Source organism: Triturus cristatus, chromosome 6 (genome assembly GCF_964204655.1).
Source record: "Triturus cristatus chromosome 6, aTriCri1.1, whole genome shotgun sequence".
NCBI classification, from domain to species: domain Eukaryota; kingdom Metazoa; phylum Chordata; class Amphibia; order Caudata; family Salamandridae; genus Triturus; species Triturus cristatus.
Window position 1 is genome coordinate 1,797,522,980 of NC_140589.1, and position 144,179 is coordinate 1,797,667,158.

Here is a 144,179-nt window from a genome sequence, read left to right on the forward strand (position 1 = left end):
GGCCGATCGCACCTCGGTGTGTGGGGACGGTTGGGGGTCCCATCGATACCGCCCTCCGCCAGGGCGATGAGGTGTTCACGTGATACCCCCTGGCCAGTTCTTGGTGCCTCAATGTCTGGGCCTCGCTGGGGCCGAGGCCGGGTTGAGCGGAGTCAGGTGGACTGGTGTGCAGAGTCACGTGGCAGGCAACAAAATGGTGGAGCCCCGAGGTGTATGCGACCTCGTGCGGCTCGAACGGGTGGCCCGTGGAGGCCAGGGCGGGGAACGGGCCCAACCCCAGGGAAGTCAGGACCACGCCACGAGGCCGGGTCCAACAGGCGTCCCCCCCAGCCGAAGGCAGGGAGAGTCACCCATCTTCTTGGGGATTCTCCTCGTCAAGGCGGAAGAAGCGGGACAGGCCGTCAGCGTTGGCGTGGTCATTGCCGGGTCGGTGCTCAACCGAAAAGTCCATCCCTTGCAGGGCAATGGACCATCGCAGCAGCTTGGGATTCTCGCCTCTCATTTGCATTAACCACCGCAAGGGCCGGTGGTCGGTCTGGACCCGAAAGTGGGTACCGAAGAGATAGGGCCGGAGCTTCTTAAGGGCCCACACTACAGCGAAGGCCTCGCGCTCGATGGTGCTCCATCGTTACTCCCGGGGCAGCAGCCGTCGGCTGATGAAGGCCACTGGGCGGTCGAGTCCCTTCTCATCAACCTGAGACAGGACGGCCCCGATCCCATATTCGGAGGCGTCTGTCTGTACGATAAACTCTTTACTGTAGTCAGGGGCCTGGAGCACAGGGGCAGTGCACATCGCGGCCTTGAGAGTCTTGAAAGCTGATTGGCAGCGGGGAGTCCAGTGCACCTTCTTGGGCTGCTTCTTCGAGGTGAGCTCCGTGAGAGGCCCAACAATGCTCCCATAGTCCCGGATGAACCGCCGGTAGTATCCGGTGAGGCCAAGGAAGGCCCGCACAGCGGTCTGGGTAGTGGGAGGTTCCCATGCCTGGATGGCATCGACTTTTGGCTGGAGGGGGGCCACCTGACCGCTTCCCACCTGATGGCCCAGGTAGGTCACCGATCCTTGGCCGACCTGGCATTTGCTGGCCTTAATCGTGAGCCCAGCCCTTTGGAGGGCGGCCAGGACGGCTTTGAGGTGAACTAGGTGCTCAGCCCAGTGGTTGCTGTACACGGCAATGTCATCCAAATAGGCCGCGCTGAAGGCCTCGAGCCCGGCCAGGACCTTGTTTACGAGTCTCTGAAAAGTGGCCGGGGCATTCTTCATGCCGAAGGGCATCACCCGAAAGTGGTAATGCCCATCAGGGGTAGAAAAGGCGGATCTTTCTCGGGCGCCGGGGGTAAGCTGAATCTGCCAGTACCCGGCGGTGAGGTCCAGCGTGCTCAGGTAGCGGGCGGACCCCAAGCGATCGATGAGTTCGTCGGTCCGGGGTATAGGATGGGCGTCCGTCTTGGTCACAGCATTCAGGGCTCGGTAGTCTACACAAAATCGCAGCTCCGGGGGATGGCCGGGGGCTGCGGCCTTTGGTACCAGGACGACAGGGCTGGCCCACGGGCTGTCAGAGGGCTCGATGACCCCGAGGGCCAACATCTTCGCTACTTCGGCCTGGATGCATGCCCGTACTCGTTCGGGTACCCTGTAGGCTCGGTGTCGCTCGGGGGGGCTGTCCCCGGTGTCGACGTCGTGGACGCACCAGTGGGTCACCCCCGGGGTGAGGGAGAAGAGGGCTGCGTAGTCCTGCAGCAGTTGTTGACAGTCGATGCGCTGTTCCGGGGTCAGGGAGGAGGCGAGCTGGACACCTTTGATGGATCCTTCGTGGACGTCGTTCTGCAAGAGGTCGGGTAGGGGCTCGGAGTCGTCCTCGCCCCCCTCGTCGGTCGCCAGCAGCAGGCTCAGTTCGGTCCGGGCGAAGTAAGGTTTGAGCCTGTTAGCATGTAGAACCCGGAGGGGGTTCCGGGGGGACTCTAGGTCAACTAGGTAGGTGACGGGGCTCTTCTTCTCCACCACCTTGAAGGGCCCAGTCCACTTGTCCTGGAGGGCGCAGGGCTCAACAGGGGCCATGACCCAGACTCGCTGGCCTGGCTCGAACTCGATTGTCGAGGCGTTCCGATCGTACCACCGCTTCATGTCCTCCTGGCTGGCTTCGAGGTTGGCTTCGGCCAGGGCTCGGAACTTGCGGGTCTGGTTACGTAGGGTCAGGAGGTATCGGTAGACGTCAGGAGGGGCGCCCTGGAGCTTCGTCTCCCAGCCCTCCTTGACCAGGCTGAGGGGCCCGCGGACCGGATGTCCATACAATAGTTCAAATGGGCTGAACCCCAGGGACTTCTGCGGGACTTCCCGGTAGGCGAACAGGAGGCATGGCAATAGAACATCCCATCTCCGCCGGAGGGGCTCTTCCAAGCCCTGGATCATCCCCTTTAGGGTTCGGTTAAAGCGCTCTACCAGCCCGTTCCCCTGGGGGTGATAGGGGGTTGTGAATTTGTACGTGACCCCGCACTGCTGCCACAGGGACCGCATGTACTTGGAGATGAAGTTTGTGCCCCGGTCGCTCACCACTTCGCGGGGAAATCCCACTCTGGAGAAGATTCCCATTAAGGCCCGGCCCACCACGGGGGCTGTTACAGTTCTTAGCGGGACAGCCTCCGGGTACCTGGTGGCGTGGTCCACGAGGACCAGGATGAAGCGGTGCCCCAGGGCGGTCCGGGGGTCCAGGGGCCCCACAATGTCGATCCCGACCCGTTCGAACGGGGTGCTGACGGCTGGAAAGGGCTGGAGGGGGGCTTTGACCCGACCCCCGGTCTTCCCGCTGGCTTGGCAGGTCTGACAGGACCGGCAGTGGTTGTCCACGTCTCTCCGCATACAGGGCCAGTAGAAGTGGGTCACCAGACGGCTGTAAGTTTTGTCTTGCCCTAGGTGTCCGGCGAGGGGCACGTCATGTGCCAGGTTGAGAAGGAACTCCCGGAAGCGGAGGGGGACCACCAACACGCGGCTGGCCCCGAGTTCTGCCACTTTCTGTTCACTGTACAATAGGCCCTCGGCCCAGTAGACCCAGTGGGTGCCGGTCTGATCACCGTCGGCCTGTGCGGACGCTTGTTGTCGGACCCCTTCGAGAGAGGGACAGGACTGCTGTTCTTGCTGGAACTGCTCTCGGGTGGGGCCCCCTTCGTGGCGCCATTGTGCAAGTTCCGGTAGGGCGCCGAGGGAAGCAATCTCTTCGGGGGAGGGTTCCGTAGGTCCAGTGTCGGTGTCTGCCTCCCCCTCGCTGCAGGCAGGGGGTGGTGCGAGCCCCTCGGGCTGGGCGGCACCGGGGGCCAGGGATGAGCGGGGGGCCTGGGCGGCCATGGACCGGGTGATGGCGCAGGCCCATTCGGACAGTCCCAGCATTCGCAGGTGCTCTCGTCGCTCCACTTGAGCCCAGGGGGAACTCTCTAGGTCGTTCCCCAGGAGGCAGTCCACTGGTGCGTCGTCGCGGACAGTCACTTTTAGTAGGCCCGTCACCCCTCCCCACTCGAAGGGGACCAGGGCCATCTGGCACAGGCTTTCGCTGTTGTCGGCCGTCCGGACGGGGCACAGCACATTGGGTAGGATTTGTTCGGGGGTCACCAGGTGGCAGCGGACAGCGGTGACACTGGCGCCGGTGTCACGAAGGGCTTCGGCCCGTCGGCCATTGATGGTGACCTGCTGCTGGTATTTCTGGGTGTTGCTTGGGATGGGTGTGCGGGGCACCCTTTCTCGGCTGCCCAGGCAGACCAGGGACATGGCCGCCGGCTCCCATTCAGTGGTTCCTCGGTCGAGGGGTTCTTCTTCTTCCTCTCCTTCCCCCAGGGCGGTGGCCGCCAGCTGTCGGTGCGGGGGCCCGCCGGCCCCGCTTCTTCGGTTCAGGGGGCAGACCGGATCGCTGGCATAGTGTCCGGTTTGTTGACAGCCATAGCAGGTTACTGGGGGCCGTGGTCCGGTTCGGGCTGGGGTCACCCCTCTTCGGGCTAGGCTCGGGGAGAGGTGTTGCTGCAGCGGCCCTCGAGGTGGGCTCCTGGGGGCCCCGGCGGGGGGGTCCCGGTTCCGGTTCGGCCCTCCCCCTCCACCGCGTTGGCGGGGAGGTCCGTTGGGGTTCCTCTGGTACTCCCCCATTGAGTTCCGGGGGACTCAGGTGTTGACCCATCGATCGGCCTCGACGGCGAGTTTTCGTGGGTCGGTCATCTTGCTGTCGAGGAGGTGTTGCCTCAGCTCCACGAAGCAATTGTTGGAGAGATGTTCCCAAACGATGAGGTCGACCAGCTGCCCGTAGGTGGTGACCTTGCTACCCTTGATCCATCCTTCTAGGGCCCGGCTGAAAAAGTCCACATATTCCACCCAGGTAGTGGCCGGGATCTTCTTTCAGTCTCTGAACCGCTGGCGGTACATTTCCGCGGTTAGCCCGTAGCGGGCGAGCAGGGCCTCCTTCATGTGGTCGTAGGAGGTCATCACCTCCTCTGGCAGCTGGAGCAGTGTGTCTCGACCTTCACTAAGGAACCGACCCCACAGGCCGGCGCCCCAGTCCTTTCGGGGCACCCGATGGGAGGTCATGGCCACCTCGTATGCCTTGAACCACTGTTGGATGTCGTCATTTTTGTAGTACTCCTTGACGACATCTTTAGGGATATGTACTTTGGTTTCGGCAGGCGGTAGGGAGTCTTTATTGCTGGGGGTGTCGGTCCCCCCTTTCTTTGCCTTGAGCTCGAGCTCTTTGAGGCTTCGCTCGTGCTCAAGGGTCAGTCTTTTTTCTTCCAACTCTCGATGCCGTCTCTTCTCTTCTATCTCCTCTTGTAGCCGTAGCTGCTCTAGGGCCAGTTTCTTTTCTGCTAGCTGGAGTTCGCCGTCCAGCCGTAGTCGTGCGAGCTCTAGTTCGTGGTTCCGGACCTTCTCCCTTTCTCGTATCTCCTCTTCGGAGAGGCCGATTTCTAGGCTGTTTCTTCCTCCGGTTGCCGGAGTCGGTGCGGTTGATGTGGCCACAGTCAGGGGCAGTGGACCTTCGTCCTGGGAGGGGCCTGCCCCGGCCTCTAGCCAGGTCCTCAGGGCTTTCTGCATCTCTTCTTTGGTACCTAGGCCGGTGGTTGCAATGCCCTTGTCTTTGCAGAACTGTTTCAACTCTTTGTGCGTGTATTCCTCCAACCGTTCGGGCTGGAACTCCGTGGTCGTGTTGTTCTCTTGGTTGCTCATGACTTCCGGTTGTTTGGATGGGTCGCTAGTGGGTTACTGGCTTGTACGTATTGCGTTCGGCTCGGATCCCGTCGCTGGCCACCAAATGTTGGAAGGCGGACCTCGAGGAGTCGGAGAGACCACCCAGAGGGGCCCCCACACTGTACGAAGTAGCCGAGCGCCGCTGTGAAGCCTCCGAGGGAGATCCTTCTCCTATCATGTACTAGCACAGTAACACCACCACACCGGACTCAAGGAGGTTGTCTCAAGACGAGCAAATCTTTATCAGCACTTAAAGGTTACGGGATCAATATTTACACGAAAAGGATCGAGGGATCCACAAAAGTCTCAGTGTCTCTTTAGAAGGGAAGGGGTAGCGGGACAGTCTTTGGCAGGAGCTCGGTACGAGGGTACCTGGGGCCCAGTTCTTATCCTCAAGCTGGAGGACCTCCGGATCTCGGAGGGGTCAAGCCGCGACGGCGTCAGCAGGGCTCTGGCGTTCAGTTCGTGGAGAGCCGCGACCAGGTCAGCGGGGCTCTCAAGATGGTTTCTGCTCAGCTCGAGCCGCGACGTCGTCAGCAGGGCTCCGAGGGAGGATTCAGCGAGGTTGGGCCGCGACAGCGTCAGCAGGGCCCCGATGTTCCGGGGGGCTTCAAAGTTCAGCAAGAAGGAGCCGCGACGCAGTCTGCAGGGCTCGTGGTGGATTCAAGCAAGAGTTCTTCTCCGTAAGGTCGGCCGCGATTCGATCAGCAGGGCTCTCGACTCCGGGATACAACTGCCAGTCTGTTGCGGGGTCGCCCCAGATATAGGCCTGGAGCCCTTTGAAGTCCGGACCCTTGCGCCCGGAGGGGCGGAGAGGCCGGGTTGGGAGCGGCCAGACGCCCAGCAGGAGAGGCGCCGGGCCCAGGAGAGATGGAGGCCGATCGCACCTCGGTGTGTGGGGACGGTTGGGGGTCCCATCGATACCGCCCTCCGCCAGGGCGATGAGGTGTTCACGTGATACCCCCTGGCCAGTTCTTGGTGCCTCAATGTCTGGGCCTCGCTGGGGCCGAGGCCGGGTTGAGCGGAGTCAGGTGGACTGGTGTGCAGAGTCACGTGGCAGGCAACAAAATGGTGGAGCCCCGAGGTGTATGCGACCTCGTGCGGCTCGAACGGGTGGCCCGTGGAGGCCAGGGCGGGGAACGGGCCCAACCCCAGGGAAGTCAGGACCACGCCACGAGGCCGGGTCCAACAGGCAATTATCAGAAATCCAACTCATTTGAGCAAGAAGAAAGTCGAACTCTGCAGCAGGTGCTGTTAAAGCTATTATTTAATTTCTAAATAGCTTTTATTGAATTTTTAAATAATCAGCACTCTCCACCCCAACCTCCACTCCAGTTAGTGGCTGAACCATATGTAACAAAGAGATCTCTGTGACAAATGCAGCAACCCACTGAGTTATCCACATCCAATACAGTTCAATACAATACAATACAATAGGCTGGTAGATTTTATTTGTAGTAGGCATATTAACCCTCTGCGCTGCTTTACGGTCAGAGTGAAAACTGCCAGTAGACAAAACTCTGACCTCTCTCGAGGGGGAACATTAATCACCTGACTTATCTCTAACTTAGCAAGTCTCACTGCGCTGGGAAAATAAAGGCTGCTGCTCATAGTGCCACCGTCAAGCACGGATATTAAACACTGTCCACTAATAAATCAGCAAAACTGCTAGTTGAGACAAAACTTCCACCTAAGATGGCCCCTCATTTACAGCACAGACAGACAAGTTAGTGTGCCCATTGCCAAGGCGCGCTGCTATTCCGAGCTGGAGTCCCCTCTCCATTCTTGTAACACAAACGTTTTAAATGTCAGCAGTAGCAGATTAATAAATGAATATCTTACTTACCTGAATCTCTTTACAGCTGTCAGAATGATTTACCGAGAGGAGCTGCAGGCGTGGCTCCGCGTGGCTCACTACCCTGTCTCTTGTTCACAGTCGGACAGCGTGCCCTGCTGCAGTGCAGCCTCAGCCTGTGACACCTGCTCCAACTACGAGACTCACGCTGGCGTGGTGAGTCCAGGGCATAAGTTGGGCCCTGCCTGGGCAGGGCACGCACAGCAATAGCACAGGTCCAGGTCAGGAGGAAGTGAGCAGGTGGTCAATCCGTAAACACCGGCTTCCTCCTTTAACTCTCGGCTTTGCTGCTGGGGATTGATTTCCTTGGTGCTTTGGGGCCCGACTGGCAGGCAGGAAATTCAACATCCTGCCACAGAATGTAAGGCTGCCCGGGGGGGGGGTCGCGCAGCGGCCCGCCCCTTGGAGGGCGGCCGCCTTAGTGCCACAGGAAGGCACAGGGGTGGGAGGTCGAGTCCCTGGGCTAGTCCGGGGGAGACCCCAACAGATAGCTGTTTCCGGCGAGGGCGGGCAGGAGACAGGGGTACTTATACTGTCTCCGCCCCCTCCTCGTCCTCTTGTCCGCTCGTTCGCTCCGCCCACCCATCACGGGGGGGGCGTGTGAAGCATGTGGACTGGTGGTCCACGGATGGGAGGGGTGGACCCTCCCAATATTTGGTATACACCATTTGGCGTTGCCATGGTGACTCTAGGCTTATCAGACGGGCAGGCGGCACAGGGCTGGCCTGCCCTGGGATCGCCCGTAAGATAACCCACCTTGTTTGCATATTGGTTATGCTAATAAACCTGCAGCAATATTTCTCCACTTACATTACAGTGTCGTGTGTTTTTATTTATGCACTTATGTGCTTTGTGATAACTGTTGCCGATATTGGCACTATGTAAGGCTGCCCGGGGGGGGGGGGCGCGCAGCGGCCCGCCCCTTGGAGGGCGGCCGCCTTAGTGCCACAGGAAGGCACAGGGGTGGGAGGTCGAGTCCCTGGGCTAGTCCGGGGGAGACCCCAACAGATAGCTGTTTCCGGCGAGGGCGGGCAGGAGACAGGGGTACTTATACTGTCTCCGCCCCCTCCTCGTCCTCTTGTCCGCTCGTTCGCCTTGCCCGCCCCTCCGCTTACCCGGCGTCCGGAGGGACAAAAGGGGGGGGCAGGTTTTTTGCTAACAGTGTTACTTTGTGTTGCAGGAGGAGTTACAGGGCGATCCAGGGTCTGCACTTACCAAGGGGTACAGCATGCAGCAGCACCATGGGGTGCTAAGCCAGGATACCCAGGGATGTTTAGCGGGTCCCCTGGAAGAACGACGGCGCCCCGTTAACCGAAAGGCGGTTGTGGGTCTGAGCAACCGGGGGCTGCCATTTATGCTCCGCCCACCCATCACGGGGGGGGCGTGTGAAGCATGTGGACTGGTGGTCCACGGATGGGAGGGGTGGACCCTCCCAATATTTGGTATACACCAGTTGGCGTTGCCATGGTGACTCTAGGCTTATCAGACGGGCAGGCGGCACAGGGCTGGCCTGCCCTGGGATCGCCCGTAAGATAACCCACCTTGTTTGCATATTGGTTATGCTAATAAACCTGCAGCAATATTTCTCCACTTACATTACAGTGTCGTGTGTTTTTATTTATGCACTTATGTACTTATGTGCTTTGTGATAACTGTTGCCGATATTGGCACTATGCGCGCCGACCGGACACGGCTCCTTCGCAACAATGTGTCTATGTGGGACCTGACGTGACTCGGGGAGCTGTAACAGAAAGCAGGTTTGGCGGCGCTAGTTTAGAGAGTTTATTGGTATAATTAAATAAGCCTTCAATGCCACAAAACCAGTCCGGGTAATTGATGCGTTTTGTTAGGAAGATAGGTGCCTCTGCAGAGATCGTATAGCCCGGGCACCGACCCTCCCGTGAAGTACAGGAAGTGTGTGAATCCTCCCCTGCTTGCCCCTGATAACATTTATATAATGAAAGCAATAGCCTGCACTGACACCACTCAATACCTGGAAGTGCCGCGCCTTTTCAAATCACACGAGGGCACTAAAGCAGGCACAATTCATCTTACAAGAGGAGCAGTTTTAACTCCGTGATAAGGATCTGTGTCTGTGTCACTAAGGTTACCCACGCTCCTAAGGCTGCACAGGACTAAATCCATCCCAAACAGTGGTCCGCCTACCGGCAAAACAGACGGAAGGCATGGCTATTATCAGTTCAGCTCTTCACCAGAACGACAGTTTCTTTCAACAGTCGTTTATATTGGCTGACACTACACACGTTGTGCAGCCCTTGACGTGAGTTGTAACTTGGCCCTGATTTCTAGACCCGGCCCTAATTAAAAAGTGCTGGTGCTAAGCACCGGAAAGCACCGGCACAAATTAAGCACTGCCTGGGCCCGTCTTGCAGTGTGTGTGTGTGTGTTTTGCAGTGTAAAGTGTAATATTGCGCTTGTGGTAATGCATTATGCTTGGGGTTGATGGAAAGGTCTAGTTATCGGGTTTCAGAAATAGAAAACGCTTGGGGACTGGGAGGAGTTTTGTTATTGTCTTTCAGAAGTGCATCCTGCTAGGGATGCCCCCTGTCAGACCCCACTGCATGCAGCCCTCAACCTCTCACATGCCTGCGATCTGTGAAGAGAGATATGAAGAAATGCTCAGGGATGTAGCTATCAAGTGTGCAACGGGTGCTGTGGCACTGAGACCCAGAGGGACGTGGGGCCAAACGAAATTCTTTATTTTTGTATTTTACAACCCAGATTGGAGCCAGTGGCTCGTTGTCCTTATTCTGCCCGAGGCTCCCTTGTGACGTCACTGGCCCTGGATCTGAAACCCATTATAATAAATACCTTGTGTCACTCACGCCTCTCACCTGCTTGAAGTCTGACAGGAGGGTGATAAATGTCCCATTAGCCTTCCTGTACTCCACGCTGATGCAGACCTGCTCGCTGTCTGCGTCCAGGCTCTTCTCAGCCACCTGCCCTTCATCCAGCAGGACCCTAACATGGAGCTCAGCCAGCCCCAGCATGGAGCTCGGCAAGGGGGCCAGCAGGAGGCCCAAGACCCACATACACGAGAGACTAGGGGTGCAAAGCAGAGAGCACACCCCTCCCGAGCACATCCAGAGTCAGGGGTTGGAGAGAGGCCACAAAGTGGAGGGGAAGGGTTAAGTTAGAAGTTACGGGGAAAGATGAGGCAGGGAGTGGGGGGTTGGAAAAAAAAATTGAGGGAAACAAACAAAGTGGAGAAACAAGACAAAATAGGCTAAGAGGAAAGATGGACAAAGGGAGGGGAGTGAGAGCCTGGGGGCGGCATCTGCCGCCTTGGCAGCCGCGGTGCACTGGCAGAGCTGGAGGCGGCGAGCCCTGTAAGGCGCTTCCAAGATGGCGACCGGAGTAACTGCCACAAGGCCAGGGGAGGTTAACGCGGTCCGTGCTGATAGGTGCTGCACGGCCTGCTGCCTTGCCCCACTAGAGTGCCCCGCTGCACCTGTGAGCCCGGGGCCCGCATAATTGCTGACAAGGGCCAGAAAGTAGACCGCTGGCCGCCACAAGCCTTTTGTAATAAATCCATGATAGCGGAGCCTGCGGAGGCTGGCACTGCCGTGGCAGGGAAGAGATGAGCAGTCCGATTCCGGGGCTCCGCCAACATGCTCTGGGGCACCAACAGTATTCGTCTGTGCCTGCGGGCCAATGGTCGGTGCGAGACCTGGGTGGGGCACTCAAGATGATGGCTGAAGGCAGGCTGAGAGGAGGTGAGCGGCTCTCTGCCTTGGCCTCACTAATATGCCCAGCTGTACTTTTGGGTCCTGGAGACAAGAAGCATCCACGAGTGGTATGTGCGGCAACAACTGCTAAAGCTCGCAGGTGCAGGGCTGCTTAAAAAATGTAAGTGCACGCAAAACATAAAACAAGCACTGACGACGGTGACAATTAAAAAAAAAAAATAGTTCTCCCTCACAACAGCCACACAACAATGGGTAAGTAAATTGTACGTTTTCAATGCGCCTCAGCCTAAAGAGACGTATCAGCCAAGCCAATGAATTAGGAGCCAGCAAAGAAAACAAGCGGAGGTGAAAGCGATCGCGAAAGCGATCGCTATTGTAAACAAAAAAAAACACGCCCGCGAGTGGTGCGCGCACGCCACAGCGAGCCATATGTTTTCAATTATCGCGCCCGTGTCTGGGCACGATAATTGAAACCAAATGGGCTTTGGTGCGTGTAACAGACACCAATAGGCCATGGGCGGAGCAATGCGCCCGCCTTTGGCCTATTGCGTGCTCTGTTTTAAAAAAACACTCAATCAAAGCCCAATAGCGGAACCCAAAAGGAAAAGCACACACACAAGCGTGTGCGATTCCAGGGTCCGTTTTCAAAACCCGGACAAAAGGGCTCTCGCCTGCGCGAGCAGTGCTACGCTCTGCAACGCAGGGCGTGAGCCCTAAAAAACCATAGGTGACACATCCTTCTCTGTTCAAGTAACCAAAATATGGAACTCTTTATCCCCAAACATAAGATCCACGGATAAAAACCATATCTTCAGAAGACTACTTGAGTTGGCACTTCCCCATATAACCACCATACTTAAACATAAATAGACAGCATATCCCTCTGTATATAAGCATTTATTTGGACTATAGATTTGTGCCTACTCATCTGTATTGCTTTGTATAAACATGTATAGTAAATATGTTTTTAAGTATATAGATATTCATTCGTTCTGCTTAACACATTTACATATTACTTATGGTTATATTATTCTAAGTTTAACATGTATATAGGTGACTGCCTAAATAAATAAATCTTTTATCATATAACTATTTATCTACAATTGCTTCACTATTGAATCACAAGGGAAACATTAATAAAACCAAATACATTATCTTCAAATACAGCAACACTTGAAAGTCTGGGTTTATTAAATACAAATCTACATGTATTGCCTTCCTTATACATATATACCTTCCATGGACTTATGTATCTTTATATTTATTACTTTGCTTCAAATTCAGCATCTCCAATGCACTACCCTATATCTCTCACAATATATCCTCTACCTTCAGTTTGACTCATCTCAAATCTCATTCTACTACGCTCTCCAATGCACTTCCCTCTCAATATATCCTCTACCCTTTCACTCATTCCAAACCCCATTCTACTACTACGATCCCCAAAATAACCCATTCTAGACTCTTCCCTGCTCTACCCCGTCTTGCATAATCTCATACCTCTTTTACTATTAAGATCTCCCAAACAAGCCTTTCTAATCCCTTCCCTCTGAATCTTTCCCCCTCCACCTCCCCTTTACTCATCCCAAACCTCCTCCTACTGCTATGAGCTCCAAAAAAAAAAGAAATCTAAAGTCTTCCCTCTTTTATCCCTCCCCTATCATTTTCCATCCAAAGAACAGACTAACATGTCCACCACTCAAATTAATTTCATATTTCCCTATACTAATTCCCCACTAATCCTGTTTGGGTTCCGGAGTAGCGTGCTACCCGCTGAAAAGCGCTTCAACACCTCATCAGGGGTAGCACGCGCTATATAAATGCCTATCCTTTCCTTCTCTATCCCTCCACTATCCTTTTTCAATCCAAATAACGGACTAACATGTCCACCGCTTAAATTAATTTCATGTTTCCTTATACTAATTCCCCACTAATCCTTTTTGGGTTCCGGAATAGATTGCTACCCGCCAAAAGCGCTTCAACACCTCATCAGGGGTAGCAAGCGATATATAAATGCAAACCCTTCCCTCTTCTATCCCGCCACTATTCTTTTTAATCCAAATAGCAGACTAATTTATCCACCGCACAAATTAATTTCAAATTTCCCTATACTAATTCACCACTATTCCTTTTTGGGTTCCAGAGTAGCCTGCTACAAGCCGAAAAAACGCTTTGACACCTCTTCAGGGGGTAGTAAGCGCTATATAAATGCAATTGCAATTACAATTAAAAATTTGCAAACATTCGTGACAAGAATTTTCAATTCTATTAAGGACAAGGAGGCGAGGATTATGCTTTCTCATTTCTTTACTAGAAATGCTCAGCAGCCAATAAGAACACAGTATATGTAACAAAAAACTACAATACCCATAAACACTAGGGTATGACGTATATAACCATAGAGTGCACAGTATAAAAGGTAATATGGCAAGTACAACATCCTCTTTCTTTGGTGAGGAGAACAGTTCAAATAGAAGGAAACAGATTAAGAGTCACGATGACCAACAGGAGGGACCACCATCAGTAGCCGCAGGAGTCCATAAGGAAAAAACACACAGCACTGGAAGGCGACAGGACCCTGGTAGCCGAAAGCCATCGGATGCAGAAGAAACCAGAAAAAGCAGTAACATCGTCACTTCGGGTCAGAACCTGAAAAGAGACAGACTGCCGTAAAATACATCCAATATATAATAAAATATAACAATGGGGGGAAAAAACAGCAGAGAACAATACATCATCAGAAGATATATAGTACATATGCAGACATCAGTATAAATGCAAATAAATACATCAGAAGAAACAAAATGGGTGGGATAATCCTCGCCTCCTTGTCCTTAATAGAATTGAAAATTCTTGTCACGAATGTTTGCAAATTTTTAATTCTATGTCAGGACAGGAGGCTCCGATTATGCTTGTTCAAAGCTTATCCACCACTACGGAGGCAACATGATCAATAGGTTTATAATAAAAAGATTTAAACATGGAATCAGAAGACCAATCTGCGGCCTTCATAATGTCAGACAAAGTAACACCCATTGAAAAAGCTTTAGAAGCCATAGCTCCTCGTGCCGAATGAGCACCAAAAATGGACACATCAATGCCGGCTTCAGACATAAGCCAGCGAACCCAACGAGCTAAAGTAGCCGGGGTAACAGGACGAAAGGGTTTCTGCAAAGCAATCAACAGTTGACCCTGTAAATCAGAACGTAAAGAAGCAGTACATACCTCATAATCCTTGACGCATTGGACCACACAAAGGTTGGGATGAAGAGGAAAAGAAGGATAGGAAATCAATGAAGTATTCGTTTTGGTACGACGAGAGAGGCGAAAAGTGACACCCTCAGGAGTAAAACAACGACCAGCCAAGTCTAATGCCTGAACATCAGACACCCGTCTGCAAGAGACAAGGCATAACAACATGGTCAGTTTGGCTGACAACTGTTTGCGGGAAAGCAAGGAGTTGGAAGGCCAGGCGTCAAAAAACTTCAAGACAATGGAGACATCCCATAAAGACGTGTATTTAGGACAAGGGGGAGTCGCCAGGCGAATACCCTTGAGCAACTTAGTAATCAAAGGATGTTCACCAACAGGTTTACCCTCAAGAGGACTATGGCCTGCCGAAATGGCAGAACGGAAGTTGTTAACCGTCCGATAAGCTAAGCCTGAAGAGGCAAGAGAAGCTAAGAAATTAATAATTAGAGAGACATCCGCTGTAGCGGGATCAGCCTCCCGTTGAACACACCAATCACACCATCGTTTCCAAGAACCTGCGTAGCGTTTGTGAGTGTTGGGTGCCCAAGATTCACTGATAAATTTGCAAGCGTCGCGTGAAAGGCCTGGGACCGACCAACGGTCCCCGAAAGTCGCCAAGCCAGAAGACGGAGAGAGCCTGACTGGATCAGGGGATGCGGATTTCCGAGAGGGTCCAGCAAAAGATTCCACTTCTGGGGAAGAAGGATCGGCACCGCACAACACAATTCCAGAAGAACTGGGAACCAAGCCTGAGCCCTCCACAGAGGAGCAATCAGAATCAGCTCTGACTGATAACGCTTTGTGCGTGCCAGGACTCTCAGAATCATCATGAACGGAAGAAAAGCATAGCACAGAAGGGCAGGCCAGGACTGGAGAAATGCGTCCGTGGCCAGGGCTTCCGGATCCGGTCTCCAACTGAAGAACCGGGGAAGCTGCGTGTTGAGGCAAGAAGCAAAGAGGTCGATGTGACTCTGTCCCCAAAACCGACGGAGGGAACGAAAGATGCGAGGATGAAGCCTCCAGTCGCTGAAATCCCGAAGGTGACGCAAATGCCAATCCGCAATCAGATTGTTGCGGCCTGGAAGATACTCTGCAATAACAGTGATCTTCTTCTGTAGACAAAAGTGCCAAAAATCTTTGGCGATCTCCGCTAAGAGCTTGGACCTCGTGCCGCCCAACTTGTTGACATACCGAACCGCGGACACATTGTCCATGCTGAGAAGAATGCAACAATTGGCTCGAAGAGGCGTGAAGCAACGAATCGCAAAGGACCCCGCCAGGAGTTCCAGACAATTGATGTGAAGAGACAACTCCTGAGGGGACCAACGACCCCCCGTTGAAATGGGACCGCACCGGGCTCCCCAGCCCCACCGGCTGGCATCGGACTCGATCACCATCTCCGGGGAAGAACCGAACAGGGCTCGTCCATTCCAGGCCTCCATGTGGTCCAACCACCACTGCATCTCGCACCTCGCCTCTTCTGAAAGAGGAATCTGATCGGAATAGCGTAGACCCTGCTGGAGGTGACGGATCTTCAACCGCTGTAATGCCCTGTAATGCAGAGGACCTGGGAAAATCGCTTGAATTGAAGACGCCAAAAGACCGACTACACGAGCTATAGATCTCAATGACACAATCCGTTTGGAGATAACCGATACCAACTCCCGTTTGATATAACGAATCTTCTGAGTGGGTAACAGAAGTTGACAGGTCAGAGAATTGACCTGGAAACCTAGAAACTCCATCACCTGAGAAGGGGTGAGGACAGATTTCTGCGGGTTCACAAGAAACCCTAAGGATTGGAGAAGATCGATCGTCCAATCGAGATGCAAGATTAATTTGTGAGGACAATCTGCCATGATCAGAATGTCGTCCAGATAGACAATCATGCGGAGACCCCGAGCGCGTAAGTGTTCCACCACTGGCTTCAGAAGTTTCGTGAAGCACCAGGGTGCCGACGAGAGGCCGAACGGAAGGACTTGGTATTCGAACCAGTTCCCTTGCCACTGGAACTGGAGAAACCGCCGATGAGGTTTGAAGATTGGGACTGACAAATAGGCGTCCTTGAGATCTAGACGAACCATCCAATCTCCCGCTCGGAGAAGATCTCGCAAAAGATGGATCCCCTCCATCTTGAAATGTCGATAAACCACTCCGCCATTGAACTCTTTTAGATTGAGGACCAGGCGGGATCCACCCCCTCGTTTCGGAACCAGAAACACCGAACTCACAAACCCTCTTGGATGGCGGGTAGTTTGAAGAATAGCCCCTTTCGCAAGAAGGGAGTCGACTTCCGATGAAATGATCTCCTGATCTTGAAGAGAAAAGACCAACGGGGTGGGAAGGAGAGGTTGAGGTGTGGGCTGATAAAATTCTATTTTGTAGCCCTGAACAGTTTCGAGAACCCAAGCATCGCTGGAGATTAGCTGCCAATTGTTGAGAAAAAACTGGAGCCTTCCCCCCAAAACCACATCGGAAAAAGGAATCAGCCTCACCTGAAGTATTGGAGTCGTGAGGACCTCCTTGCTGTCCTCCGAAGCGACCTTTCCGGAACTGTCCCCTTCCCTTACGGGAGGGATAGAAGTTTGAACGGGTGGTAAAGCCGGAATCCTGTCCACCTCCACTGTGGGACTGAAATCCTCGTTGAGAATTTTGTTGGGAACCTCGGCCGAACGAACGTCCCCTAAGACGCCCGGCCTTTGCAAAAACCGGCCGAAATGCCCGCCGCAGCGAGGCTTGGGCCTTGTCAAGGCCACTGAAAGTGGCCACAAAACTGGAAAGTTCTTTGAGGAATGGTTGACCAAATAAGAGCCCCTGAGCCAAGGGACCGGCCTCTGAAGAGGAGAGCTCCGCCAGCCTGGGATCCAGGCGGAGATGGATGGAGCGGCGTCGTTCGCATGAAAGAGCACAATTGGCATTGCCCAATTGACATATGGCCCTCTGGGCACATTGAATGAGTTCATCCGGGTTCACAAGAGCCAATGATTCTTTAGCTAGAACACCCAAATCCAACATTTTTGTGAGTGGGCCCAATAAATCTAATAATTTATCCTGGCAGGAGCACCAAGATCTGTCCAAACCTTTTTTGGGGTCTCTTGCGTACTTCTTAAGGTACGTGACCATGGTAGGGTCGACCTCCGGTGTCTCGGCTAAATGGTCCGCCAGATCAGGACGGGGACACTCAGATCTCATGCGGGCTCGGACATCCTGAGCAAAAGGTTGGCGAATGTGAGATTGCACATAATCAGCCACCGCTGGTGAAGGTAACCAAGAAGAGGAGTGGGGATGCATAATTTCCGAAGGTTCAAACGTTAGAATGGGAGGATTGGAAGGAGCGTCAACAAAATGCTCCTTGCGAGCCCTTTTCCGAGGAGGAGGGTCAAACTCAGAAGAGGAGGAATGCGCATCATCAGCATCAGGATCATGGAAGGAAGAAAAAGAGGTCCCAGCCGACCCTTTAGGAGAGGCCATGTCCGAAGACAGTGTTTTAGCCAACCGCTGAAAATCAGACCTATGGGGATTGACAGGAGACTTTGACGCACGTGCAGACGGTAACCAACCCTGCTGCTGCCCGTAAAGAGACAAATGTCGCTTCAAAGGATTTATAGCGCGCACAAGCGCCTTATTCACGGAGTGTTGCACCCCTTGATCTAGCGCTTCCACCAAATCATGCTCCAAAGAGCCAGAAGGATCCTCCTCATAATAATAGCCATCCTCCTCATAATATTCTTCCATCGTGACACAGAGTGTAACAGAAATCAAGGCCCACAAGAAAAAAGCAAATCAATAGTGGCCAAAGGCACAATGCAGGGGGAGTGAAAAAAACCCACAGCAAGCCAAAGTGTAGATAAATCTGAACACTTAATTAAATAAATTCAAATGTGGAGGGAGGGCTTGCTGTCAGCAAAAAAACTAGCACTCTAGGCAATGCCTATGCTTATTAATACAGCCCAAACGTTTTCAATAGCAAATGGGCGTAATAGGGGCAAATACGCAGGCTGTGGGCTCTTGGTGCGAAGCGACCGCTCTGACAGGCGAGAAACACCTGATTCAATAAACAAATATGGCCGCCGCGCATGCGCGGTAACGGCCGCCCGGTATTTTGAAAGACGGAGCACTCGCAGCGCTAGCGCGAGCCTCCAAGCCCCTGACTCCCTCTCCACCAACAAAACGCGGGCGCAAAGCGCCCGACAACGGGAGGTGAACCACACGCTCCCCGCACGTGAAAAGACAAGCGCGGCGAGCGAAACGGAAATATCAAGCGTGCTGAAAATTCGTAACCATGGCAATATAAACAAACAAGTTTGAACGTTACGAAGCAACGAAACCCTGAAAGCAAAATGCTACAGTAATCAGCATGCATGCAAATTCACAGCGTAATGCATAAGAAAAGAAATAAGCACTTAACTGGCTGCGGAGCAGCAAAGAAAGAGGATGTTGTACTTGCCATATTACCTTTTATACTGTGGACTCTATGGTTATATACGTCATACCCTAGTGTTTATGGGTATTGTAGTTTTTTGTTACATATACTGTGTTCTTATTGGCTGCTGAGCATTTCTAGTAAAGAAATGAGAAAGCATAATTAAAAATTTGCTAACATTCGTGACAAGAATTTTCAATTCTATTAAGGACAAGGAGGCGAGGATTATGCTTTCTCATTTCTTTACTAGAAATGCTCAGCAGCCAAAACACAGTATAAGAAAAAACTACAGTACCCATGAACACCAGGGTATGACGTATAACCATAGAGTCCATTGTCTATATAAGGCAACATAGCAAGTACAACATCCTCTTTCTTTGGTGAGGAGCAGTTCCAATAGTAGAAGAAACAGATGAAGAGTCACAACGACCAACAGGAGGGATCACCAGCAAAGATCGCAGGAGTCTGTAAGGCAGAACGCACATCCCTGGAGGGCGACAGGATTCTGGTAGCCAGACGCCATCGGATGCAGATGAAACCAAAGGATGCAGTAAAAGTGTCACTTCGGGTCAGAACCTGAAAAGAGACAGACTGCCGTAAAATACATCCAATATAAGAAAAAATGTAACAAGGGGGGGAGAATATCAGAGAAATATATAACAGCAGAAGGTACATAATACATATGCAAACATCTGTGTAAATGCAAATTAATACATGAGAAGGAACATAATGGGTGGGATAATCCTCGCCTCCTTGTCCTTAATAGAATTGAAAATTCTTGTCACGAATGTTAGCAAATTTTTAATTCTATGTCAGGACAGGAGGCTCCGATTATGCTTGTTCAAAGCTTATCCACCACTACTGAAGCAACATGATCAATAGGTTTATAATAAAAAGCCTTAAACATGGAATCAGAAGACCAATCTGCGGCCTTCATAATGTCAGACAAAGTCACACCCAAGGAAAAAGCTTTAGAAGCCATAGCTCCCCGTGCAGAATGAGCCCCAAAAATAGATACATCAATGCCTGCTTCTGACATAAGCCAGCGCACCCAACGAGCTAACGTAGCCGGGGTAACAGGACGAAAGGGTTTCTGCAAAGCAATCAACAGTTGACCCTGTAAATCAGAACGTAAAGAAGCAGTACTTACCTCATAATCTTTGAGACATTGGACCACACAAAGATTGGGACGGAGAGGAAAAGAAGGATAGGATATCAATGAAGTATTCGTCTTGGTACGACGAGAAATGCGAAAAGTAACACCCTCAGGGGTAAAACAACGACCAGCCAAATCTAAGGCCCGAACATCAGAGACTCGTCTGCACGAGACCAGACAAAGTAACATGGTCAGTTTGGCTGACAGCTGTTTGCGGGAAAGCAAAGGGTTGGAAGGCCAGGCGTCCAAAAAGTTCAAGACAATGGAAACGTCCCATAAAGATGAATATTTAGGACAAGGGGGAGTCGTTAGGCGAATACCCTTGAGCAATTTAGTAATCAAAGGGTGCTCCCCAGCAGGTTTACCGTCAAGAGGAGAATGGCCTGCCGAAATGGCCGAACGGAAATTGTTAACGGTCCGATAAGCTAAGCCTGAAGAGGCAAGAGACGCCAAAAAATTAATAATTAGAGAGACATCCGCTGAAGCGGGATCAGCTTCCCGTTGAACACACCAATCACACCATCGTTTCCAAGAACCTGCGTAGCGTTTGTGAGTGTTGGGTGCCCAGGACTCGCTGATAAATTTGCAAGCGTCGCTTGAAAGGCCTGGGACCGACCAACGGTCCCCGAAAGTCGCCAAGCCAGAAGACGGAGAGAGCCTGACTGGATTAGGGGATGCGGATTCCCTAGAGGGTCCAGCAACAGATTCCACTTCTGGGGAAGAAGGATCGGCACCGCACAACACATTTCCAGAAGAACTGGGAACCAAGCCTGAGCCCTCCACAGAGGAGCAATCAGAATCAGCTCTGATTGAAATCGCTTTGTTCGAGCTAGGACTCTCGGAATCATCATGAATGGAGGAAAGGCATAGCACAGCTGGGCAGGCCAGGTCTGGAGAAATGCGTCCGTGGCCAGAGCCTCCGGATCCGGTCTCCAACTGAAGAATCGGGGAAGTTGCGCGTTGAGGCGAGAGGCAAAGAGATCTATGAGACTCTGCCCCCAAAATCGACTGAGGGAACGAAAGATGCGGGGGTGAAGTCTCCAATCGCTGAAATCCCGAAGGTGACGTGAATGCCAATCCGCAATCAGATTGTTGCGGCCCGGAAGATATTCTGCAATAACAGTGATCTTCCTTTGCAGACAATAATGCCAAAAATCTTTGGCGATCTCCGCTAACAATTTGGACCTCGTGCCGCCCAACTTGTTGACATAACGAACCGCGGACACATTGTCCATGCGGAGAAGAATGCAACAATTGGCCTGAATAGGCGTGAGACAACGAATCGCAAAGGAACCCGCCAGGAGTTCCAGACAATTGATGTGAAGAGACAATTCCTGCGGGGACCAACGACCCCCCGTTGAAATCGGGCCGCACCGGGCTCCCCAGCCCCACCGACTGGCATCTGACTCTATCACTATCTCCGGAGAGGAACCGAACAGGGCTCGACCATTCCAGGCCTCCATGTGGTCCAGCCACCACTGCATCTCGCATCTGGCCTCGTCTGACAGAGGAATCTGATCGGAATAGCGAAGACCCTGCTGAAGATGACGGATCTTCAGCCGTTGTAATGCCCTGTAATGCAGGGGACCTGGAAAGATCGCTTGAATTGAGGACGCTAATAGACCGACTACACGAGCTATAGATCTCAATGACACAATCCGTTTGGAGATAATCGACACCAACTCCCGTTTGATATAACGAATCTTCTGAGAGGGCAACAGAAGTTGACAGGTGAGTGAATTGACCTGGAAACCTAGAAACTCCATCACCTGTGAAGGAAGGAGGACAGATTTTTGAGGATTCACCAGAAACCCTAATGATTGGAGAAGATCGATCGTCCAATCGAGGTGCAGGGTCAATTTGTGAGGACAGTCCGCCAAGATCAGAATGTCGTCCAGATAAACAATCAGGCGGAGACCCCGCGCGCGTAAATGTTCCACCACTGGCTTCAGAAGTTTCGTGAAGCACCATGGGGCCGACGAGAGGCCGAACGGAAGGACCTGGTATTCGAACCAGCTCCCTTGCCACTGGAACTGAAGAAAACGCCGATGTGGCTTGAAGATTGGGACTGACAGATAGGCGTCTTTGAGATCGAGACGAACCATCCAATCTCCCGCTCGGAGAAGATCTCGCAAAAGATGGATCCCTTCCATCTTGAAATGTCGGTAAACCACTCCGCCGTTGAACTCCTTTAGATTGAGGACGAGGCGAGAACCGCCCCCTCGTTTCGGAACTAGAAACACCGAACTTACAAACCCTCTGGGATGGCGGGTAGTTTGGAGAATAGCCCCTTTCGCGAGAAGAGAAACGATCTCTGAGGAGATGATCTCCTGATCCTGAAGAGAAAAGGTCAACGGGGTAGGAAGGAGAGGTTGAGGTACGGGCTGATAAAATTCTATTTTGTAGCCCTGAACAGTTTCGAGAATCCAGGCATCGCTGGAGATTAGTTGCCAATTGTGTAGAAAAAACTGGAGCCTTCCCCCCAAAACCACATTGGAAAAAGGAATCACTCTCACCTGAAGTATTGGAGTCGTGATGACCTCCTTGTTGTCCTCCGAAGCGACCCTTCCGGAATTGTCCCCTTCCCTTGCGGGAGGGATAGAAGTTGGAACGGGTGGAGAAACCGGGATCCTGTCCACCTCCACTGTGGGACTGAAATCCTCGTTGAGAATTTTGCTGTGATCCGCGGCCGAACGAACGTCCCCTGAGACGTCCGGCCTTAGCGAAAACCGGCCGAAACGCCCGCTTCAGCGAGGCCTGGGCTTTGTCAAGGCCACTGAAAGTGGCCACAAAACTAGAAAGTTCTTTGAGGAATGGTTGTCCAAATAAAAGCCCCTGAGCCAAGGGACCGGCCTCAGAAGAGGAGAGCTCCGCCAACCTGGGATCCAGGCGAAGAAGGATGGAGCGGCGCCTTTCGCAAGAAAGCGCACAATTGGCATTACCCAATTGACATATGGCTCTCTGAGCCCATTGAATGAGTTCATCTGGGTTGACAAGAGCCGATGATTCCTTAGCCAGAACACCCAAATCTAACATCTTCGTGAGTGGGCCCAATAAATCTAGAAGTTTATCCTGGCAGGACCGCCAAGATCTATCCAAACCCTTTTTAGGGTCTCGTGCATACTTTTTCAGGTAGGTGACCATGGTAGGATCAACCTCCGGAGTGTCGGCCAAATGATCTGCTAGATCAGGACGGGGACATTCAGATCTCATACGTGCCCGGGCATCTTGAGGAAAAGGTTGGCGAATGTGGGATTGGACGTAATCCGCCACCGCTGGGGAAGGTAGCCAGGAAGTGGAATGGGGATGCATAATCTCTAAAGGTTCAAATGTAAGGATGGGTGGAGTGGAAGGCGCGTCAACAAAATGCTCTTTGCGAGCCCTTTTCCTAGGAGGTGGTTCAAATTCAGGTGAGGAAGCATCATCACCGTCAGGATCATGGGAGGACGAAAAAGAAGAAGTCCCAGCCGCCGCTGCCATAGAAGACGTGTCCGAAGACAGCGACTTAGCCAATCTTTGAAAATCAACCTTGTGAGGATTAACAGGGGACTTTGACGCACGGGACGGTAACCAACCCTGTTGCTGTGCATACAGAGACAAATGTCGCTTCAGAGGATTTATAGCGCGCACAAGCGCCTTATTCACGGAGTGCTGCACCCCTTGATCAAGAGCTTCCACCAAGTCCTGCTCTAAAGATTCAGAAGGATCCTCCTCATAATAATATTCCTCCTCATCATAGTATTCTGCCATACTGACACAAAGTGTAACAGTAGTCAAAGCCCACAAAAACAAATCAATAGTGGCCAAAGGCACAATGCAAGGGGGAGTGAAAAACCCCACAGCAAGCCGAAGTGGAGATAAAACTAAACACTTCAAGTAAATAAAATTCAAATGTGGAGGGAGGGCTTGCTGGAAACAAAAGCTAGCACTCTAGGCAAAGCCTATGCACAATTATACAGCCCAAAACCTTGAAATAGCAAAAATGGGCGTAATTAGGGGAAAATACTGAAGCAGTGGGCTCTCGGCGCGTAGCGTCCGTTCTGACAGGCGAGACACACCTGTTGTCAACAACAAATATGGCCGCCGCGCATGCGCGGTAACGGCCGTCCAGTATTTTCAAAAACGGAGCCCTCGCAGCACCAGCGCGAGTCTCCGAGCCCCTTACTCCCTCTCCACAGCAATTGAAACGCAGGCGCAAGGCGCCCGGTAACGGGAGGTGAACCACACGCTCCCCGCACCTGTAATTACACACGCGGCGAGCGAAGGATACAAAGCAACAGCGCCGATAATGGAGACAGCGTCACCATGACAACTATGCGCGCTGAAAACATAAAGCGTGGCAGCGTACAAGCAATAGAACAAAGCTGCAACAATGTTACAAGAAAAATGCATTAAACAAAGTCAAAAGCACTTAACTGGCTGCGGAGCAGCAAAGAAAGAGGATGTTGTACTTGCTATGTTGCCTTATATAGACAATGGACTCTATGGTTATACGTCATACCCTGGTGTTCATGGGTACTGTAGTTTTTTCTTATACTGTGTTTTGGCTGCTGAGCATTTCTAGTAAAGAAATGAGAAAGCATAATCGGAGCCTCCTGTCCTGACATAGAATCGGAGCCTCCTGTCCTGACATAGAATTACAGTGTACCCAACTACCCTGCCGTATGCTTGCTGTGCTTTGTGTACTTTGCATGTAAAATGTACTTTATGCTCTGTGCAGGACTTGTAATCTGCTTTTCAGGTTCCATTTCCTGTACGGTATCACATATAACTGAATGTGCCTCGTTATTGTTTGGTGAGTTTTGGTCAGCGAGTGGTTGAATGCAAGAATATGACAATGTCAATAGGTAGAGGAATAGATGAACGAGTACAAGAATGACTTCTAACGTGTATCTGATGAGTGAGCGAGCGCACGCACGGATGGATGAGTGACTGAATGGATGTAAGCATACAGGCACTTTAGGGTAAAAGCCAGAAAAAAATTGCTTTGCCAGCGCTTCTTACAGAAAGGTGCGGCTGGCAATTTAACAAATAGGAATGGAATCGTCAACCTCCTAGGACAGCATCTCTAGAAGACGCTTATTTAGTGAATACAAGTTATTGTTTAATGATAAACATTATTTATACATTCAGAACAGTAGTCCACATGCGGGAAGAGATGAATAAGGTTGATCCTTTACTTGGATTTTGTTTTGGAAACGATCCTCCTGTCTAATTAGTGCATTATTAGACTTAGAGGCATTTGTAGGCAGTCGTCTATACTGTGCGGGCGGGGCTTGATTGGAGCGTGTTTTATAGGGCGATCGGACTTGTTTTGCTTGCAGAACTTGCCGGTGTGACAGTGGGTCGTCACTTCCGGGTTTTCTTCCGGCGGTCCCCGAGACCTCTCGGTTAAGTCTGTACCTCGCCTTCAGCACCATGGTCTTCTACTTCACCAGTAATGGTAAGAGAGGGCCGTCCTATGGGCGGAGAGGGCCCTTACAGCATCCACGAGGAGCCTTTTGTAGCCATTAGGAGCTCACGTGTGCAGATTAGCTTTGTGTGCAGTCGAACATCCCCCTCTGTGTTGTGTCTGCCCCTCATCGAATCGACCCGTGTAACTCACTGGCAATCACTTTCTGAAACTGCCAGAACAGAAGTTCCACTTTAACGGAATGAGGGCTTTTGTAGAGCCCACCATCACACAAGACGTGTTCTGCTTGTTTGCTCTTCAGAGTTTTTTGTTACATTTCTATATCGCTCCTTTCTTTTTCATGAGAGGTTTGTGAGCTTATATCATGACCCATGCCAGACCTCGGAAGTGCCATAACATACATGTGCTGGCAATAGAAAAAAACATACTGCAGGAACTTCTACACTGGGGCAAAGGTGTAGCAGCAGAAAGGGGGTGGAGTCATGAAACGCGGAATCGGACAGTCAACCTATACATTTAGTTTTTAAAAACTCTGCTACAAAGAAATTGTCAAACAGGACACGTGATAGAATCTGTTCTGGATTTCTAGTTTGGTCACAAAAAGGCCCATTTTAACATATTGCACGGGGTTAAGGCACCTGCTGCAGAGATCTTTGTCCGTGTAGCAATTTATAGGGGATACAAATAACGATAAGGTAACTGGTAGTTAATGTACTTGCTGGAGAGTTCTCTGTTTCCTCTAGTCACAGTTTTGACTCAAAGTAGTAAAAAGGGTTGCACTGCTGCAAAGCACACGCTGTAACGTGCAGATAACAGATGTATAATTTACGTAACTAGGATATTGCTTTTTGACACACAGATCGTTTTGTTGCTCTCAGTTCATAAGTTGCAATTCTAATATTGCACAGTAAGCTGTGGTCTGGCACCAAGAAACTGGAGCTGTTTATTAGTATAAACAACCCCAACGACATCATTGGCTTTTAAACCATTACTGTGTGTTTTTCCTGACCATTCACTCTTCAACAGTATGAACAATTTAAGACTCCTATTTCTCATAAAACTCATTGTCTTATGTAACATTTCCTGTAAACCGATTTACATGTATATTTTATCATTTATTGCCTCTGTAGAATATGTGTGTAATGTAAAGCGCTTTGATACCCTACATTGGGATGAGCAGCACTATAAAAGAATTACGTTTAAAAAACTAAATAGCAAGTGCTGTTTAAATCGCCATTTATACAGACAGATACATCTGATATTCTTGCAGTGCATGCACATCTCTTACATACAAGGATTGAACGAAGTCCAAAACTGCTTTGAAATCATAGATTCTCTTAAGTACTTTGTTGTAAATAAAATATCTCCTGTAGCCAGGTTAAGTATAAGTACGTTGTAGGTTTATTCAAAGGTACAGTTTCAGATAAGTTACTGGAAGATGTAAAGTTCAGCTGATGCCCCACCAGGAGCAGCCTCCCTGCTGCTCACCCTGCTCACTCCAACTGACACACCCAACCTCTCCAGGCACCCATGCATTCCATGACATCATCAATCATCCAACATTCCAGACATCTCCAAGCACTCTAACTCTCATTCTGGCTGAGCAGTGGGGAAGAGATACATAGGAAAAGTGGAAAGGCAAACAGTAGAGCATCACACATCCCCCTTCCTAAGGTAACCAAAACACAATTAAAGCAAATGAAAGTACATAAGGCAATCAAGATAGAAAATACATTAGATTATAAAAGATGCATGGACAGACAATGAGCAAATGAATCCAGACATAACAAACAAATGAAATGCATGACAATTCATTAAGTCAACAAATTCACACACCAAAAATCACTAAAAATCCAAATGAGTTTCAAGAAAACCATCAGGCTTAAACAATACTAGAATATTCAAAGCAAACATTACAAAGGTAAAACCAGAGAAGCCTCGTTAGACTCATATCAAGGTAAACGCAGAAGCCTCGTAAGACTCATAAGGTAAATGTAGAGAAGCTTCATAAGAAGAGGTCTTCTCTAATCCCTTAACACAGTCCAAACAGGGAAAAACCTTTCACCCACACAATCCAAACAGTGAGGGAAACCGACAAACTCATGTCAACCTATTACCACAAATGAGAGGTAACACCGAGAAGCTTTGTAAGAAGGTGTCTTCTCTTAACGCAGTCCAAACAATGAAGGAATCCTTTCACTCACATTGGTGACACACTAAAGTCAACCAATAACAACCATCAGTGGTAAACCAAGGGTTAAGGGACAGGGCTCGACAAATCCACTCGCCCGCTCGCATTTGCAAGGGAGAATTGATGAGGACGAGCTATTTTTAGGTCCTACTCGCCCTTTCTGGCGAGTAGGAAGACAAACTAACTTTTGTCCTCTGTCTTTTGAAAACGGAGGAAAAGTGACAAGATAACAAGATGTAAAGGCATTTTTATTGCTCACAGAGGGAATGAGCAATAAAGATGCCTTTAAATCTTGTTATCTTGTCACTTTTGCTCCGTTTTCAGAGACGGAGGTCAAGTAGGTTGCAGTGAGGCCGAGGGGATTTTCCAAGGGACTAGACCTGCAGGACTAGTACAATTTTTCGGATTTCTCGACCCCTGAGGGAAAGCTAGGGGTGGGTAGTCTACCCCTAAACTCAGGGTCCAAATAGTGAGAGACCTTACACTCACACAAAGTATATTGACTACTACACGCACAAAAGTAACCAGGAACACTACACACTCACCTCCCCTTTTCCAAACAATAGCAAAATTAAAGACAAACCACAATTTAAAAGAATGACATTCACATCATAACAAAAACCCAAATGAGACATTCGAGTTAGTAAAATAGACACAGCAACCGGTGTGCGATATCTCACCAGAGATCTCCACCCAATGTGAAACCAGTGTCCAAAGTCCAGTGTCTTCCATCCATTTCAGAGTATGAAAACTTAAACTGACCACCCCGAACTTCAGTGGTTTGCAAGAAATGCATTTTAGCTTCCACAAACACTGTGCAACCGTCAATAGAACCAAATGGTCACATGGTGGTAGGCAGCACGAGTGAATTCCATGCTTGGAAAGATTGATTCACCACACTGAACCTCCGTGAGTTGCCAAAGATTTATTCTGATCTTCACAGTGTCCCCGATGAGCCTGTGGTAAAACTCTGCCTCATTCAACTGGAAGTCGTTTGTGCACAAATATTGCTCTGCAACACTATAACTCTGAATTTTCAAAAGACTTCGGTGGAGTGTACCTCATAGAAACTCAAACTCTTCAAGAGTTACATAGGCAAAGGGGAAAGGCAAACAGTAGATCATAACACACTTGTTAAGATAACAAGAGGTGTGCCTTTGTTTCCCCCCCACTGCTTTTGCATCTACGTGTTAGGCTCCACATTGTTCATATTCAGGATGATCCTGGATCAAAAGGAAGGACTGATGGCCCTTTAAATATGGCCTTTGTTTTTGGCCCAGCTGGAAGTGAAAATTAGAAAGCCCCCTTATTGCCTGCATGTTGCTGCTCAGAACGGAAAAACGTGCAGGCTCTATTGAATCTGTCCTGGTGTAGGCAAATTACACCGGGACAAAGTCAACATCTCTCACTAGATTCGGACCAGGTCCCAAATCCCAGATCCTGTTCAATAATAGTTGTCTGATCCAGTTCAATCAATCAATCAATCAGTGACACTTATATAGCGCGCTACATACCCGTAGGGTCTCAAGGCGCTGGGGGGGGGGCGGGGGGGGGTTGCGGGGGGGGGGGGGGGTGCCGCTACTGCTCCAACAGCCAGGTCTTCAGCTTCTTCCTGAAGGAGAGGTGGTCTTGGGTCAGGCGCAGGTCGGTCGGGAGGGAGTTCCAGGTCTTGGCGGCCAGGTAGGAGAAGGACCTTCCTCCTGTAGTCGCTCTTCGGATGCGGGGGACGGCGGCGAGGGCGTGGTTGGCTGATCGGAGGTGGCGTTTGGGAGCGTAGAAGTTGATCCGGCTGTTGAGGTAGCTCGGGCCTTGGTCGTGTAGGGCTTTGTGTGCGTGGGTGAGGAGGCGGAAGGTGATTCTTTTGTTGACGGGGAGCCAGTGAAGGTCTCTCAGATGTCTGGTGATGTGGCTGGTTCGTGGGATGTCGAGGATGAGTCTGGCTGAGGCGTTCTGGATCCGCTTGAGTCTCTTCTGGAGCTTGGCTGTGGTACCGGCGTAGAGGGCGTTGCCGTAGTCCAGTCGGCTGGTGACGAGGGCCTGGGTGACGGTCTTCCTGGTCTCGGTGGGGATCCACCAGAAGATCTTCCGTAGCATGCGTAGGATGTTGAAGCACGCCGAGGAGACGTTGTTGACTTGCCTGGTCATGGAGAGGGAGGAGTCCAGGATGAAGCCCAGGTTGCGTGCATGGTCTGTCGGTTTGGGTGCGGTGCCCAGGGCGGGAGGCCACCAGGAGTCGTCCCAGGCGGAGGGTGAAGAGCCCAGGATGAGGACCTCCGTCTTGTCAGAGTTCAGTTTCAGGCGGCTGGTCGTCATCCACTCGGCTACCTCTTTCATCCCTTCGTGCAGGTTGGCTCTGGCGGAGGTGGGGTCGTTGGTCAGGGAGAGGATCAGCTGGGTGTCGTCGGCGTAGGAGATTATGCTGAGGTTGTGTTTGCGTACGATGGCCGCGAGGGGGCTCATGTAGACGTTGAAGAGGGTGGGGCTCAGAGATGAACCTTGAGGGACGCCGCAGATGATTTCGGAGGCCTCTGACTTGTACGGTGGTAGGCGGACTCTCTGTGTTCTTCCGTCGAGGAAGGAGATGATCCAGTTGGAGCTCCCTGCACTGTACATAACTAATATATATACATAACTAATCCCCTTCTTACGTTTAGGCTGCCCTCTGATCAACCTCATCACCATACTTGGAATGTTTCACTTGATCTCTAACATGACTGTCCATGGCTTTTGTGAGACCTGGGACAAAATATGTCATGGGTTTTATCACCCCAGCTCTATCTTGCCCCCTACTAGCCCACTAAATCCTGACTTCTGTCAAAACCAAACCCAGTATTACGTAATATAAAGTATTGCAGTGTACTAGAGAACTTAATTAATTCCACATAGTGCCTACGTCAACAGCTCCAATCATGTTTAATTAAATATGTTCCCAATTTCCTTAAAATACTCCTCCGACTGATTCAGAATATTTGTCCTTTCAGTCTAGTTCACAACTGGTCTGAACACTCCACTTGTTAATATTCACAACCAGGAGTGTAATATTACATTGAACTATGTCTTGACTGTTGAATGGAGGGTTGTGTAACTACTTTTGGGGTTTCAGCATTATCATCCTTTCCTAGCACTCCAGACACTGGCAGCAGGCGTGAGCCAAATGATCGTGAAAAAGTGTACCGGACACTAACAGCAAGCCACAGCCCCATGTCAATGAACGTGAATACCCCATAGAACTGTAACGGGGGAATGCTGCACCAGGGACCCCCACACACTGCCAGCAAGCCCAAACCCATTTGTGTTAAAAGTGAATACCCCATCGTGCTGGTAAGCAGGAACCCCATTACACGTAATCACCTGGGGCACTGGCTGGAGAACAGAATCTCATAAATCTAGGATAAGTGCACTAACAGCAGATTAAAAATCTCCATTGTCTTTAAAAAAAAAGAAAGAAAGGAGAGACTTTAGACACTTACAGATGGCTGGTGCCCTACACTGTGGCAGTAGCCTAGAAATTTAACAGGATTTTCTTTTGTTGAAAGAGTAGTTATCATTCGAGATTAAGAACAAAGTTTAATAGCAGTCACAATTGTCAAGGCGGGTTCAGTCGATGATAGCGGTTTGCATAATGGGAAAGATTTTAAGGTCATATTTGTACTTGTGGAATAAATACTACGCTTCCCAGAATGCAGTTGCTCTAATATTTAAGCCTGTAGTTGTTATAGTATGAAAGAAACCAACAAGGCGCAAAGTGCAATGGTACCTATCACTGCAGCATTTTTAAATCCATAATTATAATTGTAAAAAGACAAGTAAAGGTCCCATAATGCAACAACATTTGCAAGCTGGGGTTTTAAGATCATAGTTATAACGGTTACAAAATAAGTAGAAGTCCCATAATGCTGTGGAACATCAGCAGTTCAGTTAGGACTGTCTAAGGTTATCATGGGTCCACGTGATAGCTATGGGAGAGGATAGTTTCTGCGCCACACAATTGTGAACTAACAGTGCCCCAGCATAGTAAGTTGCATTTCATGATGGAACCTACAATCATTAGTGCAACCCGGTGCCCCACCCTATCAGTGCTATGATAAAATACCAAAACGAGCTTTGTGTTAGTGTTAAAATAATTAGAATGCCCTTTAAATGAAACTGTAAAATGTTACAAAGCACATTTAAGTGCATTAAACAAAGCTCTGCTGTGTAAATGTATGTTGGTCCCTAGCTAGGTGTGTGCTATATGAATACCAATGCATAAATACAAATCGTTTCCAGATCTTCATAAATAGACATTATGAAAAAATACACCACTGTTCTGCTATTGAAGCCTGTGTAGTAATGAAACGTTACAATGAAAAGTCCAGTAGCTGAGGTGTAAGTTATGGATGAAGATTTATTAGTCTTAGTTGCAGATACGAATATTCATAGTAGATTCTTAGTTGGGTCCTTAGGATAGCCCCACCAGGAGCAGCCTCCTTGCTGCTCAGCCCATACTCCAACTGACACTCTCAACCTGATCAGAGGGCAGCCTAAACGTAAGAAGGGGATTAGTTATGTATATATATTAGTTATGTACAGTGCAGGGAGACCCAACTGGATCCCGGATCAGGCAACTATTATTGAACAGGATCTGGGATCCGGGACCTGGTCCGAATCTAGTGAGAGATGTTGACTTTGTCCCGATGTAATTTGCCTACACCAGGACAGATTCAATAGAGCCTGGACGTTTTTCCATTCTGAGCAGACACCCAAGCATTCCATTGCATCACCATGCACTCCAACATTCCACACAGCATATTCATACTGGCTGAGCAGCAAGGACCAGAGCACCCGGGAACATGCATAGTAAAATACACAAGATATAACACTCTGCTGGTGTAGTCCTTATTCTCTGGTAGCTGCTGCATTATCCTTCTTGTAGTAATGTCCCATGGACCTGGTGTAAAGTCTGAAAATATGTGGTCCCTGGGGCAAAGGCGGAACCTGTCTCCCTCCACTCCCAAGAATTTGATAACTGGCACCACTGATGAAGACCTGACCCACCTTCTCCTTTAAAATGACATTGACTCATCTACATTGCAGTGGAAGGCTTAAGGAGGCGTTCTTTGTATTAAAAAAGATACGTTTCATGTTTTACACTGTAGTGAATGGGAAGTGACTGCGAGGATGGATACACCAAGACGGATACCACTGAGAGAGGAGGAGCTCGACCTAACACACCTATCACTGTGCAGTCTGTCACTTTTTTTGTTAGATCAGATCTTTGTAAAATCACTATGGATAGACGCTGGCAGCTTCGCCAATTGATTGATCCACTTAAGGCTCTTGGGGGACAAGTGTATTTACAAGAGCCGGCACGCTTGAAAGTTTACAAAAATGGACGGTCTTATTTTTTTGTGGATGAACAAGATGCTAAATCTGCTATTGCTAAATGGCAAACCGAGGCAGCCCAGAAGACCTAATATGATGTTTTTGTATGAGTATATTTCTTTGAATGGGTGGTTTTTCAATTTTCCTTAGCTTTAGCCTTAGCTATTCTAGCTACTCGTTTTTTTTCTCTTTAAAAAAAAAAAAAAGGCAAATGGGTAGGTTAAGATGATTAGTCCTATGGGATCAAGGTTAATTGATAATTTTTTCTTTCTCTTTCTCTTCTTACTGATGTTGTTTAATTTTGCTTGCTCAGGGTGTGAGGCGGATACCGCAGCGGGGTAGCTCTTTAGTGCTGCCCTTCCAGCGGCAGCAGATTAAAGGGAGGATTCCTCCTTTTAGTAACAGGGAAGGGGGGTCGGGTCCTAGGGTCTCTCGGGTCAGAGGAAGGACTGGAAGGGGTGTGTGGGGGAAAAAAAAATGACATCACTAATGTAAAATATACTTATTATAAAGGACAATTAATAAGTCATCAGGTTTTGTTTGCTTTATTAGTTCACTTAAGGTTAATTTTTATTTTTAGAGGAATGTCGTTAGGGAATATAACTTAGTATGGCTAAGATAAAATGTATGGCATGGAACGTGGCCAGACTTAATAGTGCTAACAAACGTCAATTAGTACAGGAGGAGTTAAAACTATATCAACTGCATTTAGTCCTGAAACTCACCTGGCTTATAAAGATCGTCATTTGTTAAAACATTTAGGGTATGAAACAATTGTTATCACCTCCCAGACAATATCCATGAAAGGAACTGCTATTTTAAAAGATAAGAGGTTTTTATGTAAAATTATTAAGACATTGGCCGATCCAAAAGGTCGATGGGCATTGGCCCAAATAGAGATTCGGGGCAAGAAATATGTATTTGGCTCAATATATGGGCCAAATACGGATGATCCCGGCATATTTGATTTTCTTAACTTGGAATTAATGAACTGGGATGGGGAACGTCTGATAATGTGAGACATTAATTGTGTTATAGATTATAATATCGATTCAACTAAAAAAGGGGGTGCTAGTAGAATGAGAAAGGTTAGAGCAGCAATACTAGAAATGGCTAGATTACAATCTTTGCAGGATGCATGTAGGCAGAAATACTTGCATATCCCGGGGTACACTTACTATTCGGCTCCGCATAAATCTTATTCTAGAATTGATATGGCATGGGTTTCTGATAGTTTAATCTTAGGTTTAGATATTGTTATATGTCCTCGGGTGACATCTGATCACAACCCTGTTCTGGTATCTTTTATGGCCATTCCTGAAGTTAACAATGTCAGACCATTTTCTTTTCCCAGATACTTATTTTTGGATGGGGAATACGTTTCTAGAATGAAACAACAATTAGTGGGTTTTTGTTAGGAAAATGTAGGGACAGCCTCCCCACTGACTGTTTGGGATACTATGAAAGTCTACGTCAGAGGAATGACCCAACAATATATCTGGCAGCAGAATAAGTAAAAAAAAAAAACAATATGGAGAAGCTGATCATGGAGTTACAAAATAGAGAAAAACAACATATAGAGGTATTAACAAATGGTCAATCAGATCAGGAACAGCTGTTTTTTGCTCTATTAGATGCAAGAACAGCAGTGAAAAATGTTTTTAGGGAAAAAATAGCAGTGGGATATAATAAGTACCGTCTTGAACAATATGAATATGGTGAACATATTGGTAAAGTGTTAGCTTTTCAAACAGCAGAAACTAAGGCACAAACTAAAATTAATACCATTAAGAGCGCAGATGGTACATTACATAATCATACTTCAGCTATTTTGGTGCAGTTTTCATTATTTTATCAGAAACTCTATTCACTGTCCTCTACAGCTGATAAGGAAGATATTACGCAGTATATTACTGAGAGTAATCTTCCGGTATTGAGTAATGATGAGGTAACATCACTAGATAATGTAATATCACTGGAAGAAATAGGACTAGCCATTACCGCTTTACCTTCGGGTAAAGCTGCAGGGGTAGACTCATTACCTATGGAATTTTATAAAGTCTTTAAAAGTATTTTGATGGCACCATTCAGCACGGTCATCCAACATGTTGGTATGGGTAGTAGGATACCGGAGTCATGGAATATGACTCAAATTGGTTTTTTTCTTAAAAAGGACAAAATACCTACAGACTGTGGATCATACCGACCCATCTCCCTCATCAATGTCGATGCGAAGATATTTTCAAAAATCCTCGCAAATAGACTTGCGCCAATGATGTCAGGATTAGTATCCGACATTCAACACGGCTTCATACCAGGAAGACATACTACAGCTCATATTAATATGCCCATTGGCGCATTCGATTATGCAGAGGAGGAGGGAGTGGATCTGGAATGATCCTTTCAGATGCCGAAAAGGCTTTTGACAAGGTTGGATGGGAATTTCTATGGGCTACACTACACATTCGGCTTTGGGGGACAGTTTAGACATTGGGTGCGTGCTTTGTATCATAAACCTACAGCTAAGCTTACATACTCTGGCTTATATTCTATTCCATTTGACATCTTTTGTGGCACAAGGCAGGGCTGTTCCCTCTCCCCGTTACTATTTGCCCTTTACATAGAGCCGTTTATACGTGTTTTACAAACCAATAAGCAGATTAAACCATTAATAACTCTCTCTCATAAGCTGAAGGTAACAGCATATGCTGATGATCTGGCAATTTTTTCTACTAATCCACTAGAAGCTGTCCCAGCTATCCAGAGAGCTGCAATCAAGTTTGGGGCGGTTTCTGGGTACAAACTAAATATTAGTAAAACACAAGTTCTTATTAATTTTAAACCTAGCTCTCCAATTCCGGGAAGGTGTACAACAGTTACGTATTTGGGGGTCAAGATATCGGCTAAAGTGGGTCAAATAATATCTTTAAACTACACCCCTCTATTAGATGAAACGGCGAAAATCTTAAAGAAATGGCACAAACTTCCAATCGGGCTTTTGGGAAGATGTAATTAAATAAAAATGAAAGTACTGCCAACATTTTTATATTTGTTCAGATCTATTCCTCTTCGTCTTCCTAATATTTTTTTTTTTTAAATTGGATGGTGTTCTGAGTAGTTTTATTTGGGGCTTTAAGAAGGCTCGACGGGCCATTGATTTGCTTAAATCACCCTATAAGCAAGGTGGATTGGGGTTATCAGATTTTAGAAATTATTTTCGGGCAGCGTTCACTGGGCGCTTTCGTTGCCTTCTGGGGGTTGATCAGCAAGATTCTTTATACAGACTGATTTTAGGCGATGATAGCTCATTTTTCTTATATCGTGTTAATGACCCAAATTATTTCAAACGTGTCAAATTTAAGACCATTAGAGATAGTGTTTTCATATGGCGGGCTTTGGTGGCAAGAAGTAATGTGTCACTAATACATAATAAATTACCACTCTGGGGCAATCCAATGCTTCCTAAAATATTTAAAGATCTTAGTTGTAGATTGTGGTCCAAACAAGGGATTTTATGCTTGGGAGATTTATTTGAGGCCAGAGGAATTAAATCTTTTGAAATCCTATAATTACAATATAAATGACTAACTAACTCTTTGTTCAAATATCTACAGATAAGAGATTATTTGGGGAAGAACTTGGACCCAAACATGATTACTAATTCTCTTATCTAGGATTTCTTATATGGGGAGAAAACCAAACATCTTATAGGTAATATGTATAAACAGCTGACCGGCTTTAAGATTGATGGGTCGTTGAAACTAGCAGCAAGCTGAAGCCAAGCATTGAATATAGCCATAACACCTAATATGATCAATCAGGCTTTGGGTATTATAGGTGACTCAGTCCGCTCTGTGAGTTTACGGCTACAGCTTTTTCGTACAATTGGCATGTTATATTATACACCAGAGAGGATCACTAAGTGGCCAGGAGGCAGCAGTGGGGGTGAGAAGACTAAGTGTCCTAAATGTGGGACTCAGGCCGCAAATCTTATACACATGTTTATAGAATGCCCGGAATTGCGGACCTATTGGCAGAAGATAGGTCAAGTGGTTCATATCAAACCTGCGGGGAGCCCTACACTAACGGTCCCAGAAATTGTTAGGCTATAAAGCAGACAAACCAGCTGTGGCACGGCCGTTCTCAATTATGATGGGGGCAGCCAGGCTAGCTATTGCCCGGATGTGGGTCTCACGGCTTCCTCCAACTATTGGGGATTGGTGGGCTATTATTAAAGAAACTCATAGTTTGGAAACTGCCCTGGCTAAGGCCAGGGGTTTTGGCTCTATGGTTAAGAACAAGAACATTTGGGGTCTAATTGTTTCGATATAGACTTATTAAGATTGAGTAATTTATGATCAAATTTGTATATATAAAGGATTGATTAGCCTTCTTGAAATCTTGCGGATCAACTATAACAATTGTTGTGTATGACTAATTTTAACTACTCGGAGCTATCCAATGTATTTTCTTTTCTTGTCGTTTTTTTGTATTGTGTATTCTACTGATGATAGCTTTTACTTATTTTGAGGTATGCTTTGAATTTATTCAAATAATATACTACTGTGATGTAAATAAAAAAAAGATACACCAAGACACAGTTGTGAACGTAGGGATGTTTGATATACTTGATGGTGAGGAATCTTGCCTATTTATTTTTAGGCATTTAAAACTATATGATGTGCAACAGACTACAACAAAGATTTTTCTCTCATTTTCGAAGCTGTACGTTTTGAATGTTAATAAACAAAACAGAATGAACAAAGCCATATGTTGGTTATATCCAGCTCCGTGGTCTGCAATTCCTATTTCAAGACCATGGCAGCAATGTTAGCCTCACTTTCGGTTTGACATTCATATTGAACGTACATACTGCAGCTCTATAATGCGCTTCTCTGGGCGAAACTTGGACATAACCGAGAAACGCTAAATAAAGTCAGTTCGAGTAATAGTCATCTTGGAAATTTGCAGCTGGGACTGGTATAACATAGGAGTGAGAGGACTTGTCAAGAGCAGTCACGTCCAATGTCAAATCTTGGCTAGAACTGGGATATGCTCCTCGCGCAGTTAAGAAAGAGCACCAGTTTGTATATTCATCTAATTTGACTAAACTAGCTTTTTTACAAAGATGGCTATATCTATATAGACATGTATATAGATAGATATATATGTGTATGTGTGTGTGTGTGTGTGTGTGTGTATGTATATATATATATATATATATATATATATATATATATATACACACACATATATACTAATACTAAAATGACTTCGTGATTTCAGCCCCCCCCCCCCAATTATTGAGCTGATCAAAGGTAAATAATTACTACCAACATACAGCAGCAATTGTTTAAGGCTCTAATGCTGATTTTTGTTTTCTTCCCTCAGTTGTGCCACCGGGATACACAATCTACATGGGAAAGGATAAATACGAAAGTAAGTCATCGCTTTTTGTGGATGGATTATCATGTGTTTTCTTACTTTTTGGTTGTGTTGGCTGATATGTTCTCAGCTTGACCCTGTGTGTTTTTGGGCTTTGCTTTTGTGTGGTGCTATTCAGGCCAAAACTATTGGTATGTAGGGCATATGGGACACAGTATGCCATGAGTTGTTTAAGGCTTCCTCCATCGATGCCAAGGAAAACCAAATACTGTTGGTGTGTGCCTTTTCCATGTATCTCTGCAGATGTAGTGTTGCGTTTTGAGACTATATGGAAGTATTGGTTTGTTGGAGAAAATGTGCTGTTTTGTAGGTTCTGTTACCCCTACCTTATCCTCCGTTTGCAGCTTTCACCATTACTACAGTGCTACAATAATAATACCACTAAACTATCTAGGATTAGGCCAATAATCAGTAAGGATAGGCCTTCTATAACATCAAGCCACAAAATAAATTCCAGTACTGATGTCCATTCTTCCTTTCATTCACATACCATGATCACACATCTCAATTGTCATGCCCTTATATTTATTTCTTCATATTTAACTTTTTTGTTTTAGCAAAAGAGACCTTTTGTGGGGAATAAGTAATTCATCAATTGTAAACAAACATTTTATCAAAATTTTTAATACACAAGGACAATTACGAATACAGTATTTACAACAATGAACAAATCACATAGACAATACACAGAAAAAATATCACATTACAAAGAAATATGACAAAACCATTTTTTTGCCCAGGTTCTGTTAAGACAAAGCCTTATTTTTAAACGAGAACTGCCCTTGATGCTAGCGTTATAACGCAGTAATTACATTTTTTCTACTAGGGCAACAACCAAACAGTTGCCCTACTGAGCTCATAAAAAACAGTCGCAAATCAGTTGGTGATGAGCGTCAGTAGTACTGCATATATAGAACACTTGTTTGGTGATTAGAAAACAGTTGACACGTTTCAAACCCTTCTGCATGTCTTTTAGGGTTCTCCTCAGGACAAAAGACAGCTGAAAAATAATAATAAATCACACTCATATTAACAAACATATTCATTCCTTGCCATCCGAATCACACTCCTCGCACACCATATTGCCTCTTTTCTCCAAGATTTATAATTCGAATACGATTTCCTCCTTTAATTCACCGCCATCTGAGAAACAGGAGGGGAAGAAAAATACCCAATTGATTTTTCTACACCCTTTTTCAGATTAACACTATATTTAAGATCAGAAATAAGGTGGGGGGAAACTCGCATTCAGCAAAAAAATCATTCCAAGATAAGATAATCCATTAAAAAACCTTCTCTCTGTCCATTTCCAAATACCTGTAAACTAACAGAGACAGCCGAGGTCACAAAATGACATCCTATTCATTAAATCGGCATACCAATACGTCTTATCCTAGCTCGAAACATCCATGACGCCAGCCTTATAATAATAAGACAGCACCAACCTCAACAACAAAACTACACCTACTACATTGCAACTGGTACTCCACATCACTACAACAAACTATCACTACAGTTGTAATCCTAAAACTACAAAACCACAGAAAACATTGGCTGGTTACAGCCTAAGGGAACCTTGTTTCTTTCTTCCCACGGGACCTTCATAAACAAGTTGGTTTACCTTGCTGATTAATTTCTTTTTAAAAGAAACCTTAGTAGATACAACATTTATTTCCTTGTTGACTTGACAAGTTCTAACTAACAAGAGGGCTGAGAGCGAAAAATGCAGGCACTTGGTTTACTGTTGTTGTTTTCCATGCAAATTTGTTTGTGTTTTCATTGATATTGATAAAACGATGTTAATCAGTAGCACACTGCAAGATGCTTTATTCTAGCAGTAGTCTTCACCTTATTTTAGGAATATAAGCGTATTGCCAGTTGTATTTTTAGAAGAAGGCGTGCTTTAGAGGTCCAGAGGCTAATTTTCTTTAAAGGTGTTTTTTTATGCAAAGCACAATAATGCATGAGAAAAAGTACTAAGTACTACTTATAGGGCACCATTGGATCCCAAAAAATTGTATTTCTTTTATTTACTTAGAAAGAGAAAGATTACCCTAGATCAGAGTTCTTCAATCTGTGGGGCGCGCCCCCCCCCCCAGGGGGGCGCGGCACCATGTCAGGTGGGCGCGCACTCCTCTAAAATCTTACCTTTGTTCATCTCACTGTCACGCCTCACAAGTCTTCACCCATTTCAAATGGGGTTTCTTTTTCTTGTAGAACTCCGGTAACAGAAGGGAGGGTTGGAGGGGGGAGGAAGGGTAAATTGAGGAGGCACTAATTGCCCCTGCTTTTGTTATGTTAAGAGCAGACACATCAACCGTCCCAGGAGGGGGTTAATTCATATAGCTGAAATGCTTCAGCTGCAGTGGGAGGCAGGAAGTCGCTCTCCTCTGCTAAAACCGAAAGCAGAGGAATGGACAGCCCTGTTCTTTTGTGTTCGATTTCACAGCAGAGGCTCCTTGCCTCCAACTGCAGCTGAAGCATTTCAGCTCTACGAATTATGACAGTGCTTAATTTGTAAAATAATAAGTGCCCTGCTAAACATTTCTCAGAAGAACGTGGTCAGTGCTCTCAAAGGTCGAGGTGGTGAATACTGAGGCTGCGTTGTCTTGATTTCACCTCATGCCTCTAGCATTTACCGCCAGAACTGCCTGCCCCTTTACCTCACACTTTCACATTCATTTTCCTCCTTTTTCTCCCTTTGTCACTATCTTTCCGTTTTTCTCTTCCTCCTTTTCCCTTTTTGAATTTTCTCTCTTACTTGGGATCAAATTATATGTTAAGAAAACATAAGTGCTAGTACCTAAAATGTGTGTTGGTGGGTCCTACCGGCAAACAGTGGCTTGAAATAAAGACTGCAATACTTTAAATGAGACAGAACTGGTAATTCGCTATAAAACCTTATATATTCAAGTGCGAAGTGCCTGCCCTGTTCAGAAGCAAGCAATACTTTTAATGAACCGATTTTCAATATATCAGGTACTGTTCAGCAGAAGTACATTACTCTACGTGGGAACAGATACTTCAAACATAACTACTTTTAGTGGCACAGCACTGACAGCAGCAATATATGCAACAAAGAGTATGTCACTTCCCAGCAACTCTTCTTTCTTGTACTTTTGGGGGGCTGTACATAAGCACCTGGTGTATGTTTCTATCCTCATCTGTTTTTAACCCACACCAGTGCTTATTCATGTATAAATTAGTAGCGTAAATCAGGTGTCAAGTGTGAGGATCGCTGATGATGGCGAGCATGAGAGAGAAAGGGAAAGAGCAACTAAGTGAGATAGAACAGAAAAGAGAGGAACGGAATACGAGGCAGAGTGTGATCGAGATCAAATGAAGGAGAGCTTCAGAGAGAGAGATGGCTCTGTTTTCCTATGCAGCGTGAAATGACAAAACGTGCTGTAGCAACCGCTATGTAAAAGCAAAATAACAACAATGCACTCTAATTTCATGCCCTGAAGGTACTAATTCAATAATTAACATTTGCATTGTTAGTATGCTGAGTTATATAGAGTAGTTTATTTAATAATATTTATTAACCACCCAGAGGCACTTTAGGTTGTGCCACGCAACATACAGTGGCCCATGGTAACATTGTGACTATAGAACACAAAAGGTCTGGACTAGATTTCCAGAGTTGTGTGTCTTAGCTGTCACACACTTGGAGGTGTTAGGAATTACAAATACTCTGTTATGCAGGCATGAATCTTGGCTCACGCTCTCACAGCCGCAACACTCACCGGGACTCGAGAGAGGTCAAGGTCACGCAAAATTCTTAACATGTACCTGCCACCACAAAGTCTGTCAGACAACATTGATCTAAAGTAAAATAGGTAACATCATTAATTTATTATTAGTTCTATTTTTTTTTAAACATAAGCCCGATGTGTACTAAACCCCTACTGCTTCAGGCAAGCAACTTATCATACCACTAAGGAATTCTCAATTAGGTGTTCATTCAGCGCCCTCTCTGTGGACTTTCACCTTTGTCTTCGGATCCATAACTGGTTGGTGGGCAATTATCCCATTATAATGCTGCCTAAAATGTTTGTTAATGATTTCTAGAGAAGAATTGTTTCTCGTGTATGAGCTCTGAGCTAGGGAGTGCTCGAAAAATCTGTCAACACTGTCTCCCTTACAGTTACTTAGTTGGCTGAAAATGTCTGCAGAATATTCAGCTTTGAGAGAAACTGCGATCAAAACTCTCTTGCCTTTCAGCTCATCCTATTTATGGGAGATTGGGTTCTCAGCACTTGCGATAATAAAGACGAAGTACCGTTCAAGACTGGATGTGGAGCACAACCTGAGGATGGCAGTAGCAAAAATCCATCCACAGATTGACCATCTCTGTGGCGAAAAACAGGCACACCCGTCACATTTATGTTGGTGGTGCTATTATCAATCTATGCCATGTGTAAAGCAAAGCATCCTAGTAAAAAATAATTTGCGCACATTTTATCTTGGAAAATTATGTTTTGAGTTGTGTAATAAGCTTCTGTCATTTCACCACACCCACTCACAAACCAGCAGTTTACTAAACACTCTTATTGTGGAACATTATTTGCCGGATATGGCCCGGGATATGCGCGTGGCGGTTGATAATGTAGTGTACCAGATTCCAGAAATTTCTGTCAGGTGGTGGGGGGGCCCAACATCTGAAAAAATTCAGCTTGGGGGGCTTAACTTCCAAAAGTTTGAAGACCTCTGCCCTAGATAATACTAATACTAAAACATAATTATAACTGACCTGCATTAAAGTGCAGCGAAGTGCATTAATTACCTGTAAAGTTCAGTGGTGTAATAAGGTGCACACAGTACACAAACCGGGCTAATACACATTTACAGAAAATAGCAAAACATAAATGTTCTTTAAAGGCTTACCTAATAAGTTATGTGCAATCAACTATTCTTGAAGACAGTAAATGAACCCTTCTTTCTTAAAGGCTTTCTGCAGGAAGTGTCATTCTCCACCACATAACCAGGTAGTTTTTTCGGTCGAACCTGTAAAAGCGCTCGCGCTGTTCTGGCGAAGACTTTATGTAAGGGCTTTTAAAATTTCACCTCACACTCGCTCGTGCGTGTGCTGTATGTTTTGTCCCACGCTATTGGCCTTTGCGTGCGTCTTTTTAACAAAGACAGCATGCAATTGGCCAAAGGCGGGCGCATTGCTCCGCCCACGGCCTATTGGTTGCGGTTCCCGCACGGTCACCATGTGGTTTCAATTATCGTGCCCAGACATGGGCGCGATAATTGAAACCGGATGTCTCGCTGTGGCGCACGCGCGCGCACCACTCGCGTGCTGTTGCTTGCTCTATACACATTATGATTCATTTAGGATGTGAAAATGAGCACACTTTTCGATTTATTGCACTTCCATCCTGCCATACAATTGCATAGTGAGTCTGTAGTTGAATCCTCTCAAACCATTCCTCCCTCTACCTCTGATGTTTTCACTCACGAAATGGTCCACCGTGGTGTCTGTTCGCAGTCTCAGCAGAGAGGCCATTGCTTGAATGGGCATCAACAATGAACTCCTTTCCTACTGGAACGGGGATGTTGCATTCTAATGAGCAGGCGAGGCAACCACACTGCCGTGAAAGAGTTCAGGCTCTATAACCCCGACTGACACCTTTTACAAGGCCACAATCAATACACTAAATTCATGGAAGCAGCAAATAGTTTGTGATCATAAAATGTAGAGACTCTGGGCCCGTTATGACGCTACCACTACACTTTCTCCCTCAAAGAAGACCCTGCCATTGTGTTTCGATGTCTCGGGGTACGTCAGAGAGCCCACACCCTTTCAGCAAGGCAGAATCCTAGAATAGTCTGTTTTCCTCAGTGTGCGCAGCCTTCGTTTTTCCTCAAACCCGACCTATCTACCATCGTTGCAGCCCTCGTGTGACTTATCAGCAGAATGAATGTAAAATATTTGACTGCTCTCAGTCAACAAAAATCTTACTTTTTACTGTAGTACCACGCTTCCACCTATTGGTATGTTAATGCTTTTTTCCAAGTTCAAAAGTGAACCGATCCATACAGACACATGTAAACAGATACCTCTGGAATGGATTCTCGACAAAACAAACAACTTACATTTGTAAAGCGCACTTTCACGTTTTGGGGCATCTTTGCGCTGAACAGCAGGTGTTTGTCTGCCAACGACTTCGGAGGGATAAAAGATTGAGTGGACCCGCACCTGTGGCCGGGAAAAAACTGGAAAATCTTTTTAAATCCTATGAGATCAGTACTCCATTGAGCCGCCAGGTCAAGACTGTAAACAGAGGGAGTGGATCAAAGCTCCCCACCCCTAATGCTTCCGGAGCACGACCCTGCACCCCTCCCAGCATCTACATCCTTATAACCCCGTAATACAGGCCGTTGAACGGTTGTGGGAAATGAAATGTGGGTGCTATGTCCATTATTCACCCACTTGCATGCAAAACACATTTATTTAATCAGCTGGGATAGAAAGAGTCTCCCTGCACCCCTCCTCACACCCCCACATAAACATCTTGGCATGTGCCCGGGCTGGAGGCAGGATCCAGTTGTGGGCGCACGGCAAGCTGTAAGAGTTCATTTGTGTTCCTTGACTCATACTTCTGTAAATGTACAGAAAGACAGATTGCCTAGGATAAACTGGTGTCCAGATACCAGAAGTCCGCTGTTACTGTTTGACTGACTGCCTTGAGTAATTACTTTTGACGCTCAGTAGAGTCATTGGCACATCTCGGGAGATTATTTATGTCCTGCCTCTGAGGTGTTAAGACGAGGTGCTTTAGTGAAACAGGCATTGGCATAGCCAATAGGTCTCGCCTTTGGGACCTTATAAGTGTTTAGCCATGCAACACTTGAAGTTGTTGCACCAAGGATATTGTGCTGGATAACTAAACACTTATAAGGTCCCAAAGGCGAGACCTATTGGCTATGCCAATGCTTGTTTTGGTTTAGCCTGTAAAAGCATGCACTAGCATATGCGTCTCGCTTGTGAGGCACTGTTGTTTACAAAAAGCTTGGAGCCCGCCCATTGCTTAATATTTGTTGGCTGCAGTGTCCCTCTTCTTTGCAGCTTCCTTAATTTGACAGTACTGGGCAAACGTCACTTCCGATTCTTTCAGTGAAGTAGGGACCAAGCACAGATTGATTCAACTTAATCAGTGCCCGTCCGCTGCTCCTGACGTGATTCTGGGTACTATTTCTTCCCCCTCCTACTCATGCTGCCTGCGGATCCCTCCATAGCGCTTAGTAGGTTTTGCCTGCGCAGCGCTTGCTATGTGCTTTTGTTTTTGATATACCTTAAAAGGGACATACATCCCCTCTTCACATCTTATTGGTCCGCATGCTTGCCAGTTTGGTTTCCTCTGTTTCTAATGGTTGTAGCCTGTTCTCCCTTCTGTGTCTCTCTTATCAGTTTCCCGTGGCCTAACTACTTATTCCCATTCGTGTTGGTGGTTCAAACTTTTTTTCTTTTGGTTAACCCTGCATACTGGTTACTATCTGCTTACATTTTGTTATCTTTCCTTGGCACATCTACATGCCGCGCCTGTGCATCACATATTTAAGTACCCACTGCCTGATAAGAATTTACATTTTAGCCCTTCCCTCGTAGATCGTGCATGTCCCTGCAATCTCTGTCATTGACCTCCGCCCAACCCCTTCCAGCTCTCTGTTGCACAGTGCTTGCACAGTCCTTATTTTTACTGATTCCACTACAGAGGCGCCATTTTGGTTCAGCATGCTCTAGTGGTTAGAATCCGTCTCACTGTTCACAAGGGGGCATTGCTGCGGACGTCTGCGTCCGTGCTTCACATAGTTAAGCACGAGCGGATAACTAAAGCTTGCGTGGTAGTCGTTCATATGTATGATTTCATTGACTTACTGGCCGCAGGCACTCTTTATTTTTATTTTAATTTTAGCCTAGCACTTTTAGAGAGTGCACGTCCCTGCAGTCTCTTTCATTGACCTTCTCTGTTGTTTTCAACCCACCCCGCCCTCCTCCCACTCCCTTCCTGCTCTATAATGTTTCTAACCTCCCTCACCCCCACTTCCTCCTCCCGCCTCATCCACTCTTTCTTTAATTTATATTGCTCAGCTGCTCACCAAGCTAAAACTCTAAAACGTATTAATAAACACATAGGCAAACCTAATGCATTTAACAATGCTTTTTTAGGTTGAGCCTACAGCACTTGCACTGCAGGATGATCTGTTGTATGTACTTTGTGGGGTTTGGCTCGTCCCATCGCTGTTGATTGGTTAAGGAGAGCGTCACTCGCAAAAGCTTACTTTTCAGCGTGTTCTTTTGCCTCTAACTCCCACCTGCTAGTGTCCTGCTCCTCCCCTGGAGTATTGGTCTAGTGATGCTTTTGGTTACCAACGTTTTCTTCGCATCCTATGAAAGCCCTGCCTCCCCGGCTCCTCCTGATGCTCGTTTGTGTCTGTTTTCTAGTCACTTTGTAAAGACTCCAGAATTTATTGCTTGGTTGGTCTGCTGAATCCCCGTGAGGTCTTTTAAAGTAAAGACACTCCTAATTGCACACACATAAAGCTAAAAAAAAAAGGGCGTAAAGCGAGCCAGAAATATCCAGTGCAGGTGAGGCAACTGAGAGACCGAAACCATTTGGGAGAGACCAGTGGTTGAAGCAACAGCTGGAATTCGAGTTTAGCCCATGAAAAATGTGTAGATGTGCACTGAGGCCCTGCATTGAATGAAAGTGTGAGGTCGACTTTTACGTGCTTTATTTTCAAGTAATTTACAGCAATTAACTTTGTTAATGCTGTACAAAGGCCATTACTTCTTAAATGCAAGGCGTTTGCCAGAGTAATTTCACTTGTACCTTTTTACTCTGAAACATTCAGAAACTACTGAAACCAGTCCTGGAAATGATTTGTGATGGGAGGTGGATGGACCTTGTGGGAAAAGAATATATGACAATTTATGGCAGTGCTGTTGCTCCTGTTTATTTGTTTCTCTCCTCAACAAATAGTGAAGTGCTTAGACCCATACTATCTATTTCACTTAAGGCATTTCATAAGGGTGGACTCCACGTATCAGAGAATCACTTTTGTTATTTTATGTTAACTTATGTTACCAGTCATTTTCAATGTGGGACATTTACTAATGCAGGCTCTCGCGTGGTGCAAAGAGGCCACAAGCTTTGCGTCAGTTGACACCATTAAAGAGGCCCACAGGCACAGCACAAGTTGTGCTCTGATGCTTAAGCTCCAGTGCAATTTTTAGCAAATCTAGGCACCAGTGCTTTCTGCCTGTTGTGATTCTTCTGTGGGAGATTCTACACAGATATTTCCACTCCTGGATTATATTTGGAGCGGATGGTTGGTTTGGATTTTGTCAATTACATCCATATGGCAAGATGGCCCCCCACAGACCGCTGTTATCCATTCACCATCAACGGTCACTCAAATGCACGTAGATACAAGTGCTCTCACGTGCATGTACAAACATAGAAGCACACACATACATTCACACTGTCAAATAGTGCATCACTAAACTTTTGCTGGGTTCAGGGGAGGGAGAGCTTCAGAATTCAGCTTTCTGTACCCAGACCTTAAGGGGATGACTGCACTAACAGCCCCAAGGATGGCCAGGGCTCAGTAAACAGGCCAGGAACACATTGAAGCTGAACAGACCGCTTTGAGGGCAGAGAAATGCTGTGTACTCTTAATCCCATTCAGTTTTCCACCTGTTTCTCTCATTAGTAGGAAACCGGTTAGATTCATCCAATTAGGAAAAGAGGCTAAAATGTAGTTCTGTCAGAGCTTAAGTTAAGACTTTTGATTGTACAAATTCTGAGAAAGCTAACGGTTTAGCAGTTGGTTCCCACCTTTACCCCAGTCTCCCTTTCTCTCAATCTCTCTTTCTCTCTCTCTCTCACTGAAAAACACACTAGGCATGTGACAAGGGAAAAATTTGAAAGTGATCCCGCCCCCTCCCCCCCAACATGCAGTTTTTCTATATACAATGCTGCTGGGTCAGGAATTTTAACTGCATGGTGTCTGTGTATGGACATGTTACCCTGCCACGAGTGCACACTGCATGTGCATTTGGTATTGTGACTTTAATTTTCACTTTAGTTAGAATCCTAGGCCTCTCCCTGACTGTATACAAGTCATGGACCTGTCCTATGACATGCAGGGGCGCACCAAGCTTGCCTTTTTAGATTGAGCCTACAGAGCACTTTCGCTGTCTGCAAAATCTGTTGTATGTACTTGGTGTGGGCTTAGGAGCATTGCCCCAGGACGTGTCTGCTTCCGCTTAGGGACTTTTTTTTTTTTTCTAGCAACTGCCTCTATTTACCTGTCTTAACAGAAAACCAGCAGAGGTCAGTAAAATACCATAATCGCTTTACCCAGGATGATATGCTGCATAGCTAAAAACTTAAAAGGTCCCAGAGGCGAGACCTATTACACTGCAAAAGCTTGTTTTTCTAGTCTTGTTTCTTGTTGCTTCTACTGCAAACTCCAGTTGTGCAGTTTAGCCAACACCTGTTAAATGTTCATGAAACTTGTGTTAATCAAAACAGGGCAGAGGCGCTTGTGCTACAGCAGTGAAGATTGCATCATGTCACAGAAATTGACTCTGAGCCCTCTTGTATCCCGAACCGTCAGCTATTATACACATGCGTGGTGCTTGGGTTGCTCTAACAACGATTTCTCCTTTAAATATGCATAATATATGCTGATATTTTTAATATGTGCTACGTCTTAATGGTTCATTTCCCACAAATATGTAGATACTAATGATGTGCACTGACTGGAATGACTTTTCAGTGGAATGGCTTCTTAAAAAAAAAATATATATTTTTTTTATAGAGGTTTATATAGCGCGAACTTGACCCGAAGATATCAGGTATCGGAGGCTTTACATGAGCACCAGTTGCGTTACATAAGAACACATTCATTTTTTGTTAGGCACGGGCAGGCCAACTCCTTCCCCCTATAATAATCTTCAATAGTGGAAAAAAAATTCTTTATTTGGTTTTTTTACAACCATATAATATAGCACTACAAATTATTAAAATATAAATTAAAAAAGTTTCACAATAAAGTGCATCATTATGTCTGGATATGTACAAGATTTTCCAACTCATTAATAACCATATTCACAGGTTCCAAGTCTGCTTTTTTTAAGAGTGTGTCAATCAAGGTTAAAAACTATACTCCTCGACAAATTAAGATATTTGATGACCCCCCCCCCCCCCCCCCCCCCCCCCCGCCCAGCGGGTAATACACTGCCTACAAGTACGGATGTTGAGCTCTTTTAAAATTGGTTTTAAAAGCGTCCTTCAAGCTTCATTGACTATAGGACAGACACACATCACGTGGCATAGGGATTCATTATGAAATCCACATAGTCTACAAGTTGCATTTTGATATTTCCCTTTCCAACTTGGTTGCAAATCCTTGGTTTCGTGTACTCCAAAACGATACAGCATATATTTATTTTTTAGAAACAGTCTGAAGTGAGCTGATAGATAGTCTGGCGGTTTGAGTTTTACACAAGAATTTATCACTGTCCAAGAATGTCACGGTTATGCCACTGTATTTTTTTCATCTAGGAAAGATAATTTTTTGGCAGCGCCATTGCACACTCTGTTGAATGCCACCCTCTTCCATTTTACGATCCCATGCCCCTTGAATGTCCAGTTCCACCAAAGCTGATCTTAGACGTTCACCCCATGAATGCGTTTTTTTTAAATCAAACTGGGCCCTTATTTCTGTCCAGAATAGATTGTTCAAAGTGCCTGGTTCCGAGGAGTGAAGTTTCCAGCATAGTTTCACAAAAACAGCTTTGCCTCTGGAATTTCTGATTTTGAAGTCCAAATTCCAGGCGGATCTGTGCTGGTGACACTGCTCTAGGGAGGTAAAAACAGCTTTATACACCTTTGTCTTTAAATCATTTAAAATTCTGAATTTCCGACCATGCCATATTTCCAATCCGTAAGCCAGTGCTGGAAGTAATTGTGCTGCCATTGTTTTTAAAAGATGGCTATATGACGGGCAACTCAATTTCAGTTGTAACTTTTTGAGAAGATTAAGGTTTGAGCCTTTGCTCTTATTGCCCATTTTTGATCAGTAAAAAGCATGCATCGCCCTAAATTGATGCCCAAATACTTGTAAGTTCCAACTTCCTCTATTTCTTTACCCTTGGCGAACCACCTGAATTTTTTGGGTCTTGGGCCCACTGATCGCACCACCTTTGTTTTTTTCCTGTTTATCTCCAGCCCCTGATGGTCAAAGTAGTTAGTCAGGTGGTCAATGACTCTTTGTAAGCCAATAGGGGTTTGGCTTAAGACCACAATGTCATCCGCATATTGCAGATACTGTGTGTGGTCTTCTGCCAATTTCGGAGGATGGCCATTTACTTTTGACAAATGGATGTTCAGGTCAGCAAGGTACAAATTAAAAAGGCTTGGGGCCAAAACACACTCCTGTTTCAGGCCATTATTTATATCGATCTTAGATGATGCTATGCTACCACCTCCCAGCTTCACCGGGCCCGGGTTTCACTATGGAGGGCTACTATGGAGTTAATTAGTTGTTGTGGTACACCCCATCCTTTCAATTTTGTCCAAAGTCGATCACGTGGGCCTCTGTCAAAAGCTGATTTTTAAATCGATATAACATGCAAATAGGCCTGATTTCTTTAAAATTGCTTTTTCCGTAAGGATTGCTATTGCTGCCAAGTTTCTGCTTGTACCCATTCCTTGCCTAAAACCGGTTTGATATTTAGGAATTATACCTTTCTCCTCCATCCATTCCTGTAGAAGTAATAATAAACAGGAAGCATAAAGTTTTGCATCAACGTCCGTCCGGGCTATAAGCCTGTAATTACTAGGCTCATTGCGATTACCATTTTTATATATAGGATGAAATATGCTCCCTCTCCAAGAATTGATGATCTTGTTTTGAGAGTACCAATAATGAAAGAGCGGAGTAAGTTTGCTCAAAAGTCCGGATCGTGTTTAAAGATTGCGTTTGGGAGCCCATTAGTCCCTGCAGCTCCCTCCGTTTTCAATTTTTTTATTACTTCTTTTAGTTGTTTGTTGTTAATTAATGTGTTTAAGCCAATATCATTTGGTTCCTGTGATTTGTCTTCAAATTGAACCTTATCGTGGAGTAGTGAGATTTCTTCAAGTTGTGCTATTTCCCGGGAAATGGGGCTGATGTCAAATTTACTATGCTTTTCTACCTGCAGAATGTCCGGCCCAGATTCCAAAATCGTTATTTCGTTTTTTGTATTGTTGTATTCATTTTGTATATGTTGTTCCCATATTTTCTCACTTATTCCTGCTTTTTGAGACATTCCTGTTCCCTTAGTTAACTTGTTTATTATGCCCCAAAATTCACAACTGTTAGGCAGTTTGCTGGCCCAAATGAATTTCTCCCAGAGCTTTTCCATGCGTTCCTTTTTTGCCACTCTACACCTCTCCCTATATTTCTTCCTCATTTCTGTGATATTGTTGTTCGTTGCTGGTTTTCCAGATCTTACGGCAGTAACTGCTTTTCTCGATTCCCTTGTAATTTCCATTTTTAGGTTGCGAAGCTGTATATTGAACCATGGTTCATAAGTTCTACTTTGTTTACCTTGACGTCCAGGGAGTACCGGAAATTTATTTAAAAGAAACTTTCCCAAAAGTCCTCTGGTGACTTGGTACACTGTGACTCCCCATCATTTATGAATGTATGTACAGCGACCATTATTTGTGTGACGTTCGTACCGCGCCTTTTTCATTTCTACAGATTGTATATGACCGGGATTTCTGTTAATGCAGTTATTTTCTCTTTCTGAAACAGTTTTGTGTTTATGGTCAAAACTTGCGGCAAATGGTCACTTTCCTGGTGAGATTGTATATAGAACGAATCAATTGTGATGTAAAGTTCGTTACTGACCATGGTATAGTCAATGATTGATTGTTTCTTCCCACTTATAAAGGTGATCCTGGCCGGTTGATCTCCCTTTGTTTTACCGTTCAGAATGTCCAATCCCAAGGTGTCCAGGTCGTTTTTAGGTCTCACCTGGCGAACACAGCGCGAAAGCGCTGTCACCAGCGAGATCTATTGTTGCTGACTTGCCTCGGAAGTGGGACAGGAGATGGGCACGCGCAAGGCTTTTGGCGGATTTGAGCCTGTGTACTCGCACGTGAACACGCACGTCCACACATGCGATGTGCACATCTCCTGTCTCCCTTCCGACCACATGCCAGCCCCGTTGGAGCGGCCCGCTGCAAGACGGGGCCGCTCAGAATGCCAAATGGTCACTTTGCACCAACAATAGCCCACACGGAGCCCCCAGCCCTTCTTCACTCACCGGGCTGCTCTTCTGGGGGCGGGGGGCTCCTCCTCGCAGCTGCAGCACTGCTCTTGCGGGGCTTCCCTGCACTCCTGGGAGCCCCGCGCTGCTGTGGGCAGCCTCAGCTGCCGCACTCTTCACCCGGGCCCCCTCCTGGGACCCGGGGCTTCTCTCCACTCTGGCCGCCACCGCGGGGCTCTCCCTTCAGCATGGGAGCCCCGCGTTAGCACGGCACGCCGGTTTCTGTTTTTGCCAGAGCAGGCCCCGCCCACGTCCTGGGCAAGGGCGCCTGACTTCCGGCTTTCTTTTTTTTTTTTTTTTTTTTTCCCACCCCAAATACGCATTTCTACAATCCGATGGAGCAGGTTTTCCAGCCCACGGCCATGTTTGGCATGTAGCACAGAAGCAGCCCCATGGCCATTCTCGATTTACCTTTCGGGATTCGAAAAGGGAGTCCAGATGGGTAGTGCGTTTTTTGTTTGAGATTCGGGTCCGAGCAGCAATGCACGATGCCAATCTCACTCCAATTTGCCACCGGCAATTCTCTGTATTGTCTGTCTGCAGGTGCAGTTATGTGTTCTGCCTTTAATTGTTTTGCCTTGCTGGGTAGGCGGGGACATCTGCAGTACATAGAAGGGATTTAAGTAAACGGATTGGCGTTTTGACCCATTTCTGTCGTTGTGTGGACTATTTAATGGCAGGGACGAGCATGGTGTTGGCTTTTGGATACTGCAGTAGGTGTGGACAGAGTGAGGGATAGAAGGGCAGAGAGGGTGAGACAGCACAAGAATGGATTTGTTTATCGTTTTACGCCAAATTCCATATTTAGCACTACGTAGCTATACAATGCAGGACGTATTTACCAAGAATAGAAATACAGAAATGACAATTGTTATGAAAACTAACCTAAAGGTGTATTTTGGACGTTTCAACGCGATCGTGAAGTCGTTGTTTCTGTGCATGTGCGCCCTTCTTTTCTAAAATGATCCTTTGTCATGTTACGATATGAGCGCGTAAATGTAAATGGCAGGCAGGGCACTCGGCGGTAGCCGTCTCAATAACCCATCACAGCCCAATTCTGTCATTCGTATTTGCTTGCATATCTGTACTTGCACAAAGGACTGTTCTAACATTTTTCGATAGGTCTTTCCATTAACAAACCGTGGGCGTGCCCCAAGTTACACTGACTCGTGCATTTGTCGTTTGATGCCGCGCATACCCCTTTGTCTGATGTTCATGTTTCCAGCTTTGTTTAATGCCATATGTAAACTGAATTACAGGGTATACCGCACCTGGGTATAGTTTGGGCTGACCTTTTCTCACCCGCCCTTCACTGAAATACACTAGAGGATTAAACCCGTTTAAGTCTCTAATGCAGGTTGCACATTAAATGTTATTCCTCCTTACTACCGTAGTAATACTACAAGAGACTCACGCGGTTACACAATAATTTAGACGAGCCTATAGTGCTATATTTCCTAAGGAAATTAAACCGGCACCAGCATGCTTTACTCTCGAAAAACACAAGAACATACTCATTGCTCTGGTTAATTCAGGATATAGTCATATACATATGATCCCATCTACTGTAACGTCGAGAACTACACGTTTCCTTTTTTATCATCGATCATTGCTATTTAAAACCGACACTGCATTTTTAACACCTAAACGTATATGTTCCACTCGCTGATCTGAAAATCGTGACGCATAGGGTAAAATTGGTCGATTCATATGGATAAGACGCTCTTGTTTTCTCACTGTGAATCAGTCTGCAGATAGCAGTAGGTGTAAAGATAGTAATACCCATCTACCATTGGTAGATGGGTGAAGTTTCCAACTGTGAAAGTACTACTGTGTGAAGCAGTCAAGTTCACCCAGATTAAAAACAAGTAATAGGTCTCGCAGTTACACGAGTTTAAGCTATTGGCATTGTAAATGACAATGCCTTTTATGTTTTTAAAACAAAAACAAAAATAAAAGGCATTGTTATTTGCAATGTCAATAGCTCAAACTCACGTAAATGCAAGACCTATTGCATTGCAAGTGCTTGTTCAGTTTGTTAGCCTCCTGCTCCTTTTGACACGTTCTCCTATTTATCTTGCTCCCTATTAGGTTGAATTTAAAGTCACCTGTGATTATCATCTCACAATTTTGATGGCTTTTCTGCAAAACCTTGATTAGGTTAATCAGGCATACCAGTTTTTCCTTTTTCAACTTTTTGTTAGGGTGGACATATATGTTTAAAATCAGAAGCTGATTTTATCTGCGAGGTTGTTGCTTTCCAGTTTCACAACCTGTAGCCAGTTTTCACATGTGTCAAGTTCTTCCGTTTGCCAAACAAATTTTTCTGTTACATAAGTGGACAGCCTACCCCTTGGGTGCCCATATTTATAAATTTGTTCCGCCGCATCATGAAATTCCGCATATCCAATAATGGGATTTGGAGTCTAGTTCCAGGTTTCTTGTAACAAGAGGATGTCGAAACTTCGTAAAAAAAAAAAAAGCTTGCGTCTCAGGGTCTTGGCCCATTTCATTGAACCCATGGATGTTCCATGAACAGATTCTAATTTTATACTCCTCGGGTATACCTGGGTATATCACTATTGGCTTTATACTGAGGGGACTGTTGGATTCATCAGGATAGTTTGTGGCTCAGAAAATGGGGCACCCACGACCAATCGTGAGATTCTTCTGACAGTTGGTTTAAACGAGCTCAGTTCTGATTTGTTATCTCCAGTGTGTTATTTGCAGAGTTTATATTTTTAGGAGTAGTGCTTCTAGCCCACCTTAAGCAAGTTTTTGGACGAATCTCGTTTCCTGATGTATTTGGGGTTGCTATATCAGATAAAAGTGGGTACGGATTTTAGCTTTTTTTTGTTTTTTTTGGATAGGATAAAGAAATACCCCATGCATCAAAATTTGCTCTTACTGAGAAAATCAGAGCTGTTAGTTCCTTTGAGGACCAGGTTGTAAGAGTAACCTCTTTTTCTGATATTTTTTCCATTTGCAAAAATTCTACTGTCAGGAGATCTGCTGTTGTGATATTGCGCAGCTTTGGTATCTCTTTAAATAATCTAATTAGATTTCCCCTTTTAAAGATTCCAATCTGCCCTTGGTTTGATATTCTGGCTCAAAGATCAGTTTGTTAGATGACTCTTCCGGATCACTTTGTCGAACCCCCTTTGGAGGGAACTGTTCTGTTCCATCTGTGTATTATAGACTTTGTTTCCAAATCTTCAATAGTGAAACCTGAGCTTCCACGTAATTTTAAGGATTCATTTTTCGAAGCAATGACAGTCTAACACACCGAATTATGGGTATTTTCAATTGTCTGTGGTATCCATTTTTTCATCCGCTAGAAATATTATTGGAGAAATTATTCCTGCCGGTCCTGTGCTCTGACCATTGCACACTGACCTGCGCAGCTGGCGCTCAACCCACTGAGCCTGCGCAGCGATGCACTCTTGGTACAGCATCTCCTGGCTATTTGAGTTCATATTGTCTTTATGCTTTTTGCACATGTCGGCATTCCTGCCTGACTAGTTTCTGTAACATGTTACAAATCGTTCATCAGGAATGTTGTGTTTGTGATGGATCTTAAAAAGTCAACGATTAACAGTTATTTAGTAAACCATGTTAACTAATAGTCTGTTCACAGACATGCTGCTGGATGGAAAAATAGATTAAATTACACCACTTAGTGTAATTTAATCTGACATTAGTGATATTGCAGTGCCGCGGCGCAGTTTAACGCACACATTTTTGCTAGCCATCGATGCACAGAAAATCTTGTGCAAAATATACAGCGATTTAAGATCACTGGATGCTTGGAGTTGCAAATTGCCAAAAACATGCTTGTTATGCAGAATCTGATATCAGCCCCCGGAGCCAGAGTATTACAGAAAGAAACAGTGCTTTTTGTCCCTCCATGAATTAAGAAACGTAGCAGCTGACTCAATCATTACAAAGCAGGGTAACCCTGTTAGATCCGAAATTGTGTCCATTAAGACCACTACACATAAGTAATCACCTTGTGAAGCACCCCCCCCCCCCAAAAAAAATCCTTATCCAAAATTGGCAGAAAAAAGAGGCATTCTTGAGTGATTTCTTTTCTTTGCTGTAGACTCTTGCCATCAAGTTCACCTGCTAATGCCCCAGAGTATTCCAGAACGGTGTATTCCTTCTCACAACATGACGACATTGTAGTTCAATTATTGTAGCTACAGGTCCTTTGCATTCAAATGCTCCCATACTTAGTAGGAATTTACTATTGCATACAAAAGTCAAGTGTACTTTAAATGATCAATGATGAAGTTTATAGCATACGTCAAATAGAAAATATAAATGAATTGGAATTGGATTCAACCAACATCAGTGGTACTAGGGATATCCACAAAATGCATACTTCATTAAACGATTGGCTCCTAATAGCTGATCATTCTTCGTTGTTTAGGTCTAGGAATGTTACCTGCAATTAAGTGCTTTCAATGATTGCAGTAACATTACCAATTAAGTTGGTTAGTGGAACATATTTGGATCCGTTTATTATTTTAATTCTGTTTTTTATTGTTGCAGATGAAGATCTCATAAAGCACGGCTGGCCAGAAGACATCTGGTGGGTATTGAAAATGAGGAAGCGCATGGTGCATTGTAAGGAGAAACTCTTTAGAAACGTTTTGAAACTGTTTTTGTGCTTGATAATTGAATTATTGTGACGAGAAAGTCTGATTTGTACTCCTTTTGCATGTGTGACTGCTCGGCTTTCTACACAGACCTGTTGCTTCCAATATCCACACAGTGGATTTTGGGTTCACGCCTATCAAGTACTGGTGCGTTTTTTTAACCAGCATTTTCAGCCTTGGCTTTGAGACTTTGTCAGCCACGTCTTAGCTTAGACCAGAGCAGTATTTCTCACGTGTCTGAGTGTATCTTTCTGCCTCCTTCAGAGTGCATGCATTCCAGTGAATGAGGCTAGTCAGCATCTCCCTGCCTCTCCTTCTGTCGATTCCTTGTTCATGAGCAGGCACAGTTGAACTAATGATCATGCTTGTCTTCACATACGTTAGCACATTAAACCCAGATCTATTGACATTAAGAAGGCTTATTGGATTAGTGCTTCTTTGAGGAAGATGTGAAAAATGAGTTGTTTGAACCAGTTTGAAAACAGTCTACAAAGCCCTTCATTTTGCTACACTCCACTATTGCCCACACTCTATAATTTTTTATATATGTTGATGGGATGACCCCCCCACCCCCCTCCCCCGCATCACATGGCAAAACAACTAGTATTGGCAAAGTCATAAGGCTGACACCCAATGCTAGACTGATTGGCTTTGCCAATGGTTGTTTTGTTCTGAATTGTCGTTAATGAGATCCAACGCTAGACTTGTCACGTAGGCCTGTGTCTGTTCTTTGATGGTTGTGCATGTACTGGTACTCCAGCCGTAGGTTAATTGAATGCAACCACAATTATGGAGAGGATCTGCCAACACAGACTGTCGAACCAGGATGTTCCAGAGTTGATTTCAAAATCTTGCTGAAAATTAATTATTGTGACACATAATTAATACATAAGTTATTACCCCCTCCCAAGCCAATCGCACTGAGTATGTCTTAGGCAAGGTCATAAAGTGCAGAACTGTGTGCATTACAGTGGTATTTATTATTTGCTTTCGTTTTGTGGTGTTGGAGGAAAACTGTTATTTGCCCAGAGCTTTCCTTTAAATGCCAGGAAATTATTAATGCTTTTTACTTCCAACTCTTTCTTTCCGTAGGTTCCATGTGGACAAGCTCTCATCCGCTCACGTCTACCTCAGACTACAGAAGGTAAAGTCCTGCTGCTCATTTTATTGCACTGTGGCTTTCTTTATAGGATCCTTTCACTGGAGAACCTCTCAGTGAAGAATATGGTTTACCACACTGTATCCACCACCTAATTTAATGAGCACATTGTTTTTGGCACTAGTGGCATTCTTTAGTTCTTCAGAGACATGCATCTTGCTATCCATGAGGTGTGTGGTGTAGTGGAGAGACAGCAATAATACAATTTTAAGCCACAAAGAAACTAAACACACCTGATACCAACTTGAAGATTATGGGTTTTAGTGGAATTCTCTGCTCCTTTTCAATGCAGGTTCCAATGCCTCCTGTATAACCTCCAGTAAGGTACTGCCCAGTTGTGGCATAAAGAGCTTCAAAAACTCACTCGGGAAGCCATTGGGTCCAGGGGCCTACCCTGTGTGCAACTGGGCCAAGGCTGACGCCAGCTCCTCTACCGTGATTTTTTCTTCTAAGTGCGAACGAGCATCGCCTGATAGGGTACGTGGCAGGACATCCCTAAGAAATTCCTGGACCTGGTCTCCACTGATATGATCATTTGTGGCGTATAGTTCCCTATAATAGTCTGCAAAGCTCTGGGGTCCCTCCGCAGGCCTCAACACCAACCCCCCCCACCCCACAGAGGGTCCCACGCCACCGGCATCACAGCCCTAGCTGCTTGACACAATTTATGTAGCATACGGCTAGATTAGTCCCCCCATTAATATATTTGTTGCTGCATGGCCCGTCACGCCGTCCTCGCCTCATTTAGCAGATGCTGTTGGTCAGACAAAGCTGCAATCTCGCCACCTTATTTCCTGGTCCACGACAGTTGCCCTCTAATTTCTTGGTCTGTGCTTCAAAGTCCACCTGCTCCTGTGCCCTCCGCCTGCGGTCCCCAGCGCAGAAGCTGATGTCAATCCTCTAACTGTTGACTAAAGTGCCTCCCACAGACCCACCTTCGAAGAGGCCGCGAGCAAGTTAAATGTAAGATATTTGGTAATAGCCTCTTGTAGAGTCGTCCTATAAGTCGGGTTCTGAAGCTGCCTTGGTGACATCCGCCATCAAAATCTAGGGAGAGTGGCGCCAATATGAAGCTCCAGGGACATGGGGGAGTGATTCGAGAGCCCCCGTGGGTGGATGTGGGGCGATGACACCCTGTGGAGATAAGTGGCGGGGATAAACAGGTAGTCTATTTGGGAGAAAGATCCGTGGACCGACGAACAGTACATATAGCCGTTCTCGGTGGGATGATAGGCCCTCTTTGTGTCTGCCCAGCATAAGGTGGTCACAAGAGAAGACAGCCTAGAATCCTGTTGGGTATCCGGCCCACTCTGTGATTACGTCTATCTGCCCCGGGTCGAATAATGTCGTTACAGTCGCCCCCCCCCTCCCCCCCCCCCCCCAACCCCACCAGGCAGAGGCCACTAGTCGTTTCGCCCCACATGCGGAAGAAGCAGTCAATGAAAGCGGCACCTAGTGGAGGAGGGGCATAGAAGCTACCCAGAGTGAACTGCTCCTCCTGAAGTTCGCCCACTACCACAACATAGTGACCATAGGCATCTAACCACACCATCTGGGAGGAATCGGGGACCCTGCGATGGATCGAATTTGCCGTGCCCCGGGAGGACCTGTGTGAACCCAGAGTGGAATATCTGTGTGTAGCCGTGGTGAACAAGGCAGGGGGTCTTCGTCCCCATGAGGTGGGTCGTTTGTAAGAGGACAACATCTGCTCCTAGTTTGATTTTATCTAGAACCTCCCTAACATTCCATGCTAGAATGTGGAGCAGACCTCCCCATGTCTCCTGGTGTGCGGCTAGTCAAGAGTGTCGGTAGCAAATAAGTATCGTCAGCGAATGTGTGTCAAATGGAGCATGAGCAATGGGACTGCTGCTGTACATAAATAAACAATAATTAATTTCAACAATTACCCCACGCCCCCATACTTCAAAGAACAAGAGGTATCTGTCGCAGTTTGTGTCCCCACCAAGCCCCCAACCGGGGGCACGGGGTAGAACACCACCAATGAATCCCACTACCCCACTACCCAAAGAATATGGTATCTAGAGGGAATTCCCAGAAATGTCTCTTTAAAGTGGCAGTAACATAAAAGGAGCCCCACCCGCCCACGCCCAGGACAAGTGAACAATCCAACCCATCTCCTTGTACCGAAAACAATTACCATACACATCGTGCACAGGCATTATATTGGAACTACCGGGAACCTCAACGGCCAGTTCGTCTCCGGTCGCGCCTCAGATCCCACGGCACCACCCACCGCCGCTCCAGATCCACAGGGGCGGTAGGTCTTTGGGGTGCCGTCACCAGGCCCAACAGGGCTGCATCCACAACAATGGCACAGCTCACCGAGCAGGACCAGGATGCAAGACTAGGCCACACAGCGCTCCACCGCTCCCTTGATGATCTACACCATCAAGATTGTCTACATCCGCTGTTGGCTCGACCCTGGATTCGCAGATGGCTTAGCTGCCGGCCGTTCTAGATGGAGTTGCGGGCAGGGTGATGGGCGGATGACTGGTCGACTGTCGGGAGCTCTCCTAAGGCGCGGCCGCCATCGATGAGCCCCAAGAATCTACATTTTTTTAAAAGGTAAATTTAGCGTTTTATTTTAGAAATAAATGCTCTCTTCTGAAGGTCTTTGCATACTACTGAGTTGATTGATGGATTACTGCTTTGTGGCTTTAGGTACGGAAAAGGTGGTGCTGTAAAGTTGCCAGCCATTTTGGCATTCTTGCACTCCACTATGATCTTACGGGGGGCGTGGCCAAGATAGTGACGGGAGCGGACGCTGCCTAAAGGAGCTCTGCGCCCGCAAAAAATCCTATGAGATCCTGTCTATCCGGACTCTACTGCCCCAGATTCGGCCCCCCATCCTCTTGAGGGGAGTGCGGCGGTCAAGTATCGAGGGGCTCAGAAGATCGAGGACCGTTTCGGAGGTGATGATGGGCGCGGTGGCCTCGGCCGGCGCCGTGCTGCTGGTGGAGGCGGGTGTGGCGGGCTTAGCTGCCGCTATGAGATCATGCTCGGTAGGTGGCTCTGCTGCGGAGAAGACGGACCTGGCGGCCGACCGGGTGCCTCTCCGGTGCTCCTAGACTCCCTCGTCGGATCGAGGATCCGTGGTTTTGGGGTAGGAGTGGGGCTCAGCGGTTGGACCCTGGCACGGGAGGCCCTGAGACGGCTGCCGGCTGCAGTCATTGCCCGATCGGGGCGCTCCTGCCTGGGATCTGCGATGGGGTGGACGCACCCCCATGCCGCTCTGAATCGAGTGCGGAGTAGCGATTGTGCTGGCTGGCAGGAGGGGCAGTGGCGGCCCATTTCGTCTGCAAATTGAGGCCGTGAACTGGGGTCTACCTGCTCTCCTTCGCCCTTCCCCCTCCGTCCTCAGGGGGCCTGCATGCAGACGGACAGCATTTGGGCTGCACTGCAGAGTGGATTTTGGTCTCCTCTTCCCCTCTCTGTGAGAAAGTGCCATCTTTCTTGCATGGTATGCCCCCACTTTTTGCTGAATATACTTTGACTGAGTGTGCCCTGGACTCCTGCCAATCAGGTGCCCAAGTCCTATGTTCCTTCCCTAAAACACACACAACCCAAATTGGCAAACCCTGGCCACATGTCAGCCCCTGGTAAATGGTACCCTAGGTACCCAGGGCCTTGTGACCAGTGAATGCCTCTAAGGGCTGCAGCACTCATTGTGCCACCCTTAGAGGCCCTGTACTCTTACACACACTCACTGCCTTTGCAGGCTGGGTGTCTGGGTGCAAGACAAAACAAAGAGTCGACATGGCACACATCCCTGTGTGCCATGCCCATCACCTACACTGCCATGGCATATATCAGCCACCCCTCTAGCTGGGTGCCTTATGCCAGTGGTGTGGGCACAGGAGCAGGAGCCCTGTGCCCCTACAGTACCCAGGTCCATTCCTGGGCACTGTAAGTGCAGTGCTGCCATTTAAGAATTCATGGTGCTGAGAGCTCGTCAAACACGAACCCCACAGCACCATAATGGCAACACTGAAGACTGAGAAGTTCTCAGCACATTAAACCCACACTGATGCCAGTGTGGGATTTAATGTACCAAGCACCCCAGAGGGCATCTTAGAGATGCCCCCTTAAACCTAACCTACAATCCACGTCTGCTCTGAGGCTGCCTAGGCTGCCACACCGCAGACATGTTGCTGGACCCCTGGGTGGGAGAGCCCCTGCTCTCCTGGGCCTACTGCAATGCACATCCTGGGCGAGGTGCTAAATCTCCTCCCCCAGGATGGGCAGGGGGAAGCTTCAAAGGCATGCCGCCTCTGTGAGCTTCCCTAGGCCACTGCAAACCCCACTCTGGCGGGAAGCTTGGCCGGAAACCCCAAATAAGGACAGGGGATGTGCCAGCCTGCCAACCCCACCCCTCCGGTGGGGGAGGCGAGGTGAAGCACATCTCCGGGCTCTCGCCATCTTGAAGATGGGAAGCCCTACCCTATCAGGACTAGGCTACTGCCCCCCTCCCACAGGAGAGAGGCAGGATAGGGGGTGTACCCACCCCAGGACAGGGACCCATTGGTCCCTGCCCTTCACCTACCTGTAACACCCCGAAATCTAGTATTTAGGGGCACCCTGAACCTTCCTTCCCCAGATTCCAGATTTCGAAATACAAAGAAGAGCAAGAAGAAAGAAGACCTGCCCTGCAGCTGCTAAGAAGAGGAAGACACCAACTGCTTTGGCCCCAGCCCTACCGGCCTGTCAACCCTCGGGCTTGCACCTGCTCCAACCCGGCATCTCTTTTGGCCAGCAACCTCACAAACCCCGGAGGACCTGGCTACCTTCTGGCTCTAAGCCCTGGGACTCCCATGAGTAGAGGTTCTACTCAAAACCTACTTCTAATCCCTAGCAGCAGCCCGGAACCGCGAACCCAGCACACTCTGCACCAGCCAAGCCTGGCCAGTGCCGGAGTGAACAAATACCACCAGGACGACCCCACGGTGACTGTGACCCCGAGTCCGGCACCCAAGGACCTCCCTCGACACTCCTGAAGAAGCCTGCAGCCTCAGAACAAGGTGGCCCCCCACCGCGATCAACAGAGGGTAAGATTTCCCGACACCAAAAGGCACCCCTGCACGCGGCGCCCCGCGGCCCCCTGTGCCCAATCCCGGGGTACCTACCTATCCTCCAACTACCCAACTTACCTCTCGAAGTGGTGGTGGCACCTGAAGAATCCTTGTCCCCAAGCTTGCAGTCTTTTTCTAAACCGGAGATTTCCCATTGAAATCCATTGAGCGCCCGAAGGCTCAAAAGCACCCTGCACCCAGCCGCCCGAGTGGCCCTGGCAGTGCAACCTCTACACCTACCTACTTCTCCACTTGCCCGGAGTAAGTGACCAGAGCTCAGTTCCCACAGCCATGTGGCTTGCTAGTCAGCAGCCACCAACCAAGGCCCCCCTATCCCTCATAGGGTAACATTGGGTCTAACTCTCTCTGCACCCGGCCGCCCTAGAGTCGCTGAGGGTGAACCAACTGTACCTACCTGACCCTGAGGGACCCCTGAGTCGATGCCCAGAACCTCAACTCTGCCAGTCGAGTACTTACCTTTAAACCGATAACTCTATGTTCGAGGCATATGAGCTGCAGATTATACACTGTGCATAGATCGCCATCTGGTGTTGGGCCCGGATGTTTGCAGTTTGTTTTTCTTCTTGGACAGTCTTTGGAAGTCACGAGTTCGGTGACTCCTCCTTCGGTCCGTACTGCGCATGGGCTTCGGCTCCATCCTCAGATTGTTTTTTTCCGCCATCGGGCTCGGATGTAATACTTCGTGCTCCGGCTTCGAACCTTTCCAGTTCGACCTTCAACTAAAAATCCTCGTCCATAGAGATTCTTAGACGAGATCGACTTCTTCATCTCTCTCTTCGGCACTTCTTCGATTCCAGGCAGCGGCCTTCGGGCCTATCTCGACTCCGGTCTCGGCCGATGGAAAGGACTCCCTTCAAGAAGTGCCCAAAATGTGGGTCTAAATTTCCCCACACCGACCTCCATGAGGTGTGCAACCTCTGCCTCTCTCCCGAACACAAGGCCCGAGACTTCCCCGCCTGCAAGTCTTTTCATTCGCAAAAGACTATTTGAGATCGACTAGCTCGACGCACCATGGCGCACTCATTGACCTCGGCTCCACCTGACATCTTCGGAGAAGACACCGGAGCTTCGGGACAGCAGCACACCGAGCTGGAGGACGACGTCGTCAGCGCTTCCGAGGCCGACGACTCCGACGTGGAGGAGATCACACCGGCGCAGAGGGTCGTGAGTATTCTACCCCCTCCCACTCCCGCGCCCATACCGAAAGAGACTCCGGTTACCCCTTCGCCTCCGGGCCTAGGGAAAACCAAGCATACTGCTTCCATCACCCCACCTTCGGGCCCGGTGAAAAAGCATCACAAGTCTCCTGGCGGCTCAGGCCCGAGCCAGCATCCTAGCGGCGCCGAAAAACATTCTTCGGCACCGAAGAAAACCAGCTCCGTTCCGAAGCCATCGGTGTCGAAACCTGGCCTCTCGGTGCCGACCAAACACAAATCCCTCGGCACCGACGCTTCCGTGTCGAAGCCTGCCTCGGCGCCGACCAAAAAATCGGACACCCCGAGAAAGCACGGCGCGGATAAACCGACGAAGCCTTCGGTTCCGAAAACATCGACACCGATGGAGGAATCGGTGCCGGAGGAGGAATCGGTGCCGGAGGAGCTTTTCACACCGGATCCTCTTCAAAAGACTTTAACTAAGGATCCCAGGACTGGACATTTAATTTTGTCTTCCAAGAAAAGACTTTTGGACAAGCCAACTCCTCCTCCACCACCAAAACGGAAGGACTCTGCCACATCCCCGTTCAGAGTACCCTCCCCACCACCTCCACCTCCACCTCCTCCTCTTCCTCCTCCACCTCCTCCCCTTCCTCCTCCACCTCCTCCCCCTCCTCCACTCCTCCATCTCTGCCCCATCTCCGCCCCCACCCTTGCCTCATCGGTCTCCAACCCCGTCTCCAGACCCTGATGACCACGGAGATCCATTCTATGATCCCACAGATGCCCCGCAGGACCCCACTCCTCCGGGAACACCTGCCCCATGGGAGGATTATCACAATCCCGATGTCCCAGATGTGCCTCAGGATGATCTCTATCCATCAAGGCTGTCTCCACCAGAGGACTCCCTGGGGTTCCACCACCTCTTACAACGGGCGGCACATTATCATGGGGTGGAATTACACAGTGATCCAGTTGAGGAAGACTTCCTACTTGACACATTTGACATAGCAGATAAATCCACCGCTATATTACCAATGCTAAAAGGGGTGACCAAGCATGCCACAGAGGTTTTCAAAGACCCCGTCAGAGCTAGGGTCTTAAACCCCAGAATAGAAAAGAAGTACAAAGCAGCCCCCACGGATCCTGCCTATATTAAAGGACCTGCGCCCCTAGACTCATTAGTGGTTTCCACAGCTAGGAAGCGCTTCAACTCTCAGTCATCTGGTAAGGCTCCACCACCTGATAAGGAGTCCAAGCTCTTAGATGTGTCAGGCAAACGCACTGCCGCGCAAGCTGCCAATATGTGGCGCATCGCCAACACGCAGGCGCTACTGGCGAGGTACGATAGAGCGCACTATGATGAGCTGGAGGCTCTCATGCAGCATCTCCCAGAGAAATATAAGAATAAGGCTCATGAACTCATACAAGAGGGAAAAATTATTACCAACACCTCTATTAAATGTGCACTTGACGCAGCAGACACGGCGTCTAGGGCTATAAACACCAGTGTTCTGCTTCGCCGTCACGCCTGGCTCAGGATCTCAGGCTTTAAACCAGAGGTCCAAGCATCTATATTAAACCACCCTTTTGACCAACAATACTTATTTGGCCCAAAAGTAGACGAAGCCCTGGTAAAAATGAAGAAGGATACAGATACGGCGAAGTCTATGGGAGCCCTGCAATCACAAACCCCTAGACGCTCCTTTCGCCGTTCCTCCTTTCGAGGCTCTGGCAGAGGTTACTCTTCCGATAACGCCTCCACGTCCTACAAGTCCCCTCCTCCGAATACCTTCTCAAAGGGCTACCAAAGAGGTGGATATCGAGGAAACAATAATAAAGGCAGGGGCAAAACCAACACCGCCCGTTCTGCCACACCGCCCACACAATGACTTTCCCCCGCTCCCCCCAGACCATTCCACTCCGGTCGGGGGCAGACTACAACACTTCCTTCAAACCTGGGAGGCCATAACATCAGACAAATGGGTGACCCAAATTATTCGGTCAGGGTACTGTCTCGAGCTAACTTCTACCGCCCCAAATATCTCATCCAGACACCGTGCGATGTCACAAGAACATACCTCACTTCTCAAACAAGAGGTACTCTCCCTCCTGCAAAAACACGCGATAGAGCAGGTACCCGTCGATCAGCAAAATCTAGGGGTCTACTCTCTGTACTTTCTCATACCGAAGAAAGACGAGACCCTACGGCCCATTCTAGACCTCCGGCCTCTAAATGCATACATCCATTCAGACCATTTTCATATGGTAACTCTTCAGCAAGTTCTCCCACTCCTCCGTCAGGGCGACTTTCTCACTACACTGGACCTGAAAGATGCATACTTTCATATTCCAATACACCCTGCTCACAGAAAGTACCTCCGATTTGTGGTGGACGGCCAACATTATCAGTTCAAGGTTCTCCCCTTCGGGGTCACAACCGCACCACGGGTGTTTACCAAATGCCTGTCAGTAGTGGCAGCACACCTCAGAAGACAAAACATTCACGCCTTCCCCTACCTGGACGACTGCCTCATAAAAGCCGCGTCCTACCACCAGTGTGTGCAGAATACAAACGCTACCATACAACTACTCCACCAGCTAGGCTTTATGGTGAATCACCAAAAGTCCCACTTAATACCGTCTCACACAAAGCAATACCTCGGTGCCACTATAGACTCCTCAAAAGCTATAGCCTATCCCAACTCGGCCAGAATGGCAGGCATGCAAGCCCTGCGCCAAAAATTCCTTCTTCAGCACTCTCTCCCAGCAAGAGTGTTCATGAAACTAATAGGGATGATGACGTCTTGCATTTTCATAGTGCCCGATGCAAGACTTCACATGCGTCCACTCCAAGAGTGCCTAGCACGCCAGTGGAACCAGGCCCAGGGACAGCTGACGGATCTGGTGTTGGTGGACGGCCGCACCCATCGATTTCTGCAGTGGTGGAACACCACAAACCTTTCCAAAGGGCGACCGTTCCTGGACCCGGTTCCTCAGGTGATTCTAACAACGGACGCATCGCTCTCCGGCTGGGGAGCGCATCTATCACACCTCACAGTCCAAGGTCTATGGACGCCACAACAGAGGTTACTCCACATCAACCATCTGGAGTTATTGGCAATCTTTCTAGCCCTGAAATCGTTTCAGAAACAAATTTCAGCCAAGGCAGTCCTCATTCGCACAGACAATATGACTGCAATGTATTATATTCAAAAACAGTGGGGGACACACTCTCCCCAGCTCTCCCGCTTAGCACAGAGCATATGGAGATGGGCAATTCCACAAAAAATCTTTCTCCTGGCACAACACGTCCCAGGCATACAAAACACCATCGCAGATCTGCTCAGCAGACAAACGCAGCAAATGCACGAATGGGAACTGCATCCACAAGTTCTTCACCCATTCTTTCACAAGTGGGGGCATCCTCAAATAGACCTCTTCGCCACCCACGAAAACAAAAAATGCCCAAGCTTCGCCGCCAGATACCCACACCCATTGTCCAAAGGCAATGCGATATGGATGAACTGGTCAGGCAGATTTGCATACGCCTTTCCTCCTCTCCCGCTAATTCCGTTAGTGGTAAGGAAGCTACAGCAGCACTCCCTCACACTCATTCTAGTAGCTCCAACATGGGCCAGGCAGCCGTGGTACACCACACTACTACAGCTATCGGTGGTACCACATCAAAAACTGCACCTGTCCCCATGCCTCCTAACCCAGAACCATGGAGAAATCAGGCACCCGGACTCAGCTCAGCTCAACTTTGCGATCTGGCTCCTGAAATCTTAGAATTTGGATACCTTAATCTTCCCCCTGATTGCATGAACATTATCAAGGAAGCCAGACGTCCTACCACTCGAGCATGCTATGCCGCAAAGTGGAAGAGATTTGTTGTTTACTTCCGTAACAATACAATCAACCCTTTAGATGTCTCCATACAGCACATCATATGCTATCTGCTCCATCTTCAAAGGTGTAACCTGGCGTACTCATCCATCCGTCTACACCTAGCAGCAATTGCTGCTTACCTACAAAACTGACAGCATTTATCACTGTTCAGAGTGCCTGCTATTAAAGCCTTTATGGAAGGCCTTAAAAGAGTAATTCCACCCAGGGCACCACCTTCACCTGTATGGAATCTAAACGTAGTTCTTACAAGGCTAATGAGTCCGCCTTTCAAACCAATGCATAAATGTGAGCTACAGTTCCTTACTTGGAAAACAGCTTTCCTCGTAGCTATCACTTCCCTTAGAAGGGTTAGTGAAATACAAGCGTTCACTATACAAGAACCCTTTCTACAGATACATCACAGCAAGGTGATACTTCGCACAAATCCAAAATTTCTGCCTAAGGTCATTTCCTCCTTCCATCTCAATCAATCGGTGGAATTACCGTTTTTTTTCTCGCAACCTCAATCTGTTGCGGAAAGGGCTCTACATACACTTGACGTTAAAAGGGCCTTACTGTACTACATACAAAGAACGCAACCTTTCAGAAAGACTAAACAGTTGTTCGTCTCCTTCTCTCCACCCCATAAAGGCAACCCCATTTCAAAATCAGGGATAGCTAGGTGGATTGTAAATTGTATACAAATTTGCTATCACAAAGCAAAACGAACATTATCTGTTCCACCTAAAGCCCACTCTACAAGAAAGATAGGGGCTTCTATGGCTTTTCTAGGGAACATTCCCTTAGATGACATCTGCAAGGCAGCCACATGGTCAACACCGCACACCTTCACAAAACATTACTGTGTAGATGTGCACTCCAAACAACAAGCTAGTGTGGGCCAGGCTGTACTAAAGACACTGTTTCAAACTACTGCAACGGATACCGGTGGTCGCCGCTAGGGTTGGGTACTGCTATATAATCTATGCACAGTGTATAATCTGCAGCTCATATGCCTCGAACGGAATATGCTACTTACCAGTATGCATCTGTTCTTGGCATATAGAGCTGCAGATCTATACACGCCCACCCGCCTCCCCGGCTACCTGTATCCGTTCCAGGCTATCTTATTTAGATACAACACACATGGGTTTCTTCACTATTATCACTACGCTCCATCTTTTCCCTGCTGGCGAAAAACAATGCGTCCAGGTTGAGGGATTCTACCAAGATATAGGTCTCCTGGTGATGTTTCACCAGGGATCTAGCATTGATTAGTCCACATTTGAGGCTATCCACTTTAACTTTCTCCGGGAGTATTCTCACCTACATCAAACTGGTGTGATAGGCAGCAACACCCCTTTGCTCACTTATCCTCAGGAGCTGTTCACTTGTGTATCTATGGCAGGTACTCAATATGGATTGTGATCCTAAACCGGCATCGTGGCTGGCACTGTGCGCGGCCGTGCGCAGATGGGCTTGCCTTTGGCGCGCTGGCAGTGCGTCGGCGGCGCGTCCGCTGCACACGGCCGCACAGCAGCCGTTCTTTTGGAAGCCCCCGGTATTCAGCATCTAGACCGCTGACCGGCTTCCCTTCCCTTAAGTGTTTCCAGTGCTCCTGGAAGTGAAATACGCTGCTAATCAGCCAGTAAGCAATTTTGTAAACCTTTTACAATTTCAACCTTTTACAAATTCATACAGGGCATTACATTTTATTTGAAAAGGCAATAAAAACGGCGATTTCTTAATGAACTAAAAACAAACAGTAGTTTTAAAACCGGGGTAATAAAGTCTCCATGCAGGGTTAGAGATAATAAAGAGCGTGCGAGTATGACCATTAGCCAGAGGAGCTATTACTGAACTCGTGCAGCGGCCTGTCCTCTTGTACCAAATAATGTGATTGTTGTTGTGGTCTCTGATCTCCTTTTATTTGTATGTCTTTCTCATTGATAGGATGAGGTCATCATGAATTGATATGTACCCCCAACCCACTCTTAGGGATTCGTGCTGAAATCAAATTCTGTGCAACATTGCTCTTTGTCATGAACCCGCTGGGCTTCTGACCCTTGAAATTGATTACCATGAGCATGTAATTTCCAAACTCCTGTCCTCAACAGTAGCAAGATGTCTGCAGCGGCCAATCATGCTGAAGCATCCTCCTTGCTATAAACCCAAAATGAGACTATTCCTATTATTGCATTGAAAAACATATCTGAAAAGAAAACCTTAATTTGATGTGAATTACCTCACTATGCAGTAAAGCCTGGATCATTTTCTAAATGATGCAATGAATTTGAATGAGCTCGCTAAAAGAATACGATTGACAGTATCAAGGTTTCTGCATTTACCTTTGTGCTTTTACCATGCCATTTTGCAAAGGACTTGTAGTGCAAACTCTTTGGTTGCCTTATCCTAAACTGCTTCTTCAACTTTTTGTTGCTTGAGAGGTGGAGCATTAATAAACTATCCTTGATATTAAAAGCAGTGGTGAAATGGGAATCTTCTTTTTTGGATATTTAAACATTTACTTCATTTGTGATCATACAAAAGACCCAGCTTACTTTGGTGCCACAAATGCACACAAAGTAAACGCATGAGGCTGACATGAAGCCTCCATAACGAAATGATGATGTTCTCACTGTGCCCTTGTTCTCTGTTTTTCCGCCAACTTTTAGCCCTAAGCAAATAGTTTTGTACTTCATCATAGATATGTCTCATAGACGATTTGGTGAAGGGCATTTAATTAGTTAATTGCATTGGGAAAGATGTGCTTATTTTCATAGGATACAAATGTACTTCGCTTAATAATATGTGATTAACTTTCAGGGAATGTTATGCCAGATTTGATTGAGACTAGAATCTGTAGCAAACTAGAGAATAGAGGAAACTGAATAAGTGGGGAAAGGTAGAACAATAAACGCAGGGTAGCTTAATGAAATAGGAGAATTAGACACATACAGTAGCTTGGGGAGTGGACATAAAACAGCCTGGGAAAGTAGGATAAAAGCACTACAAATGACAGTGAAAACCTGTTGGTAGTTGTGCCGTAGTCCAGGATTCTAACCATTCAAAAGGATACTAATGAGGGTCACGGTGGGACAGGTTTTTTTATCTCTTAGATCGAACCCAGAGGCAGCTTCAGCTGTTAAGTTACCCTTATGTTTGCCTGCTTATGTCATTGGCTTGGTTTGCTGTGAGTCTTGGAATTTTGCCTTTGCACATGTGAACTTCTGCCTAAAAAGTAGACCATGCCAGTGCCAGGGCTGATGGGCTAATCTCCGCTTTCATTTCATGTTCTTTTTTTAAACTTATTTTACGATTGCCTATTGTCTGCTTCTTTTTTGCAAACATAGGTAGGATATATATATTTTTTTGTATTGCTTTTACACTTTGAATGCCTAATAGATATGTTTCTGAAAGAAAAATACTGCCGGCTATACAAGGCCAGTGTACTGGACTGTCCTAATATCCTATTGTGTGGCCATACTAGTTTATCAGGGAATGCCATATAAACGAGTGGAAGAAGTGGAAAGTTGAATTAATTATTTGTAATATTACTGACGTGCCATCATATGTACCTAGCTCTGTACTTTGTTTTGCCTGCCCCCCGCTTAGTTCATTCTAGAGACTCGAGAAGATTTTACTGCTCATTGTTAGCAGTCAGCACGTCATCATTAAATATCTAGGCTGCCATCTAACGTTGCACTTGTTATTCATTTTAGGGTCAGACGATAGACGACATCCCCAAGGAGGTGCTTATAGACTGTGCACAGCTTGTGAAAGCCAACAGCATTCAAGGTAATATTGGGTGTGTATGTCGTATTGAATAAAATACATATTACGTGAAGTTTCTGATGGGCTTTCTCTTTTTAAGCAAAATCTGAAATGTGGGTTGGGTCTATGGCCTGTGTTTCACATTGTTTTACATTGAAATTGAATGGTCTACATATAGAAAGTTTACAGTCCTTTCTAAGGTGAGTGATTTTCTGGGTAGCAAGAATTATACTCAAGAAAGACAACAGTTTTAAAGCAGAAGTACCCACTGTAAGCACAAGTGGACTTAAGCCCTAAGGTGTTTTTAGGTTATGCCTACACAGCACTTGCACTGTGCTTGTGAAATCTATTGAATTTAATATAAATCTTAAAAGGGGCTAACATCCTGCTCTTGCTTTTCATTTGTTTATGTGCTTGCCACGTACTTTTCTCTCCCTTTCTATTGGTTGTAGCATACGCCTCATCAGGACTAGTAAGAGCTATATAAATTTGAACACACTATTTCTTGTTGTTCTTGGTGTGTTTTTCTTATCAGTGTCCCGTGGCCCAAACACTCCTTTTCATCAGCAGAACCTATTTTTTGGCTTTCCGAACAGGCTCTGCCAACGTCTGCAAATCATGTCCTTATCTTGTATGTATTTCTCTTTGCTGGTATCACTTTTCCACATGCACTCATAGAGAGTGCATGTGTCTGCAGTTCCTCAACCCCGCCATCCTTGTGCACTATCTGTTTTTACCCAACCCCCACACCCTTGGGTGTTGTTTAATCATGCCCCCTCTCTTGTCTTTTATTAATCACTCCCCCCCCCCCCCCCCCCCATGTGGTTCTTTAATCGCTGTCCCCCTGCTCTCCTACCATGTTGTTGTTTCATCTCACCACCCCTGCCCTCTTCGTGCGCTGCATGTTTTCGTCCCAACTCCCTTGTGTGTTGTGATCCCAGACGGAAAGCGTTTAGCTCTTTCAGCTCCCGAGAGTACTACTCAAAATCCATACATCTACTCCAAACGTGGGAATAATTATAAGGGAGTCAATTTCCATTTTTTGGCACTATACATGCAGTCATACTTTGCACTTGGGTGGCTCCTTACAGCTAATGAGCGGACTTCAGGCACCAGTGGGTATGAGGGGGTTCATTTTCCTGATTGCTTGTGGCTCACCTTCCACCTCCTCCTGAGGCCACGGCAAATCTCAAGCGATTTCGAAAAGCCTCGAGCTATTGTTCATTCAAATTAGACCTGTCTTCTCCAAATAGTTATTGTTCAGTTTTATTTTTGTAATTTCTTTTGACCCTCAGCTATAAATGTCGATGTAGATCACAGATGGTGCCATATAAGTATTAAAAACAAGTCTTAGCACATGCAACCCATTTAATATGGCATTTAGTGCGCGCCCCAAAGCCAGATTTTTGGATGTGTTAAACATACATCTTGCCATCTTACAAAGGGTGTGAAGAGTGGCCTGTTTAGTAAGTTTGCTGCCATCTTAAATTAAAGTTCTGAGCCGGGAAGGGGCATACTGATAACCCCACATGCCCCCTAGCATGAATACGTCAAAAAAGAGGTGTGTCAGCAAATCAAAAAATAAGTACAGCTGAACCCTGGTGCTTGTCAGCATGCCAAAACTGTCTACAAATCCACCTATACCACAGTTTAAGCCCCTCTTATTGCTAGCGACAAAGTTTTTAGCGCCTAGAGACGCTCACTCCTAGCGGCGCTATTTAAATGTTCTATGTACTTACTTTTGATCAGTAACTGCTATGCACAATAGTAGATTTAGAAATAGAAAAACGGCAAGTAATAATATTACATCAATATTATTGTGAACTGCATGCTTCAACTTCGGCAGGTCATGTGGTGCTTGCCTCACAAACATGCTATAAATTATTTTCATTTAATATGGGTTGTAGCGAACTTTTAATCGCCCTGAAAATACTTTTCATTAAAAAGTACGCCACGCCCCGTGCAGGCAGTTTCGCACAATAGCTTCACATTTTTTTAATCCGCTGCGAAACCACACGACATGTATTGATGTTTGAATTGTCTGTTTTCCCTATTCGGATACTCCAAACTTGCTTTTAACTTTTTTTCTCTGAGCTAAGTCGATTATTGTGAGTCTTTAATTTGCATGTATTTTGTGATATAGCTTGAGAGGGCGATCGTACTCGTTATGGATGCTAGAATACAAAACGCGACATGGCTGAGTTAAAACACATTTCTATAACAAAGTCACAGGAAGGCAAGAATGTGGGATAGAAAAGAGAGTTTAAATTTGATATGAAGAAAGATGTGTTAGCGTAGCATACTTATGCTTTTTTTTTATTGTAACTTTTGCAGTTGCACACAGTCGAGTTTTCTAGGTTTTTTCCTGCACAGCACTTGCACTGTGCTTGTGAAATCTATTATATTTAATATAGATCTTAGAATTCCAGAGGGATTTCGGGAAATATTTTGGCCCTATTACCAACTGCAGCAGTGAGGGAAACGCTTGCTGAATGAGTTAAACATTAACATGATAAAAGCAGAGAACTAAAAGCATAAAGAAGTAGGCCTTCTGTCACTCCATCACCTTTTGCCCATGTTGCGTAGTTCTGCTTTACAACACAGAGGCTTCACACTATTCCAGATGAGTGATAAAGCAAATTACCTCTGACCCAGATGTTTTGTAGTTCTCTAGCTGTTTTCTTTTTTATTCACTATGTTGCAGTTTATGATATCGCATAACTTTCCTATGTGAACTCATTAACACAGGGAAGCGTGAAAGCATCATTTAGCATCAGTGAGTTAATATTATGTAACTTTATGCCGAAAGCATTAATGCCAAAGGTCATTAAAACAGGTTCTGTATCCTTTACGAAGTATCTGACTGTGACATGGCAGTAAATGAAGGAATCCATAGCTGTCCCAATGTAATGTGTGGAACTTTCAGTTAGGCATGTGGTTGGAGTGGCATTTTGGAGCTGGTGATTTATGGGTAGGATAGTCTACTGGCTTCAGCTGGTATGTTTGTGTTAAATACAATTTCTCTTCTATTTCTCAAACTGGGCATATCTAAAATCCCACGTACCACAAATGGTTTCAGTAGGAACTATTTGTATCTGATCAAATGGAATTTCCACCAGGGCAAGTTAACTAAATGCTAAAGAGATCTAGGTTTGCCTGATACACTTCACCTACCTTTGTGCTGTTTCTGCACGTATTGCAAAGCAGGCCTAAACTGTGCCACAAGCCTTCTAAAGGGAAAAAAGCACTATGACTTGGTCAATGTTGGCCGGGTCATATTTCTTTTTTTTAAAGTCATGCTGTACAGCAGCATGCGCTACTGTGCAACAGGTCTAAAAAATATAAAAAGCAAAGCCAATAGATTTGGCATGGGCGAAACTTGTTGGCTTTGCCAATGCTTGTTTGGGATAATCATTATGTAGGGGAGTACATTAATATTCATTATAGGAAAATGTAATTTCTTAGGCTATCCTTAAAATATGGCATTGTTCCATCCTTTCTGGACCCTTGTGACACCAGGTTTTTAAAGGATGTGTTGCATGTATAGATTAGTAATATGCATTACCTCACTTTCCCATCTCAAGTTAAATTATAATACATCCGACCCTCCCATGGGCTGGGCTTTATTTGCAATCACCACCATATAAATGGTTCCCGTTGTACACCTAAGACATAGCTCTTAACCTGTGGTCCGGGGACCCCAGGGGGTCTGCAATACCTACCAGAGGTTGGGGGGGGGGGTCCCTGACTGCTTAAACAATTAAATGGTGTAAACAGATTAATAAAGTGTATATGAATAAAGAGGCAAACTGTACAATTGAAAAGTTTTTAAATGTTCAGTTAATGTGAAGGAGTTTGAACCGTGAGGCTAAAAATTAAGTTGCTGTCCTCATATATGATTTTTGGGAGCAGTGAAAGAGTATCAAGCAAAATATAGTATGGACTATGGTTGGCCTAAATTGAATTTAGAAGAGCCCTAACCTTAACATTCAAATTAATTTTTTTTGTTTTATTTTGTTTTTAATATTTGTTTGTGAATTAAATAAAAATATTTGATAATTTGTGTTTGTTTGATAAATGCTTGTTTACATATGTTTGTTTTGCTATTCGAATCATTGAAATTGCTTAGGTCGGGGTCCGCTGGTTCCAATAATGACTCAGTGGGGGTCACATTATTCCAGTAAGGATTATGTGATGGTCCACAACAGTGAAAAGGTTAAGAACCACTGACAAGAGATACAGCAGCCTGTGATGAACCTTTGCATGTTTCTTATGAATTGGTTTCACCATACCTACAGCATTCTTCTCCTGTACTCCTGTTAAACATGAAGCCTGATGATGCTCTTGAGCGTACTCTATTGCTCAAATGTTCTATCTCATCTGGTGAATGAGCGGTATGACTCTTTGTTATAAAGAGAAGACGCTGCGAGTTGAAGGGAGGGTCTTCAATAAGCATCATAAACCATCACAGGTTCCAGTCAGCTGTGAAATCTTCAGATGCCAAGATAGTTACAAACATTCCATCTGGGACAGGACAGGAGGGGGGAGTGGAAAAAATCAAGAAGGTAAATTACAACACACCTCCCTTGGTAGGGAGAGAATAACATTGTGAAAATATGATTAACCGCAGGTAAAAGCATAACAACCCCTCCCCACCGCTCACCCCCCCCCCCCCATGTACATAGCAACATGACAACAGTTGGGGAGAACTGTAAGTATAAGGACATATTACTGGAAGATAATACAAAAGTCAATGCTATAACTATACATGAAAAGAATAAGGTCCCCACTATAGATAAATCATCTGTGAATCTGGTTCTCAAGGAGTTTGTTGAATCCAATGGCATTCTACATACCAGCCAATCGGGGTTCCGTGCTAATTATAGCACGGAAACAGCTCTCCTTGAAATATCGGAGTCCATAAGGATAAGGGCGGGAAAGCAGTTCTGATACTGCTTGACCTGTCGGCAGCTTTCGATACCGTACCGCATGACCTTCTTCTTGATCGTCTTTGGAGGTGCGGTATCGGCGGCACTGCCCTTCAATGGTTCCGGTCTTACCTCACTAATCGTCAGCAGACAGTTTGGTCCCCACCTTTTGAGGCCCCCATTCAATCGATGAATGTGGGTGTTCCTCAGGGATCTATCCTGAGACCTACGTTGTTCAATGTGTATATGGCTCCCCTAGCATTGCTGGTTGAACCTTTCGGCGCCAGAATCGTTTCCTATGCTGACGACACGCAATTGTTGTTTACGTGCGGCAAGGGCGAAGTCCTGGACGGGAAGAGGCTCAACCACTGCCTATCCGCGGTATTTAATTGGTTTAATCTGAACCAATTATGCTGTAACTTGGAGAAATCAGAAATTATCTTCTTCGGCTGCAAGCCGGGTGAAGAATGGCGAGAATGGTGGCCATCCAATATGTCTCCTCCAACGACCCTGGCTACCACGGTCAAGAATCTGGGGGTCAAATTGGATAATAAACTTTCCATGAATGCCCAGGTTCAAACGGTGGTAGGCTCCTGCTTTGGCCTTCTGAGGATGATGCGCAACTTTCTACCTTTACTTTCTGTATCTCATAGGAAGACTGTTGTGCAAGCTCTAATATTGTCTCGGCTCGATTATGTGAATGTCCTATATTTAGGCCTTCCAGAGTATCTGATCAACCGGCTTCAAGTCGCTCAGAATGCTGCTGCCCAAGCTATTGTTATGGCCGATCGCCGGACACATATGACCCCACTCCTTAGAACTCTACACTGGCTTCCAGTACGTAAGAGGGTGTCTTTTAAGGCACTTGTATTGGCCTTTAAGGCCTTCCATAATATCGGCGCTCCTTATTTGATGGACAGATGCCAGCAGTATGTTCCCGTACGTAATTTACGGTCCTTGTCCTCCTGTTTTTTACTGACCCCAAGGTTTTTACGCGCCCGGTTGGGAGGTCGCTCCTTTCAGGTACTGGCATCTGGACTATGGAACAATCTACCCATCGAGCTGCACCGTGAAAATGATCTTCTGCGCTTCCGTCACAAACTAAAAACGTTACTGTTTTCATGATCGGTGATCTTGGTTTGACTACTGAGGGCTTCTTTGTCACTGGTCTCCCCTGTTAGCGCCGGGACACTCCTGGGAGTAGCCGTGCGCTCTACAAATACCCAGTAACATAACATAACATCTATTGGGACGAACATTTTCAGCCCCTCTCATGCTATTGTACATACTGCAAGCTAACACCACGTGTAACAGAAAGAAACAAAACAACTCTTTCTTAATATTATGATCTCTATGCAATAAAGGAGCAGACCTTCTTCTCTAAGAGTTCCTGGAATCACTTCGATCCTTCTCTGCTTGCACCCCAGTTGTTTCAGGATTCCTAGTTAGGTCTTGAGTAGGACTATGGGGAACAATGTTGTCCATTCACCAGGTCTGATCATTCTCCAGTTGCACAACATTTTTTCCTACCCGAGATATTCTAAATGGTGCAGAATACCTGGAGTCATCTTCCTTTGTGGTTTGGGAAGGTCTACATGAACCCAATCTCCCTCTCTGAAACCTGGGATCTTTACATGTTCAGTGAAGTCGTATCTGGTTTTGTGTTTATTCTGGTGCTGGGATATTTTCCTTGAGCCTTTCTTGTATCCAGCTCACATGCACTGTTTCCCTTCAACCATGTAGCTGTCATCTTTGTTTTTGGGCTTCTACCCATCGAGGATGTAAAAGGAGAAATCCCTGTGACACAATTTGGTGCTGTCCGATAAGCCCACACTGTGTCTTGAAGTGTAGATTTGGCTAACACACCCGTCACTTCTGCTATCTACAAACCCTCCTCATCATTCTGTTCATTCATTCGACAAGCCTGTTAGCACGGGGACAGTACAAGGCAGTCTTGTTATGTTGGATTTGCAGTTTTCTGAGGAACTCTCTCATAAGATCAGAGGTAAACTGTACCCCGTTGCCAGTGACAAAGTATTACGGAACACCTTCTTCGGAAAAGATGTCCTTGAGAAACTGGATAAGGGTGTTCGTGTTTATGTGATGCACACACTTTGTGATCACCAAACACGTTTGGTAATCTATTAATCCTAGGATGAACCATTCATTTTTAGAACTTTTAAATTGAGGGGCCCTATTATGTCTAATGCTAGTTTAGACCATGGTGTGTCCGGGACCACAACTGGCGAGAGGGGAAGTTTTCTGACCTGTTGCGTTTTGTCACTCCTAATGCACTCCAAGCATCCCCTCACCATGGCCTCCGCCATTGTATCCATAGCTGGCCACCAGTACTCCAATCTTACTTTACTCTTAGTAAGGCTGTGTCTCAAATACCCCTCATGAGCTAGGTCGATTATTTTCTTTCTCATATCAGTGGGCGCTATTTTTTTCCCACGATGCACTGTCATGCCCTGTGTACTCAATTCAATTCTGACCTCCCAATACTTCGATAGCCTGGTAGAAATGTCACGCTTACTCTCTGGCCACCCTTCCTGTAAGAGTTCAGTTAATGATTTCATCTCTTCATCCCTACTCATGCACTCTTCCCAATTATTTCTGTTAATGCTCGTCAACTTAAGCACAATTTCTTTGTCTTGTTCTTCATTGGTGTCTGCAGCATCATCCATGGGGCACGGGAAAGAAAATCTGCTACAACATTTTGTGTACCAGAAAAATACTGTAACCTGAAATTGTTCTCTTCAAGCCCTAACATCCATCTATATATTCTAGGTGTGGTTCTGGTAAAACCTTTGGTAGTGAAAGGCATACATTAAATGTTTATGGTCTGTTTTGATGGTGTAAGGTGTGTCCCATAAAAAAAAAAGTAAAATGTTAGAGTGCCGAAAAACAAGCAAGGGCCTCCTTCTCCACCACTGAATAGTGTCTCTCCGTCCCCTAAAAGCAACAACCTGCTCCTTCCCGTCCACCCACTGTGTCAGATTAGCTCCTAACCCCTTATTACAGGCGTCTGTGGTTAAGCTTGTGGGTTTTCCAGGGTCAAACCTACCCAGAGAAGGAGCTTTGGTTATACTAGTTTTGACCGATCTGAAAGCAGACTGACGTTCTTCATCCCATATGAATGGGACCTTCATTCTTAGTAGATTACGTAGGGACTCAACAATACTAGCTTAATTTTTTACAAGCTTTGCATAGTACTCTGAGAGTCTCAGAAATGATTTGAGTTCCTTGACGTTGGTGGGAGCTACAGTTTTCGCAGTGGCTTTCACGACATTCAATTTGGGTTTGATCCCATCGTGCGATATGATGTGGCCTAGATACTCTACGGATCCCACACATATTTGGCATTTATCCCTTTTAAGGTGAGCCCTGCCTTCCTTAACCTGGTTAGTACTTCCCTTAGCTTGGTGTTAAGCTCCTCTACGTCTCTGCCATGGATCAGGATGTCATCCTAAAAACACATGGTGCCAGGTACATCTTTCAATACATGCTGCATGATAATCTGAAATGCGGCTTTTACAGAAGCAAGACCCAAAAGGCATGTGCATGTATTGGACAGCACCTAAGGGAGTCACATACGAAGTGAGGTGACGTGACCCAGGGTGTTGCTGCACCTGGTGGTAGGAAGATAAAAGGTCTATGACACTGAAACAGTTCGCATATCAAGTGAGGACCTCATGAATGTGGGGAAAGGGATGTTTGTCAACCCTTATGTTAGCATTTAAATATCTATGCACAGTCTTATGTCTTTGCCTGAAGATTTGGTCGCTATGACCACTGGAGCCAGCCACTCTGAACCTTGTATTGCTTCAATAACCCCCAACTCAAGCAGTCTGTCCAGTTACTTTCTTAAGGGGTCCTGAATCAGGTGAGGAATAGGTCTTACTTTATGTGCCACAAGTTTGGCCTTAGGTTTAAACTTGATGCTGTGTTGATAGTCCTTTAATAGCCCCAACCCTTCGGAAACTACATCAGGGTAATTGCTGCAAATATCATTCCCACACGTAGAGGGGTCCACTAGGAGTACTTGATCCGAACTATTGGGGTCTAGCCTGATACCTAGCTCTTTTTGATGGTGCCAACCCAGTAAATTGGAACCCTTCTCCATTACATAGACTTTTCCTACCATATTTCTTCCTATAAAACTGATTTTCATAGTAGTCATGCCTAGTAACGGCATAGGATTAGCATTGTAACCCCCCTGTTTGATGTCTTGCACAACCAGTTTGTATTGCTCACGGGGAACAGCCTTAAAAATAGATCCTTGTCTACTAAGGATTAAGGCAATCATGAGTCCGCAAAAACAGTGATGGACTTGCAGTCAAAGGTAATCCTGCAAGAAGGGAAGTTTGCTCATTCAGTGTTCTTCTGTGATTGGAAAACTAACTTGGTTTCTTGTTGATTTGCTGGCTCAATTGCCAGAACAGGTTTAGAATGCAAAACCCTGCATACCCTGGCAAAAAGTCTCGTTTTCCCACATTTACGGCACATGTTCCAGCGAAACTGCAAAGCTGACAGGCCTCTCCGATGTCAGCTGTGCCGGTCAATGTGATCCACTCCAGACAGGCCTCCCACGGACATACCATCAATTCCAAAGTAATAGCTGAGCCTGTCAGTGTGAAGAGATGCTTCTTGCTTGCTAGCTTCCTAATGATACGACTATTTGCTGGCAGGCTTCTCACTCTGGTAAAGCTGTGCCTGTCAGCGTACTATTACATCCAGCGATATGCAATAGCTAAAAGGCTTCACAGCATACCAGGTGTTTTGTTACTTGACCCGCTCCTCCAGAAGGCAAGGGATGTGCCTGTCGCCGTGATGAGATTCTTCCAGCTGGCAGGCTTCTTATAACAATAAAACTACTTGCTGGCAGGCTTCTCACTGTTGTATCGCTGTGCCTGTCAGCGTAGTATTGCATCCGGCGATATGGGAAAGGGTTGCTCGTTGCTCTTACTAACAGGCTTCACGGCACACCAGCTGTCCCATTACATGACACACTCCTCAGAAAGGAAAGGCGGTGCCTGTCTGCGCGATAAGAGCTAGGCCACTGGCCACCTCCCACTGAAGTTATCAAAGAACGGTGGGAACGCCCCTCAGCTGTCGTGCTGAGACAGGAATTAAAAGACACAAGAATTAAGCCGTGCTCCTGCTGAGGCAACAGGAAACGAGGGGACCCGCCCCTCCGCTGATGCCAACAATCGATGTGGGGAAACACCAGAACCGCTCACAATTGAATACGCAACCCGTATGCGTTCGCCACTCGCTAATTACTAGTATCACTGCAGCACACAAGCAGGACGTTTAAAACGGTATGAGGATCAGCTAGACAGACAGTATTTTCCTCAAGGCATCAAGATTTTCACGCTATGAAATCTTGATAAGCGGGATCCTGAAGCGCAGTATGAGGAGACTGGCAAGCAGCGATTTGAGGAGCCTTGATCAGGGAACGGGCGTGAGGGCAGGGAGGACCCCTGGATCAAAACGGCAGAACTGCAGGAACAGCTGATCACGAGGACGTCTATGCTGATAATCAAACTATAAATCTATACCTTCCGAGCTGCATGTAGCACCCGGTAATCTCACCATATGCACGTCAGGACACGATGTAACATACTGCTGCCACTGCAGAACTGGTTGGGGGTGATGATGTGGCTGTCCCCACCCAGTGTAAAATCATCGCCGGTGTTATAAGAGAAGATGCTGCAAGTTGAAGGTAAGGTCTTTATTAAGCGTCATACACCATCACAGGTTCCAGTCAGCTGGAGTCAGTTATGGAAACTTGAGATGCCAAGACAGTTATGAACATTCCAACTGGGACAGGGCGATTAGTGGAAAGAACCAAGAAGGTAAATTACAACAATCTTTTATTTATTTCTTCTAAAATTCGTGGTTGGTGCTTGTTGAATAAGGTTACTAATTTCATGTGCAGTGCATGAATAACACTATCACCGTTTGAGTGAGGGAGGTAACATAATTAAACATTATTCTCTTGGAATAGAAAACTTTATTTTTAGATGTGGTGCTTGTTCTCTGATCTAAATATTGATACCCACCTACATTACTAAGTAGCTGGGAATAGTGATGCTACTTGGATTTTATAGAATTAAAAATCAGGCACCCAAGTAAGAAAGAATGAGTATGTCGTTCTGAGACAAAAGTAACATTTTAGCGATTGAGCAATTCTATCAGAAAGTGTGGCATCTGCATTGTTCCATCTCTTAGCAGCATCTCCTACATTTGACCCGTGTGCTTGGTAGCATTATGGTGATCCATGTGGACAGTGGAATTAAAGTGTTTGAATGGGTCCCTCATACCTGTCTCACTATTCATTTAAGATCACATGGGGGACAGCGGATCAGTAAGATTCCTATTGCGAATGTTATCTTTAGAGGATCAGCTTGGGTATCTGCCTATTTCTTAACATTCATTACCTCTAAGGCAGTGTTTCTGGTGCTCCCAAACTCCCATTTGCACCATGTACACGAAATCCAGTCCAATTGGATATGGTTTACCCTACACAGAATTTGACACTTCATGCGATGAAGATGGATAGTAACCAAGTCCAATTTCAGCTCTCTTGCTTCATTAAAGATATGAATGGCCCAACGTGTAGGCTATAGGAATGCCTCTTTGCTTTTCCATCCCTGATCTCTATATAGGTGACTGCGCGCTCAGGCTGCTTTCAAAGAGCGGTCTAAGCTGCCGCCTGCTTGTAGATGTCTTACCCGTTAACAGGCTCTCATAGAGTGTCTTTTATTACTCCCTTGCCTTACGCATAGACAATGCTCTCTTGACCACCTACATTTTAGTTTAGGATAATGATTTTTCAGGCAAGTTTTGTTGTAATTGTATGGTTAAAAAAAAAAACTAAATTATTTGCAAAGTATTTTATTTTAAAATATGTTTACTATAGGGTTGGATAAATCCGTGGGACTATATTAATATAAATAAACAAAAAATATTTCATTGAAATGAACTCGGTTCACTTTGAAGTAGTACATTTAGTGTATTCAAATGAATTGTTACTATAATAGGAGACATTTTGTGGAGGTATGTTCAATAAAATAAAGGTAGGACAAATAAAAAGAATTTTAATTTTATGGATAGGCGGGTGAAGGTAAAGTTGGTCGAAGTAATGGTGAGAAAGTGAAAGTTGTTGAATTAAAGACATACAGCCAATTAGAGAAGTCAGATTGTTTGCATTCATCTTTTCTTCCATTTAATTAATCTGGTATGCCGTGAGCAATCAGTTGTCTGACAGCCGAAGCACTGAAACAGTTACATTTTGATTTGTCAAGCGACTGAAGTAGAAGCTGGCATGCCTCCATTCCTGCACCACAGGATATTAAGCCCGTTTCTCTGTATTCGTTTGTGATAGGGCAAGTCTGTGTGCCTGTGCTGCAGCTGACCTTGATAGACTCTTGTGAAGACACCTGCCAATGTTCAAAACAGGCAAAACAGCCACGTGTAGTTTTCATATATCACAAACATGACTGGTGAAATTATCATTCACATCCTGAATACATGGCATAATGTAACATATCAAAACTAAAACATTGATCAATTATTTAACCAAAAAACATGTTGGTGCAATCTAGACAACCAAATGTTCAGCAGAGATGATACCAGTGACCTTCCGACATTGAGAAACACTCTCATTTGTATTTCTGTTTGTGCTAAAATATTTATAAAGCCAGGAAAGGCAGCTTGTCATTTTTTCCCTTCTTGACAGGTTAAGTCTTTGGGACACAGCCTTCCAATATATTACACCTTCTCCTTGATCTAGCATAAATGTCGTTAAAAGTAATTTTTGTTAATATCACCACATAATCTACTATGTGATGACAAAAATATGTTAATTCTTCAGTTCGATTAACGTTTTTCATATTGGTTGCTTGTTGGAATTAAAAAATACACAAAGCTTGAATGCAAACAAAAGTAAACTTAAATGCGAAAGATGGTAGAATTGATAGTAGTTCCTTACAAACAGAAGCTGCCTGGCTTAATTAAATCCAACTTATACTGTCTTCAAAAGTATGCAAAATGCTGCAAGCAAAAGACACAGTGAATGTCCGTTTGATGCTCGTTCTCCTGCCAAGCTCCCTGCAATTTATTTGGAGGTGCTGCAGCACTCCTTCTTCCAGCACCACAGTTCTTACAGTGCTGTCTGTTAGCACCATATCGTGCATGTTGCCGATAGGAACCAAGGGTATCAGTTGGGCATGTGTTGGCTGGTGCTTTTATGGCTGGTCCTGATGTGCATCATCAGTTTCATTTGCATCTTGTGACTCGGCCCCTGGTGCTGCAGGAGATTGGTTTCCATGATATCCAGTGGCCTATTCTCAGTGCTGAAGGTCGTCGATGGTGTCAGTGGGGAGTGGTGCCTCTCTGCTGCTACTGAAGGGCATTGCTATTTTTTGTGAGTTCCATTGCCTTTGTCTCTGGTTATTGAGGACACTCGTGTTTAGTGGTGGCTGATGATGAAGGGCACCATTGTTTCATTGAGGCTTGTTGCCGTTGTCACTAGTCCTAGAAGACGTTGCTTTCACTTGGATCCAATACTTCTGTCTTTGGGCCGAAGGGCATCATCAGGGTTGGTGGGATTCTGTGGCCCGTACATTTTTTCCTTGGTACTAATGGACTTATGCTGCAGTGCGTCCTCACCCCTCTGATGCAAGGCCGCTGGATGGAGTCACATATGGCTTGGTATTCCATGGCGCTGCATTGTGTATGCACTTCGATCCAAGGCTGGAGGGGCTTCCAGGATTCTGCTTTCTCTACCTGGAGGAGGCTTTGAACACAACTGTCCAGAGAAACGGGTTCACTGTGGTACTCTTGGAGGGTATTGTTGTGCTCAGGATAACCTTCCTCCTGGCACTGAGGAGACCTTCTCCACGCAGTGCCAGCCTGTCCTCGTGGTTACTGTGCATGTCCTATTAGAGGCAGATAGTTTTGTGAAGGAGAGAATTGCTGTTTTAAATCCAAGCACGGCATCTAATCTTTATGTATAAAAATGGGGAGTAAACTAGGCCAATATCAAGTCAGGGAACATGTAACAATATAATAGCTGCTATAATTCAAGGTTGGACTTCATTTTCTACCAGTCAGTCGACACTTTGAAAACTAAATTGGATATTTGTGGAGTAAATAGCATTTACCTCAGATTATCTAAAGCAGAGCTGTTTACTGGAAATCATTTTCGAAGTCCGAGAGGATGGTAATGTTCTGTACTCAGTCCTAGCTGCAATTCTTAAACTCATTTATTAGAATCTCCCATACTTGGCTACATCAGTGTTGAGGTTTAACAATCGAGAAATTATGTTAGCAATCGGTTTATACATCTTCCCTGTTAATGACTATTTTTCCCTTTGCATTTCAGGATCAAAGCTAAACAACATCAACGTTGTGTACACGCCGTGGGCCAATTTGAAGAAAACTGGGGACATGGATGTGGGTCAGATTGGCTTTCACAAACAGAAAGATGTGAGTGTCTTGTAATCGGGAGTGACCATTGGTATTGCTCAGAAATTAGATTGCTTGAAGTTTAGCACCAGACACTGTGGTGGAGAATGGACATAAAGAGACTTTTTTTTTTAACTGTATGTTACTTAAGGAGTGCGGGTTGATGTTTCATACAGCCAAAGAGGGCACATTTGTGCAGCACAGGTTCTGGTTTCTCAAATGCAAAATCGAAGGTTGGGTTCTGTCACTACTATGGATCCACATTAAGAAAAAAACAGTCTTATTGCAGCATCATTCAGATTATTACATTTGTTTTTTGTAAAGTGGTAATATGTTGTTAGTCACGTCAATTGAAAAGATAAAAAAATGTCTGTGTGTTATAAGCACTGCCAGAAGAACGTGCAGTGTCATGAAGAGGAAAGTATGGCGTGTAGCTAGCAACCTACAGATGACTGATGAAAGTAACATTCTGACACCAGGGAAAGAAAAGTACCATATATTCATTTAGCATAAAACTACTGGAATCCCTCCCTAGCTGCTGGGCCTACCGAGTGTTGATTAACTCTATAACATGGTTTGCCTTTATATTTATCGGATGTACTAATTTATCAGATTGACAGTTTAAATCTGGTTATAAGGAATTAAGTTCCTCATTAGTATCTCATACTTCCTATAATGCAATTTAATCTCCAGGGAGTTAGGATTTACTAATCTGCAGCATATAATTCAGGAATCTAGCGACTAGTTTGAGACTTGACAGTTGTAGCATATTAAGCTTGAACCATTTAGGGAGTATGGTTAGTTTGAAATTGTTAACAGTATGCATTTTAAATTTTGTTTTGAGATACTTAATTTAAAAAGATTTGAAACCCGTTTTTTCTTTCTGTAAAATTAACCTGGCCATACCCTTGACCTTGTAAATCGAATTGAAAGTAATGCAACTTAGTGCAAGTACTGTTCTAGCCGACACCAGCAGCAAATTGGAGAAATGTTAAATTGTAACAATATTCGAAGTTTGAATTTTGACTTTTTTCGCAAGCTGAATTCTGTTCAGATTAAACATTTCAAACTTTTTGCCTAGTATCATCAATCAGTACTAGAAGAGTAATTTGTGCCTTTCTTACAAAAGAACTACTCCTGTAGGCGTGCCTGTGCCAGAATTCAAAATAGCGGCTGTGTGGGTTCATCCTGGTATGAAATGAATTTTGCGTCTCCACCTTGTTCCATATATTACTTGGTCCCTGCTTTACTATTGCATGACTCCTGATTAGATATGATTATGATCTGAGGTCTTGGCATAGTGGATCCACCTGTTCATGGCCAGGTTTCACATCTGCTTCGGGGTTTATTTCTGTTAAATTTAGTCCAGTTTTTCAGTTTGTGTCTGTTTTTGTGGCAGTAGGGTTTTTTATTTTTATTAGCATCAGTATGGATCTGGTGTTCTAGGCAATTTCCTAATTATTAGTCCAGCAGTGCCTGTTAAGAATGATGCAGAGGATAAAATGAGTTGTTCCTCATTTTTTGACCAGGTGTATGGGGTGCATCTGGATGCTAATCGCAGAATTCTATGTGTAGTTTGATTACAAGGTCGCCCAATGTAATTATGGCAGTTTGTGGGTTTCTTTCTTCACGGACTCCGTGTGGTTCCATTCTTTCTCATAGCTTTAGACAGACCCTTAAGAGCAACTATTCAAATTCCTACACATTGTTATGTGTTAGGGGGTAGGACTCTGCCTTTAGAAACCTTATTTGAATGAGTCTTGTGTTGTCATTTTTGTGGAGGTCCAGTGTGTATGTTTTATAAAATATCTAGTGGCCCAACACTTCATTCCTTTACTAGTCTTGTAAAAGTTCCACGTCTCTTTTGGTGACCTGCAGTAAGGTGGCAAGTTACAGCAGCGTTCTCACCAGAAGTCTGTCCATAGCCTCTCTGATAATGGTACGGCTCATACTATATAAGAGTCTTGATTCTAGCAAGGCTCTGATTTTGCCACTTTTCCACAAATCTACGTGAAGGGGCTGAAAATAGTCAGGAATCAGTAGTACGATGTTAGAATACTCAGAGAGTCTGTGTACTCGTACACATACACTCACACATACACCCACCTACCCACCCACTCCAAACGCTTTCAACACTGGAAAAGGTTGGAAATGTACCCGATAAAAGGGTTGGAGTAAAACATTTTCCATGGTGCAGAAAAAGGGATTGTACTAAAAGTGAATTTACAATCGCTTAGCACATTTTCACCAGGAGATATGTGTATATATGCTCATGCGAAAATGAAATTCACAATACTTTACTGGAAGTATGGGTTCCAGGCATACATCTATAAATGTGTGAATTTCTGAAAGTCATAAATCTGCACGAATGCAAGAAGTTATACCCGCGGGTGAACTTTTGTGTCTTCCATTAATAATAGGGCCTCCTGATTTATTTTCGTGTTGCCTGTAATGGTGGCCTTAATTTTATTATACTGATTCACTGTTTTATTACATGTTGGGATGTGTCAAACACGTTTATGTTTTATTCTGAAAGAAAACAGATCACCAATCTTCTTTTGTATACTATGCATGTATTTGAATATAATTGTGGATCTTTCTAGGGGCATTAGTAATAACCTCAAATTGTTAACCTTTGCCAACAAGTACACGTTTTTATTCTGGGACCTCTGTTGATAATGCAAGCTGAGCCTACATATCACTGTATTTCCTTAGACCACTTACCATAATCGTAAAGTCTGCACATTTATAAATTAAAAATTCAAGTTTGAACAATTTAAACATATGGACTCAAGCCTTTACATGGTAGAAGCCTACTCTAAACTGGCAGCCAAGGATTTGTGTGGCAGGGGGTTGGACCTACTTGTCCAGTGGACAGGGTGACTATGAACACTGTTTGTCCTTGACATTAGCACCCCTGTAGTCCAAGGATGTACGGATTAAGACAAATCCTGAGCTGCAATAAATATGTTACTAAGAATTTTCTACTATCAGTGCTATCACTATGATCAGTGCATGGATACCGGGCCTAAAGTTCTTTTAAGCAGTTTGATCTTTGAGATGTTGGACATGGTAACATCAAAAATGCCATCAAGTATTGCACCCAACAACAACGCTGGTTTGCTACTGATGTTAAACAATTGCACACAGAACATGAGATATGAGTGCAGTCAAGAGATTTTAGTAGAATTCACTTTCCAATTCATATTACTCTTCAGTTTGTTGGCGACAAACACTGGAGGCAGGCGCAGAGGTGTGGAATTTAATAAAATATCTACTTGTCCATGGGGCAGGTTGCTTCATAAATCTACTTGTCCTGTAACAAAATCCACTTATCACTTTTGTGCCATGTAATGTGGCGACACATTATGGCAGCAATATCATTACACAAGAGCTTTGAAATAGTTTCCCTAATCATGCCAGGGCTCCTTCCTTAGTAAGGTGTGAATTCTAGCAATTCACTTATGTTGCTACGTTTCCGCATATCTGCATACTGGGGCTGAAGGTAGTGGTAAGCAAAAATTCCAAAGTCGGAATGCCCTTTTGAGTCTGTGCAAACCTACTAACTTGCATGTTTAAGGGTTTTCATCAACTATTCTCTAATCTTTCCCCATACTGAGAAAGGTTGGAAATTTACTCCTGACAATGACAGACATAAAATGTCTTCCAGGGTTGTGGGGAAAGAACTTGCAAACACTCAGATTTTCTCATGAGCAAATATACACCTGCATATTTGCTCGTGTTAAAATGCAGTTCACAAATATTTTCTTGGAGTACTATTTCTTGGCCTACTTCTGCAAAGTCTTTGTAATTCACGAAAGCCGTATATCTGCCCTTAATGCAAAGACATGGGTGCACTTTTGATACTTTAATTCATAATTGGGCCCTTAATTAGGTCTAGCGTTAACTCAGAGCTTTTGTATGTATTAAAATTCTCTCTTTCTTTATTGACTAGCTTCACTGTGACTGACAGCATTCTGTTTTTTCACAAGGAGAATATCAACAGTCAGTCGTTTTGTTCAGTGCCAGGAACTACTGTGGCAATGTGTTGTTTTTAAGACCCACATTTCTTTTTTGCTTTTGCCAATGTTTGTTATAATGGTGAGGGCCCAGCAGCTCCCCACCGATAAGGTTTTTCAAAAACTATGCCAACCAGGTCACATATTGACAAAACCAAAAGGCTGACCAACCGTTTCAGACCTACTTGCTTTACCAATGCTTGTTTATTTTTATGTTTCCTAATTATTACAACTGGTTACACTGATTTTCCATTATGAATATTTTTGGGAAATACTAGCATACATCAACACGTTTTACTAAATGATGCTGCAAAGATATGGTATCAAACATTTTACAGTTGTTTAGTGAAATGCTTTTGTATTTTTTTGTGAATATTTTATTTTGAAAGCAAAGAATCATCAATCTTGCTTTCAAGCTTCTGCAAATATTTGCGTCAAATCGGAGAGCTTGACTTGGTTGAAGCTGAAATAACCTTTCATGGCCGCGCAGACTTAGGTTCGTTCGGCTCCGCTCCGAGCCCCCGGAGATATTGCGGCTGCCCTGTGCAAAATGCGTTCCAGACCGCACTCGCTGCGTAATAAGGCACGGGGCATCCGAAGGGCTCTCTGACGACCCTGTGCAGCCCCCAACACTTGTCCTTGCCGGCAGGGAGAAGACGGCAGAGTGACAGACCGAGCAGGCAAGATGGCGGCGGCCCGCAGCGGAAGCTGAATGCAGAGTGACCGCTGCTCCTACGCGACTGCAAAAGCCACCGGGAGTGCGGCTCGGAGATCGTGCTTTGTGCCAGACCGGCTTGGGAACGGGGGTGCTCCCTGTGGTGCAAGCTTGAAAACTCCATGAGGGTCTATTCAAGCAAGGATAGGCAAGAAGAGCTCGACTGAGCTCATCAGACCCAGGTGGGGACACGCACTGCGTGCGGGATGTGAGGGATTCGATCAGCACCTACCAATTTGGCCCAATTTAAGCCCCACGAGGCCCCCAGCCCGACCAACATCCACAGTGCCTGACCTTAAGATGGCGGCGAGCAGCCCCTAACACTTCTCAGGGACAGAGCGCAACAACAGCAGTTCGACGGGGGAGCTGCCTCACGCATCTTTACACCGCACCCGGCTGCTGGGAGGGGCAAGGAGCCAGAAGAAGACGTCCTCCCTAATCTGCGGTGAGCACATTAAGCGCCAGAGATGCTAAAGACCTCCTTTCCCCTGGAAGCAGCTCAAGGCCCCGAAGTATCCCAGACTCGTAGGTGTCCGGGAGAGGGAGCTCCACGTGGTCCGAGGCTCGAAGCCATATGCCGCTCAAGAAGACACAAGGAAATAGTCTCTAACTACTTCGCCCCATCGGACACCAAGGTGGAAAAGGAGAATACTGCGCACCCTGAGGACGGAATGGCGCTCACTCGTTTAGACCTGCTGGCGTCGCTCCGCGACTTCAAGAAAGAGCTCCGGGAGGACATAAAAGCAGATATTAGTGCCTCCTTTGAGGAGTTTCATGCGGATATGAGCACTAAGATGGTTACGTTACAGGCCGACGTGGACACGCGTACTCTGGAGGCGAAATGCTCCCGCCTGATCCTATGTCAACTGAAAGGCATCAATAAAGAGTTTCCTCCTGTAACAGTTCAGGAGACTCCCGAAGAAGCGGAGGGAATACCCTAGGGGCCCCTGAGACTACAAAGGGTAAAAAAAAAAAAAATGGGACCGCCCGAATAGATTACCAGGGGAAGAATCTCTTGCCTGACCCCAAGATGGCCGCCACATTGGTGCTTTACCACAATGAGCTACAACTCCCACATTGGTGTGAAGACCCACAGGCTTACTCCGTTTGGAACACCAGGGGCACCATTTGTTTGTGGACTGTTGCTCTGTACTCGCCTTTCACGGCGTTCGATCCCAAGATGCTGCCTGTACCTGCCTTTTATTGAACTAGGACGATGCCCCACGGGCTAAAACTAAAACTGTTTGTACTTTCCGCGGAGCCCGAGTACCCTTGGCCGTTGCCCAGTGGGGCCGTCCTATGCAGCTATATCAGAGTCTGTCTCTGGGTCACCTCCTTGGCTGTCACCTACCCAGCCGGACATCAGACATTGTTTTGCATTGTTTTTCACGTTTCTTCACGGTTTTATCTGTCTCTCTCCTCGACTGCCTTGACTGCTTTGTTGCCCCAGGAATACTTTGCCCCTTCAGATCTACCTGACTCTGTCTGCTTTCCTCTCTCCAGTATACCTTTCCCCCACTTCCTTCCATTCCTCATATGACAGGTGTCTTGGATATACTACGCGCTAATACCTCATATTTTTGTGTAAGCTCACGTTTTTTTTCTAAGCATATACTGGTAATTGCAACTGTAACAATGCTCTGAAACAATGTCTTATGTCATGTAAAGCGCTCTGATGCCTCCAGGTCTAGCCAGCGCTATATAAAACTTTTCAAATAAATAAAAAAATAAAAGAGCATTTTGGGAGCATTATACATAGCCTCATATATTGCTAAACATTGAACACGCTTGTACACATTTTTATACTGGAACCACTGTCAGTAGTGCAGGTTGAGCTTACAACATTTACTTACAGCGCTCACCCTAATAATAAAGGCTTTTCATTAATGAACCATAGATGCAAGTTTGAACAGCATAAACACATGGGCACAAATATTCCCCTAACTGTAGGCAATGCCTCTCCCTGATCCGTAATGTGTACTGTAAACTGGCAGCCAAAGGGTTGGTGCTGTAGGGGGTTGGTCCTACTTGTCAAAGAGACAAAACACATATGAAACCTTGTTGCCCTTGACCCTAAACAATATAAGAAATCCACATCCCTGCAGGTGAACATACTTTGCTTCGTTAGATCTATGGATTCAAGATTCATCCCTCTTGGAAAAAAACTTGTTCCCCATTTATTCCTCACAAGACTCCAGACCATACAGAACACTGCAGCTAGACTTATGCTGGACCTCCCCAAACGATCTTGCATCGTCCTCCATCCGAGAGACCTCAAATGGCTCCCCATCCAGAAAAGATGTCAGTTTAAGATCCTCAGGCAGGCCTACAAAGCCCTCCATGACCTAGTACCTGCTTTCCTCCACCATCGACTGAAATGTCACCAACCTGCTAGACTCCTGCGCTCCTCTTCACTCGCCCTCACACACACCCCCAACTCCCTTTGCAGCAGTGGCCACTTCTTCTCCTACATCACTTCCAAGACTTGGAACGACCGCCACCCACCCCCAGATCTGTACCGCCTCCTCGCTGGCAGACTTCAGAGACTCAAGACCTGGCTTTTCGATGGAGCCACAGCGCCCAGATACCACTAGGGGTGACAGTATTGCACTTTACAAATGCTGTTTGATTGATTGATTCATTGATTGAATTTAAGGAGCTTATCTTTGACTTTATAAGGTGTCCTGACATCATGTTTACCAACAAGGCTTGCTTAGGCTTTCTCTTCGCATCCAGAAGTGAGCTGCAGAAAAGATGCATTGGCAACTTGGATGTATTATCTTTGTTCTTGTCCATTTGTCTGGGTTTAACCCAATTCTGACGCATACTTGTCTTTTCTGTTTTTTATTGCTTTCAATGAATTTGAAATAGGCAGGACAGCAGATTAAGAAAACAATACCTAGTGCTTTGGGGTTTTATGGGTCCCTCCCTGTACCAATTCCACCACATATGTTGCTGACCTTAGAGCACTTATCCAACAATTGGGTGATTTTGGCCAGATCACTCTGAAATCCCTTTGTTTAAATTTCTAAACGTACTTAGATGTGTAAGGAAATTCTAAATGTACTTGTGTAAAGTATAAAACAGCTATAATGGAACAAAAACTGTACTAAAATGTGACCCAAACTATTGTACCTGCTGTACATCAAATACCTCAAGCTGTCCTTGGGTCTCGGTTCACAATATATCAGATAGCTAAAGTTACATATACCTAAAAAAATTTATTTTTATTTTTCAGCTTTGAATATAGCATTAGTAACCATATGTGTTTGTTATAGGGTGTGGGGTTTACAGATGGCCTTGGGGTTGGCATCGTTTGAGTTTCAAGTAAGAGGTGTAACACAGTTCTATGTTGACCTTACTTTTAACATTCTCATGTAACTTCAAGTTGTTGCCAAGTTGGGGCTCCATTTCTGTAACTCTGTAAGTAAGACATTACTATTAATCGAAGAGCCAGGTTACTAATAAGTGACTTTAGTTACAGTTTTATAAAACACAAGTAGTCTGTTTTTATTACTTTCTCACCTTAAGCATAGACACTGTTCTCTTGACCACCCGCGTTTTAGTTTGGGACAATAATTTTTAAGGCAAGTTTAACGTAGTTGTATGTTTGAAAAAACGAAATTATTTGGAAATATTTAATTTAAAAGGTGTTTAATTTATGGTTAGATAAATCTGTGGGACACTATCAATAAAAATAAACTGAAAAAATATTTCATTCAAATTAACTCGGACGACTTTGAAATAATACATTTAATGTATTCAAATTAATTGATAGCTTTATGGAAAATACTGTTATGAACAGGCGGGCAAAGGTTTGGATGGTCAAAGTAAAGGTGTGAAGGTGAAGGTTGTTGAATTAAACACATAACTGCCAGTTAGAGAAGTCAAACTGGTTGCATTCAGCTTTTCTTCCAATTAGTTAAAGTGGTTTAGTAGGGGTTTATAGTTGGCAAATGTCTTGTGGAATGCAAGCAGCCTTAATTTTTATTCATACAACTTGTCATGAACTTTAAGATTGATCTTTCATATCCTGATTTTGTGTATTATGAGTCAATGAAGTTTGAAAATATGTATGTGGAATGTGCACTTTTTTCTGCAGATGAAAAATCATTTTGCAATAAGGTTTTCTTGTAGATCAGTAAAGTGTGATCAAGTCGGTGGAAAAATAGTATTGCTACGAACTGTTGAGGAGAAGTAGGTATTGTAGTACAAATTCAGCCTAAATCAGTCCTGGCAGCAGTCTGTTGCTGCAAAGTTAGCGAGGGCCCATGTTGGTGATCTGTTCTAAGGCGCGTTCTTTTATGTGTCCTTTAGGTTAAAAGTGTAATGGTGGAGAAGAAGGTGAATGAGATTGTGAATCGGCTTGAAAAAACAAAAGATGAACGATACCCTGACCTTGCGGCAGACAAAGAGTCCAGAGACAGAGAAGAACGAAATGAGAAGAAAGCCCAGATTCAAGATTTGAAAAAGCAGGAAAAGGAAGAGATGAAGAAGAAAAAAGAGATGGATGATCTCAGGTTTGTCTCAGTGAAACACCTCATCCATCACTTCTCTATATTCTTTAGGACTTTTTACATTCTGCTGAGTTTCAGAAGTTTGTTTTTGTATTTGGGAGAAATATGCAATTTGGGTTAAATAGAGGTGGCCTCCATGGTATTGTATCCTAAAGAAGAAAGGAGGATTTCTGATCTTCCGAATGTTCACAAATATTCTTCTCCTCATCTCAGTTTTGGGATGCTCTACAGGCCACTGAAACGAAGGTTAAGCATATGCCATATTTTCTACCCCATTCACATTTACCGTCAAGCATTGACAGAAAACATTTAAATAAAGAGACCTGCATGTTTGGCATCAGTTTGGCCAATCGTCATGGACCCTTGATGGTAAGCTTCAACCATTCCAGATGAGCCATGCAAAGTTTTACACACAGTACTCTGAAGTAACCATAAGGGAACATGCAGCACTTTATCAAATCCAAAATAGATTAGTAAATAAACGGGTGACTGACTTCTTTTTAGGTAGTCTGCTCTTATCTGAGTCAAGAATGTTTCTACAAATTACAAGATGTACTAGAACAGGGTGGCTTTCTGGCAACCGGGCTTTAACTCCAGCACAATGGAGAAATGATTTACACAGCACTCGAAGTCCAAGCCTAACTACATGACTTTCCTTTGAAGATTCAGAGATGAGATTCTTGAGGAAAAGAAGCAGAGGGAGGAGGAAGAGGGTGGACTGTGCTTTGAGGACTTGAAAGCTGCATGAGTCCACACTCCTGACTGGTCCTTTGTGTTAATATACACCTCTCCGCCTTCCACCCACTCCTGGCCTCCTGACTTCTTTGTTCTTGATCATTTGCCCGGACAATCCAGAACTGCCCCCTGGGACAAAGATTGGCCACTTGCCACACACTTAATAAAACTTTTAAATGTGCTTGGGCTTTTTCTGAGGGTCTGGCAAGATCTAGGCAAACATATCGCCTTCAGTCTAATATCACTAGGAGTGTTATGGTCTCTGCAACATTTATTTAACAATTTATTCAGTTGTTCTGTATACGTCTCAGCACTAGCTGACAAGCCTAGTCTGGCAGTCTATCCAGTTGATAGTGAGAGTATGGTTTCCACCAGAGGCACTACAAGGAAAGGCTAAATTTGTGCAACCATTCTGCACATCTGCTGAAACTCTCCCAGTTATTCCCTCAAATAATTGTGAAGCTTGTCCACGAAATGTTTATTTTTTTACTTTTCTGACCTGAGAAGCATGAAGAGGTTCGAGGCATGTGGGCTGCTGAATTCATATCTGTGCATAGATCGCCGCCTAGTGTTGGGTCCGGATGTTTGCACGTTGTTGTCCTGGAAGAGTCTTCGAAGTATCCTGGCATAGGTGACTCCTCCCCTGGACTACAGTGCGCATGGGCATCCTCTCCATCCTCAGATTGTTTTTTTCCGCCATTGGGTTCGGATGTGCTTATCTTGACTCAAGTTAGGAAAAACTTTTTCCAGGCCAAAAGGCCTTTAGTTCGCGTCGGTACTGTTCCCGATCGGTATCGATAGTATCTTGTTAGTTTACTAACTTCCAGAACCAACTTTTTCGCATTTTACACGACCATCGACCCGTCATCGACGATGGAATCGAGGACACCATTCAAGCGGTGTCCTGTATGCAATGCGAAATATCCCCATATCGACGTCCATCCGGTGTGCAACAAATGCCTTTCACTGGATCACGACGAATCTACATGTATGGCCTGTGCCCGATTCCGATCCAAGAAGACTCTCCGGAATCGACGAGCAGCGAGACTCGAAGCGCAGCAAGCGGCACCGGCCCCGGCCAACATCTTCAGCGCCGAAGACGAAGATGTCGATGACGTGGAGAACCTACCCTCCAGCCCCGCTTCCGAACACGACTCCGGATCGGAAGACGTCGAAGAACGACTCTTTTCCAGAGATGAAGCCGACACCGAGGTAGGAGACTACAATGAGGCCTTAGGGGCCGAAGAGAGTAGCTCCGGTGACGAGCAAGGCCTACCCGTACAGACTGAGGATATCCCAGTGCGCCAGTCTCTGGCTCCGGTCGAGGGATCGCCTTCGGGCCTTACCCAAGACCTATCCCGCAGTTCTTCGGCCCCGCCCTCTGGCCCGGCCTCGGACATTCAGCGGCAGCCATTACTACCCAAAACGGCTGGTTTCCCTTCTTCGAAACCGAAACCAAAAGCTGTATTGGTTCACCAGAAACCGAAACCAAAAGTGAAGCTGGTCGGATCGAGGCCCACCACACCTTCGACGCCAGCAAAACCCGTCGGCACCGACCGCACCAAACGAGACCGGTGCCGAGCTTGCAGCAGCCGACGTCGGCGCCGACACACGGAAAAAGACCTTCGGTGCCTCCAAACCTACTCGGCTCCCGGCACCGACACAATCGGCTCCGACCCCAAAGGTCAAACTGCCTGCTGCGTCTCACACCGCTTCGACAGCACCACCAAAGGCACACTCATCAGCGACGTCGACGGCCATTACCGCCCCTCGGCTCGATGACTCACCGGCGCCGAAGAAGTCCACGCCCGCCTCTACGGAACCGGTCGGCGCAAAAGACTCGATGGCGCTCCAGGTGCGGCCCGTTGCTGCGCAACGCACCAAACACAAAGCAGTCCTCCAGGACACGTCAGGCTCCGAGCCGATAAAAGCTCCAACAGCCTCTTCGGCACCGGCCAACATCACTTTTGGCCTGCCGCCATCCACGGCCCCAAAACTGTTCCAAATCAGAACACGAGTCACCCACACCACGTTCACGCTTGCCGAACGCTCTCCTGCGGAGACGTCTCCATCACATATCATCGACGCCGACACCGGCAGGATGATGCTCCACAAGAGGAGAATAACTTCCGAGCCAGCTTTGGACTCCTACCGGATCCCACTTAAGAAAAAGCTGCCACTGACTTCGGAACCAGTTCTTTACGAACCTCTCCATTGCTCTTACCAAGATCCACAGTCCTTCTCTCCCACACACTCCGACACAGACGTTTTGGAGGACTACATGGGTGACTACGTCCCCTACCCCGGAGAGATGGACCCTGAAGGCCAACAGGACCCTGACCAAGCTTGGGATGACCCTGTAGACTCGGGTGCACCTATGGATACACAGGACCCGCAACTCTATGGAGCAAAAACATCTCCCACAGAGGACACTGCCGCATTCAACGCCCTAATTGAACGGGCTGCGGCCAATCATGGTGTGCAACTCCACACTGACACCGTCGAGGACGACTTTCTCATGGATACTTTCGCATCCTCAGAAAGGAATATAAAAACTCTACCCATGTTGAAGGGTGTCCTCAAACCAGCAAAGGACATCTTCAAAGAACCCACCAGGGCAAGAGTAATAAACCCCAGGATCGACAAGAAATACAGGTCGGCGCCTGGGGACCCTACCTACATTAGAGGCCAGTTACCTCTGGATTCCATTGTAGTTGCGAATGCTCGCAAACGGGCACACTCGCAAACAACAGGTGATGCTCCTCCCCCGGACAAAGAGTCCAAGGTGCTAGAGACCTCCGGTAAACGGGTTGCGGCCCAGGCAGCTAACATATGGCGCATTGCCAATACTCAAGCGCTCCTCGCACACTACGACACATTAGAACAATTACTCCAACATCTCCCTGACCAATTCAAAGAAGGTGCAGAGATCCTCATCAGGGAGGGACAACTCCTCACAAACGCATCCATTAAGTGTGCACTGGATGCCGCGGATACAGCTGCCAGAGCCATAAACACTAGCGTCATGTTGCGACGCCACGCCTGGTTGCGAATCTCCGGATTCAAACCGGAGGTACAAAATAACATCCTCAACCAGCCTGTCAACCCCGACTACTTATTCGGGCCGGAGGTTGACACCACCCTAGAGAAAATAAAAAAGGACACAGACACTGCAAAGTCCATGGGGGCTCTCCAAACGCAGTCCTTTCGGAGCGGCTCCTTTCGTCGCCCCGGAAATAGAGGAGCAGGTAGAGGACAGGGGTCACAGCAAACCTACAACAAGGGCAACACACAAAGCACCTACGATAAAAACACCCGGGGTGGATATCGTGGCTCCAGCACAAAGGGCAGAGGACGCGGGTACGGCAACACCAGGTCCTCCCCCAAGAACAAACAGTGACTCCCTCTCCCTTCCTCCCGACCACATAACACCTGTCGGGGGAAGGCTACAAAAGTTCCTGTCCACGTGGAACTCCATCACCACGGACAGGTGGGTCAAAGATATTGTCAAATACGGTTACTGCCTAGAATTAACCTCAACTCCACCCACAATACCTCCAAAACACCGTCCTATGTCCTCAGAGCACTTAACGCTCTTACAGCAGGAGGTGCTAAGTATGCTACTAAAAGGCGTAATAGAGGTCGTACCCGTCCACGAGCAAGGTACGGGGGTGTACTCCCTGTACTTTTTAATACCAAAAAAGGACGGGTCACTCAGACCTATATTAGACCTGAGACCCCTGAACCGCTACATTCTCTCCGAGCATTTTCACATGCTCACTTTACAGCAAGTCCTCCCGCTGCTCAAGCAGGGAGACTTCCTGGCCACGCTGGACCTCAAAGATGCGTATTTCCACATACCCATTCACCCCTCACACAAAAAATACCTCAGGTTCACTGTTCAGGGGCAGCACTACCAATTCAAAGTCCTTCCCTTCGGCGTGACAACAGCACCCAGGGTTTTCACAAAGTGCCTAGCTACTGTGGCGGCACATCTACGGAGGCAGCACATACACGTCTACCCTTACCTGGACGACTGGCTCGTTCAAGCAAAGTCAGCCCAGCAATGTGCCAGCCACATGTCCCGCACCATTCACCTCCTTCACAGTCTGGGGTTCTCACTAAATTACCCAAAATCCCATCTCCAGCCCGCACACGTACAACAGTACCTAGGTGCGACTATAGACACTCTGGCGGCCACAGCTCAGCCAAATTTAGTGAGAATCAACAGCATTCAAATGTTGATTTCCAAGTTCAAACCACAACACTCCCTTCCCGCGCGAGTGTTCATGCAGTTGATAGGCATGATGGCCTCCTGCATTTTCATAGTCCCACACGCGAGACTACATATGCGCCCGCTTCAGGAGTGCTTAGCACGTCAGTGGAATCAGACTCAAGGACAGTTGAAAGACCTAGTGTTGGTGAGCGGTCGGGCATACAACTCTCTGCATTGGTGGAATCCACAAAACCTTTGCAAGGGCCGACCGTTCCAAGAGCCTGTTCCACAAATAATACTGACAGCGGACGCGTCTCTCCAGGGATGGGGAGCTCATGTACTCAACTACACAGTGCAGGGACTATGGACAACACAACAGAAGAAGATGCACATCAACCTTCTGGAATTGATGGCAATCTTCCTGGCAATGAAAGCATTCAAAGTACACTTGTGCAACAAAGTCGTGTTGATCCGGACGGACAACATGACCGCCATGTACTACATACAGAAGCAGGGAGGAACACACTCTCCACAGTTGTCTCATCTGGCTCAGAGCATGTGGAAGTGGGCCATTCAGAGGAATATGTTCCTCATGGCAGAACACCTCCCCGGCAAGGACAACCAGATGGCGGATCTGCTCAGCAGACACAGCCACCAGATGCACGAGTGGGAGTTACACCCATCAGTACTCCAACCGTACTTCCAGCAATGGGGTCATCCAGAGATAGACCTATTCGCCACAAGCGAAAACGCAAAATGCCAAAGCTTTGCCGCCAGGTTCCCACATCCGCAGTCGCAGGGCAATGCGATATGGATGAACTGGTCCGGCAGATTTGCGTACGCTTTTCCCCCAGCACCACTGATACCGCTGGTGGCACGCAAACTCAGACAACACTCACTGACACTCGTCCTGGTTGCTCCAACGTGAGCACGCCAGCCATGGTACACCACCTTTCTCGAACTTTCCGTGGTGCCGCATCAAAGGCTGCGGATCAAACCCGCGCATTTGACGCAGAACCATGGAGAGATTCAGCACCCAGATCCGCAACAGCTGAACCTGGCAATCTGGCTCCTGAAGTCCTAGAGTTTGGCTACCTACACCTGCCACCTGACTGTATGGACATCATTAAGGAGGCCAGGAGACCCACTACCAGAGCTTGCTATGCAGCCAAATGGAAAAGGTTAGTCATTTATTGCAATAATAATGACATTAACCCGCTAGACGCATCCATCCAAAACATAATTTGTTACCTCTTACACCTATACCGATGCAATCTGGCGTACACCTCTATACGTGTCCATTTGACCGCAATATCAGCCTATCTGCAGACCAGGCAGCACCTCTCTCTATTCAGATTGCCTGCCATCAAAGCATTCTTGGAAGGACTCAAACGAGTCATTCCACCAAGCCACCCACCGGCTCCAATGTGGAACCTCAACTTGGTCCTCACACGCCTGATGGGGCCACCCTTTGAACCTCTACACTCATGCGAGATTCAATTCCTTACCTGGAAAGTAGCTTTCCTAGTAGCGATCACTTCTTTACGAAGAGTTAGTGAACTCCAGGCACTAACCGTTCAAGAGCCATTTATACAGGTTCACGCCAACAGGGTCGTACTGCGTACCAACCCCAAATTCATGTCCAAGGTGATATCACAGTTCCACATGAATCAAACTATTGAACTGCCTGTTTTCTTTCAAAACCCACAGACTGTCGCAGAAAGAGCACTCCATACACTAGATGTAAAGAGGGCCCTCATGTACTATATCGACAGGACTAAAGTCTTTAGGAAAACAAAACAGCTTTTCGTTGCCTTTGCCCCACACCACAAAGGTAACGCTATCTCCAAAGCAGGTATAGCCAGATGGATCGTTAAATGTATTCAAATTTGCTATCAAAAGGCTAAACGCACATTAACGATTCCCCCACGAGCCCACTCAACACGTAAGTTAGGGGCCTCCATGGCTTTCCTAGCAAACATACCTTTGCATGATATATGTAGAGCAGCCACCTGTTCCACTACACATACATTTACCAAACACTATTGTGTAGATGTGCAATCAAAACAGCAGGCAGCTGTAGGACAGGCTGTTCTCAAAACTCTTTTTCAGACCGCTGCAGCTGGCACTGGTAGCCGCCGCTAATAGAGGGCACTGCTATGTATTCTATGCACAGATATGAATTCAGCAGCCCACATGCCTCGAACTGATTATGCTACTTACCAGTATGCATCTGTTCTTGGCATGTAGGGCTGCTGACATTCAAATCGCCCTCCCTCCTCCCCGGCGCCTGTAGCAGCTGCAGCTCTCAGAATTACTGTAAGCATGGTCATCACTTTCTGTATCTACTCCATCACTGCCACAATGGCGAAAAACAATCTGAGGATGGAGAGGATGCCCATGCGCACTGTAGTCCAGGGGAGGAGTCACCTATCCCAGGATACTTCGAAGACTCTTCCAGGACAACAACGTGCAAACATCCGGACCCAACACTAGGCGGCGATCTATGCACAGATATGAATGTCAGCAGCCCTACATGCCAAGAACAGATGCATACTGGTAAGTAGCATAATCAATTTCCAGCACTGGCTGCGTCCGCAGGTGCCGAGGGCCAAGTTGCTTCTGAGACGGAATGAGTCTCCTTAATGTATTCGGCTGCCTTGACAATGTATTGGAGATTTGTGAAGTTATGTTCTTGTTGTTACACCTGTACACATAATGAGCTATTGGAAGGCGCCACTGTCCTGGTTTCCGTATACTATCCGAGAGATAGTAACCTGTCCTTATGTTCTCTTTCCTTTCTTGGGATGCTCTTTTCTGTGGATCAATATTTCACACGTTTTCTATTATCACATTAACTTTTTCTATATTTTACCCTTTTACTATGTTTGCATTCTCTCCTATCCATAGTTTCTCTTTTGCTCTGGGTCTTTTTGTTAGGTTTCATTAACTTTTATTAGGAAGTCAACACGAATCATACATGAAAAACACATAGCCTAAGCCATATTCTAAGGTGAACATGGGAACAATCCCATAAAAGGTATAACCCCTATTTCTAAATCTCAAAATACCGTTTGCAACATCCCTGTAGTAAACCTTCACATGGACAGTTCTAAGACCTAGAGCCTAGGAAGAAGAACAGGAAGTAGCTGAAACCAATTCCTCTAAATTCAAATGTGAGCATGCTTCATGTCGCACTTGGAAGGATCCACCCTTAAAAGGGGTGCAGAGAAACATTAAATGAAACATTGATTCCCACATGCTGAGAGCCACAACTAAGAGTAGAGCAAATGTACAGTTGGTTTTGTCGATTAACAAGCTGGGATAGTTTTAAGGAATGTTTGCACTGTGAAGTGGAATATCTTCCCATCTTGCTTCACCAACTGGCTCACCAGGAACCAGAAAGAAGCATCAAGTCCCTAAACAATCCGGTCTTTATTTTTACTGTCTTCTTAAATCAGTGGACATGTTCAGCCTCCAGTTGTGTTAACAAATGGATCCCATGTGCAGTTAAATGTTCACCTTTGCTCTTTTACACACAACTATGTGCTAAGACCAACACTCAACGATGTGCTAAGACCAACACGCAACGATATGCTAAGATCAACACACAACGATGTGCTAAGACCAACACAAAACGATATGCCAAGACCAACACACAACGATGTGCCAAGACCAACACACAACGATGTGCCAAGACCAACACACAACGATGGGCCAAGACCAACAAACAACAATGTGCGAAGACCAACACACAACGATGTGCTAAGACCAACACACAGATGTGTTAAGAGCATTGTTGTAACACTAGTGGAGACGTCATGCAATTTCAATGCCTACATATGCTATCATCGGACTTTAGATGTAGACATGTCCTTTTAGCACCTATTGGGTATGCTTGACTACTAATTGGAAGTCTTTGCTTTAAGGCGATCTCTTTGTATATGGATCAGATGCTGACTCAATTCCTTATGAATAATGATACACCACTAAATCACAAGACTGGGTGCTTGAAAATCACAAGCTTTGTTGGTTTTTGTTTAAATGATGTGTTTTGTGAGAACCCAAGTGCCAATGCAATGTGTCTGAAAGCTTGATTCTCTTTTCAGGAACTACACAACGCTAATGAGATCAGAAAACATGAGTTCCAATCAGGTATGTGTCAGGAAATACAGAATTGCTTCATTGTGTCCTTTTGGTTTCAGTAGGGTGGTTTCCATTTGTTTTATTGTTTTAATCTCGAGGTGCAGTGAACTCTTTAATAATTCTCAATTACGAGAACAGTTTCTATCATGAGGGTGAAAGGGCCGCTCCCCTTCACAGTGAGCTGGCCGCAGCGGGCGGAGCAAGTCTGCAATGGACCATAACGTAAACAAGAAAGATGCCCCACCCCGTAAGGCGTGGTTGGCTCCCTAGAGATAGCCACATCACTGGCTTGCTTACACATATAAGACAATCTCAGCCTGCCAAGCATGCAGCATTCTCTTTTGGATCAGTGACCGAGGATTTGCCTTTACAGTTCGGTAATAAGCCAGCGTTGTGTTGACTGCCAGATCCATTCCTCAGGTTCTAAAAGGACTGCAGCCGAAGAGGCTCCTGCTGGGCTTGCTACTTTAATTCCTAGGGTTACTAGATTGCATGTCTCCTAAAACACAGTGCGTTTCTGAGCTTTGCCTTCACTGATTGTTGGCTGGTGTTTTAGTTTGATTGTGATCCAGGACGATTGGAGCCCCTCGTCCTTGGTGCCATGCAGCCATCAGGGCCCCTTTGTCTTTAGGATCAGGGTCATGCGCTGATGTTCTGCACTGATGTATTCAAGTCAGTCTGTCCGATGCTACAGGAGGGCCCATTAATGTAACTAATTTCAATTTTGTTATTAATTTCCTGCTAATTCAAGCATGTAAGATGCCAAACATTGTATAATTAAAATATATGTTAAACTTTAACTTGGTCACACAAAAACAGCTGATCTATGTCTAGCCTGGGACCCCAAAAATCCTTAAGATGACACTGAGTATATGGAGTCAAAGATAGAGGTAGGTAGGGAGGTTTAGATAGAGACATAGAATAGAAGTCAGATGGATAGGAAGTATTTCCTGGGGGCACTCAGAAGATGGGGACTGGCCTTTCCCATGCCTTAAAACGTCTCTGAATATTGCACCTTGAAACATTGTATTTACATCAGATCGACACTAGAAGGCAGTAGCGAAAGGAAAATACAGCAGAAGCATACTTCTGTGCACGGGTTATTTTCTGTACATTAACTGATCGTGTTTAAGCCCTTGAACTTGGGTAATACAGTTGCAGTGCAAAGTATTATTGGAACTGTGCTGCTACTGCTAAAGTCAATAATGCAGTTTGCCTATTTTTTTTTTCTGCTCAGTTGACTATTTGTAGAGGGCAGATAGATTTGCCACTTTTTCAAAACAGTAATTCAGTAAACTTTATATTGTACCACACACATAGTTAACGGGTGAGAGAGCATGAAGCAAGCAAAATGCAAGCAAAATCTTGTCTGAGTGTTTAGGGGGTCCCTCAAGCTCCCTCTAAACTTTGACATTTTTAAATCTGTCTTTCTGTATTGGTTTAATTTAATTATGAAAGCAAACACAAAGAGATGATGGATGGATCGCTGAAACTTTTCAGACACTCACCCCCAGCCATTATTATATCTGGGTTGAATCCATCATCTTTCTTTTGCTCACTTCGCCACCCAATGAGGGTCTGAAAAGTTTCAGCGCTTCATCCATCATCTTATTGTGCTTCCTTTACTTTAATTATTAGCCACGGGTCATTACGGAAGTTCTAGAACACATTTAAAATATTTTTTCTTATATTTACTGTTTGGGGGGAAAAATACCAGCTTTAGGTGATTTTCCTTATTTTTGTACCAACCGAAACACTAAAATACTGGTCATGCTGGTTAAAACAAAATGGTCAGGACCCATCCCTAACCACCTCGTAGATATGTCCGTAGATATGGGACATCGCTCATCTGCGTAACTAGGCCCTTAACTTTGATTACTCTACTGGAACACTTAAGATCCTGCACTTGACTGATCACCTTTCGCAGATTGCTGAAAACGTGGCTGTTACGATTTAGCTGGACTTGGGCCACCTTATCATTTGCTAAAGCGCCAGGAAACCCCATGTTGGTAGCGATTATGCTTTCTAAATAAATAGAATGAGCAAGTGTATGAACAAGTTTGATTTTTATCTAAATCTGCCGTTGCTGCACAGCCAGCCCAGATTTTTCATATTTTGCTGGACCCTATATTTGTTCTCGCTTTAGAACTCTGTGCAATTTACCTTTGCTAACAACTAGTGAATTGCCTGTGTTCCCCCTTTGAATAGATCAAATTGGCATACTCCTTATTGCTATATTTAGCTTACCTAGAAGTACCAAGTATATGCTACAAAATGTACGCTGGGCCTGGAAGTTAAATGTCACTAATGTGAACCTTGTAGCCCAAAACGTATAGTGCAAGGTATTTAAAAGGGATACATGTAAGAAATTAATATTATCGTGCCCCTACTGTGACAAGGCCTTAAAAGCTATTTTTACTGTTGCAGGCCTAGGTGTCCTATGTAGAAACCCAGAGTACAGATTAAAATACTAATACTGTATCTTTCATAATGCAATAAGCTTAAAAAATAACTACACAACTATTATTAAAAGTTATTACAAATCCAGCTCAATGGTAAAGTTGAATTTTTATTAAATATTAAGGAAAAGTAACTTTTAGAAAATTAACTTTTCTCTGTGTGATGTTCCTGGAGGCTAAATTGCATTGGCTCTCCAGCTTCTCCCAGCCAATGATTGGCCTTGAATAGGTGTGAGGAGGAAAACAAGAGTGAAATACTTCCCAGGAGCACCCATTGGACTGACCTGTATGGGCAGAGATGACGCTGAACTCTGCAGAATATACAGGATGAGGGCTGTGTGCCGTCTTTTTTCAGCACAGTGTCAAATCCTGCCTCACAGGTTTCTTGACCTACATGTATCACTGGCGGCACACTTGAAAGGGAGAGACGAGGATGCCAAAACAATTTTTGTGGATCCCCTGTCTGGTTGCTGAAGGGCAATGTTTTCGTCCTACAAAACTTCGGTCTCTAGATTTACATAGAACACATGGGGTGCACTTGAAAAGGAGAGAATAGGATGCCAAGACAATTCTTGTGGAACCCCTGTGTAGTTGCTGAAGGACCCTGCTTCTGTTCTACTGGACTTCTGTCTCTGGGTTTACATAGAACACTTGGGACACACTTGAAAGGGAGAGAACAGTATGCAAGACAGTTCTTATGTATACACTGTCTGGGTGCTAAAGACCCCTGCTATTGACCACCTACCAGACATCTGTCTTTGGGTTAGTTATGGGTACAGTACCTGCTTCAAACTGAAGTTTAGTGCTAGCTGTGATAGGACACAAGGATTAGCATAGTACAATCCTAACACACACCCCCAGCTCTCGGAGCCCAAGTTGAGTGTAGCATTAGACTATCACAGTCTTGAAAATGCCCAAAGTGGGTAGAGTTGGCTCTGGGATCTTTTATCCTATTGGTTAGGATATGTCCATGAGTCATTCCCATTCACTAGTCAGCTTGCGCCAAGCATAAATATTGCATCCCCAGCCCCCCACTTGAAAACACTTTCTAGAGCTGCAGAAATCAGAAAGACTGGACCTGCTCCCTCTTGTACCCAGGAAAAAGAAGTAGACTCGAGGGCTTAGTCGACTGACCTCCTGAATGGCTACAGAGAGACATCAAGCTCCAAGAAGCCATTTCCTGAAAGTACCCAGCTGATCAGTGGCACCTGGACTGGACCCTGCTGTTCGCCTCTACCTAACACCTTGTGAATTCTGAGGTCCCGAGAGGCATTAGGAGTGTACTCTTGTGGTGGATAGGGACTTAAATGGCTGAAGGGAAAATCTTTGACAAGATGATCTTGGTTGGTATATCTAACCCGTACTCCATCACAGTCCGCCTCAAATTGTGCTACGGTCCCGGTTTACTGAGACAATTGACTATCATTGGAACATTGTGCTTTTTGGTGCTATTTGCTCTTAAACTTTGAATAGTTCCTGTCTCTGGTCTCCTTTTTCTATTTTTGACGTTTTGTTGTAATTTGTTTATTAAATGAAGGTTTCTAATTAGGTTTGGGATTTTTATTTTTTGACTTTATTACTGTTTTAGTACTGCATAAATACTTTTCACATTGCCTTAAGTTAAACCTGTTTGCTCTGTGCATTAGCTACCAGGGCTGTTGAGCTCAGGTTAATTTTGTGACTTTAAGGGCTCACCTTGTCAAGGGTTGTGATTATTCCTTGAGGTGGGTAGTTGCCCACCTCAAATAATAATGCAGTTTCTTACACATGTCTTAACAGGCATTCTAGGATAGATGACCAAAACAAGGCGAAACAGCAGCCACCATAGTTATGAAGCTACTCTGGAGCACTAAAGTGGATTTTCATTCTTTCTGGTGGACTGACCTAGGGAGAGTGAAAAGTGATAGAATGTTCAGTTGAGGTTAATAAACTCCTCTCTAGTAAATCTATAGGGGCTGCCCTGGAATAGTTATAGGTGTTCACAGATGAGCTGGTAGGCACTGCAGTAGCGTGTATACAGGTTTCCTAGAGGTGTCTTAATCTGTTAGCAGGGAGCGGTGCGGACAAATGCGGGGAATGCAAGGAGTGACAATAACAGGACACAGGAGAAGCAGCAGTCACTAGACAAAATGTATTGATGAGTGCTGTATAGGTCATATGTCTACATTGCAGCACCTTTTGTGAAAGACCATTTTCCTCATTCCAATCACATCTGCTAGACTGTTTAGGGAATTCCATACTTTTATCATTTGATATGTCACTTACTATTTTTCACTCTAATGGAATAGTTTTAATGACACATCCATATTTCTGATTTCCACATGAACCAAGCTATTACACTTTGTTTTTTCCTACCCCAACAACTCCAGCAGAGAGATCTTTATATTCACTAGATGTTAAGACAGTTTTCAAATTCTATCTAGAAAGAACCAAAGATATTAGAACAAACAAACAGTTATTCATTAATTGTGGTCATGTTATACAGGTTCTAGCTATTTCCAAACAGTCTATTGCAAGATGGATAGTAGCAGGCATCTCACTATGTTACCAGCTAGAGAATAGACCTTTACCTAGTAGACCCAAGGTCCATTTCACTAGAGGAAAAGCAGCCACTACAGCTTGGTTTAGAAATGTTCCAATCACTGAGATTTGTAGAGCTGATACCTGGAAATCTGTTCATACGTGCACTAAACACTACTGTCTAGATTCAGATACTCAGACAAAAGTCAGACTAGTACTAAAAATACTCTACACTATTTATATGTATATAGTTAGGACCATGTTTCCATAGGAAGACAATTTTTCACTTGCCTATACCTTTGGCACCATTTGAAGAATCTTTGAGGACTTTTTTAAAGAAGAAGTGCCCGGTGAATCTAGTTGTGCATGTAAAATTTCAGGGCGATCCATCAAACAGGGGTCGAGAAAAAGGAGAGGGGCAAACAAAAGTGTTTTTCCAATGTTAATTCCTATAGGGATTTTGAACATTACTACAGCCAATTGCTGGACGGAATTAAACCAAATTTGGCAGAAAGGTAGCTTTTGGTCCACGAAGAGTGCTTTTTATCACTGACCAGGTCATGAGTGATGAAATATGTGGTCATAAGTAGAGCATTGCTGGGGCGCAAGTTATAGTTGGCTCATGTAACTATTACTGCTGAATTTTACTGGTTTTGTATGAGTGAAATATAACCTAACTATAACGTCACAAAATAAGGGCTGCTGTTTCTAGAGAAGGAGAAAATACATATAGGCAGGTTGTTTGAGACTAGAGCAAGGGCACGGGGGCCGTCCACAAGACTGCTTCATGTTGCCCTCACACATCCCCAAGGGGATGTCATGCTTCATCATAGGGCGTTTTCTCCTCGTTGGGTTGGTGCAGCAATGCCCAACGAGTCACTTTAGCGGAGATCTTTTATTGAAAAAGCCCTATGATGAGTGCAAGGAAGATTGTAAGTGGGGTGGTGTGATAAATATAAAGATGTGAATTAAAATGTATAAGGGAGGTCACAAACTATTCTTCAATAACTGGACCTCCTTGTCAGATTAAACGCCTTTACAGGTAAATGCTACCAGTGAGGTCATAACGTACCCTGGTAGTCAGTACACTACGATGGGGTCTAAAAGTACCCTAGTGGTTGCATGTGGGTACCCTCCCTAAGGTCTCTGTCTGAGTAGTCAACATGTTTCGCTCCTATGGTGGTCAGGAGGATCCGTGGTGCTTCGTCAAGACAGAAGAAGTGATTAATCTACCCCACAAATGTATCAAAGTGGTGCCCCTAATGTGCTACCTATTTTACTGTGGTTCACTATCCAACCTAAGTAAGGAATTTTAAATACCTCCTCCGGTGAAGCAGAGGTGCTGCGCTCAGTCGTACTAGAGGTTAGAAGAGTGCAGACTTGTGGTGACACCTACCCTTGTCCACCGCGTCCCCGGAAAGAAGTACAGACTCTGGACCTCCAAATCCAGCTCCTACTCCCCTCCCCCTTTCTTCTTTTGTTTAGGAAGCCTTTGGAGACGTTCTAACTATAATGTCCTTGTAACCTTTGTTTTTTCCGTGAATTTCTGTTTTAAATTTTTTTTATTACCCAACTGTAAACTTTGAGAATGTGGGTGTTGTGGCTGTATAGGTCGGTGAGCACTAGTACGTAGCAAGTACTGCAGTAGTTACTGTGGGAAAAAAATGTTTAAAAAATAAAAATACACTTTAGTGCACTATATTAGTAAAATATAGTAAGTACTGTGTATTTTTTAAGAAATTAATGGTTTACATTTCTTTTTAATTTGTAGGAATTATCGTTACTCTGTGTACTTTTTTAAAGAATCCGATATGTTTCAAATTGATACTGCACTGTAGTACACTATTTGTGAAATATAGTGTAGTACAGCATATTTTTAGTTTTTTTCATACTTAATTTTATTGTTAAGTATTGAGGTGCTTCGGTGAAATGTCCTAAATCGAGAAAGGGTAGATGTAATGTACTTACATATACAAGTTTTATACGCTGTCATGTCCATTGTGCATTCTGCTTTGTTAAACTGCAAAATCTGTGAGTAACCATGTACTGAATGTAATTACTATGAAACTGGTTAATAAAAGTTTTAAAAAAATAAAAAAGTATTGAGGTACTTCCTGGGTAGTACCACAGTACATCGTGAAACTTTTTTTTAAATATATAGAAACTTATAAATAATTGTCCCTACTATTACCACTTTATTAAAGTGGGACTAGGTAGGCAAAAGATATAAAACCTACTTCTTCCCTAGATCTAAGTCCCAAACCCAGAACACAGCCAAAGTGTACTTCAAACAACATGGCTGCCTTTATCTTTTGTAAATGGATCATTGGCCAATCACATAATGCTTTGTCATCGCCATGTACTGCGTAAAAGCTGTATCCAAATACAATAACGTGCAGAAAATTTAAATGAGTCTTAACTACCTGTAATTATTATAGGTCACATTGTATTCTATATTATCGTTTTCGTTGGTGCCTGCCCCATTTCAGACGTGGACTCCCCATGTGCAAATCTCTTGTTCCTTGTTCTGAAAAGGGACAGTCCAGCAGAACTAGCCAGTTGCAGTCATGCTTCTGGGTCTCGCAGGTTGACATATCAATTCTACTTACTGGAAAAACCCATCCTTAATGTCATATCCAAGCCGAAAAGCAAATGAATATCTTTTTGTAATTTTTTATCACGCTGATATTGCCGCATATGAAGAAATGTTTTCTGCAGATTTTGTTGTCAGATTTAAATAATTTGTGTTTTCTCTCTTTTAGGATGGCAATGAGTCTGATGAATTCATGTAACCTACACTTTGGGAACCTGTGCTGTTTTAAAGACCTCGGAGTCTTGGACAGAGTAAATGTTTTGGTTGTGTGTACGAATGCCGAAGTGAAACCAGCTCACATGGAGTTAAAACGCCCGAAAATCGCCTTTGTTAGTGACCTGCACTATGCCAAAGTGCCATCCATGGATTCTACAGCACAGCAGCGTTGCGAGTACATAAAGGCTACTTTTCTTACATGCCAATTATCTCCTTCGAGGATGGGGAACTGGAATCTACATACTGCTGTGTTTTTTATGGACACTTAAAGTATTGAGCTATTTGATTGGTTCAGCTGGAGCTGATGGGTGTCAGGCATTTAATCTCTTTCACTGGTTCTTTTGGTCCAAGTCTTTGAGGGATTATGGCAAAGGAGTTATCTTTGTACTTCGAGGTATTTCATTACTCCATTTTTAGTTAAGGTAGAGAGAATAGAAAATCCTAAAACGTATCTGTGTCCGACTACAATGGGTCTAGGAAAAGTACCATGTAAAATAAATTCACAGCACCTGCTAAAGCAATTCAGATTCATAGTCTGTTCAGTTCTTCCCTTCGCCTAATTCATACTACTGACATGGGAGTGCCAGACACGCTAAGAAATTGTGGCAGAACGGAGACTGGTAGATTGGCACATGGCTACTGACCGCTTGGTAAGAGTTTACAATAGCAGTCTGTCCCAAGGGCGCACCCTGCTATTGTCCATGCCAGTGCTTGCGCGTGTGTGGGTTGCAGAACTCTTCTCCTTCAACTGCTTTATCCTTCCACTGTGATAGAGAATCCATCCTCCTTATGAGGACCAAAGGGCCACCCAAAACACCCTACACTACCACTTTCTCTTTACTAGGCAGACATGGCAGATGCATGATGTCCAGGGAGGGCTCTGGCTTCATTGTATTCTAGCATGTCCAATGTGATCACTTGCCATTCAAGCTAGGTGCTGTTGTGAGCGGCACAAATCGAGCAGCATAGTTACTATACTCTATGATTGGTACATTGGATATCGCTTGCTGCAGTGCTCGCTGGAATATTTTGAAGCTGTACAAATAGCTGTTCTTGCAGTATGTATACATGATATCAGTACACAGATTCAACCCAAAGGAGTTCCAAACCATTATAACTTCCTTCGATAACATCTTTTTCAAGGTAGTAGGGTTCTTACAGTCAATTGTCAGAAGCAGTATACCACCTGCACTGTATTTGTTAATGCCACTAGCTGTAGATTCCAATACGGGAGATAGGACCAGGTATGAAATACAGGATTCAACCCTCCCCACTCCTTTCCTACTGCCCTTTCAGTGCTATTTTTGCATTACAGTTGTGAGAGGTTCAGATAATGGTAGAAGTGCACTCGAAAGGCAATGTAATAATATTGGAAGATGTTACTGGTGCAACAGAAAGCCTTCTTGATGTATGCCTTAAGGCACAACCCCCACACCAAACCTTCTCTGAGAGCAGAAACAGTCTGCCTTTGGAAGATCTGAACACGTTATTTAGCTGATGTCTTAACATCATATCTGTTACCAGAAGAAAACATCTGGCCAATCACAAAGTCCTAGCCCCAAACATTACAAGTACAACATTCTCGCCACATTTGACCAATAGGGCATGTAATTTTGCACCTTTATATGGAGCACACTTGTTTTATACCCATTAGCACAATCCAGGTAATTGTATTAACTGCTGATGGGGCTCTTGTTGGAACTGCGCCATCTTAAGGCGATATGACCATCTTTCAATCATGTTAGTGCATGCAATTACATTGATACCTATTGTGTTGAGCAATAGTTGTACTAAATCCATGAAACAGACTTTCTTCATTGGAACTGAGAAAGTCTGATTAAGTATTCGACCATTAAACCTATGTTCCCCGTGTTCAGAGAGAACAACCTTTCTGCGTTCTCGTTTTATTAGAAAGTGTGTGAATCTAGTGCAGAAAAGCTATGCTAGTATTCTTTAGTCTTTGAGTAAATTGGTTTCCTTTATACTTGACACCTATTCACTGGGCTTACAATAGCTTCCAGTACTGGGAGTACATTTGGATACAGAATAAAAACTTCAATAGTAGACATGCTCATTGTTGGAGTTGTAATGAAAGAATGGGGACCAGGTTGAAAGAAAGTACATTTCAGATAGCAGGCAAAGTATATAAACAAAATATACTTAATCATTAGGCTTTTTCAATAAGGTGTTTACTATTTGCTGAGGCAATATGACTGAAAGGGAGGTGCCATAATTTTCAGAGGCCATAGACCTGTATGTTCGTGGGAACTATTTGCAAACTCACCTGTTCTGACAAAGGTTTTACTAACTTTAAAAGTACCAGTTTGCCCGTTTCTTCATCTTGCGTACTGTAGATAATTCTAAGCAGTTGGAAAATATCCTGACACGAGACTCAATTAAGTTCTACTAGACCAGAACTTGGAATCCTTTCCTGGCTAGTCTGCCCTTTTATAAATGTTGGATTTTGTTGAGCCATTAGACTCGAGAAAATAATTTCTGGATGTGATAGTGTTAACAGTATAGAGAAAATCAAAACAAACACAAAAGCAACATGTAGCAAAACCAAAGGGCGAGGAAAGATGAAACCGAAATCAACACACATTTTCTAAGCTGTGACACAAGTTATTGTGTTACAGCCTAATATTCTTGCGATCTACCGTACAAAATTAGGTATGGTCTAACCTTGGCCACTTGAGGAGAAACTAACAGGTACACTTTTTTCTATTTGAAACTTTCCTCATAGCTTCCCATTCCTAGTGTTATTGTATGTCATTTAATCATCAAGTTAGCGCTTTTTGGAGTTCTGAAACCTTAGTTTATTGTGCATAAGACTATCGCACACAGTTCTAGAACAGATGACCTGCCATTGATCCACAAATAGTTTTCATGTGGCTTTGTTTGTCGTTTACAAGTTAATGATCATAGATGTTATTCAAGGAATATTCACAATATGTATAGCTTCCTTCTTTCCTTTGATGCTTTTTTTGGTGTCATGGACTGACTGAAATATCAGTGGTTGGTCTAAATACAAACAATGTGTTTACTGTTTGCTCCAAAATCTTAGCAAGTGTCTCGATAATAAAACGATTATAGGAATTGCATCGAGCTGAATAGTCATAGAAACATGCTTCAAATTGAATAGTTTATCAAAAATAACAATTAAAAAAGACCAGAAAAAGAGCATGTAGACATGGGAAAGACGTAAGATAAAACTTAACTGAATAGGAGATTTATAAATACCTCAGTCGCATCACAATGTAATGAAATCACAGGAAAAACTGAACTGCGTATCGATATGTAAAAGTAAGTTGAGTGGCACAGAACCTCGGTGATTATCATAACAAAATTGAAAAAATTAAACGGAGAGAAAACTGTTAATTTTGATTTGGTATCACAATAACATTTGCTGCTGAGTTTAACAAAAATTGTAACTCCTTGGGGTTGTTTATCCCCTATTTATTGCATTCTTTTAATTATTGCACATGTATGTCCGTTACAATCGTTATGAACGATAAACATTTTATACGTCTGTTTGAGTTTTCTTATTTTTTTCTATTTTATTCTTTTTCTCTATTGTATATTTTTCCGCTTTCGCGACCAGTTTCTGATTTTCACCTGTACCTCTATGTAAACTATTGTAAGCACACTTTGTGCGTGTAAGCACACTTTATGTGCTGGAGGCAATCAAGGATGAAGCCATTGTTTGGGAGTGTTTGGAAAGTCTTAATGTGAAGAGAAGACTTTGATTAAGCCTACTACGAGGGGAAGCAGTCTTTACAACGCGGCCATTACCACACAATACCACTACCAAGCATCCTTAACAATGCATATTCCTTTACCACGCATGTCTTAACCACACACAATTTCACCACACATATGCCTTTACCACAAAAAGTATTTTGCAGGTAAGTGTAAATATATATATTTATTTATTTATATATATTTATTGTGGGTCTGTGGAATTTTGCTGGAGTGCACCAAATCTTCAGTGGTGCAGGAAAGAGGCGTGTTTTTTTTTCCACAAGCGCCTCTTTAAAATAAACAAACTGCCATCGCTTTATCTAGAAAAGGCCCGCACTCGAATCTGGGGAATAATTTCTTTATTCAAGACAGCATTTGTAGAAACTGAAACGCGTTTCGGCTGTTGACACAGCCTTTGTCAACCATAAATGCACCTAGTGTTTTTTTCCTTTTAAATAATGTCCACAGGTGTTACCACTTAAATGAACATGAAAAAGTTACTATCATGTTCCAGAATCGTCTGTAATTATTGGTGGTACCTTGTAAAGAAATATATATACACTTTCTTCAGTTCCAGCAGAATAAACCATTTATAACATTTCATTTTTTACTTCATGCGTACTGTGTAATCTTCGTGGAATCCTTGGAAATGTCTCTGTTCTTAAGTAACATGCTTATAACGTTCGTTGGCAACCTTCCAGAAAATCAAGTCTATGAACAATGTTCGTAAATGATGTCTTTTCACCTAACTGTTGGCAACTACGTTCCAAGTCACAATCTAAAAACTTTTTACAATTCTGCAATCAACGGCTTTACACAGCACCGCTCACCTTGTTTTCATTCTTCAGGCTGCTGGAACTTGCATTTCAAATACAAGTGCTGTTATTCAATGCTGAAGCCCCACAGATTCACTGCTAGGCATGTGCCTTTAGCTTGTGCCTGACTCCAAACACTCCCAAAGATCAGCAAGCATTTGCAATGCAATAGGTCTTGCATTGACGCGAGTTTGAGCTATTGACATTGCAAATAACAATGCCTTTTATTTTTGTTTTGTTTTTAAAAACATAAATAAAAGGCATTGTTATTTACAATTCCAATAGCTTAAACTCGCGTAACTGCGAGACCTCGTGTCGAGGGGGATCCATTTGAAGATCCTGCGGAGCATACGGAGGGTGTTGAAGCAGGACGCGGAGACGGCGTTGACTTGCCTGGTCATGGAGAGAGTGGAGTCGAGGATGACCCCCAGGTTGCGTGCGTGGTCTGTGGGTTCCGGGGCTGTGCCTAGTGACGTGGGCCACCAAGAGTCATCCCAGGCTGATGGGGTGGGTCCGAGAATGAGGACCTCTGTCTTGTCTGAGTTCAGCTTCAGTCTGCTGTCCTTCATCCAGTCGGCTACGACCTTCATTCCTCTGTGGAGGTTAGCTTTGGCGGTGTGGGGATCTTCGTTGAGGGATATGATCAGCTGGGTGTCATCGGCGTAGGAGATGATGTTGAGGTTGTGTTGTCGTGCGACGTGGGCGAGGGGGGCCATGTAGATATTGAACAGCGTCGGGCTGAGGGAGGATCCCTGTGGGACGCCGCAGATGATCTCGGTGGTTTTGGAGCGGAAGGGTGGGAGGCGGACGCTCTGGGTTCTGCCGGAGAGGAAGGATGTGGTCCAGGCCAGGGCCTTCTCTTGGATACCGGCGTCATGGAGGCGTGCTGATAGGGTGCGGTGGCAGACCGTGTCAAAGGCTGCTGATAGGTCCAGGAGGATGAGGGCGGCTGTTTCTCCTTTGTCCATCAGGGTCCGGATGTTGTCCGTGGCGGCGATGAGGGCGGTCTCGGTGCTGTGGTTGCTGCGAAAACAGGATTGGGAAGGGTCCAGGATGTTGTTAACTTTGAGGTAGCAGGTCAGCTGTTTGTTGACAATCTTCTTGGTCACTTTTGCCGGGAAAGGGAGTAGGGCCGGAAGTTCTTGAGGTCCTTGGGGTCCGCCTTGGGCGTCTTCAGAAGGGCGTTGATCTCTGCGTGCTTCAAGCTTTTTGGGAAGGTTGCTGTCTCGAAGGAACAGTTGTTTTCCGGAGGTGGGGCGCGATGGTTGCGCTGGGTTTGTTGAAGACGTGGTGAGGGCAGGGGTCCGATGGGGATCCGGAGTGGATGGAGTTCATGGTTTTGATGGTGTCTTCGTTGCTGACGCTGGACCAGATGGTCAGGCGACTGGTGCGAGTGGTAATCGCAGGGGTGGTGTACTCGGTGGTGGGTGCGGGGGGGTCGGAGTTAGGATGTCGGTGATCTTGCGGTGGAAGAAGGTGGCCAGGGAGTTGCACAGGTCTTCAGATGGCGGGATGTCGTTGGTGTTGGAGCTGGGGTTGGAGAGTTCTTTCACGATGCTGAAGAGCTCTTTGGTGTTGTGTGCGTTGTTGTCTAGGCGGTCCTTGAAGGCGGTCTACTTGGCGGTCCTGATGAGTTGGTGGTGTCTGCGGGTGGCGCTCTTTAGGGCTGCGTGGTTGTCTGGTGTTTGGTCGTGGAGCCATTTCTTCTCCAGCTTCCGACAGGTGTGCTTGGAGATCCGGAGGTCCTCGGTGAACCAGGCGGCTTCCTTGTTGGTGTGGTTGGTTGTAGAGGTCTTGAGAGGGGCCAGGGTGTTGGCGCAGTCGTTGATCCACTGGGTGAGGTTGGTCGCGGCGGTGTCTGGGTCGGTGGTTGGTCTCGGCGAGGGCGGTAGTCAGTTGGTCCTCTGTGACCTTGCCCCAGCAGCGGCGTGGTAGCTGTTGGGTGCGGTGGTGTGTGGTGGGTTTTCTGAAGGTGAAGTGGACGCATCTGTGGTCGGTCCAGTGTGGTTCAGTGGTGTGGTTGAAGGAGACGTGGGGGTTTGCGGAGAAGATGGGGTTGAGTGTGTGTCCAGCGGCGTGAGTAGGTGTCGTTACGAGCCGTTTGAGTCCGAGGTTGGCGAGGTTGTCGATCAGGGCGGTGGAGTTGGCGTCGTTGTTGTTCTCGAGGTGGAAGTTCAGGTCCCCGAGGAGGATGTAGTCCGTGGAAGCGAGGGCGTGGGTGCTGATGAGGTCGGCGATGGTGTCACTGAACTGTGGGTGGGGTCCGCGAGGTCTGTAGATGAGAGTTCCTCTGAGGGTGGTGTTGGGGTTGGTGTGGATCTGGAAGTGCATGTGCTCGGCGGTGGTGAGGGTGTCATCGGTGTTCGTTGAGATTTTGATGGAGTGTTTGTGGATGATGGCGATTCCTCCTCCCACTCCGTTGGTGCGGTCTCTGCGGGAGATCTTGTAGCCTTGTGGGATGGCTATGGCGATGTCAGGTGCGGAGGTGGCGTTCAGCCAGGTCTCCGTCAGGAAGGCGACGTCGGGGGCGGTGGAGTCTAGGAGGTCCCAGAGTTCGATGGCGTGCTTGCGAGCGGAGCGGGTGTTGAGGAGGATGCAGCGGAGGTGGTTGGGTTCTCTGGCTGGTGGTGTGGAGGGTTGGATGCTGGTGAATCTGCAGTTCCGGCATGTGAAAGGCCCCTGGGTGCGTTTCGGGGTGGCACGGTAGCAGGGGTAGTCTCGTTTGGAGTGGAGTGCGTGGAGGGTGCTTGCGTCGTAGTGCAGTCTGGCGTTGCGGGGCGTGCGGGGTCCAGGGTTTCTGGCGCTGGGTCCGGTCCAGGCGCAGCCGGGCCTGCTTTAGGTGCGCCTTTGGCGCGCCAGCGGCGCGTGTCCGCTGCGTGCCCATTGCGCGGCCGCTTTGCGGCCTCCATATGAGGGCAGAGGGAGGGAGGAGCAGCTGGGAGGTGGGAGCGGGGCGGCCAATGGGAGTGAAGGGGGCGGGGCCGTAGGGGCTCAGCGGCGGGGGAAAAACGGCGGGAAAAGACGGCGGGAGAGGGACAACAGAGCACAGGGGTACAGAAAGCAAAACACAGGGGCACAGAATGAAAAAACAAAGTGGCACAGAAAGCCAAGCGCAGGGGTACAGAATAAAAAAGGGAGCGAGCAGTCAGGCGGCAAAAGCGGCAACTGAGGTTCAACCCACAGGGGGCTGCGTGGCGGATGGGGGGAGGGACCTGCCTGGTGACAGGGTCAAAAGTCAACAGCCGAAACGCATTCCAGTTTCTACAAATGCTGTCTTGAATAAAGAAATTATTCCACAGATTGGAGTGCGGGCCTTTTCTAGATGTAGAGATTATTTTTTTGGGGGGGGGGGGGGAGTTTTATATAGCGCTTACACGACCTGAGGGGTATCAGAGCGCTTTATAACAGCATACATGTATAGAAGCATTTAGAGTACAGTGACTAACATCTAGAGTACTGTAGGTTGCATAGTTTGATGTTATTGACCAGAGGCATAGAGATGATGCTTGAGGAGAAATTATTTTAGTTGTCTCTTGAACTTCGTGAAGGAGGGGTTAGTCCTGATGTGGGTAGGGAGAAAGTTCCAGATTTTTGGGGTATTCCCTCAGAAAGAGCAGGAGAGGGCTTTTTGTTTGTCTTTTTGGGGGGATTAAGAGCGAGTTGGAGCTTCTTAGGTTTCGTGACTGTCCAGCTTTAGTGAGTTTGGCTGTGAGGTAGTACGATTTGCCTGTGTGTAAGGCTTTATGGGTGAGACAGGCTATTTTGAAAGAGCAGCGTGTTTCTATGGGTAGCTATTTTAGGTCCTGCAATTCAGGGGTGATGTGGTTGTATTTCGTGGTACCTGTGACCATTCTTGCTGCTGCGTTTAGGGTGTTTCTCATGGGGGCTAAGTGTGTTTTAGCTGTCCCAGTTAGTGTGGCATTTCCATAGTCCAGTCTGGAGAGAACTACAGCTTGGGTTGCGATTTTTAGGTCATTGGGGGGTATGAAAGGTTTAATTTTACTGAGGAGTTTTAGGCTGTATAGGGCGCCTTTTGCTGTGGAGCTTATGTGGGAGCTCATGTTAAGTCTTGCGTCTAGAGAGGTCCCTGGTGATTTAGCTGAGATTGCTGGGGTAAGTTTGCAGTTTAGGGAGTTTAGGTTGTTTATACATTCTTGGATCTGAGGGGGTTGTTTGTGATTGGAGAAGACAAAGATTTCATTTTTTTCTTGGTTGAGTTTGAGGTGGTTGAGGGTTAGCCAATTTTCTACTTTTGAAAGTGTGGAGTTGAGTCGGTGAATGTCAATGAGGGAGGATATCTTGAGGTACAGCTGGGTGTCGTCTGCATAGAGATGGTGGGCGATATTTGCTTGTTTTAGAATGGTAGTGAGGAGTTCCATGTAAATGTTGAAGAGTGTGGGGGAGAGGACTGAGCCTTGAGGGACACCTCGAGTTGAGGGTGAGGTTTCGGACATCAAGTTTTTGATTTTTATGAATTGGGATCTGTTGTGCAGAAATTAGGAGAACCATTTTAAGACATTGCCATGTGCTCCGATATGCTTCTGGAGGGCATCTAAAAGTAGCTTGTGATCTACCGTGTCAAAAGCAGCTGATAGGTCGAGGAGGACAAGTAGGCAGCATCTGTTGGAGTCAAGGGAGTTGTGAATGTCATCGGTTATGCTCAGTAAAGCGGTTTATGTGCTGCATCTCTTCCTGAACCCAGATTGGTCTGCGTCAAGTAGGTTGTTAGATTCCAGGTGTTGGTTCAGTTGGGCGAGAACACATTTCTCCAGGATTTTAGCTAGGAAAGGAAGGTAGGCGATGGGCCTAAAGTTTTTGAGATCATTCGGGTCAGCATCTGTTTTGTTTAGAAGGGGAGTGATTTGGCCTTGTTTGAGGCAGTCTGGCATCAGTCTGTTGTTTAGGTAGCTGTTGATGATCTTTGTCCACAGTGGGGTCAGGGTGAGGTTGAGGTTCTTAGCCAGGTAGGCAGGTAGAGGGTCTGCATAGTGGTTGGAGGGTTTGGAGTTGGCACTCACACTGGAAATGTCCTCTTCGGAGAGAGGTTTGAAGTCCTTCCAACTCTTGGGGGAAGAGGAGGGTCTTGGGTGTAGGCTTATTTTGGTGGTTGACAGAAGAGGGGCCTCAGCTTTGGGGAGCATGTCATGAACTGGGGTTGGGTTAGGTTTCGTTATGGGTGAAGATTTGCTGTGTTGGATTGAGGGTAATGGTCTAGGGAGAGCTCAATGTTGGTGATTTTGGCATTGAAGAATTTGGCCAGGTTGTTACACTGAAGTTTTGGAGGCAGGGGGGTTTACCTTGGTGGGCTTGGAGGACTGTTTCTGGATGATGATAAAAATTTCTTTGGAGCGGTCTTTGGCTTTGCCTAGTGCACTCCGGAAGGAGGAGGCTTTCTCCTTGATTGTGTTTTTTGTATTTCCTTTGTTCTCTTCTGAGTTGGAAGAGGTTGGTTGTGGATGGGTTTCCTCTCCAGAGTCTGTCAGCTGCTCTTACTTTCCTTCTTTCGAAGTTGAGGTCTTTGTTGAACCAGGCTCTGGATGGGATGTCTCTGATCCTTTTGATTTTCATCGGGGCTAGTTGGTCAAGTGGAGTTGTCATTGTCCTGTTCTACAGTGTAGTGAGCACAACCGTGTTGAGGTTGTCGGTGGAGGGCGGGAGAAGTGATGTTATAGTTTCTTCGAGGTCAGAGAGGGGATGGCATTGAGGTTTCTGCTCCTTTGATGGGTGATTTGTGCTTTGACTGGTGGAGCTGCAGTTTGATTGATGTTGAATATAATGATGTGGTTTGACCAGTCGATTGGGAGAATGTTATTGATGGTTATTGTTTCATTTTTGGCTATAATTACATCTAAGGTAGAGCCTTTGTTGTGGGTTTGTCCCTTGCAGTGTTGTGTGAGCTCATTTGTGAGAAGGAGTTAATTTAGCGACTGTATAACAGTGTCCTTTTCGTTATTCCAGGGGAGGTTGAAGTCACCTAGGATGATGTTGTCGGAGTTGGATAGGGAGCAATGTGAATAGGATGTTTCATTGAGCCAGGTTTCTATGAGGAACGCAATGTCAATGTCGTAATTCAGTATGATATCAGCCAGCTCTATTACGTGCTGGACTACAGAGCTGCAGTTTATAAGTATGCAGTTGACCTTATCGCTGTTGGAATAGTTTTGGGAGGAGGGTGATCCTGGGGAATAGTTGTGTGTTGAGAGGGAAGTCTTGTAGACCTAGATTGGTTGTTGGCTCTGCATATTCTGGTGATTACCTGTATGTTGAAGGAGGAGGTTGGGTTGTTCTGGGTTCATAGGTTTTTACGAGAATCATTGCCTCTCTGAGACCTCTCCGTATTCGCTCATTTTGGTTTGTGATATTGAGTGTTGGGAGGGTTGGAGCGCCATCTGGTCGTCTGGTGATTGGGCAGTTGAGGGGGCTCACTGATGATTATGAGGGAGGGGAGTTGTGAGTATTGGGCAGGGAAAACGGGGGCTTTGGTTTTGAGAAGCATTTTGTTTGTACCCTGCGTGATTGTGTTGATTTGGCTAAGGAGATGGGATAGGTTTTCAGTTATGGTTATGAGGTGCTTAGGGGTCATTGGTAAGAGAGTGTTGAGTTGTTTTTCTATACGTGTGAGGTGTTCAGTTAGTTCTGCCAACGACTCTAGGTTAGGGGTAGGGGGAGGTGAGGGGTTGGGGGTCAGATTCTACTGAGGGTGTAGGTTGGGACAGGAGGGTCGAGGGTTGGTAGGATAAGGGGAAGTGGAGACACATGAGTCTTCAGATGGGCGGTGGTAGGGGGTATTGGGGAGAGTGCTTCTCGAGTGTACTGGTGTTTTGTCTGAGGGTTGGGCGTTGGTTAGGCAAGTGTTGGTGTTACCACGGGTAGTGACATTAGGGTAGATGTGTTGGGTGGAGTGAGGGGGTGAAATAGGGCACGATGTCGAGGTGGGAGGTGTGGTCAGGGGGGATGAGAGTGGTGGGAGAAGAGGGATCCGGCGTGGGGGTGGAGTGTAGGCCTGAGGAGTTCAGTACATTAAGGGTTTGTGGCAGGTTTCATGGCCGTTTTTTCTTGGGTCGGGTTCTGGGGGTTGGGGTTGGGGTTGGGAAGGGGTAGGATAGTTGGACGGGGTAGAAATGGAGTTTCGCAGCTGGAGTATGCAAGTTCAAATTGGCGAAGGTTGAAGTAATTGGCTTGGACCATGACTTTGCCATTTTTGTATACTGTTATGGTGGCGTTGATTTTGAAGGGAGATGACTTGGAGATGAGCAGTATATGGCTGTGAGGGATGTTGGTGGTTTTGGTGACTCGCAGGTGGTTGGCTAGGTGATTTCTCCATTTGGCCTGGTGGGTGGTGTAGAAGATGAGATCTGTTTTTGTCTTACCTTTGGAAGAGTTATGGTAGAAGTCAGCTATGAGTGTTTCAGGGTGTTGCTTGAGTAGTCTGTGTTTAAAGATTTTGGCGGCGTTAGCTGAGAGGTTGGGTATGTAGGTGATGGAGAAGGAGTGAGGGCCGTGGGGTTTAAGGTTGGTGAGATGTAGGCGGGGGTTACTGGGTTATTCTGGTGGCGTTTTCTTATGTTGCTTGACATCATCCTGATTATAGGGGTTGAGAAGAAGGAGAAAAACAGGTGGAGTTTCTAGGTTGACGGGTAACTACAGGGATGGGGTATGGGAAAACCTAGGGCATATGGTCTTTTAACGTTTGTTCATTTGGGATAGGTGGTGGGGGTATGGGGGAGAGACGGAAGGCAGTTTCAGGTCTGGGGCTTAGCTCATGGGGAGGTTGAAAGTGTAGGAGTTTAGTCACATAGACCATTTCCGAATGGCTGTCCCTTAAAGGGCTTTAGAGAGAGGTTGAGTCTTAGTATAGTTTTAGTGGCAATAGAAGCCTAGTCTTTTGTCAGCTTCTCCGGTTGGTGGTGGTTGTCTATGCTTGGGTGTTGGGAGGGTTTAAGTTCATTTTGGGGAGGGGCAAGTGAGGTTAGAGATGAGGATGGAGCAGTATGGCAGGAGGGGGTAGTGAGGTTAGATGTCTGAGGGAGACCAGTCCAAGATGGCCGCCAGGGTAGGAACTTGCTCTCAGTCCTCTTTCAAGTGGACTGGAGGGAAAGCGCAATGAGAGAGTAGTGTGACAGGGAGGAAAAGTAAATGAGGACTAGTACTGAGAGTTGCGGAGTAGGGTAGTTAAAATGGATGCCGGTCGTCAAAGGGTACACCGACATGGTAGAGGATCTGCTAGTACCCCTCCTTGCGGACACATGAGAAGCACAACTAGTGAATTTGCGCAGTAATACCCCTATCCCACTGCAGACCCTTCATTCATGGCAAAGGCAGCAAGTCCGGTCGTCTGATGTGTTCCAAAATGATAGACTTTTCTATGAAAATCGTCGGGGGTAGACTGTCCCTTCCTGATCACTTCTTGTCTGTCTGGGAGTTGTTTATGCCGGCGGGGATGCGGAACCGAGTAGAGACAGTGTAGAGAGGCCGCAAGCTCGGTAGTAAAATGTGTTACCAGATGATAGTTTTCATAGCAAAATCATCGGGGCTGGACTGTCCCCTTGTGACCACTTCTTTGACTGGCCGGTAGCTGTTTATGTGGGCGGGGGATGCGGGACGGACCAGAGGTCATGTGGAGAATTCGGGTCCCTGCAAAAGGGTTTTGTGTGTCTCGTAGTCCGCCTGCCCCCTTCGGTTGATTGCTCTTTATGGGCTGACAATTGCTTAACTAGGCGGGGGGGAGGTTGTAGAGACTGCACAGTCTATGGACCGCACAGAGCGCATTCCCTCCGGTAGCTCTCCTCGGCGGGACCCCCAAAGAGCACTTCCTCCAGGTGGCTCCCCTCGCCGTGTCAGGAAACCATGGATCGTAGCGGGATGTGGGTGAGTCGTGGCTTGGGGTGTTCAGCAGTTCAGGACAGTCCCTTTTTCGGCCTGGGGCCGTAACAGATCGAGTTCGCTGGGCCACAGGTCGGCAGAGAGAGGCGTTCGAGAGCATGAGATCAGGCAGGTAATGCAGGATGTGTGGGTTGTCAACGGCTCTTGAGTAGCACAGGTTGTTCCACAGATCTTCCTGCTGGGATCACTCTTCGCGGGGGGGTCATTCAACCAGGTGAACGTAATCTCCACTTTTACCTTCCGTTTTAGAAATTCCTTGTTGCTTTTGTTGAGTGGATTGGTCAGGGCATATGGGGGATTTACACCAGAAGTGATCCTGGCCCGCAGGAGCTCACAGCGAGCGATCCTGTTCCATCGGCCATCTTGCGAGATGGCAGTGTGTGTGTGTGCGTGTGCGTGTGTGTGCGTGTGCGTGTGTGTGCGTGTGTGTGCGTGTGCGTGTGCGTGCGTGTGCGTGTGTGTGCGTGTGTGTGCGTGTGCGTGTGCGTGCGTGTGCGTGTGTGTGCGTGTGTGTGCGTGTGTGTGTGTGTGTGTGTGTGTGTATATATATATATATATATATATGTATGTATATAATATATATATATTCACTGAAAAAAACATGGGTTTCATGGACGTTTTAGTTAGTTGGACATTTTACTCGTACAGAACCAGAAAAAATCAGCCGTTCTAGTTAGTTCAGCTAACTATAACTTGCGTCCCCGCAATGCACTGCTGATGACGCCTCATATTACATTATTCATGACATGGTCAGTGACATCACTGATGACATCTCAAATGACATCACTGATGACATCATCCAGTGACTGTGTGTTTCTATAAAGTTTAAATATGTTTTATATATATGCCAAGGTGTATTGAAGAAGGAATGGGTGTATAAGTGTCTGGATGGATGATTTAGTAGGTGTGTGACTGACTGTATAAGTGAGTGATTAAATGTGTCTTACTGAATGCATGGGTTAGTGACTGATAGACATTCACACAGTTTAGTTTGTCAGTTGCTGTGTAAGCGGTTGCATGGGTTGGTGAGTAGCTAAATGAGGCTCTATATGGGTTATTGATTGGTTGTCTGAGTACCTGTATGGGTGCCTGTCTGTGTGGGAGGTGTGACTCTGTGCATAGATGTATGAGTGGATGATTCACTGGGTGTATGGGTTCAAGAGTGCATCTGTGAAGGGCTGTATGGGTGGGTGAGTGAATGGATGCCTCAGTGATACATGTGAGTAACTGCATTTGTGAAAGGCAGTATATGTGAGTGTTGGAGTGTATAAATGACTATATGTGAGAATGAGTGATTGTGAGAGTGGCTGTATGGATCAGTGTGTGCTTGTATTAGTTATTGTATAAGAGTGTAAGTATGTGTTAGTATATGTTTGAATAAGTGAGGTGGTGTGTGTATAACTGTATAGGTGAGTAAATGGGAGTGTGATTGATTCTTTGCATGACTGACTAGGTGTGTGAGTAACTCTATGGATGAGTGGCGGTGTGCGAGTGTCTATAGATATGTGAGTGCATATGATAATGCCGTATTGATGGTTGACTGCATGTATGAGTGACTGTATGGGTGAATGCGTGGATGTGTGTGTAGACCTAGGAATTAGTGAGTGGGTATGTACTAACTGGTATTGGTGTGTCTATGGTTTCAAAAATGGTAGTCTGTATTTTAGAATGGTTGTATCAAAGGTTATATTAGGGTATGAGGAGGTGCATCAGATTATCACATGGATGATGTCATTAGTGATGTCATTTGAGATGTCATCAGTGATGTCACTGATCATGTCATGAATTATGTAATATGTGACGTCATCAGCAGTGCATTGCGGGGGCGCGAGTTATAGTTAGCTGAACTAACAATAACTGCCGAATTTCTCTGGTTTTGTACAAGTGAAACGTCCCTGAAACCTATGGTTTTTTCAGTGAATTTCAAAGGTTTTTTAAATGCTAATTTCTAACTATAACGTCCCTTAAACCTATGGTTTTTTCAGTGAATTTGAACAGTTTTTTTAAATGCTAATTTCTAACTATGCCTACAAAGGTAGGACGTGTGAAGAAAAAGGAAGAAAAGCGCAGAAAGAAGCAAGACAAATGCAGAAAGAGGCAACAGAAGTCCAGAAAGTCTAAGAAAAGTACAGGAGATGTGCAGAAAGAACCAACAGAGGAGCAGAAAGTCCTCCTGTGCCTCCAACTTTTTGCTGACTGGTACTGGTGGTAACTGACTCTTACTAACCAGGCCTAGAGCCAATGCTATGCTAAAAGACACTTAGAATACAGTGAAAACACCTACATACACTAGGGAAAACTGCATTGGGGTACCCCTGTGATTAGCATGTCCTCCTCTGTATTTGCCACGAGTTAGTGCCTGGGTAATTGCATGAGTAATGACTGGATGATTAGAGTGCTACAAGGAGTGTGCATGGTGATTTGTTAAGTGCTTGGATTTTGGCAGAGTGATTGGATAAGTACATGGTGCTGGCTGGGTGATTGGGGAAGTGCATGGGTAGAGACCGGGCGATGGCTGGACTGCATGGGTACTACCTGGGTAATTGCAGGAGTGAATCAGTACTGTGTAGGTGTTTGGAGGTCTGCATGGGTAGTACACAGGGGATTGTAGCAGTGCATGTGTTAGTGCCTGGGTCATTGCATGAGTACATGGGTACTGACTGGATGATTAGAGTACTGCAAGGAGAGAGCATGGTGAATTTATAAGTTCTTGGATTTTGGCAAAGTGATTGGCTAAGTATATGGTGGTGAATGGGTGATTGAGGAGTGCATGGGCAGTGACAGGGAAATGGCTAGACTGCATGGGTAGTGCTCAGGGGATTGTAGCAGTGCATGTGTTAGTGCGTGGGTCATTGCATGAGTACATGGGTACTGAGTGGATGATTAGAGTATTGCAAGGAGAGTGCATGGTGAATTTATAAGTGCTTGGGTTTTGGTGGAGTGATGGATAAGTACATGGTGCTAGCTGGGTGATTGAAGGAGTGCATGGGTACTGACAGGGCGATGGCTGGACTGCATGGGTAGTGTTCAGGGGATTGTAGCGGTGCATGTGTTAGTGCCTGGGTCATTGCATGAGTACATGAGTAGTGACTGGATGATTAGAGTGCTACAAGGAGAGTGCATGGTGATTTTAGAAGTGCTTGGGTTTTGGCGGAGTGATTGGATAAGTATATGATGCTGGATGAGTGATTGGAGGAGTGCATGGGTAGTGACGGGGATTTCTGCAGTGCATGGGTACTACGTGGGTAATTGAAGGAGAGAATCCGTAGTGTGTAGGTGGTTAGAGGTCTGCATGGGTAGTGGACAGGGGATTGTAGCTGTGCATGTGTTAGTGCCTGGGCCATTGCATAAGTACATGGGTACTGATTGGATGAAGAGCGTACTGCAAGGAGAGTGCATCATGAATTTATAAGTGCTTGGGTTTTGGCGGAGTGATGGATAAGTACATGGTGCTGGCTGGGTGATTGAAGGAGTGCATGGGTACTGACAGGGCGATGGTTGGACTGCATGGGTAGTGCTCAGGGGATTGTAGCAGTGCATATGTTAGTGCCTGGGTCATTGCATGAGTACATGGGTAGTGACTGGATGATTAGAGTGCTGCAAGGACAGGGCATGGTGGCTTTATAACTGCTTGGGTTTTGGTGCAGTAATTGGATAAGTACGTGATGTTGGATGGGTGATTGGAGGAGCGCATGGGTAGTGGCAGAGATTTCTGGAGTGCATGGGTACTACCTGGGACAATAGAGGAGTGAATCAGTAGTGTGTAGGTGGTTAGAGGTCTGCATGGGAAGTGCTCAGGGGATTGTAGCAGTGCATGTGTTAGTGCCTCGGCCATTGCATAAGTACATGGTGCTGGCTGGGTGATTAGAGGAGTGCATGGGTAGTGACAGGGCGAAAGCTGTACTGCATGAGTAGTGCACGGGATTGTAGCAGTGCATGTGTTAGTGCGTGGGTCATTGCATGAGTACATGGGTACTGAGTGGATGATTAGAGTACTGCAAGGAGAGTGCATGGTGAATTTATAAGTGCTTGGGTTTTGGCGGAGTGATTGGATAAGTACATGGTGCTGGCTTGGTGATTGGAAGACTGCATGGGTAGTGCACAGGGGATTGTAGCAGTGCATGAGTTAGTGCCTGGGTCATTGCATGAGTACATGGGTAGTGACCGGATGATTAGAGTACTGCAAGGAGAGAGCATGGTGAATTTATAAGTGCATGGATTTTGGCAGAGTGATTGGATAAGTAAATGGTGGTAATGGGTGATTTGAGGAGTGCAAAAGCAGTGACAGGTAGATGGCTGTACTGCATGGGTAGTACTCCGGTAATTGTAGCAGTGCATGTGTTAGTGCCTGGGTCATTGCATGAGTACATGGGTAGTGACCGGATGAGTAGAGTACTGCCAGGAGAGTGCATAGTGAATTTATAAGTGCTTGGGTTTTGGTGGAGTAATTGGATAAGTACATGATGCTGGATGGGTGATTGGAGGAGTGCATGGGTAGTGACAGAGGGATTGCTTGAGTGCATGGGTACTACCTGGGTAATTGGAGGAGTGAATCAGTAGTGTGTAGGTGGTTAGAGGTCTGCATGGGTAGTGCTCAGGGCATTGTAGCAGTACATGTGTTAGTGCCTGGGCCATTGCATAAGTACATGGGTACTGACTGGATGATTAGAGTACTGCAAGGAGAGTGCTTGTTGAATTTATAAGTGCTTGGATTTTGGCAGAGTGATTGGATAAGTACATGGTGCTGGCTGGGTGATTGGAGGAGTGAATGGTTAGTGACAAGGAGGTGGCTGGATTGCATCAGTAGTGCTCAGGGGATTGTAGAAGTGCATGTGTTAGTGCCTGGGTCATTGCATTAGTACATGGGTAGTGACTTGGATGATTAGAGTGCTGCAAGGACAGTGCATGGTGATTTTATAACTGCTTGGGTTTTGGCGGAGTGATTGGATAAGTACGTGATGCTGGATGGGTGATTGGAGGAGTGCATAGGTAGTGACAGAGGGATATCTGGAGTGCATGGGTACTACCTGGGTAATTAGAGGAGTGAATCGGTAATATGTAGGTGGTTAGAGGTCTGCATGGGAAGTTCTGGGGGGATTGTAGCAGTGCATGTGTTAGTGCCTTGGCCATTGCATAAGTACATGGTGCTGGCTGGGTGATTGGAGGCATGCATAGGCAGTGACAGGGAAATGGCTGGACTGCATGGGCAGTGCTCAGGGGATTGTAGCAGTGCATGTGTTAGTACCCATGAACTCATGGAATGACCCAGGCACTGACTGGAAGATTAGAGTACTGCAAGGAGAGTGGAACGGCAAATTTATAAATGCTTGGGTGTGGGTGGAGTGATTGGATAAGTACATTGTGCTGGCTGGGTGATTGAAGGAGTGCATGGATACTGACAGGGCGATGGCTGGACTGCATGAGTATTACCTGGGTAATTGGAGGAGTGAATCAGTAGTGTTTAGGTGGTTAGAGGACTGCATGGGTAGTGCTCAGGGGATTGTAGCAGTGCATGGGTTAGTGCCTGAGTCATTGCATGAGTACATGGGTACTGATTGGATGATTAGAGTACTGCAAGGAGAGTGCATGGTGAATTTATAAGTACTTGGGTTTTGGCAGAGTGATTGGATAAGTACATGGTGCTTGCTGGGTGATTGGCAGAGTGCATGGGTAGTGACAGGGCACTGGCTGGACAGCATGGGTAGTGCTCAGGTTATTGTAGCAGTGCATGAGTTAGTGCATGGATCATTGCATGAGTGCATGGGTAGTGACTGGATGATTAGAGTGCTGCAAGGAGAGTGCATGGTGAATTTATAAGTGCTTGGGTTTTGGCGTAGTGGTTGGATAAGTACACACATGTCACATCAGGCCCCGTCCCCTCACCGCTGTGCAAACGCGCCCCCTGGCGGGTTTTAAGTTGGGGGATTAATTCCCCTTGAATCCTGAGGACAAAGATGGCGACCGTTAGTCGGACGTACGAGCGATGAGCTCCTCACTGAGGTCTCCTACTTCAATTGACTTTATTAGAAGAACGCTTTGGCAATATATCTTGAAGTGGCATTAACTGAGACCATGAAAAAGGGTTACAAACTTGAAAAGAGTGAAAACCCAAAAGCGATAACTGCAGCAGGAAATTAAAGAATTCATCGGCAGCTTTAGCAGCAGCAGCAGCGATAGTTCTGTGCTCTACCTACCCGTCTAACTGCTCACGTGCGTGGACGGAGGTCTGGACACCGGCCGATAGGCGTACCTGGTACCGGGAGGCACGACACTCCATTGGCTTTCGGCCACGGTGGCGGGGAGCAGAGGTGTATGTCCGAGGCGGGCAATCTTCCGAGGCTGCTGTCGACAGGAGAGGGCTGCATCTAAGGCGTTTTCACACCCCTGGGAGCGGTGCGCTGGAGAGACTGCCGGTAAGCATGCGGCGTGGAGGAGGTCCGTTCTGGCACTGGGAGGTGGAGTACACAGAATGTACTGTTGTAGCTCCACTTGGGTGTGGCTAATGGAAAGACAATTTAACCTGCAGAGTTCTGGAAAAGACTTACGCTTGGGTGTCAAGCTTTGGGTGTACAAAACACACAACTTTGGCGACGTCTTGAAAATTAGTAAACTAAAATCTGCACTTTCTATTTTTTATTAAACTGAACTGCATGATTGTAAATCCACGGTATCCTGCCCCCAAAATCAGCCCGTGGTGGAGTCTGGGTCTGCTGGAGTCTCAGGCCGGGAGTAGAATAGAGGCCATGCCGAAAATCAGAACCAAGATGAAAGCGGCCCTGGGGGGCGCAGTAGGTGATCTGAGCAACTGTATGCAGGAGGATGAACATAAGGTGGACCTTAAAAATAAGTCCCACACATGCTTGCAAAGACTGAAAAGGATAACACTATCGGTATTAAAGAAAAGCTGGTTCATGCTGGGGCTGATAGTATTGATAACACGAATATGTCAGCTAAAATCTCATCACATGAAAACCCTATGGTTGAAATGGGCAAGCAGCAAGACAAAGCATACCCCGACAAGAAAAAAAATCCGACTCCCAGTCAGACTGCCTCGGTGTAACAACAGGACACACTAGAGGTAAGGCATGATGAGCCAATCATGGACCCAGAATATGTCCAATATGTATCTATAGTGGATCTCTCTACGAAACACGAGTTGAAGGAAGGGGAGGATCTAGGAACCGCACCAAAGTCTAGCAGAGAGGGCGACTCGGGTGAGAAATGTACTCGCTCTCAGAACCCTCGGCCTCATCAGAGGATGAGCAAGTCGAGCAGGATGAGCAAGATGGGGGGCCAAGATCTGGATCTCTGGAGGGATCAGCAACTAGCCTGTGCAGTGACTCTAACACTTCAAATGTGGATGAAACAAGTCTGGATACCACTATGGTGCATAAAAAAATCGACAAACAAGGAGAAGACACCCCACCCTGTAACAGCTAAAAGCCTGATGTGGGAGATCTTTTTGTCTCCGGAACCCAACTTTCTTGGTACATAAACTGAAGATCCATCTTTGGGCGATATAGGTGCGGCTGGTAGTAAGCCGGAAGAAATATCCCTGGCTGCAATTTTTCGATCTATAATAGACCACCGGCTTGAAACACGTACAGAAAATCTTGCGACACACGCCGCCTGCCGGAAACTTCAAAATACTGTAAGAAAAATAGCAAAAACCTGCAACGAATTTACTGACCGAATGAATGAGGCGGAGGGGAGAATATCGAACTTAGAAGATGAAATGGCAACACAAAAAACTACCCTAAATGCTATGACTTCACATAGAGATGATACTCAAATGAAACTGGTTGATTTAAAGAATCGATTACGCCGTAATAATCTTAGAGTATTAGGTATCCCTGAAGGTATTGAGGGTCCAGATGTCCGTACATTTTTGATCGAGCTTTTTACCGAAGCCTTCCCGGACCTAACAATGGGGAACTGGTCCACTGAGATCCAAAGGGCCCACAGATTTCCGTTTAAACAGCTGACTGCCAAAAGAGGTCAAACCGGGATCATGCCAAGGGCCATTCTAATTTGTCTAAATAACTTTTTAGCACGCCAGGCCCTGTATGATTTGGCTCGACCGGACAGGAAGCGGTAGGGAAAAGCGGTTCAGTTTTTTGTAAAACCGGATTTCTGTCACCACACCGTAGAAAAAAGGTGGCAGTCACGCCAATTTATAACTCCTTTCCAGAATAAGGGTGTGCAGGCTTTTTTGCTAAACCCAGCTATACTAAAAGTAGTTATTTAAGGCCAGACGCTATTCTTTATGTTTGAAATACAAGCTAAAGAATGTCTAGATTCTACATGAGTAACTAGCAAATGGGGTCGTTATAGACCACTGGGCTTGATACTAAATAGATAGATACATGGTCAATTAAAAACAAAGGAAAAAAAAAAGAACAAGAAAAGAAAAAAATGTATATATTCCATGATAATACCACTCGTAATAAGAAGATGGGGAGACTCAGAGGCGCAAGTCTCTCTCCATCCTAAGGGCCATTGGCCCTTTTGCCTGTGTAGTGGGTAATGGGTGGGGGGTGGAGAGGTTGCAGGGGGGGGCACAGGGTTGGCTGGGGGGGCAGGATTGGGTAAGGATGTAGGTGGGGATTTGATAGTGTGCTGTGGATGATAGAAGGTTTGGGGAGGGCAAGACGAGGGGGGGTTAAAGAGAGGGATAAGCAAGAAAAAAGGAATTCAGAGACATGCGTTGTTAATGTAAATAATAATATTGAGCTTTTAGATCAGGAATGGCCAGAATAAGGGTTAAATTACCATAGAAAATGGATAAATTCAGGCTCTGCTCATCTAATGTTGGCGGTCTAAATGACAGAAAAAAGAGAGAAAGAATATATGATATACTTCTGATATGCCTACAAGAAACACACATTCCCTGGTGTGATAAAGGTCTCTTAGAAATTAGGGGCTATTGCTTGGCGGCATGTTCCTCCCAGACCACCATGATTAGAGGGGTTGCTATATATACCAAACAACAAAATGGGCTGATAGTGCGATCAGCAGCCAATAAGTGGGGGCGCTGGGCTATAGTAGAATTATCAATAGGGCTGACAGTCGTGAATGTTTATGGTTCTAACTTAGATGATGCAAGCATTTGGGACGAAATAGAACTAGCTAATTGGTCTCAATGATTGATAGTGTGCGGTGATTTTAATATAGATCTAGATGTGATCAATACTCAAAAAGAGATATATGTAGGAAGGAAGCCGAAGGTCTATAGGGCAATTAGGGCACTCAAAGATAGTTATGGCCTGTGTGATGTATGGGTAGAAAAACAACGAAAAGACCCCTGATTTACATGTTTCTCCCATCCACACAGGAAATATGGTCCGGTAAGGCCTACCGCCCCCTCCTCCCTTCTATTGTGACAGACACCAATACAATCAATTTTGTTTTGGAATAGGGGGTCGTTGACCCCCGATCGTATTTATTAACAAACAAACATATTTTCACACAAATATATATTTACGCAGAAATGAAATGATAAGACAGGATTCGGTACATTTGATTCATTCCTAGCCTTAACCAAGTTCTAATACATAATGTTCCTATCCTAGTCTAAACATATTGCTGATGACATTTCTGCGTATTCCTATTGGGCCTACGGCAAGGTCAACACGCTGGCCCCTCCTCCTTTTATCCAAATTGTCCCGCGCACCCTAACCAGAGTGCGCATGCGCAGGGAGCCCAGTTGACCCGGAAGTAGTTCTCTCCAAATTTGTCCCGCGCCCCCCAACCAGGGTGCGCATGCGCAGGGGGCCCCGCTGACCCGGAAGTAGTTCCTTCCAGGCAACCCCCATGCGTTCAAGACTTTCTCCATAAAGGGGCCATGCAGACAGCGCAGCTTACTTACGCCCGCGTGCGGGGTGGCCAACCAGCCAATGGAAAGCGTAACCCCCGTTTGTCCCCGCACCGTTGCAACCAACCGGTTGTAACTGCCCCTGGAGTCAGGTGAGAGCCACATGTCCCTCCCCTCTGGGCGCCCCATTTAATAAGGCGCCCCAAAACATTAGTCAATTTAGTCTGTCCAACCGATGACCTTACCGCCTGACCAGAAATACCGCCTAAAACTCGTCAAAAAAGGCATTTACATACAAATTGTCTTCGTAATTGATATCCTGTGGGAAAAAACACACTAACATATTTCACTTCAACAAACATCTATCTCAGGGATGGTGGGTGGGGAAAAAAGGTTAAAGGTCCTCCCGAGGGAGGAGGCACACACGACGGGTGTGCTGCCGAGGGGAGCGGAGAGCGAAGAGACTGCTCTTCGCGCTCCCCCCGGCTTTAAACTACCTCACTTCACCAGCTGAAACTGGTTCTTGCTGGGGGGGGTCACCCGCGCCCCGGAAGCGATCCGATCACTTCCGGGGCGCGGCGGAGTACGGCCCCCAGCCAATGCGGGGGCCACTGGAACGAGAAAGATCCAGGGGCACGGCCGACCACCATAATGGCGGCGGGGCCTATGCTGGCCCCGCCTTTCTCTATGGTCCGGTACGGCCTACCGCCCCCTCCTCCCTTCTATTGTGACAGACACCAATACAATCAATTTTGTTTTGGAATAGGGGGTCGTTGACCCCCGATCGTATTTATTAACAAACAGACATATTTTCACACAAATATATATTTACGCAGAAATGAAATGATAAGACAGGATTCGGTACATTTGATTCATTCCTAGCCTTAACCAAGTTCTAATACATAATGTTCCTATCCTAGTCTAAACATATTGCTGATGACATTTCTGCGTATTCCTATTGGGCCTACGGCAAGGTCAACACGCTGGCCCCTCCCCCTTTTATCCAAATTGTCCCGCGCACCCTAACCAGAGTGCGCATGCGCAGGGAGCCCAGTTGACCCGGAAGTAGTTCTCTCCAAATTTGTCCCGCGCCCCCCAACCAGTGTGCGCATGCGCAGGGGGCCCCGCTGACCCGGAAGTAGTTCCTTCCAGGCAACCCCCATGCATTCAAGACTTTCTCCATAAAGGGGCCATGCAGACAGCGCAGCTTACTTACGCCCGCGTGCGGGGTGGCCAACCAGCCAATGGAAAGCGTAACCCCCGTTTGTCCCCGCACCGTTGCAACCAACCGGTTGTAACTGCCCCTGGAGTCAGGTGAGAGCCACATGTCCCTCCCCTCTGGGCGCCCCATTTAATAAGGCGCCCCAAAAGATTAGTCAATTTAGTCTGTCCAACCGATGACCTTACCGCACAGGCCTGCATAGTTGACCGACTATCAGGCCTCCCCCAAAAACCCAAGGTCATACTCACCATTGAAAATTGGTCCAGCCAAGCTTTAAATGTCGCCCAGGAATATCTCGTTCCCCCACCTAGAGAGGTGAACCCCGTCCCGCAAGTAGCAGACATCCCCTTTTATGCACCCATGAGCAATAACTCTTAGTCTGGGGAATCCTACACAGCCTGCCTATCTTACTATTGATCCTCTGAACCGAGTGACTGCGAGCCCTTCACTGATTTCCCTCCCTGCCACTGACCCTTTGGCCGCATGTGCAACCGCACAATAACCACACCTGGGCAGCGCCTGGCCAGCCATGCTGACTCTAACAGCACTGTCTCACCCAGGCACCTCCTATTTGGGTGCACCAAGTTGTTACCACCAAGATGTGCATCTTCTGCAATAAAAGTTAGACAGCAGACATACCAATGGCCCAGATACACGCGTGACGCTCAAACTTGGCGTCCAGATAATTGATTGTCGTCGCGGTTGTGTCTTCTTCCTGGTGAGGTGTCGCTGTTTCTCCCTGCGTGACAGGTAGAGGGAACTCTTGAGCTTATCCTTTGATCACCCAAACGCCTTGACCCTGCTGCTTACCATTGCCCGCCCCCATCTTGCAGACCTTGTGATGTGGAGCGCCTCCCATGAAACAGTCATGGATCCCGCCATGCATAAATGAGAATCAAAAACAGATGGTTAGTGTTTTTGTCTTTGGGTAAAATTACAGCGTGATAGTATGTGTGACACAAAACGACATGCAAGATATCATATGCACCCAACGCACTATTAAGGAACACACATGCCCAGGCCATGACCGGTAAGTGCATTGCATCGCAGAAAACCGAGTGCAGAGATACCGCGTGACAAACAATGAGCCTCCAATGCTTGCTCTGGTATATAGGGCGGACCGGTAGTGAGTGCCACTACACCTCTGTCCCGTGAACCAGTGTGCTGGCACCTGGGCGCAGAGCTAGTGTGCAACACCATAACCTAGCCGTATGCATAGCTCCAGGTAGAGCACATGGGTGCACCGGTACCATGTTAACCAATGGCGTATATTACTGCACCCTCCTCGTGTTCTAACAGGTTTAGACTTTTCCGTGAGGCCTGGCATAACCCCAATTGCAATAACATAGGGCTGTCCGCTAAGAGTGCTTAGCATAGCACCAGTTGTATTAAAGGACGTGCTCATTTAAAGTTTTGCAAGACTACAGCTCATGGAATGACAAAATCTGCGCATAATGCTGCTAAATAATTAAGACCGTCTGGGAAACCTAAAATCAATAATTGCGTCAAAAGGCATTCTTTCTGAAGAGTAACAGTAACAAACATGATAAAGTGATGGATCTAATACTATCACTGTGATTGTAATCCGACCAGAGAATTTCTCAGAGGTAGGAAGTGTGATCGCTGCCTGAATGTGGGCTTCTTGCCTAGCATAGCCCCAAGTGCAATAACAGAGGACTGTCCGCTGAGCGTGCTCAGCTTAGCACGAGTTGTATTAAATGACGTGCTCAGTTAAAGTTTGAATGACTATAGCTCATGGAATGGCAGAATCTGCGCATAATGCTGCTAAAGAATAGGACCATCTGGAAAACCTAAATCCAACAATTGCGTCAAAACGCATTCTCTCTGAAGCGTAACAGTAACACGATAAAGCGATGGATCCAGCCCCATCACTTTGTTTGTAATCCCATGGAATACAACTAAGGCACCGACCAGAGAATTTCTCAGAGGTAGGAAGTGTGATCGTTGGCTGAATGTGGGCTTCTCGCAGCAGGTGGCGTGAGATCTAGTAGTTGCTGCCGCCCTTGATCAGCCATATAAAATTATCGTCTCTCATAATTATTGATTGCTACCTAACTCAATGGTACTCATTTTATCTATCTCTGGATGCGACAAAGCTGGATGAGCTCACAGGGTTCTGAAACTGTGGCCATGAGTTCAAACCCAGGACACTATAGTCCCCTAAAACACCCTGCCCCACTCTACCATTTACAACACTTATGGCACTCTTTGCTGTACACGCTGCACAAACGTAATTTGTATGTCAATGGGGGGAGGGGGGGCACTCAGCATACCGCCAGTTCAATACATGAGGAACGATGGACCCTAGAGAAAAAACACTTGTGGCACCAGGTGAAAAAACCTTACTTCCACTATGTGATGCATGCGGATGCGTAGGTGCAATAAACGTATTCAAATGACAGCTCCCTCATGTAGAAAGGAGGTGTAGGCAAGCGCTTATATAAGACTGGACGTTTCCCTTACCCCACCAGTTGCAGCTCTGTTACACGTTGGAATTACTAACATCGGCTTTCCTTTAATTGAAAAGCTACACTTATAAGCAGCTCGAAATCCTTCATACAATCTAGTAAAATACCGAACCTTCTAAAAACGATGTGGAGTAAATCTGTGGCATTTTTACTGTGTTACTGTGAGTGTTGATACAAATACTCGACCCCTTGTCTTTGATAGACTAGACTGCTCAGGCCAAGCTACCTAGAGGCTGAGCAGGGGTTATCTTAACAGTGCATCCCCCTTTCCCTGACTAGGAGCAAGGGTCCCTACTTGGACAGTGGTACCCACCCCGCCAACCAGAGACCCCCCTTCTTCCAGGCAAAGTGAGATCAAGTCATTTTTGTTCAGAAACACAGGATGTTGAGTAGACGCCCAGGCTAGACCTTGGTTCCTCAGTTCCAAAAGCAGGCAGCTCTGGCCATTAAGCCACCCCCTCTCCCCTGACTTTGCCCGCAGTTATCCTATCCCGCCCCTTCCTTAGAATCTGTGTGACCCCGGGGTTTCCCACAGTGGGCATAGCATCTGGGCGGCAGCTCGAGTAGCTCCGTATGTGCGGGGTGGACGAGAGATCTCAGAACTGATTGTCCTAAGGTGTAATGAGCCTATTATACATTTGTATTCGAGGCCCAGTATGCTGCCCCAAATCTGGGGTCAGCAAACCCCCAATGAAACAATCTCAGGGAGTGATCAGTCGGACTGGTTTTTGAAATGACATTGTGATTGTGATATAACTAGAAGCCATAATTTTGACGCCGTAGAGAGTGACTTCGTCTTAGGCCTTCACACAAACTGAAGCTTTTACTTTTAATAGGAAATAGACATCGATGCCCTCGTGGGGCAAAACTCATTAGTTTCTATAATCTGTTGTCACCTATTATCACAGCTAGTGGGGGGAAGTATGGGACATATTGATATAAACTGGAGTTGAACAAGTCTTGTAGGTTGTATTTCGACATACACAGTGTAAATGTATACATTTGTGATAGTTATGGTTCAGGAAGGTTTTTTGTTAGGGGAATGTTCAGACTTTTCCCTTCCATGAGAGGTATGAATGTATGGCTCTCTCTCTCCTCGAATGGTTATAGAGGTGGATTATATCAAGGAGCATTGTAATAGTGAGACCAATTGGAATATTATTTGGCACAATTCCCAAAATATATTGACTATAATGCCCTTGATGTTTACGAAACGTGTGAAATATTATAAACACTACACCATCTGATGGCAACCAAAACCATTATTTCTCTTCCTGGCAAAATTGAGCCGGATGCAATGAGTTTGCCAAGTCAATCGAGCCCTGAAAATTAATCTACTCTTGTACAGATAACTAGGTTTCCTTTGTTGTCATCATGACAGTGAGACTACGACAAACGGAAGAAGAGTTCTGTCGCCACACCTGAGAAAAAACAGCAAACATCAATTCTATAAGGTCACCCTCCCTCCTCCCCTTAGGGTTTGTTCCTGACAGTAATGGGTGTTAGATTATTCTGCCACCTGGGCAGGCATGCTTATCAGCTGGAGGTGTGGACTGATATGTAGGAGTCAGCAGAAATAACACAGAAGCGCAACTCCACAAACCTGCATTAACCCGATACCAGCCCCAACCAACACACTAGCTGCCAAAACCCAACACATATCATTCTGCGTGTGATACAGCCGCTTGGCCTTTCACTGCTTCCTGTGCGCACAAGAACAAGGTTAACTAAACAACAGAGCTAACAAAATTAATACGGACCGTCATTTTCTCCTAGTCCGTAAGTGCACACCCGATAACCGCTCGGATTTCTCCCAGTAACATGAGCGATATTACCCAAACAATTAGAGAACAGCAAGTGCGTGAGAAGGCTCCTTAGCGAACAGTTGTGGTAGGCTCTTTTATTTAACTTAATAAACCACGAGGATTCGTTTATTAACCGAAGTAACACAGGTATGGTCTCGACACCACACACCACGAGGTGCGTGCCGTGGTAGGTCCCAGTTGCACACTTAACTGCAAAAAGACTTAAAGTCAACATGAAGCCCACCAGTAACAGTAACACCAGGGCCGAACCCTCCCAGTAACGGAATGTCAAAAAATGCGTACAACAGATTTATCCAGCCCAACCTTGGAGCACCTTGCATGAACACCCGTTATATAATACAAGGACACAAACCTGTTGCGGCACACGTAATGACTCTCCGCCGCCCCTGCACCCCACTGTAATACGACATACGTGCAACGTCAGCCCAATCCCACGGCGAGAGTGGTGACACTTACATTCCATTCCCCGCTATCAGGTGCGGCCTGCGACTTCCGAACACCGCTCCCTTCGCCACTCCTGCCGATCCTCGCTGCGACTGTGAGCGTCCCTAATGATGCGGGCACCAAGTCAGGCCCCCGACGGGATCTCGGCAAATCACCCGCCCGTAAATTTCAAAAACCGCAGCCCGGGCCGCCGTAAAGCACCCATCTGTTCTCTCCCTCGAGCGTCGGCGCGCTCACTCGCGATGCGTGATAAACATCAGGGCTTCGCCGGGGAGAGCTCGTCAATTTCAATACCGTGAACACGAACGCTCGGGATTCCAAAACCTCTAGAGGAAACAAAAAGAGAGAAGAAAAAAGGTTAAAGGTCTTCCCGAGGGAGGAGGCACACACGACGGGTGTGCTGCCGAGGGGAGCGGAGAGCGAAGAGACTGCTCTTCGCGCTCCCCCCGGCTTTAAACTACCTCACTTCACCAGCTGAAACTGGTTCTTGCTGGGGGGGGGGGTCACCCGCGCCCGGAAGCGATCCGATCACTTCCGGGGCGCGGCGGAGTACGGCCCCCAGCCAATGCGGGGGCCACTGGAACGAGAAAGATCCAGGGGCACGGCCGACCACCATAATGGCGGCGGGGCCTATGCTGGCCCCGCCTTTCTCTTTGTACGACTGGACTACTTCTTAGCCTCCTATTTACTGATGGGTAATCTAGATATTACAAAACGGCCTCAATTATTTTCTGATCATAATCCTCTGATCTTGGAGGTAAGCGGAGCGATGGCTGTTAGGCAGCAAACTTCATGGTCATTTGATAAAAAGCTACTGACCGATGAGGAATTTTGTATGTATATCAAGAAATGGGTTCAAGAATTTTTTGATTGCAACAGATACAGTGCCTCCCATGAGATGGTATGGGATACCTTTAAGGCCGCCCTTAGAGGTGAGATAATTGGGTTCGTAGCACGTACCCGGAAACAACGTAAGGCACAACCTGATCTACTAATTAGCAAAGTGTCTGAATTATAAATAATAATAAATAAAGGGGGTTCTGAGAGTTTATTGGGCGAACAAATGATTAAACTAGCCTTCGCCAAATCGGAAATAAATGCATATTTTCAGACCAAAGTGGCTCAGATGTTTCAAGCTTACCGGGGGGAACTATATGAATATGGGGAGGCCACGGGGCGACTTCTGGCTTAAAGAACCATGCAGAAAATTGCCAGGAACAATATCTTAAAAATCAGGGATAGAAATAATTGTTTAGTATCCGGCCCACAGAAAAATACTGAGGTATTTGAGGAATTTTAGAGCAGGCTGTATCAGCCAGAGGAACTCATGGAATAACATGGAGAAATAGGAGATGAGTGCCTTATGTTACCAAGATTAGATAGCGAAGCCGCTCTGGAATTAGAACAAGAAATAACCATAGAAGAAGTGCAGGAAGCACTGGGATCCCTCTCTCTGGGGAAAGCCGCAGGCCCGGATAAAATTCCGGTGGAAGTTTATAAAATGTTATCATCTCTAATACTCCCTGTTATGCAAGACTTATTCATGGGTATACAATATAGAGGGATTCCACCCGCATTGTGGCAGGGTACGGATGTGGTTGTCTTTCTTAAAAAAAACAAGCCATCAGAAGCGCCATCCTCGTACCACCCAATATCACTTATGAATGCGGATGTGAAAGTTTACTCCAAAATAATGGCCACCCAGCTACAAAAGACCATCGTTGCACTTATATCACCTTGGCAACATGGCTTTGTTCCCGGCAGGTAGACCACAGACCATACAAGACGTGTTATCTCAATCTTGGATATTGCAGAGGCGGAGATAGAGAGATGGCTGTGGTCCTCCTGGACGCGGAAAAAGCCTTCGACCGGGTGGCCTGGCGATATCTATGGGGGAACTTGGTAGACAGAGGATTTCCCTCTGGAATTATAAGGGCTCTCAGGCTATGTATTATAAACCTTATGCCCAGATTCAAATTATGGGACACACCTCCAAGAGGGTGGAGATCGCCAGAGGCACACGCCAAGGCTGTCCCTGCTCTCCTATTTTATTTGCATTTTATTTGGATCCCTTCATCACTCGAGTCTTGCATAATCAATTAATTAAACCGGTTATAACACATGGTTGAGACGAAAATTCTCGCATACGCAGATGACATCGCAATAATTACAGCAGAACCTCGAGAGGCTATCAAAGAGATTGAAAATATGGCAGAAAAATTTGGGGAGAAATCTGAATATCTTTTAAATAAAACCAAAACACAAATTATATGTTCCTCCAAGTGTCGGCTACAA

General features: G+C 46.0%; 1 protein-coding gene and 1 long non-coding RNA gene across 2 annotated transcripts in view; one reads left to right on the forward strand and one right to left on the reverse strand.

Annotated features, from left to right (window-relative positions):
* The first annotated feature begins 24,886 nt into the window (after positions 1-24,886).
* Positions 24,887-116,179, forward strand: CCDC25 (coiled-coil domain containing 25). Its single transcript, XM_085613135.1, has 9 exons — positions 24,887-25,051; positions 37,968-38,015; positions 56,914-56,953; positions 58,113-58,164; positions 72,058-72,133; positions 86,432-86,535; positions 95,566-95,768; positions 104,826-104,871; positions 112,604-116,179. The coding sequence occupies exons 1-9, from the start codon at positions 25,027-25,029 to the stop codon at positions 112,631-112,633; spliced, it is 624 nt and encodes a 207-aa protein (XP_085469261.1). The 5' UTR covers positions 24,887-25,026; the 3' UTR covers positions 112,634-116,179.
* A 25,144-nt stretch (positions 116,180-141,323) lies between these two features.
* Positions 141,324-144,179, reverse strand: part of LOC146822027 (uncharacterized) — an 8,131-nt gene continuing 5,275 nt past the window's right edge. The window contains exon 3 of the long non-coding RNA XR_014962801.1: positions 141,324-142,210. This is a non-coding gene — a long non-coding RNA (uncharacterized LOC146822027). The remainder of the gene's footprint in view (positions 142,211-144,179) is intronic.

Bases quoted from the DNA above. Each gene is read 5' to 3' on its own strand.
- CCDC25 (XM_085613135.1), top strand. From the start codon at position 25,027: ATGGTCTTCTACTTCACCAGTAATG. The intron at 25,052-37,967 runs GTAAGAGAGGGC...TTCTTCCCTCAG, and splicing joins CTTCTACTTCACCAGTAATG to TTGTGCCACCGGGATACACA. The intron at 86,536-95,565 runs GTGAGTGTCTTG...TGTGTCCTTTAG, and splicing joins GCTTTCACAAACAGAAAGAT to GTTAAAAGTGTAATGGTGGA.